The sequence below is a fragment of the Pogona vitticeps genome, chromosome 2 (assembly GCF_051106095.1).
Source record: "Pogona vitticeps strain Pit_001003342236 chromosome 2, PviZW2.1, whole genome shotgun sequence".
In the NCBI taxonomy this organism is placed as follows: domain Eukaryota; kingdom Metazoa; phylum Chordata; class Lepidosauria; order Squamata; family Agamidae; genus Pogona; species Pogona vitticeps.
In genome coordinates, this window is record NC_135784.1 from 77,884,308 (window position 1) to 78,028,486 (window position 144,179).

Here is a 144,179-nt window from a genome sequence, read left to right on the forward strand (position 1 = left end):
ATGGGTGCATTAAAGAGAGGTACGAGAGACGCTTCTTCAGGAAGTGCAATCACATAGTGTAAACTGGGGTCCCCACTCACAAGAATGAGTGTTGGCCACCGACACGGAGCGTGGCTTTAAAAGTGGATTAGACCTAGGAGACGAAGAGAACAGGGCTACGGGTGGCTCTTATGCCCTTCAGGACCAGGGAGCCCAGACCTCGGGCATGTTCCAGGGGCTGCCCAGAGCGCTCTCGCTTGCACTCACGCCCCGCCTGGAGACCTCTGCCCGACCTCCTTGGGAACCAGCCAGGCGCCCCCGGCCCGTCAGCAGGACTCCACCTGGGTCGTTACTTCTCTCGGACCAGTGAGTCAGCGGCTCGTCACCAGTGCCCGTGCCTTGTGACCGCTCGGCGTCTCCGCCAGGCTTTCTGACGGGAAACTCTGGGAGCTAAACTCCCTCCACTGCCCCGCGGACCCCAACAGAGGAAACGGGCAAGGCGAGCCCAGCGGGACTGGGGGGCGGGGGGGTGTCTGGCCTGGCCTGGCTCCTATTGGCTGCGGCGTCCCCTCGGCTCACCCCGCGCCGACGGCCATTGGTCGTGAGAACGCGTCGCTATCCTCGCCCCTCCTTCCGGGCCGCGAACTTCGGGCGAGACGGCGGCCGCGTTCCGCACACACCACTTCGCCTCCCCGGAGCGGAGGAGAGCAGAGCGGGCGAGCAAGGCTGGCCGGTGGGTGCGCCGCCGCCGCCCCTTCCCGGGGGGACTGTGTTTCATGTCTTCGGACTGGTTCAAGCGGCGTTTCTTGAGTAGCTCCAGCCCGACGAGGCGAGGGAAAGGCGCCCCTCCGCCGCCGCTTCCAGGAGGCGAAGGAGGGTTGCAACAGCAGCAGCAGGTGCCCCAGCCGCCGGCGCCCCCTCTGCCGTGCAGGCGGCCGAAATTCCTGCGCGGCGCTTCCTACGCGGAGGAGGAGAGCTTGCCCGACCGGCGGCGCCCCGTCCGCTGCCCGGCCCGGGACAGGCCTCTCCAGTGGCACACCGGCTATGCGGAGTGAGTGAGAGAGGGACGAGCAGCCCGCCGTGGGGCGGCGGAGGGAGGGGGGGGTCCTTCCGAGGGGCGAGGGCAGCCGGTGGAGGTGGGACTCGGGGCCCCGGAGCGGGAGAGTCTCTCCTCGCTCCAGCTGCCTGCCCGCCCGCCCGCCTGCCTGCCTGCCTCCCTCCCTCGTTGGAGGGGCCCCCTTGAAGGGGGGGCGGCGGTCCACGAAACCTCGCCTTACAACAGAGCAGGTCGCCTCTCAGGTGCCCCGGCGCTTTTGCCGTCTGGCCTGTCTCGTTAGTTTTTGCCTGAGGCCCTGACGTCTATGTCTTCTTGTCGCCCCACTTTGCCCCATGACCGGTGGTCTGGTGGGGGTGGTGGGGGTGGAAATGGAGAAACGGGCAGGACCTCGGCCCAGTTTCACTACGGGGAATTCCAGGGTGCTCCCAGCCAGCAGGTTGTTTTAGGGGATTTCGGGAATCCTAGACGGGGAAAGGGGCGGGAAGGGAGGAACGCTTCGAATACAGTGGGGTCTTGACTTGAGAACTTAATCCGTATTGGAAGGCGGTTCTCAAGTCAAAAAGTCTGTAAGTCAAGTCTCCATTGACCTACAGTGCATTGAAAACCGATTAATCCCGTAACAGGCCGTTTTTGTTCCATTTTGTGTTTTTTTCTGGTCTGCAAGTCAAATCACAGTCTGCAAGTCAAACCTACATTTTGCGGCCAGAGAAGTCTGTAACTCAAAAAGTCTGTAAGTCAAGCCGTCTGTAAGTCAAGGGTCCACTGTACTCCCCTCGGAGCGGTGTCAGCCTCTCGTGGCTGTTGCTTTCGCCATTGGGAGGGCTGCTTAATACATATTGTGCGGAAAACCTGTTAAAGAGTCACTAGTTGTGGAGAAACGAAGTTTCCCCAGCAGCCTCTTGCAAAAATTGGTTACTGACTCTTCTGCATCGTGTTAGTGGTTTTAGTTTTCGCTGCAAAACAACACCCCCCACCCCCAAAGAGCTGAGTGTGGTGGCGAAACCCAAGTGCCCGCGCGGGGGGCCTGTCCTTTTCTTGTGACGTTGTCGGATGTTGTTGCCACGAAGACAAGCTTCGCTAGAACCCCGTGAAGGCGACGGTGGCCATACAGTAGTGGAGGGCATTTTTTTGCAGGTGACGGAAGGTCAAGACGTTATCGCTCATCGTGAGAACCAGGGCTTCTCTCCAGGTGGCCCTTGGACCCTGCGGTGCTCAGTGGGGCTTTTGGTCTCTCAAGCAGCAGTCCCAGATACAGTAGGAATCCGTTGCTGGTGATTTTTTCCCTCATCCTCGATAGGAAGACCTGGTTCGGGTTTATCAACTCCGGCAGGACTGGCTAGCTTTACTTAAAAAACTATTTCTCAGTTTTCTGTTAACATTCGAATTTCAACACTTTAGGAATTACGATGATACATTGTACATAAGGAACACCAGTAACTATGCTATTTTTTTAAAATTAATAAACCATTAGCTTCTACTTCATCAGTAAATGTCAACAAAACAGATGTTTTAAGGAGGAAATTATGGTATATAATGTTGGGATTGTTGTTATACACTGCTGTTAGGTCTTATGAGATGCAGCTCCACAGTAGTTAATATTGGTAGGGCTGCTTAATATATATTGTATTGTGTGGAAAACCTGTTAGAGTCACTAGTTGTGGAGAAATGAAGTTTCCCAACAGCCTCTTGCAAAAAATAGTTACTGACTGTTCTGCATCATGTTAGTGGTTTTAGTAATGTTTCCTGACTATGTGTGCTTGGGAGTGCTTACGTGTACAGTAACGGGACAAGTGCTGTTCTTTGCTGTACGTCCGCAGAATGTTTGGCAAGAGTGGTTTGTTATGGCAGAAGCTGCATCTGTTCTGTATGTGGGGGTAACTTCCACAGCTAAGCACCAGAAACCAAAACGAACACCTGCTGTGGTTTTCTTGCCTGAAAAATAGAGCCAGATATGAAAATTGGTAGACGGGGATGCATAGGAGAATAGATTCTCTACTTCTTTCTAATTTCTGTAGCTAGCAGCTTGGGGAATGTCCAGCATACTAGAAAATTTTGACTTTTAATTCCCATCTCTCCTAGCTAGCATGGCCAGTGGTAGCAGATTGTTTGAAACATCTGTAGAACCATAGGTTTCCCAGTCTGTGCCATATAGTAAAACCCCAATGTGGAGTGAAAACTGAAAGACATGACTTAGAGCAAACAAGCATGCTTCTGATTTTGAATTCAGGGCTATTTTTCCAGCTAATGTTGGATATTTGAGGTTTCATTTACACTTCTCCCTTGAATTACATGGGTTTGAGCAGCACAGTTTTGGTTATAAACTGATAATTTTTTTCAGTAAATAAATATTTTTATAAATAAATAAATAAATACTGTGCTTCTGTTTGTCTCTAGGAAGTGGCCTGAGAAAGGTGGGTCTTGGGCTTGCTGAGGCCCGTTTTTGGCAGTGCGGCAGCCCCTGGTTCGATGGCATGGCAGCTGCATGTGGCAAATAGGGCACGCTTCACATTTAATACAGTAAACATCTCTCTCTCTCTCTCTCTCTCTCTCTCTCTCTCTCTCTCTCTCTCAATCAGTCAATCAATCAATCAACTGTTTATACTTTGTGGTTATGTTTTTGGGGGCATAAGAACTACATGGGGGTCTGGTGCCCCTAACCCCAGCATTTTTGAAGGGAGAAGTGTATTTTTGGTGGACGAACATTCTGTATAACTTCCCATTAAAGTCAATGACACAGATATTTGCTTACCTTTGATGGAATCTCTATACTTTTAAGTTGCATGACTGGCTAAGTTAGGCAGTATTGCTACCGCACAATGTATTCTTGAACATCTGGAAAATCCAGAGATGAAGTTCATCAGTATTACCATGATAAGCTACTCACATATTGCAGAAATGCAGCCAGGAAAGAGCAAATATGCAAGAGTCAGCATACTAGGAGTCAGGAGAAGTAGGTTTGAATTCTTGCCCAGCCATGGGAGTTTACTGGAGGGGAAAATTGTAAACTGCTCTTTGAACATCTTCGTAGCTTAAAAACCCTATTATGGTCAGCATATAAGCGGGAAGTGACTTGGCAGTATATAAGTAACAATTCTCTACTGCTTCTCTGCTTATTGCGAAATTAATCATGGAAGGAGGACCACTTAAATGGAAGCATATAGATCTTTAGAAAACAATGGGTTTTTAATTTAGAAGTTGATTTGGAGGCCTTATGAGTTAGCAAAATAATTTTAATGTATCTATATCATAATATTTTGATAAGATCTACAGGGCAATTTTTGAAATTGTTCTCATGCTTGTGTGTTTCTTCCTACAACAAAAACTTAAAATTGAAGTGTCATTTAACGTGTTACAATGTGTTACAAGTGTAAAATGCTGTGTTCTGGTGGATTGCAAACCCTGACACATCATTATGAAAATGATCTGGTTTTGGTGGAAGTGTTTCTTTCTCCCCCTTCTGTTCGCAAGGAGAGGAGGTTAGATGCTTCCTGCCTATGCAAATTAGTTTTTGTTTGTTTTTTTAATCATGGGCTTTTATTGTATTAGCCTAGTAGTTGCTGGTTTGGCAAGACATCTGTGGTTATGCCATGAGAGATGAAACAGTTGTCCTGGGGAAAACCAAGTTGTAAGGCTCCAGAGAATACTAAATGTTTAAAAAGGTAAAATTGCAGAAATTTCTTGAATACTTTATAATTGATCATGCTTTAAAAGTGCAAGACCTGTCAGAGGATTTTCACTACTACACTTGCAAACTGTTGCTTGGAATAGAGGGAAGACCAATAAGATATTTCCAGAGAAAGAATAAGAGAGAAGGGAACCTCTAAGTCTGGCTAGAGGCATGTATCACATGCTGTCAAATCTTGTCCAACTTATGGCAACCAACAGAGGCTTTTCAAGTTATATGAGATATTTTAGGACTGGGTTTACCATTGCCATCCTCAGGACAGTGGTAAATCAATGGTCATTCCATGGCTGAGTGTGAATTTGAAGCCTGGCCACCTAAATCCTAGTCCATCACTCTGTCCATGACTACACTACATTTGCTCCCAACCAAGCAAAGCTGTTAGGTAGTTTTGCTTGATCTGAGATGCAACAACCCATAGTGAGACAAGTGTTTTATATTGCTTTAATAGTGAATGAATCTCTATTGGTATTTGATTTTATCCAGCCATAAATGACCATTGAAGTCCTGGTCAAAAATTATATAAGCAAGGTAATTGCAACTTAGTTACTGTAATGTAATTGCAGCCAGATATGAAAAGCAGATAAGAAGATTCCACTGTATTATAGTTTGAAGCCAAACACCAGGTAATTTTATTGGAAAGTCATGCAAATACCTGAGGCAGTTTTTTCAAAAATCTGATCAACTATTGGTTAGAAGGCGGTCCTATGGGCACAGTATTATATGCTAGAGATCTTTTGTCCAGCATATGCTGGGAGAACATTTATATAACTCCCCCCCCCCTTTTGGACGCAGTTCTCTTCAGGTGAAAATACACACTTACATCCTGCTGAAATGGGGAAATGCCGCCGGGTGTATCAAGTGCTTCTTTTTTCATCCCTTCTTCCTGGTGGTTGTTTGCCTTAGAGCAAGTCTTGTTTTTCCTTGTACTCAAGCAGAACTCTTCAGATGAATAGGATGCAAATAAAGCGAGCAAATATTGAGGGTGGGGGGGGAGGAGCTAACAACAGATCAGTTATTCTTACTCAGTTAAGAAGGGGGAAAACACTTTGGGGGAAAATAGATGAAAAAATAGATAAGCCAATGCCATATGACAGTCAAAAGTTTCTTTGGCAAGTTGCATGTCACCCATATGGTAGTTGCAGAGGTGAACAAAAGCTTCCTTGAGGAGCTTCCTATCTTTTCCTCCCCATCAAAACCAGGGCTAATAACACACTGCTCTCCAAACATGCTCACAGAAGCTCCAGCCACCATGGTCAGTAGTCAGCGGTAAGAAGAGACATGTGGCCAGAGGAGGACTGCAGCAAAACATGTTTGGTTTGGCCATGGTTTGACCATGCCCAGTCCAAGTTCTGATTGGTTGCCGTCAACAAGCCGAGATGGAAAGATTTGTGATGAAATTACACAAGCAGATGTTAAAGACACATCAAGGACATTTATCCCAAATGTGATACTTTGGGAGATACTTTGAGATAGAAGCATGTTTTAATGCTGGACATGCTCAGGTGATAACAAAATGTTGTTAATGTGACATGGAATTAAACACTCCTCCTGCTCTCTAAATAATTAAGGGAGACATTTCCATTCAGCCTGTACACAGTGATATTTAGTGACTATGGATTCAAGTACCTGGTGTTTCCATACCTCACACTTCTAGTGTGGAGACATTTCTTAACCCATGGCTGTCAGTGCTGTGTAATTCCCCTTCCCACAACTGTACTCTATGCCTCTTTCCCATGTAGCTGTGATCTCTGCCCACTGTGGATGGAGACAGCCCACTCCCAAAGAACCCCCCCCCCAAGTGACTAAATTTCCCTTCTCTGACCAAGGGCGAGTGTATGACTCAATTGCAGGACCTGTTGGGAACAACCACGTCAGGCTAATGACCTATCACTTTTCAGTTGTCAATGGAAAATGTCGAGCACGTCAAAAGTGCCAGTTCTGCACAATATCTGATCCATGGACAACCCTAGTCCACGCTTGATTTCCGTTTTTCAAATTCAGACTGTGGTCCTTCTTGCATACTGGAGGAGTGTCAGAGAAGCTGAGAGCAATGCTGTCAGGAGGCTAGACTCCACTACAAGCCCAAACTTGTAGCAAGGTCACCCAAATTGAAATGTTCACAGCCGAGGAACCAGACTGAGATGCGTCCACCCTCTTCAGGAGTAACAGCAGCATCTGCTGAAGAGAATGGATAGTTCCAGTGCTGATAGGGATAGAGAAACATCTCCAGGGCAGCTGCTGAGCAGCAGCAGCAGCTGAAGGTGATGATGGCAGGGGAATCTTTTATAAACAGCAGTGACACTCAAGCTAACTTGGTTATCCAGCTGTGGAGCCAGAGGTTGGGAGTTTGGTCCCCTGCTGTGCCTCCTTGACTTAATGATCCATTGGGTCTCTTCCAGCTCTACACATCTAAGATGGTGGGGATGATTCTCCATCTGTTGTTTCCAATTATATAGTCTATTTCAATGGCTCCCAAAATATTCATAGGGTTGCCATAAATCAGGGGAACTTGACGGCATGTAACAACAACATTGGCTTAAGGCAGGGCACAGGTCTGTACAGGAGAGCCTAGCTACAGCTTCCAAAAACCAAGGGTTATGACTGGGGAAAAGAGGAGGAAATGCAGTTTCAATAGCCGTGATGACCTGCTGTGTTATGGAAATACATGGCAACCAGAACATGGCAAGATAGCTGAGGTCAGAGCTTTATTCATTGGGGGTGAAATGCTGTGTCAATTAGTGAAGCAACCATTCTTGATGCACACAGGAAAGAACATTTAAAATGTGCCATTTCCTGTGTTGACAAGCTGAGATCTCAACAGCAAAACTGATTCATAGCAATGTTGTGGTTAAACCCTGTGGTGGATTGACATGGGTTTGAGACACAGTGTGAAGGAAGCCCTTCAAAATATTGACACACTTCAGACAGCATCCGCAGGCAGTAAATGGCTCCTAGGAAGCAACATTTGAGGTTCATGTGGGTGCAGAGGAAGGCCGCCTGATGTGCACAGCTAAGGTATTTCTCCTTTGCTTCATCACATGGAATAGGCAGCTCTTTTCTATCACATCCTTTTTTGTTCCTGCAGTGGCTCGTGCTTGACCATGTGTGTTACTTGAGTGGCCATTATGACCCATGTTAGTTGGCCAAGAGTCTTCAGGCTGGACTTCCAAACAGTGCTTGTGCTTGGGGGTTTGGGCCACTCTCTCTCATTCCCTAAGTCTTACATCTATTAATTTTATTTGTAGGGCCATTCGTTAGTTTGTAATTTCCCCATGTGGAAACTATGATGTTTAATAACATAATTTTGGGCCCGTCTACTCAGAAGTAAGTCTCATTGTGTTCACTGGAGGGCAAGTCAAGAGTAAATGTGTGTAGGATCATACCCTTAGAGCGATAGGAATGGTGATTAATGTTTGTGACAAATGCTTCCTTTTTCTTTGTGGTGCCTAGAGCATTGACCTCAAAGATTTCATAGCAGAACTGTATTCACTACAGTGGACCCTCGACTTACAGACGGCTCGACTTACAGACTTTTCGAGTTACAGACTTCTCTGGCTGCAAAATTTAGATTCGACTTGCAGCCAGAGAATCGACTTACAGACCAGAAAAAAAACCAAAATGGAATAAAAATAGAATAAAAACCACTGGTTATGGGATTAATCGGTTTTCAGTGCATTGTAGGTCAATGGAGATTCGACTTACAGACTTTTCTACTTGCAGCCACCATTCCAATACGGATTAATTCCTTAAGTAGAGGGTCCACTGTAGTTTCCTTGGTCTTAGAAAAAAATGGGAAGTACTTCAGCTATGCTTGTGAATTCTGTTTTAATAAAATTTATTTCTCTTTTCAGAACTAGCAATGCAGAAAAATCAGAATTTAATGAAGACCAGGCAACATGCTGCCAGATCTCCATCAGGAAGAAGGACTACGGCAAAGAGGAGGACCAGGAGTGGCTGATTCTATGCTCAACTGAGGTGATTTCAGATGTGGCGTCTTGGCCTGTTGATATCTGGGATTAGTGACAGCCATGACTTTCTCCCACCCTCAGGTTTTTTTTTCCAGAATATTGTGTATGTTCCCATTTATTTATTGTAAATATTTTCATATCACCCTTCAGCTCAAAACAGATCAAGAACAAAATAAGAACAACTGAGGATGGTTTGTATAAGGGAAAAAAAAGAAATTACCAATTCCTCATCAGTCACAATAAACATTCTAGCTGAAAGGTAACAAGAGAAAGAAGTGAACAAAAGTAAAATTCTGTCTAATATATCTGGGGATTTTGTTTTTCACCATTGCTGGTAGGTTTTGTGCATGTAGACTCAGAAAGCGAGAGATGTCGTCCTGTTTATCCAGACTGCTTCTTTTCAGTCAGCCTTCCTTGGTCAGCTGTTGGCAGTCACTCGGCCAACCTACTCTTTTCTCTCCAGGGTTGCAGGTATTTCTAACAGCAGAGAAAGGGGAGCCAAGTATCACACCCACGGTTGAGAGCTGCATAAAATATTTACCTCCAAGGTCCTTTCTTTGAGCGGCATTTTGTATGACTCAAGTTTCTGTTTCTCATTGGTGGACTGTTGTTATTAAAAATATTTTTACTTCGCCTTTCTGCTAAAAAAAAAAAAGACCCAAGGATAATTAAAAAGAAACAATATTAAAAGCTAAAAACAGTATAAGTGATTTGAATATTTTAAGATAATTAAACAAATATTAAAAAAATTAGATAAAAAAAGGATTGCTAAAAGAAATTTAAGAGTTCTTTTCAAAGGGCAATTCATGCCTGCATGGCAGTCATGTGTAGGCTGGCTGCAGTCACGCCTTATAGGGACGCACATTTAAACAATTAGTGCTTCTTCCTCCTACTCTTGCTGTGTGCCTTTATGTATCAAATTATGAATGGCTTAGTTTGTTCTTGGGCTTTCTACTAGAACATGCCAAGTATCCTATAAAAGGCATGAGCTGCAGATTTGTATCTGCTTGGTGATGGAAAAAAAAATACAATAAAGCTCAGAAACATGGGGCAGATTTGTAGGTCAAGGAGTGGGCAGCTGATGATTTTTGTGACGTCTCCCAGTATTGGATTCTCTGCTATGGTCTTGATTAGTTGACCTCTTTCTTGAAAGGAGAGAATGCTTTTCCTTGTTCTGTAAATCAGGGGGCCTCCACCACTGGTCCATGGCCCATGCCAGTCTGTGGCCTGGGCCAGGCAGCGGAGACAGATCCCCCCCCGCATGACCCCTTTGCACATGTGCATGAGCCCCCCTTTGTGCATGTGCACGAGGGCCCTCTGAGCTTCCACCGCCCTTTGCACATGTGCACAAGTGGGCCTGCACAAGTGCCCCCTGCTCCTTCATGCATTGCACGAGCAGGGGGGGGTGCCCCACCTTCCCCAACTGGTCCACGGTGTTAAAAAGGTTGGGGACCACTGCTATAGATTATAGATGTGTAAAACCACCAAAGAAACACACCTGAAGCTTTATTTAGAATTGTGCAACAGACAGAAAGAACTGTTCCCCCTCTCGGACCTGCTTGGTCACTGTGCATATCTTTAAGACTATGTGCACCAGAAATGGGAGGAAAGCTAGGACATATGATAGGTAAAGGTTCCCCTTGACATTTAGTCCAGTCGTGTCCGACTCTAGGGCATGGTGCTCATCCCTGTTTCCAAGCCGTAGAGCCAGCGCAACTAGACACGGAATGTTATCTTCCCTCTGAGGTGGTACCTATTTATCTACGCACATTTTTACATGCTTTCATGATATTTCATGATATTTCAGGACATATGATAAGGTACTGGCAAAATATGGTTGTATTAACCAGTCACTGTTGATCATTTTCCACATGGATTATTATTTTGAGGCAGCTGAAGTTTCGGGACCATCTTCAAAAGCAGACCTGTGAATAACACATGGCTGCAATCCAAATAAAGCATTTTTCAAAATTCCATTAGAATCACACCTATTGTTTTTGGTTTTTTTACAAATAAATAGGTGTGATTCTAATGGAATTTTGAAAAATGTTGACTATCTTCTGGCCCTAACAAAAGGCTCCCAAGCCAGTTTATGAACTGACTTCCATGTGAACAACCACGCCTCAAAATATATTCCTGTCATGTAAAGAAGGTTCAGAGCAGTAGGTGCTTTATTCTGGTTCTCACAGCAACGTGAGAAGGCCGGTCTGGCTGAGAAATGTGTGGCCAACCACCACCACCACCTATAGCTACAACCCTTAGCAGAAATCTGCATCTGTACTCTTAAAACTGTCTTTGAAGTAACATGAAAGGATGTCCCACATGTCAGTAACTCCAATACTTTGACTTTCAGTACATGACTGGCTATTACTGGGCGTTGTTTGATGGCCATGGTGGCCCAGTAGCGTCTGTTTTGGCCTCCAACTACCTGCACTATTGCATCAAACAGAAACTAGAGGATGTGGTACAAGGCATTACTGAAGACTGTCCCCCAATGCACCTCAACGGACAGTGTGTTTGCCAAAGTGATCCACAGTTTGTGAAAGAAAAGCAGATTCGTCAGGAAGATGTGGTAGTTGGAGCTCTGGAGAACGCCTTCCAGGAATGTGTGAGTGCCCCTTCTTTGTTCCCCTAAGAATTGTGGGGCTCCTTATGTCTGAGATTTCCCTCAGCATAAGTCCTGTTAATTTCCCAGCCTGGCAAGGAGGCTTCATAGACCCTTGTTTCTATTCATCCCTTGGTGGAGTTGTGTTTATTCTACAGTTCAATGCCAAACATTTGTGCCAGTGCACAATTTGGTGTCAGGATCCTGGATCTGCCTTCTATCAGTGAAAGGCTCTCAGAAAGTGCCTTCATTTAGTGGTGGTGGTGGGGGGGTTGCTTCGTCTCTCTGTCCTTTACCCTATTATCCTTTTGTTTGGCATTGTCAGTCAGCTAAAGAAATCTTTTGGGAAAGTGGGGGCAAAGAAGTCTACTTTGGCCAGCTCAGCTACACATGCCTGAATCTGGATTTTACTGAGTGTCTCTCTGCTTATGTATGTAAATAAGAATATGATGGGAAATGTGCTGGAAGAGACCAGAGGCCTGTATAGTCCAAAATTTTGTTTGGTTAGGAGCTAGCTGAGTGCCTACAAGAAGCCTACAAAAAGGACAAGTGCCCAACAGCACCGTCTTATCCTGTTTCCCCAAAAATAAGACCTAACCTGAAAATAAGCCCTAGCAGGATTTTTAAGGATGCTTTTAATATAAGGCCTACCCCCAAAATAAGCCCTAGTTAAGTGAAATCCTGCCCTCCATCGTTGTGCAGCAACCAGAAGATGACATGACTGTAAAATAAAACATCCCCTGAAAATAAGCCCTAATGCGTTTTTTTTGGAGCAAAAATTAATATAAGACCCTGTCTTATTTTCGGAGAAACACAGTACATAAACTTAGCGTGATGCACTGGTTGACAGTTCACATGTAATTCTCTGATTGTGTGCATGCCTAGGAATGCAGCCAGCACCACCGCAATAAGTGACAATTGGCCACCAAGACTTAGCAATTTCTCCTGTTCAAGCATTCATTGGCAACATGATTCTAGTTCATTACCATGTAAAGGGAAATAGAATTGCATGGTGCGGGAATCAAAGCAGTTTGCACTTTCAGTGGGTGCCGGAATAATTTTTGAGATTTCTAATAACGGTGATGATTTTCAGTATCAGTCTTTGCTGGAAAAGCTGTCACTGGCCTTGCATCGTTAAATTACTGTTCTCTTAACAGGATGAAGTGATTGGTCAGGAGATGGAAACGACCAACCAGCTGGGGGGCTGCACTGCCCTAGCTGCTCTTTATCTGCAGGGAAAGCTCTATGTGGCAAATGCAGGTGACAGCAGGTAAGTTCAAATTTAGTACAGCCAAGGATGGGACAGAACATTTCCCTCAACAGGAGGTATACCTTTTAATGTGATAGGGTCACCTACACATTGGATCAATAATTACATTAGTGGTGATTTCTTTAAAAAGCTGCTTCACATGGTCCATGTTTTAAAGGAGGGTGAGGTTTTGTCCATGTTGATTTCCAGCTGAAAACCCCCTTCCCAGTGGCACCTTTTTTGGGGGGCAATCATAGATTGAAGTCTCTCTCTCTCTCTCTCTCTCTGTGTTTAATGAGAAATAAGTTGAAGGGAGAAAGGGGTTAAACCCTGACTTCTTTTTCTAGTCTGGAAGGACTTTGGAATGGCTATATTTTCAGGAAAAACAAAGTAGCTAGTATCAAGTGCAGATAAAAATACTTAATACAGTTTTTAATTTGACTCTGTTTGCCTTTATCAATGGAGTGTTACGTTTGCTCTCTGTAAGTGTAGCTGTGTACCTTCTTATCTCTTTCCATGTGTACCTTGTGTGATCAGCTGTTCTTGCTGAGAGTGTGTTAATACAAATAGGTGTCTCAAATGAGTCCTTGTTCATCAGGAGGAGAGCAGTTTGCATACCACCGACCAAACACAGTAATATACACCTCTGAAACCAACTTGTCTCTTGAGCTAATTGAGATCTTAAGACTGGCCCTCCCCACAAAAGCTCTTCTCTATCTGAGAAGCTAGCTGTGTATAGTAGATATTCTTACGTTGTGTTGCAACAGGTAACACAAGTCTAACACTTATTCCCATTTCTGAGAAAAGTAATGAGGTAAATCCACTTGAAAATAAGAGTCCTGATTCTTGTTTTTAATTCAGGGCACTCCTTGTTCGAAATCAAAGCATTGTTCCTTTGAGTACTGAATTCACACCTGAGACAGAGAGACAGAGAATCCAGCACCTGGTAAGTAAACCCTACCTTGTTTGAAAAACATGATCTCCAAAGTACTTTCCTGCATGTTTTGTACCAGCAGTATACATATTATACTTTGCACTGTCTGTTCATATGTACTGAGGTCTCTCAACACCACAGGGTAGATTCTTTGTGCAATATGACTACATCTCTTGCACTTGTGTTGTACTTCATGCTAGTCTAGAAGGAGCACTGGGAGGTTGTGAACCAGTGACTTTGCTTCATCAATAGCATGTGTATCCTGTCATTTCGAAAAAAAGAAAAGAATTGGCGACTCCATTGAGAGTATGTTCACTTACTAGACCTGAACCTTTTTAGTCTTGGAGCATTTTAGGTAAGACAAAAGGTTTGTTTACAAAGTCCCATCCCCATTGCACAGAGCAGGGCTTCATGATCTGGAATGGGACCCCTTTTTTTCTGGTTTATGACAGTGGTCTTAAGGATTTGGAAGAGAGTTGAATATATGCGGAAATGTCACGATAGGATATCAGCAACAACTCCAACTTGAGAGGGCCCATCACTGCCGTCTCAGGTGATGCTTCCTTTTTTCATATTTTTGAATTTTAATTCCTTCCTCAGGCTTTCCTTTACCCAAAGCTCCTGGCAGATGAATTCACACGGTATGAATTTCCAAGAAGATTGAAAGGAGATGATGTGGGCCAGAAAGTCCTGTACAGAGATTATTCCATGGAAGGCTGGTAGGTCACTTTGTTGCATTGGCTTGGGTATGGGGGGCAGTTTTCTAGTGGTAGCCCCATTTGGCACATCATTTCTCTTGTTACTTTCCTAGTTTCCCTACATTGCTTCTTTAAAATCTTTTCTTAAGCAAGGTTTTCGGTCTGCACACACATGCCTTGCTAGCTGTTGCTATTCTCTTTCCTCTGTTAGGCATCTGTCTTTTTCATCTTTGGCCCTTCTTCTGGGCAGGGAGAAAGTGAGGTAGCATCACTGTTGTAACAAGTTGCCTGCCAGGTGAGGGATGATACTAAGGTGAAAAAGACCGCCTTGTTTTAGGAGCTAATTGCAGAGGTTGAAGCACAAAGTAGTTGATTCTTGCTTTTTTTTCCCTTGGCTGCACAGAGCAAGAGTCAAAATGTTCCTTTAACTCTGCTTTAGAACCTCACAGAGGTCTTTATTTCAGTGGTTTCTGCCATCTGGAAACAGAATAGAAAACTATCCTGTAGCTTCTTTCTGGATTTGTGTATAGCAAGCAGCTCAGTTGTGGTGTTAAGCTGGAGTGGGAAAAGTGTGGCTCTCCAAATGTTCTTAGACTGCAACTTCTGTAATCCCTCATCATTGGCTTTGGTGGTAGGCATTAACAGTTAAAAGAGAGAGAGAGAGAGAGAGAGAGAGAGAGAGAGAGAGAGAGATCTTGGAGTTGGTGGAGCTGACATTGGAAGGCCTGGTCCTCAGTTTGGAATCTACTCACTTTGGTAGGGCTGTTGACTATAACGGCTTTAGTTGTTGGATTTTTAGTCTTGCTTCAAGCTTCATGTTTGACCTTGTGAAGGTATCATCCCTTGTGTAAATGGGGTAGTTCTCCATTACACTGGGAAATGAATATGTCTGGTTAAAGCAAAGAGACGTTGTAAAAACCATGTGTGAGACAAATAACCACAGAATCGGACACCGAGTTAGATGCTTCAGTCACTTGAAATCATTTAGTTTTGAGTATGTCGGCTTGAGGCCATGATGTGGTAAATGAGCACCAAACTGAAGAACTGCACGCCTTATTTGTTTCAGGGGATACAAAACAGTAGTGAAAGATGACCTCAAGTACCCTCTTATCCATGGGCATGGAAAACAGGTATGTTTCCAGGTCTTGTCCAAGCATGTTATGAACCTGTCCCTCTTTACTTACAGTAATTTTTCTTGCCAGGTCTCAAATACTTTCATAGCTGAAGTTGTATAAAAATACACATCCCGATGGGGCTAATGGCCTTGTTAACCTCTCAGCCTTGTTGTGGAGGCTGATTCTTGCCTTCAGTACCTGGACCATTGCTCAGGCCTCTTCCTTCATGCTTGTCACTATCATAGCACTATGAACAGATGAGTTTATTTTATTGGATTAGTAACTATTTTGAGCATCTAACTTTAATACCTGGCTCTGTAGTTTTTTGAAGAGCCTTGAACTGGTGAGTTTCATTTTATTACAGACTTCTTGGACATGCAGGCCATTATCTTAACATAGTAAATATGGCATCATCAGCATTAGATTACTGCAGTGCAATCTGTATGGGGCTGTTCTTCAAGGCTCCCTCAGATTATCTGGAATATAGCTGCAAGATTATTAATCAACCAATCTAGGAATGAACAGTTTCTTCATACTTTGAAGAGCTCATCATTAGCTTGTTTCCCAACATTCAGAGTTCCAGTTTTAACTTCATTAGGTTGCAGTCTTATACTGACCTATACAGATGTCTCATTGAACTCAATGGGACATGACTGTGTTTGAGTAGACATATATATAGGCTTGCTCTGAAAAAAGAGCTAAGTAGCCTAGACTCACTGTATTTGCAGAACCCACTTGACAGAACCTATCTGTCTGCTCACTGACATTGCAATCAGAAGCCCGAGTCGAGGAATTTCCACCTTTTGAGATGTGATGGCTGTTGGTGGCAAGGCCTGTTCCAATCCCTTATGCAGCACTGTTCTTGATCCAAGGCTTTTTACATCTCTTTCAGGCTCGTTTGCTGGGCACCTTGGCTGTGTCTCGAGGCCTGGGAGACCACAAGTTGAAAGTCATTGAAACAGATGTGGAAGTCAAGCCTTTCCTCTCTTGCATTCCTAAGGTAAGCAGCTGAGACAATGAACTGGTTGTGGCAAGCTCAGTTTCCACTCACCACCTACTTGGGCAGCTGGTATACATTATCTTGGCCTAGCCAGTTCTCTGACACATTTAATCTGATTTAGAGTAACTAAGACTATATTGTACAATGCTTCAGTATTAAACAGACTTGCTAGAGTATGGGTGGAATACCCTTGACTCTCTAGATGTCCTGGCTGCATCTCACATCAGTCATATTCAGATGTGCGTGGACAAGGACTGTGCACCTGCACTAAAAGCCAAGTTGCTAGGAGTACAACTGGAGTTCTAGGTAGGAGGGCAGTACAAGGGCAGTATATGGCTATGCCATATCTGAGACTCTGTTCAAAAAGACAGTCATTATCTTCATACCTTGCTTGTAAGATTCTCAGAAGAAAGAGTCTGGCTTGCATAGAAAACAGAAAGAACAATGAATCAGATGGCTTTCTGGTCTGCACCCTGAGAGTTTGTATGGTGTGCCCTCTTGTGGTAACAATATTTAAACTCTTCTCTATTTGGGAAGACCATTTAACGAATTTGCATTGTTCCATTACGTATTTCCAATTAGGTGGAAATATTTGACCTAACCAGAGAAAACATTAAGGAAGATGATGTCCTCATCATGGCAACTGATGGCCTTTGGGATGTTATGTCAAATGAAGATGTGACCCAGGTTGTCAGAGATTTTCTCCACGATAACACAACTGACCCACACAGGTACAATTTATCAGTTTCAGCCTGTAAGGAGGTAGCAGGTTGTTGATCTCTTTGTGGAGGGCACTGAGCTCTTCATACAATAGAACAACAAGAGTACTTCTGCTTTCTAGATCTGCCCTGCTCTAAATTCTATCCTTGCTTCTGTTAGCAAATGTTCTGGCTCTGTGTCATAACACCTTGTAAAGGAAAACATCCGTCTACCTTATAGTGCTATTGGAACATCAGTAAGCATTCTTATAAGAAGCTATCAGTTTTTAATGCACATGCCCCCATTTGTTTTTTAATGTACATGCTCAACTTCAAAGAGCACATAACACTGAATCTAGAAAAAAGATTAGCCTACAGGAGCTGCTGTCAGTACTCAGGGCCAAGTGTGCTGCAGCTGCATCAAGGACTTTCTTTACTTAGTAGTGTGTAAAGAGAATGTGCCAGAAAATAAAAACTTCCAAGACTTAGCCCAGTGCCTTTTTTTTAAATTTTAAATTTTATTAATGTCCATAGTATGACAATGCAAGTTGGAATTGTAGTACAGTACAATCCCATTACAGTGGTGCCTTGACTTACAAACCTAATCCGTATTGGAATGGCGTTCGTAAGTCAAAATGTTCGTAAGTCAGAGCACCATTTCCCATAGGAATGCATTGAAAACCCATTAGTTCATTCCGGACGAAGGAAAACACCCCCCCCCCCCAAAAAATAAAAATAAAGATCTGCAAGCTCCTGGGGCTGCAAAAAAAACAAAACACAAAAATAACCCCAAAATAACCTCACCAGCCGAATCTCACCCTACAAAAGCCACCCAAAACGGTAAAAATCAGCACACTTAACTCCCCACGAAGCTTTCTCTCAAGCCTCCCGGCCATGGTCAGCCGCCCAGGCCCCCCCACCGCCGAAAGCACCGTCGGCGGGGAGCCATCTGGTAACTCACCCAGACTTCCTCCGCTGACTGTTGTTCTGGTGTCAGCGGGGAAGACCGGGTGACTCGCGGACAGCGGTTTTGGTGGTGGTGGTGTGGTTTAGGTGGTGGCAGAGCCCACGCAGCAGTGGGGAAGGCCGGGTGAGCTCCCGGATGGCTGTTTTGGCAGCGTATGGGCGTGTTCTCGGCTGATAAGGGCCACCCAGGGACCCCTGAGGCTGGACGTGGCCGAAGCCCAGCTGGTGCCCACAAGGGCTGACCATGACAGCTTCCCCCCCCAAAGAACTCACCCCCCGCCACCCCCATGCCAGGGGAAAGGCCAGGTTCCCCACCCCCGCCCTGCTGCTGGGACCAAAGGCTCAGGCCCTGGTGGCCAGGATCCCCCTTCTCGAAGGAAGGAAGGAAGGAAGGAAGGAAGGAAGGAAGGAAGGAAAGGAAGGAAGGAAGGAAGGGAAGGAAGGAAGGAAGGAAGGAAGGAAGGAAGGAAGGAAGGAAGGAAGGAAGGAAGGAAGGAAGGAAGGAAGGAAGGAAGGAAGGAAGGAAGGACCCTCCTCCCCACCGCCTGCCCTGGTAAAGGGGACACCCTCCTGCTCCCCCCCCCCCGGTTGGCCCTGCTCGCACTGGGAGCCATCTGGTAGCTCACCCGGCCTTCCACAGCAGCCTCTTTGCCACCAACGGTTTTTGTTTTTTTTTTGAATTTCCCACCCCTTTCTCCTGCCTTTTTTTGTTCGTAGGTCAAAGCTCCGGCTGGAAGTCAAAGCAAAATTTTGCGGCCGGAGCTGTTTGTAAGTCAATTTTTTCGTAGGCCACGGCATTCGTAAGTCAAGGCACCACTGTATTTACATATTCTTTCAGTAGATTGTCTTTCTTTATACAGCCACTAGTTCGTATTTTAACATACTTAATTATTTTTAAAATATTACATGCCAGCAATACAAATTACTTCCCACATCACATTATTCTTTTCTTGAGCTAATTCCATATGTTAATAATGGTTGCCAGGTTTTCATAAATTTATCCTGTTTTATTTCCCCTCTATATATTTTAATTTGATTGGTCAGGACCATTTGCCAGATTCTGTTCTCAAAATTTTTTTACTGAAAGATCTTGAGCATTTTTCCAGTTTTGCGCAATTTTGATTCTTGCTGCACCAATAAGATGTGCAATTAGGTCTTTATTGAATAATTTCTCATTTCCATCCTTATTGAAAATAGTAATAAAGCTTCATTTTTAATTTTTTTTGATTCAACAATGTTTCTATCCATTTAATTATTTCCCACTAATACGCTTCCACTTCGGGGCAAGAGATCCACATATGTTCTAGTTTGCCTTTATTTCCAGACTTTCTCCAGAACCTATCTGAGATTTCTCTATTAATTTTGTGTAATTTTGTGGGGTACCAATACCATCTGGGGACTACCTTCAAAACCATTTCTTTCACTTTGACTGATATTGATTTATATGGATATGTAGTCCATATTTCCACCCATTCTTTCTCTGATATACTGATAGTCAAATTAGTTTCCCATGTTATTTTAGATCCCATACCCCTGGGAAATGCTTTCTCAACCAAATTTATATATTACTGAAGTTATTCCCTTCCTTTTATTTCAATCTTTTTCTATACTATATTGTTCTAGTTCCGTGAGGGTTCTCATAGATCCATAACTTTGGTATAAATGACTTGCCAAATTACTTACCTGTATTAATTGTAGCCGGTTAGTTTTTATTTCCTTTGTCAGTACTCAGGGTCAAGTGTGCTGCAGTTACATCAAGGAGTTCCTTTACCTAATAGTATATAAAGAGAATGTGCCAGAAAATAAAAACTTCCGAGACTTAGCCCAGTGCCTTAATTATTGAGTTCATCCTTTTAGATCTGTCCTTTTAAGACTGCTTATCCTTTAGAATCTTTAAGATTGCTATTCCATGCTCTGTAGATAGACTGAATAATACTTTTGTTTCTTTAGATTTGTAGAGCTGGCCAAATGTCTGGTACGGAAAGCAAGAGGGAAGAAAGATGGATACTACTGGACTATGGACAATAATATCCCTGCATCATATGATGACATTTCTGTTTTCGTAATTCCACTGTACAAGAAGGATGAATACCAAATGATGTCTTAACACTCAGTAAATGGCAGAACTGCATTTTGGATATGCGGGCCATATCCAGATAGATGCACGACTGTGGAGACTGCACCTTCATTTTTTTGAAAGCAGCATCAGAGAAGTCCATTGATACAGTTTGATGCCATCACTTTATGTCAGTGACACAGTCCTGGCTTGGCTATAGCAGAAGAGTATGGAGTAAAGTAGCAATCCCCCCTGCCAAATTCTATTGTTTGCTCTCCTTCCAAAAGCTACATGAAAATCAGAGGATGGTGACCCTGGTGAGCTCTAGCTCTGTAATAAATTCAGACATATAATTTGAAAAGATAGCCATTTCCTTTGGAATTAAGCTACTGCAATATGAAATAACAAAGAAAATAATATACTGGCATTTTGAAATTATATGAAATTACCATTTTTATTCATACAATTGGAATGAAGATTTTGATAGCAACTCTTTACCTATTTTATAAGCTATTGATTAGGTTCGTTTTACATTTTGGCTTTAGCAGTTGTGAAACACCCAGAAATTAGGGGATGCCATGTAGTATCAAACAAGGGCAGCTGAATAATTGTTAACCAATTGGACAGAACATATCAGAGTTGTACATTCATTACCACTGAAGGAAATCAGTGTGTATCTTGTATGGTTTTTCCTTGGATGCATGCTGAGAACACCTGACTTTTGGGCAGGGTAGGGTTTTGATCTAAATTCAGTTATTAGTTCCATGTTAAGTAGACTTATTGAATCAACGAGACTTACTTAAATGTTAACAGATACCACTCATTTAGTAGGTCTGCTCTAGTTTGGACAAACAAGTCGTTTAGTCTACTGGCTTTTATAGTTTGAGGATTGTCTTTGTATATTGTTCACGTGTGTAACTCATTTGTATGTTACATTGCTGTACCACATGAAATGTTAATTTATTATGTAAAATACTACCAAGCTGACTCTCCTTTAACAGAAACTTCATTGAAGATTAAATTACAGCTCACATTAATGTTTGCATAGCAGAATCTATCCTGCAGTCAACAAATCATAAGCTAGTGAGGAGTTCCCTTGCCTAGGAATGATGAATATCAGTTGGAACACAGAAGACTGAAAAAGAGAAATGAATCTGACTGCTTGAATGGTGTAAAATAGTTTGAGAATTTGGTATGGCTGGCAAGCATCCTCAACAGGAATGCTCTGGTTGGGAGATGAGATGGCTCCAAGTCTCATATGCAATAATATACCTCATTAAGAGCCTATTCTTGGCAAGCAAAGATTGAAACAAAAAGAAAAAAAGTTGTTCTCACTTCCTGTGCCCAATGTGTTTGCCACCACAGTCTGTTCTGTGCAGATAGCACGCAGTTTAACACTCTTAAAAGATATTTTCTCTACAAAGTCTTTTATTTTTATGTACATCCACAATAAGTAGCTTTTCATATGTCATATGACACACATTCAGTCAAGGAGATGCATAACCCAGCAATCCAATTCTATGTGTATTTAATTTACTCAGCAGCAAATCTCAATGAGCTTAATGTAGGTTGCTCCCTTGCAAGTATGCATAAAAATCCAATTTTTAAGTCAAATACCCAATGAAGTTTAATCTGAGGACATACTGGTAGTTTTAACAGTTAATACTTTCCCATACAGCACACTACACCTTAATGTCATATACCGTTATGAACCTGACCAGTTAAAGTGCAGTTTGCAGTAACAAGAGACTTAGCAATTTTCCCCACCCAGAATGGAGCTGGATCTGTGTACAGATAAAGACAATTAACCACATGCAGTGGAGTAAGAGGAAGTAGCCAGCTACACACACCATAAAAGCTCTCAGAAGATATATGGGAAGTCTAGAACCAATTGCATCTGTTTTTACACATGAGGAACAGAATAATGAACATATCTGCCCAATCTTCTTTGGCCAGTAACCAACTTTTCTAAAGGCAAGGTAAGTTATTTAGGGTTTAAGCCTATGTGTGAAGTAATTGACACGACATGAGAGAACACTTGTCAAAAGGTGGCAGACTCCAAATGTCCTTTGAAGTATTTTGCAGGCAGTCAAACTTATAAATTTAGCTGTTAATTTTACTATCAAGAAACTATGACTGCACTTCCTAAACTGAGAAAATTGACTGCTACACTGATTCAAGGTTGTACTGTATCCATGTGAAGAATTACAAATCATGGGAGATGGGGAGGGAACAATGTAGAAACAATACATTGAACATTTGACTATGTAACAATGCTGTGCTGTGCTTAATGCTGTAATTTATTACTGAAAGTATCTGTAAGGTTATGCTCAAGCTGCAAATACAGATTCAAAAAATTCAACTTAGAATGCATAAAAAAGCTAAATCCGAATAAATTTATAAGCAGGGGGCTGTTTAAATGATCTGACCAAAATCAAAACCCAGACACAAAGACACAGCATAACAACTGGTTCAAGCTTGAATTTCCCAAGGACTTTGAGAAACTTGCTTCCACCTTTTTTTAAGAAAATGCGTAAAACTGAGAACAGCTGCAAATGTAGCAGTGGTAGGACGCTAGTTTTAAAAAATTAGCCCCCCCCATAAACAAATAATGTGCAACTTGATGCAGCACCATACAAAACATTATTGCTGAGAATACAACTCAGTACGCTATGTCCCGATTCTCATTTCTGCACCTGATTGGATTTCCATCATTGCAAGGTGTATAAATAAGTGCAGAAGAAGGCTGCTGATGTAATTCTGAGCTAGAGTTCAGGGAGATTCAAACTGCTGAACACAAAGTACAGAAATTGAGCACAATACTCTTAACACAGACAGCTAGAAAATGTTTCACTAGCCCATGCTTAAACCACTTCATTCCTCAGACTGGTTCAGGTACAACAGCTCCTTGGAGGATACAGAAAACTGGATTTCAGCTTGTACTTACAAGCTGAAATCCAGTAGGAAGTCACAATTCGAGCAGGCAACAGAATTAGTGGAACTTAAGAGGAGGTAACTCATCAAATCCTTAGGTATTGCATGCGGCTACTGTAACTGCTGGATCTCAGCCAATGTATAGCACAGCTGTAACTAATACTGCAGAGGAAACATCCCCACACCATCTGAGCAATGCTCACATAAATGCCTTGCTAAATGTAGGGGAAATGGCAGTATATATATTAACAACTGGAAGGGAAGAGCAGAGGTTCCATACCATTCCTGCTGGCCTGGAAAAGATGCCACTATGCAGGGCTATATCACACTGAATTTATCTACTAGCAGATTAACAGGCCAACAAAGAACAAGAACATTAGATGGAAATTCTGGTTCCATCGGATTAGTTTGATGGGGGAAAAGCAAGTTAACTTAATGTTTATACAATTACAAAACACAATGATTGAAGACTGGGGCTGGTGGAAAAAGAGGTACTCAACCTATGTAAGGAAAACTTGGAATGCTGAGTAAAAGGCCACAACCAAGACTCATTCCACAGTACTGTATTGGTCCAAGCATTACTTTTTAATAGCCAATAGTAAAAAAATAGCCCCCCTCCACCCTCCCCACCCCCATATTTACAGAGTCAGCTGATATTACACTGAAGGAAGGAGGAAAAGGAGTGCATCTCCATTCAGTCAATCAGGGAGCATTTTCCAACTGAACAGCTCCTGTATTGCTTAAGATTCTCCACCAGACTGTCCCAAGTGGTTGCATGTCCCAGTACTGCCGATGGATGAGGGCACAAATCTTGGGGAAGTTAACATTCCATTGTTGTATCAGGACTTTCCATATGTACAGGGTTGAGCATCCTTAGAAACTTCTCTCAGGAACTGGGTGGTTATTTGATTATGGCACAAAGCTGTTTGTAACACAAAGAAACACTTCCTTAAAAGTGCACAGCTTAAGATACTGTTGATATTTCGAACTGCAGAGAACATACTAGAAAGTCCACTTTTAGGCAAGCACAGCATCCAAAGTGATAAACCAGGAAGTTACAAGTAAAAGGGACTAAAGCGTCAGTATGTAATAGCTGTGGTAAAATTCAACCAGAATATATTCCAGAGGACAGATGCTAACATGAGTTCAATTTGGATTATTTGCTACAGCTGAGATACTTGCAGATATCACATTCAGGTTTCCAGATCTGATACTGAACAATCAAAAATCCTGGTGAGGAAATGCATCAAGCAAAACATATGTAGATTGTGTTAGTTAGGAACATTCCGTCAGAACGATGCAATCCCAATACTTTCACTGTAGTCTTCAGAAATGCGCTGCTGTCGGTACAGCATAAAAACTTCCCAGCGGAAACTGAATGAGGAACTAATCATCTATAGTTGGTAACCAAAAGGCCTGTGGGGGAAAAAGCTAGTAAGTATGAGTTTAAAAACTTCTGCCACCCACTGATTTCAAACAATTACCAGGTCTTGAAATAAATACAGAATCTTCAACTGTCAGACATTGAGAAGTTTTGTTTAGACTGGGTTGACTTAGAATGGTCACTGCATAGCATTTTGACAGATTTATTTATTTATTTATTTGATTTTTACCCCGCCCCTCTAGACCATGTCTACTCGGGGCGGCTTACAAAATAAAACAGAACAGTATAAAAATATATTGACAATAAAAGAAAGAAAGAAAAAGAAAGAAAAGAAAAGAAAGAGAAAGAGAAAGAGAAAGAAATCACCACAAAACTTGACATTAAGGACTTTTGTTTCTTGACTAAACATATCCTCGTCACTAAAGCACCAATCAACAGCATTCCAGTTTTTAATTATTTTGTTGCAGCTTTCAAATTTCAAAATAGTATATCTCTATACAATATGGGCTGAGATATAAATGCATCTCTACCCTTGCTCTGCCTCCCTATCTGCCACTACTTCAATATTGATGATTTAAGTAAGGTATCTCAGCATAAAAAGGCATTGTGAATTAATAATCTGGCCTCATGGGTATACAGCTAGCTGTTAAATTACTAACACCAAAGAGATTTAAAACAATTCAATAGTTTGGATTGTCTCTCAGCACTTCATACACTAAAATCATTGGCAGTTTCTGAGAAAGATAATTACTATTCAAAGTTGACAACATCTAGTTGATATTCTTTACAAAGGAAAAGTCAATCAATGAAGGAACCAAATGGCCTCACTTTTTCAGAAGGACTGATCTCCTTACCATATTGGAGCATGCGCTGGCAAAGGTCATAAACTTGGGGTTGAACTGCAAACAGGTTATAGGCCCTGTGTGTTTGCCATCCAGCACTGCTACCTTCATTCCAGTCTCTCCATTCCAAACATGGATCTTCCCATCCTCTGATCCTGCAGGTGGAATTAAACACTATGAGTATCAAAAACCACCAGAAGAGCTCTTCTTTGCCAAGCAGCAGGGGTAAATTGGGATATCCACTTAAAACATCACACAATGAATCAATCAAGCATGGCCAGGAAACAAAAAAAAAGTGTGCTGCTTACACACCGCCCCATAGTGCTCAAAGCATTCTCTGGGTGGTTTACAATTTAATTATACAGGCTACATGTTGGAAGGTAGAAACCTTTCCAAGCTTATAAGTTATGTGGAAATGGCCTGGAAATTGATGTCCTAGTTTCACAGGGTGAAGGAAGGAGCACTTACCGATCATTATAAACTGCGAATCAGGGGTAAATGAAGCCTCCAGCGTGACAGCTTTACTGTTGTTGTACCCCTATAAAACAGGGTATATTTAGTGCCTATAAGGATCTAAAAACAGGAAAGTCAAGCCACGGCTCAAGCTGTGGAACAAGGGTATATCAGCGAAGGGAACACGACAAGTGTGGCCCTTCAGGTATCACTGAACTGTAACTCTTGTCAATCCCTCTCCCCTGGCATGCCATCTAGGTCCAATGGGAGTTGCACTCCAACATACAGAAGGCTGCATGCTATTCATCCCTGCCCTGGATGAAATAATTTAGCTTTTAAAACTAGGAATGTAGCCAAGTTCCAATTCTAAGACAAAAGCAGGACCAAACAGAAAGGGGAAAGTGTTCTCAATTTTGATCAATATAAAAATCCAAGAAATAAGGCAGGTCAGCTTTCCCTTGACTATCAGCACAGTGGCCAATATTGATAGTTGTGAAATGTAGAGAAACTCTCAGTGAGTTAGATAATTTAGTTTATGCACATTAGGGAGAACATGAGCATTAGGATCCCAAAATGCAATATGAAGTAGGGTTGTATACTTTAGCGGCTCTGTTACGCTTTTACCCACCGCCTCATATTGGCCACTGTATTCCATTTCAGTCACTAACTTGGTGATGCATTTTACTAGTTCAGTCTAAAGTGCAGTGATACAAATTCAAAACTTGCTTTTCATCCAGTTATGACTGGACAACAGAAGTAGCAATTTGTAAGCCTACATGCCTTCACCAAACATAGCACATCCAGATGAACAAAGAATGCAGAAAAGAGGAGCCAGCTGCCTCTAAAACCATATTACCTACACTGGACAACACATCTCGCCCACTATCTCAGAAAAGTCCAACACCAAAAGCTCCCTAAAAAGTGAAGAAAGCAACTCTCACCGTAAATGTATGAAGAACAGCTCCTTTAAAGGCATCAATAAGCCGGATGAACCCTCCATTAGTTAATATAAGAACAAGTTTACCATCATTGCTGAACTTCAACCCAGTCCACTCACAAGTTCGATCATACTGCATTTTAAAAGTAGCAAATGGGCCCTACAATAAAGAAAGTCAAGTAAGTGAGTACAGAAGAACTATCTTAGTCACTCCACTTATGGGAGCAGGCATGAGTCTACACATATTACAATTTTAATACAATTACAAATTTGGAATTATTAGTGTTTTTCAAGAACAAAACCGAGAGCGTCTACGTTTGGAGGGAGGTGTGGGTAAACTGAGACCTGGAACCAGACAGTGCATACTGGCTGGTGCAGTTTGTAGAAATAATGCTGTTCTCTGTGGATTTTGTCTCACTCAACAAGGTATTTTCTCAGGCATGAGCACATGCAGGTCAGTTGTTTTAACTCTGGGTATGACTACTTGTTTTGTAAAATTCTCTATCTTGGGTCTATATGGATTCTACTCCAGTGATGGCATCAAAATTAGAAGTCTAATCTACCTAACCTAAGGTGAATATTATGTACCTTATCAAAAGAACGGAGATCATAAAGTTTCACCATTTCAGAATTGACTCCAGCTGCAAAAATCAGCCCTTCTGGATCAAATGAGCACACGGGCTTCCCTTGAGGATGCATCAGGCCCTAGAAAATGGAAAGATGTTGCAAGGAATTATTCTGTGCACATATCAAGCAATCCTCGATGCTACTTCAAGTGTACTACTGGATATTTTACCTGACAATTTGGAGACCGGAGATCCCAAAGTCTTATAGTTTTGTCAAGTGATCCAGAAATAAAAGTATCATCCACTGGAGACATAGACAATGCAACAACTCTGGAACAAGGAAATAAATATGAAAGACAAAGCAATCATTTCATATTGTTTCTACTGCTTCAATAAACCATAGAACTTTTAGGCAGGGGAAATAAAAATGCAACTAAATCTATTACAGCTGATATTTGTCAAGCATTACTTCATCTTGCTTCCATACTACCAAAATTATGTTGATCCTTGTAGTACAGATCAGTGCACTTGTCATCTTACCTCTTGCTGTGTCCTGGGAAGTACCTGATGTATTTATTGTCATGCAGAGAGAGATATCTGATTGTATCTGCAAGAAATCACCGGAAGACAATATTATGCCAACCCTGCACTGCCAGTTACAACTACAGCTTATTTATTCTAATAATGCAGTTCCTTTTCTTTAAACACATTTAAGGAAGGAGTAAAAACTACAGCCACCATATATAATATCCTGCAATAGCTAGGCTTAAAAACTTTATTCTCTATTTGCACATCTGTTCTAAGTTCTAGTATGCAGCAGAGTGGCTATGTTAGGCTCCTGCAGCCCTGTTAACCTCAGAATGCAAACGTTCTCCAGTTCAACAACTGCTGAAAAAGGTGGAAATTCTGGGATACTGACCACTAACATTATCCTTGATTTAAAAAGAATGACAAAAAAGAGAGGAAAAACTGTCAAAAGCTGTACATACAAATACAAAATAGAGCATTAAGATAAATTATGTTTTATTGTTGCATTTTAACCCTTAATTTTTGAAGACCTATCTGTAAGGGGGGGGGGGGAACAAGCAAGTCACAGATGTATCATCATATGCCTTGTAAAATTATGTTTTTGGGTTTTTACTTCAGAGTTGGGAATGTGTTACAATTCAAATGTTCTTTAAATTCATGGTGCATGTGCCCCAGCCAGTACAAGCCACTGGACAGGATAATGAGAGATACACCTCAGTGTCTGGTCAATTATATATTCCCCATTCACATTTTACTAAGAGATATTCATAAACGCAAATGTATAAGTCAGTCAGTTAGCTTAATAGATGAAGTGTGGCTTTCCTCGGAGCAACTTTCCAAAGCTGGTAGATGTTCTACACTATCACTTATAACCTGAAAATGTCGGGGGAAGCAATCCAATACATATGGTGCACACCAGGTTGAAAAAGGCTGCCTCAGAGGCTGAAAAGAAGTTAAAATATATTTCTTCTTCCAAACAAACAGCTAAAAAAATATCCAAATTAGGACTAGAAGCCCACATGTTCTGCAGACTTTCAGTTACATGGATATAATTTACATAGGAGTTTTCCAGGGAATCCACATTCGATTATTCTGTATGATCATTCAGAGATCAGGAAGCATATTTTCAGAACTATTTTGCAGCCTAATATGATTGACAGGATAGTCTGACAAGCTACCAAACAATTACTTCAGAACCTGACACTTAAAAAAACAGACAAACTGCTGGTTTCACCAAGTAATAACAGTGGCTGAGGACTGAACAAACGCAGGCAGCAACTTCTTTTAGCTGTTAAAGCTCTGTCACAGGCAAGGCAGTGGCCTGTACAGTTATCTCCTGTACCGGGTGGTATCATAGACCCTCAAACTGTACAAACTACTACCTCAGCCTGGAATCAGGCAATGTATGCTCGGAAAAGCAGGCTTGAAACTTGCAGAATTCTTCATCAATGATGGCATTGGCAGCACTAGTCCCATGAAGAAATTCAGAAGCACTAAAATAATTCATACACATAAATTGTGGTAAACCTCAGCTAGAAAAGACAGCTCTCCTGTCTATCTGTGGAGATTCTTAGTCATCCGGGTGAGGTTATCTGGAAGCTGAGTGATGGCAAATCGACTTCTTTCTTGTTAGGTTGAAAGTAGCTTCTTCAGTCTGAGGAGAGTAGGTAGGAGACCCCTGATATCCTCCATGTTGGTTTTACTTCCCCCTGCTCTGTATAGGCTCATTAGATGGACAAAGGATGGGGAGTGGGCGAGTGAAAATCCCATTTCTGCAGTCCTTTTCCACCAATTGTCAAGGGCTGTTAACATGGTCTTTCTGGTGGGTTTGGTCCTTCAACTAATAAGAAAGAAGTCCAGTTGCCATGACTCAACTTCCAGATAACTCTCTGTCTTTCCTATGCTCTCAAATAAATGTAGACAAAGTACATCCCTCATGCCCCTCATCAAATTAGACTGTACAACCTACAACATGAAGCATTATACTCTGAAGATGCCGGCCACAGAGACTGGCGAAACGTTAGGAAGAACAACCTTCAGAACACAGCCAAAGAGCCCGAAAACCCACAACAACCCACAACAACCATCATACTTGTATTTGCTCCATAACACAATAATTTGAATGATTTCTTCGAAGATATGTATCAAAACTCACATTGCTTGTGCTTTTATACTGCGACAAGGCTATATGAGGTTTGTTGCAGGACTGCCCTATGCTAGCAAACTACAAGTTGCTTTGTTAAGTTTACTAAGTGACAAAACCAGACATACACCATGAACCTCGCATGTTTTAGGAGTCTAGCAGCAGCCACATGGCAGGCAGTTTGGGTGGGGAAGAGAATTCAAACATAACTATATTACTAAGAAAAGGCAACTGACCACTCTCCTACAAGTCTTTTTTTCTCTATTTGATTTATTTTGTATTTTTCCCATCTTACAGAATCATTTAATTAATTAATTTGTTATAAATTTTTCTTGAACTTGTTATGCTTTATGTTGTAAGCCGCCTAGAGTGGTCGAAATGACTAGATAGGCGGGGTATAAATACAATAAATAAATAAATAAATAAATAAATAAATAAATAAATAAATAAATAAATAAATAAATAAATAAATAAATAAATAAATAAATAAATAATCAAATAAATAAATAAATAAATAAATAAATAAATAAATAACGTCTTGATTATGACCCTGGATCATCCATAACTTTGGTTAATGGGTATCGACCTGCCATGCCTAGTCTGACCCTTAGTTGTACAATTCCACTGCTGAGCTAAAATCCAGTTCAGTCTTGCATGTACTTAATACGATTCATAGAAGTGCTTTTCTGCATTTTCCAGGTTCCTTGTATGAATGACGACTTAGCTAGGAAAGACTTAGTATGCAATGTGCAGCTGAGAAAACAGTTTGCTTGACTGCCCTCATACAAATGTACAAGTCTGCAGGATTCTAGTCTATAATTCTTGATTTAGGAGAGGGATGTATAAAGCGAAACCAATCTCACCATACAGTTCTAAATCCAGAAGAGAAGAGAGAGACATTATAAATGCCTTGCACCATCAACAGTTCAACTTCTGTCCCCCAAAATGCAGGAATATTGTCTGCAGAAACTTCCTAGGGTACAAATAGAGCTGGAGAGGGGGCAAAAATTGGGCTTTACATTATGCAATCCTGGCAAATGGGATGGCGTCCACTAAAGCATAGAAACTAAATTTTAAGGGAGAATGTCTTAAAAGTTCACGCGTTTGACATATCTCCACTGTAATATCAATTATTTCAGCACAACCAGTTATAGGAAAAACTGAAATATTCATAAAGTGTGTACAGTACATAATGTACTTTAGTCATTGCTGACTGTTTCCACTGCAAGCAGCAACAACCAGACAGCATGCAACAGCATGATGTTCACAAAGAAGAACCCAGAAACCCTAACTTGCTGTGACATGTACCGTATTTTTCGCTCCATAAGACGCACCTTTCCATAAGACGCACCAATTTTTTAGGAGAAGAAAACAGGAAAATATAATCTGTTTTCTTCACTCCATGAGACGCACAGACTTTCCACACCCGTTTTGTGGGGAAAAAGAGCGTCTTATGGTGCGAAAAATACGGTAACTTTTCTAAGTTCCAACTGGCCTTTTTGCATGTTTACACCATCTCTTCAATAATCTTTATGAATACCTCAAAAACCTCAACACCTTATTTCAGATCATGACTGCTGAATCTGGCAAGAGCTTATTCCAAAGAGCAAACTAGCAAAGTAAAAGACAAATAAACTATTTTAATCCAGATAAGTTGTATTATCACAATCCCCAAGCATGGTCAAGGAGTAAATCATTACCGTAGAGCTTCCTAGGTCAAAAACTAGCAATTCTCCACTACATGGCTGACAAGCAAGAAAATGGGGCTTCCCAGTTGTATAATGGGAATGATGGGACAGTGGGGAAAGCATCTCAAGGGCTGAGAACAATGTTGGGCAGAAAGTGAACTGTTCAGTCTATGGAACAAGCAGAAAAGCACAAATAGGATAACTGCAGAACTGGATATTATTACAGGAGTGGGAAGAAGAGCATGTGAAGGATGGACAAGAGGAACTGAGAAATAAAATACATAGTAACTTTTAAAACTGACATTCATAAATGTCTGTCAGGACCACTGCTTTTTCTCAAAACAAACTCAAGAGCCTCAACATGTATCAATGTAACCAACATAAAGCAATCCAATAAAGAAAATTTCTTCAACATATTACATCTAGATAACTTCTTAAAAGTTTGTTATAACAGTCTGAATGAAAGAGAAACTATGGTGGCTTTTTACACAGATTAATTTATTATATTTATTTATAATTCTTATTTATTATAATTATATATCCTTATGGTATATACAGTACTTAAAAATAAACATTTTTAGGGATAAGCACAACTAAAATAAAGGGAATGCAGGAAAATTAGCAAGTACCACAGTGAAGGGATAATCAAATCATTGGTGTACGGCTGAACGTCACCCTGTTTTACTGTAAAGTCTAAAGCTAGCTGTGGAACTCTTTTGAATGCTTTAAATATTTGACCCCAACAACATGAAAACATGAATTTGCCATCTAAAACAGGGTTGACCATTACCGCAAAAACACACAACTGAATTTCAACAACACATTCAAAGCAAGTATTTAACCAGTGTGTTCCTGCAGCCATGGCAGTGCTGAGGTCACAGTCATAGAGGAACAGAAAACATGCCCCTGGACCTGTTAACGCTGCCCACCCTGATCTTAAACCAGTTTCACTACATCTTCAGTGTTTATCTATTCCAACCCCTGTTCAGACCAAGATAAGGGGCAATGAATAAGCTACTTACCATCTATTTTATTAGAACTGTACACCACAGTGTTGGCAGCATGTGTGTATCTGATGAGATCCACTCCATATTTTTTACTATATAATGTCCTCTTTGGTCTGTCAGAAAGAACATTAAAAACATTTATATTTGCTTGGATATGTATGAATTCTCCTCAGCAATATCAATATTTTTAAAAAGTAATCACATACTATAATTCAAAGAATACAATTCCTCTATAAGATTTTTTCTTTCATTATCAGAAAAGTTAATTTATAGTATCAAATAATAATTAAATCCTAGGTTATACCATTACATTTTAAAATGCCTAATAATTGCTCACAACTAACAAAACTATCCATAATTATACTTGAATCTTCTTAGAAGATATGTGGAATTGCAGGTACACTTCATTTTAGCAACGGGCAAAAATCAAAGGCATTTATGAGAACATAAGGTTAGCAAAGTTAGGATCAGCACTTGTTGTCCATATCAACAAAATTACACACTCATCACACTTCCACTAACTGGAACCATGACATGTTTCTTCCACAGATCTTATACTATGAGCAAATTACAATCTCTGCTTTACCCTGAGCAAGAACACATTTCTTGCATTATCATAGCTTCTCAGAATTCGTGTTACTTTTGTAACTGCAGACAAAGGCTGAAACCATTTTGCTTAGTATAGTAAACCTCAACTAGAGTAGGCCAATTAAATCAGTGGGAATTTGGTGAGTCAACTCGCCTATCAGTTCCACTGATTCAATGGGTCTAATTCTAAGTGTGACTTACTATCCTAAGCAACAGGATTGCGGATAAGGTGTTGCAAGTCACCCAAGACACTGATTCTACAATACAGTGGTGCCCCGCATAGCAACGATAATCCGTCCCAGAAAAATTGTCGCTATACGGAACGAAAAAGCCCATAGGAATGCATTAAACCCCGTTCAATGCATTCCTATGGGCTTAAAACTCACTGTTATGTGAAAATCCTCCATCCAGCTGCCATTTTCGCTGCCCGGTAAGCGAGGAAAGGGCGCAAAAACACAGCGGGCGGCCATTTTGGAACCGCCAATCAGCTGTTTTTTAAACATCACAATGCGAAAAAGGTAAGCGAAACGCTTACCAATCATCGCAAAGCGATTTTTAGCCATTGAAAACATCGCAATGCGATCGCAAAAACAAATCGCTATGGGGATTCATCGTTAAACGGGGCACTCGTTAAGCGAGGCACCACTGTATTTACATGTTCAATTGTTTCCTACAGTAGAAAACAATCCTAGAATGCCTCCAATTTTTTAGCCTTAGATCTAAATTTTCAGTGCAACAAAATTTTCCTCACCTGTAGCAGCTAATGTGGTACTTACTCTTATCTGATTTGACTCCAGACAAAAGCAGCAAAAGAACTCAGTGCTAATTCTGTCTGGACCAAAGCCCAGCACATGGAAAAGCACGATCACCTGAAATCTTCTAACACAGGGACACACTGAGTTAAACTGAGCAACAAAAATATTTGGCTATGAGTGTTTTATGAGTCCTTAGTTGGAAAATTTATATGTAAAGCTTCTGCTCTCTGAAACTACTGTAAGCAGTAGTTTATTTCAGGCTAATCTGCCTTAAATACTCAAGGACATTTTCAATATGTTTTGCAGTGTCTCTGCTGCAAGTTGACTAAGAATGTTAAAGGTTCCCCTTGATATTTAGTCCGGTCGTGTCCGACTCTAGGGGGCGATGCTCATCCCCGTTTCCAAGGCATAGAGTCAGCGTTTGTCCGAAGAGTTTCTGTGGTCATGAGGCCAGCGCGACTAGACACAGAACACAGTTACTTTCCCACCGTGGTGGTACCTATTTATCTACTTGCATTTTTACATGTTTTCGAACTGCTAGGTTGGTAGGAGCTGGGACAAGCGACAGGAGCTCAATCCGTCGCAGGATTTGATCTTATGACTGCTGGTCTTCCGACCTTGCAGCACAGAGGCTTCTGCAGTTTAACCCGCAGTGCTGCCATGTCCCACCTAAGAATGTTACTCCTGAGCAATTATCCTAACTTGGATCTTGTACATCAAAACTCATCCTTCTAAATAGTAAATCTTATAGGTTATGGGGCACTACACATGCAATAAGAATGTAACATTATATTATCTTCTTCTTGGAGAAGGGAGAAGTTGTTCAAAAGCCCAAGGCATACTCCTACAAACATTAAACGGCAGTTTAGCATTATATCAAAACAAGCCCACTCTCTGGTAATACTACACTATAATGGCAGGATACAGTGTTTGATAAACTTGAAATTAAGGAAAATCAACGCTATACAGTCTTGCCCCGCATTACGACGACGCTTTTGCAATCGCAAAACGACAGTCTGAATAGGCTTTTTTTGCTTTGCGATGATCGGTTCCCTGCTTCGGGAACCGATTCTTTGCAAAATGACAATTTTCCTACAGCTGATCGGCGGTTTCAAAATGGCCGCTGGGTAAATAAAATGGCTCCCTGCTGCTTTCTGGGACGGATTCCTCGCAAGACAGCCACCGAAAATGGCCACCCTATGGAGGATCTTTGCTGGACGATGAGTTTTTAGCCCACTGGAATGCATTAAACGGGTTTTAATGCATTTCAATGGTTTTTTTATTTTCACATTATGACATTTTCGGTTTACAGCGATTTCGCTGGAACGAATTAACGTCATAATACGAGGCACCACTGTACTGTGAAACAGGTTGGGGGATGGAAGTTACATAATTACTAAGTAACTACATCTAGAAAGAAAAAGTCTTTCTCTCATTTAGTCTCCTCTAAAGTATTCACAAGCACATTAGCCAAAGATAGATGACCTGATTATAAACTCTATAGTGTTATGTCTTTAAATGAGGTGTTGGAGAGCATCATTAGACCAAAGATAAACAGAACATGGACAAAACCTATTAAACATTCAAGAACAAGTGTGACAGAAAAAACAAGAAGTCCAATTTTGATTTTGTGGACATCTATTTCAAGTGAATCAAGGTTGGAAGAAGTAACTGCACCTTTTTTTGTTTATTTGCTTTTAGGCAAAGCTGTCCAAGAGTCAAATAAACTGGACTAGGGGCAAAATGTGGTCAATAGGCCAAGTGTTGCCATTTTATTGTAAACCAAGATCAGCCACAGTTATAGCTAAACACCAACCTCATTCCCAGTGAAAAGGTAAGGAATTACTATTGGCTTGGCCAATGAACATTCAAGAAAGGAATGGGAGAAATAATGTTACAAAAAATGCCAGAATATGAGTTTATAAACCAGTAAGAATTTGAATTTAGTCTAACTTCAGCTAGCCTATTGTTAATCCGGCAGGTCCTTTATCTTTCTAAAAAGTTAAAGTTGCTCCCTGACAAAAGAGACTAAGTAAAATGAAAATAAAATTTTATAATTACACCTCTTTTAATTTATATATACTAAAGAAAAGCACACTACATTTACAACAATATTTACAACTATCAAATCATTTCACTTTCAGATGTAGGCCATGTGAAATTCAGGGGAGGTGTCTGCAATAGTCACAGATACAATTTCATTCTTATTTGTTCACAGTACAGTGGTGCCCCGCATAGCGACGATAATCCGTTCCCAAATATCATCACTATACGGGTTTGTCGCTATGCAGGGCAAAAAACCCCACAGGAACGCATTAAAACATGTTTAATGCGTTCCTATGGGGAAAAAACTCACCTTAAAGCGAAAATCCTCCATGCGGCCGCCATTTTCACTGTACGGTAAGCGAGGAAAGGGCGCGAAAACGCTGCGGGCGGCTTTTTTTCCCGGCGGCCATTTTGGAACCGCCAATCAGCTGTTCCTTAAACATCACTATGCGAAAATCGGTAAGCGAAACGCTTACCAATCATTGCAAAGCGATTTTTAGCCATTGAAAACATTGTTATGTGATCGCTTTTGTGATCGCAAAAACCTCATCGCTATGCTGATTCGTCGTTAAACAAATCGTTCGTTATGTGGGGCACCACTGTATTACAAAGAATAGCTAGTTAGCAATTTATGGAATCACAGCTTATTGTCATCACTTATTGACAAATTTATCAGACTCCTTTCTATGGCTGATTCAAACTTACTCCAATGAAAACCCAATCTATTGGACATGCGGCTTCTCTCTCTTCCCTTCAATTTACATACAGCCCTTCACACTCAAAGATTTCTTAGTCCCATAATACTATGTGCATTTCTCCAAATCATCAAGAGTCCCAGGGGAGTGATACTGTATTAAGTTTCGTTTCTTCTGGAAGGAAATCACTACAGCCTTATTAGGCTTTTGCAATACCTGGTTCATTTGCAACCCCGAGAAGCCAACACACAGCACACATGTGCTCCCCACCAATTTGTTTGGCTCTGGAGCCCTTTGCAAAAATCAGTGCTATACCATCAAAAGATTTTTAGATTACTTTTAAAATATGCTTGGAGAGTGCAAGCCCGCATCTAATGTCCTAGCATCCTAAAATCCTGCCAGCTTAACCTTGAAAATTTGCTTCTCCAAAACTCTCCTTCCACCTCATACCGTGGGTCTTTCTTTTCCTTCCTTTCAAAAAGAGATAAAGACTGCAAAATGGGAGAGGATGAAACAAAGCATGGTCCTCCATCCAACCAGTTTCTCCTCCTCAGAACACCTCCAAAAAAGATATTTTAATCAAACAGAAGTTATTCCTGTAGTAACAGCTCTTGAATGTGATTTGCTATCACCATTGTTTCTCTCAATGCTGGGCACATTACTGTCCAATGATAGTCCTAACTACAGAGATGTGATTTGAAGTACACAGCCATACAGTATTATAGATAAATCAAATATTGGGGAAGGGGGAAGAAAGTTATCCAAGAGTTGTGTCAGTTTGAAAATGGAGTACACAAACTACTGAACACTTCCAGACATTTTTGTACATGTGTAAACTCAAAGCAAACGTTTAGATGGGCCAGGGACCACACAACCAGTTATAATACCATGTGAAAACAAGACGTTATTTGTTTGTAATTAAAATGCCAAAAGAACCCCGGTGGTTCCACACACCCCCTTCAAATAGCTTAACACTGTTTTTTCTTCTTCTTCTTTGTAAATCGCGGGGCCTGCTTTTCCTCGGGGCGAGAAAAAGACGGCTCCCATTCTCCCTCAAACATCGGCTTTTTGAAGGGCAAAGCAACCAGGGTGCTTCGTGTCCTTAAGGGCCCTAGTAGCCCAAACGCCCACCATCCACTCGGCCACCCACCCATCCATCGCGATGCCCAGGGGTTCTTCTTTAAAACTCGACCTGAGGGGGTCGCTCTTCACCCCCCACAAGGAAGGACGCCCGCAGCCCTGCTCCCTCCACCCAAGGCTTTCCCTCCACGGCGGGCCGGGCCGGGCCTCCCCCTCCTCTCGCCCTGACTCACTTGCCCTCCTGGCAGTCGTAGAGCACGATGGAGTCGTCGTCGCTGCTCGAGATAACGGTCTCGCCATTGGGGCTGAAGTCGAAACAGTTGATCTTGTCCGAGTTCTCGCGGAACACCTTCGCCACGCGGAAGCTCCGCAGCACGTTGTCCGTCAGCTTCATGCCGCCGCCAGGGAGGGAGGGAGGCAGGGAGGGAAGGGAGCCGGCGGGGCCTGAGCGCCGGGAAAGGAAAAACCCGGGAAGGAGGCCGAGGCTGCCCTGAGACCGAAGAAACGGGACGCCCGGCGGGCGGGCGAGCGAACAAGGCGGCACCGGCCGGCTATGCCTTCAGGCGGGTGCGGTCTAAGCTGTGGTTAAGGAAGCTGAGGCAACAGCGGCTTCAGCTCATTGTGTCCGCCATTTTGCGGCTCCGGAGGAGGGGGTGACTGAGGGGAGGGGGGGAAAGAGGAGGAGGCGCGCGCGCACGGAATTCTAGGGGAATCAGGGGGAATGGGCGGGCGCTAAAGGGAGTGGCCACGCGACCCCCCCTCCTCCCCATGAGCAGAGTGCATGCTGGGAGACTGAGGTAAGGCGGGGAGGGGGGGTGGAAAGGCCGGACGGGATAGGAAACAATGCCTTGTGGGATATGCCGAGAGTCCCGAAGAACTAGGAGGGCTGAAATGCAGCCACGGGGAAGCAGCAGTGCATTGTGGGACTGCGGAGGTCAGGCCGGGGCCTTTTACGTAGAGAGGCTGGAGAGGCTCTCATGTTACTGTGACCCGATCACCCGCTCGCTCCGAGCACCGCTGCCTCCCTGGGGCTGAGAGAGAGAGAAAGAGCGAGAGAGAAAGAGAGAGAACCCTTGTTCAGGCCTGAGTTCTGTTCCTCGTGGCTGTTTCGAAGTGGTTCCCTAGAAACATCGCCGGAAAGAGGAATGGTTCATCCGTTCCTGTGTTGATGGTCGATTGCGGGTGGCCTTCTTTTTTTTTTTCCAGCCGGTGCTTTCCTTGGGAATAACTTGGCACGGGATCGAGCTGGACGGAAAGACACCCCCCCCTCCCTCTAGCTCTGTGAACGAGGGAAAGAAAAGAGGAGGAAGGAGTCGGGAAAACTTAGAATAATCTTGTGCCGTCAAGTTAACTCTGAGTTAGGGCGACCCTTTTCAGGACTTTCTAGAGAGACAGGACTCGCAAGTGATTTACCATTCCTTTTTTTATAATGTGCCCCCCCCGGGGGGGGGGACTCTGCAGCTTGCCCAAGGCCACAGAGGCTAGCTCTACGCCCAGGAGGAGGCACGGCGGGGAATCGAACTCCCGACCTCTGCCTAAGCCGCTGATCTAGTCAGCCAGTTTTAGGAAACTACTGGAAGGCTTATGAAGATACCGTTAGCAACTGCTCTTGCTAAACCACCATTTAATTACCCCAGTACCAATAAGGCTCTGCTTCATATTCATGGGGCTCTTCGATCTAGACTAAAAGAGACTGGAGGCTTCCAAATCCAAGGGAAATTGCACAAACAGATTTTGTAATGGTTGTTGTGGGTTTTCCAGGTTGTTTGGTCGTGTTCTTAAGGTTTTCCTTCTTCCTAACATTTCACCAGCCTCTGTGGCCAGCATCTTCAGAGGACAGGAATCAGAACTCTTTCTGTGCTCTGGCTGGCGGTTGCACCTGGGCATGAAACTTGGCGCAGAAGCAAGTATGTGTGACCTGACTGTGCCTGGACACATACCTGTCAGTAAGGTTGGTCAGGCACACTGGTTGCTCTGCTGACATCGGTGTTTAGCTATGCTTGTTGTATGTTTTGTCTTGCAAACTGCCCAAAGTGGCCATTGGCTAGAAGGGTGGTATAAAAGTGAAACAAACAACCAAAAAATTGTTTCTGGTTTGCGGAACCTTGATAGGATTTTCAAGTTATATGAGGTGTTCATGGAGTAGTGTTACAATTGCTACTCCGCAGTGGGTCTGAATGGCCAAACAGGAATTTGACTCCAGGTCTTCTGAGTCCTAGTTCGACACTATCGACTACACTACACTAGTTCAGTTTTTGGTTTGCTATGCGCAAACCATATGAGATTGTGTTATTGTTTGTAGGCCACCATCTTGTTGCCCCCCCCCCATTGTTTCTCTACCAGTGACTTTCTGCTCCATCCTACTGTAGTAGAAATGATGAAAAGATTTGATGGAATTGCTCAGAATTAAGAGAGTCGAAGGGCTGTAGCTCAGTAGCAGTCACTTGCTTTGCATGCAAAAGGCCCTAAACCAGTCCCTGGCATCTTTAGGTAGGACGGGTAAAGCATGTTTTGTGCATATTTGTGTTGTACTTGTGTGACAACTAGATCTGTGGAGAGTATTAAAAGGGTGGTTTCAATCTCACAATAGATTATTAGCCATTGTTATATCCATCCCTCTTAGTGATATGGCTAGTACTTGGTTGAGAAACCACTCGGGGATCTCAAGATAGGGTAGGAAATTCTGTCTGAAACCCTGAAGAGTTGCTGAGCAGACAACATGGGGGTAGACAGAGCAATAAGACGAGGCTGTATATCATTGCAGCTTGCCTGTTTCATATTGGCACTGAATGAATACATTTTTCCACGGAGGCATCCAACACAGCCCTAAGATCTCTTTCTTGGGTCAGTTATTACTAGCTCTCATCCAATTTGTGTAGACTGGAAATTGGGAGGGGGGAATTGCTACACTGTACTTCACCACACACGCATGACAAAAACACATGCCATTTTAATGTCTGTTCAGTTTGGAGGCATCCTTTGAGAATTCTTTGTCCATTTTTCCTTTAAGTGTCCTGAAAATTTTAAGTCATTATCAAACCTGCTCACCTGTATTCTAATTCAACATGTACACAAATACCAAAAATAGATATATTTAGTCTTTTAAGCTTTGGCTTATTCCTTGTTAGTTGTATCCCACTTCTGTGAGGTCATGTCAGGACTTCTCCCTCAAGCTCCCATTTTCTGCTTTAATTTGGTTTTTTTTTGTTCAATTCTACAGTACTTTGTTCTTCTTGCTTGCCCTTAGTTACTGTTTTTTTCCCTTTATCTCTTGTCAGCACAAAGGTTTTAAGATAAATTCCTCTATCTTGCCATTTGTCTAGCAAAATTAAAATGGAAACAATGCCTGAATAAGAATAGTGTCTGTTGAAGAACAAGTTGGTGGTTGTTAAGAAGGTTTTAATTATTAACCTCAGGGGACTTCAGTATGACATATGGTTCAAAATGTTGAGAAAGGAAGTTATTATTATTTCTGGGTTATAGCCTAAGGTTTAGATAATCTACTGGTGGAGAATACCATACAGTGGTGCCTCGCTAGACAGTTACCCTGCATGACAGTTTTTTCGCTAGACATTGGCTTTTTGCGATGGCTATAGTGATTCGCAAAACAGTGATTCCTATGGGGGGAATTTCGCTGGACAATGTTTGGTCCCTACTTCGTAAACCGATTTTCACTAGACGACGATTTTGACAGCTCCCTCCGTGCTCACAAAACAGGTGTTTTTGGGACCTAAGCTTCGCAAGACAGCGATTTAAACAGCTGATCAGCGGTTCGCAAAGTGGCTTTCCTATGGCCGATCTTCGCTTGACAACGATTCTTCCCCATTGGAACGCATTAAACAGGTTTCAGTGCATTCAAATGGGGAAATGCTTTTCACTAGACAATGATTTCTCTAAACAGCAATTTCAGTGGAAGGGATTATCATCGTCTAGCAAGGCACCACTGTACAGAGTTTTCTTTCAAGTTAATGATGCACACTGATGTGAGTGTATTGATGTAAGACAGTGTGATCCCAGAAGGAATGTATGGAGCTGCTTTTCTCTGGGACAGCTTTTTAAAAGTACTAGATTGTTAGATTGTCTTTTAAAGAGGAGATAGTTGGTCTTCTATTTATCATGCTGCCCTTTCATCCATCCCCAGAAAAATCAGGACCACACCCACCAGAAAGACCACTATTAACAACCCGTGGTGGAGCAGGACTGCAGAAGGGATTTTCACTCCCCCCCCCCCAATTCTTTGTCCTTCTAAGGAGCCGATTCAGACCAGGGGAAAGTGAAAACAACCTGGAGGATATATCAGGGGTCTCCTACCAACTCTCCTCAGACTCACATCTGATCTGTTGATCGTACAAATAAAATAGAACTCTCCTCAGACTGAAGAAGCTACTTGGATGAGTAGTGAAATGTTTCAACCTAATAGGAAAGAAGTACAGTTGCCATGACTCACCTTCCAGATAATCTCACCTGGATGACTGAGAATCTTCTGTTTCCTATTTCCCCTATTTGTTTGATAAGTTTCTTTGTTTCTTATTTGACATTTTTGATATAATGTATTATTTTAGTGATTGAATCTAAAGTAATGATAATTGTTATAGATTTGTGTTTATTTAAAAATTGTAATGTCAGTACAGTAGTTGTTGGACTCACAAATAAGGTGTGCCTTTGAAGTCTGTCTGTAGCAGACAGGTGGCTGTACTGTAATGGACAGTTCCTCTCACTGGTTAATTATGTTCAGCCTGCTCTGGAGGGCATTGCTCTCACCCCAAAGGATGTGGTGTTCAGGTTTGTGGATGTTCTTCAATCCAGGCTTGTATCTTGAGGTGCAAGATGGCCCAAGTGACTTTAGATTAGGCATCCTTCAGTCTCTAGAGACTATGGTAACATGCTCTGTGTGGAGGACTCGGAACAGCGTCTAGTGTGGCTGAGAAAGCCAATTTGAGAGTGACAATCCCTTTCACATTGAAGACAAATACAATCTGTCCCCAGTCCAGCTCCCTGATTTTGCTGCTTTTGTGACTTCCTCTTTACCTTGGCCTGCTGGACAAGGGTCTCTTCAAAATGGGAGAGGCCATGATGCAATGCCTGCCTCCAGGCTGAGCGCTCAGATGACAGGGTTTCCCATCTGTTGAGGCCCATTCCTCGGGCCTTCAGATCCCGCTTGCAGATATCCTTGTATCGCAGCTGGGGTCTCCCTCTGGGGCGATTTCCCTGCACTAATTCTCCATATAGGAGATTTTTTTTAATCCAGCTGTCAGCCATTCTCACGACGTGCCCAAGCAGACGTCGCTGTTGGGCTAGGCCCAAGTGACCAGAAGTCTTAATATGGACAAAGAGAGATTCTCTTGGCACACATTGGTCTTATGGTCTGCTAACATCTGATTGGATTATTTTATTTATTTATTTATTTATTGCATTTATATGCCGCCCATCTAGACATAGTCTAGATTATTGTACTGTTGCGTATGTAGAGTAGCTTTTGAGATGATCTCGGAAATACAGCCGATTTAGAGGAGAGCAACAATATTGTGTCCTGGGGTTGGGAGATATAATCCCATCACATTGGTGTTCTTCCATCTGCTTCCAGTCCATTTCCTAGCCTAGTTGAAAGTATAAGTATTAATCTTGAAATCTTAAATGAACTGGAAATATGTTATCTCACTGATTTGCTCTTTCCATGCATGGCTGCTTCAAGTGCTTCTACCAAATCAGATTGATGGGTACTTGGAGAAAGAGGATCTTTTCTGTAGTTATGCCATGGTGTGCAATGGTGTGCCACTGCCCCTAAAGAAGACTCTCTTGGTGTCCATGCGGTGTCTTACAAGGAGATTTTTAAAGTATCACCGGACTTTACGACTTGTACTTTTATTTTTTTCAACTGTTCATAATTTTTGTGCAAACTGCACAACCTTGCGTACAGCTTATCTTCTGGATAGGACTTGCGGCTTCAAGTAATTAGCAGCTTGATTATCACTTACTTTACTTTACTTTTATTAGATTTTTACCCCGCCCCCCCTAGACAAAGTCTACATTTCTATGTTAATGAATGTGAGGGTTCACTATGAGCCTCCAACTTTTTCTCAAATAAATCAGGAGCTGGTTTTAAAACAAAGTCCAAACTGGTATTTATTTCTGTTGACAACGGCAAAACTTCTTTAAAAGTATCTTTCGGTAACTTCTCTTGCAAGGCCAACGGGCCCCGCAAGGGCAACCACATTTCGGAATCAAAAGGATTTAATGATTTGACTTCCCAAGGTCCTGGAACAAACGGGTCGTATTCAGGAACGTCCCCTTCCGTTACTTCATTGTTCAGTAACGGTAAGGTCTCGTCTTCTCACTCATCTCCCCATACTGGGTTTCCTTCTCCCTCAGAAGTTCCCCATGGTCCTGGAGGTACCTCATCCTCCATGCCTCTTTGGCCCGCCATGTCCGGCGTTCTTCAGCTTCTCTGGTTACCGCCTCTCGTTCCTCTCTCAGTTGTTTCCTCCACTCCCTCACCTCTGACTCTCCCCAATATGATGGACATTGGAGAAGCCCTCTGCGATGGTGGTAGTCAGCTTCTTCTCTGGGTATTTGATCTTTTCCTATTTCCCAGTCCATGGGTCTTCTACCCAGATAAGTTCCCAACCCCCCTGTATATTGTCGCACCCCACATTTATATCCCCCATCCCCGCCTCAACTACAGACCGCCCCTGCTCGCCCCTTCCCGCCAAATCCTGACCTGTCTGTGTAGACACATTCAGACCCCGTAGATTCATCTCCAACTCCCAGGTATCCCCTGGTCTACCATTCTGGGAGGGGTTGGTGGCAGAGTGGTCTGTATTTCTTTAGACAACTTACTGAGAGACGGCACTTCGACAAGAGCCGATGCTCTCATCCCACCTCTCATAATGAAACATTGTTACTTTGTAATCTATATCCTTAATAGGATTTTGCCCATTGTTTGTGTTCCTTGTGTTTGAAGAAGTGGATTACAATCCATGGAACTTCACACTGTGAAAAAATTATTTTTTTCCTTTTAGTTTTGCCAACAGGATGAGATAGATAAACATGTGGTTCATATAAAAATGCAAATATAAAATAATAATAAATTTGTGAAAGATTTTGCACTGCCATAACAACATGCAGTGCATCTCTATACATGTCAATGCAAAAGCAAGTCTCACTGAGTTCCATGGAGCTTCCTTCCAGGTATGTGCCTGTAGGATTGCAATCACAGAATTAATCTAAGTACAACAGCTGTAAAGTTTCTCAGCAATAAACAACCCAAGACAATAGTCCTTCCAAAGCGCCTGAAGTACTAGGAATATGAAATACTGTACTGTAGTGGCCAAAATCCTGATGCAGAGCAAATACTACTTGCTGTCAAAAGTTATGCTTTTGGTGCAATTGTGGAAGATTATTTCAGCCAGTGTATTTAAGCCTTGATTCCGTAATGAACCTATCCAAACTACTAGCAGTTACTTATGACAACTTGTTCCAGGTTTCCTCAGGAGTGAAATCCTGAAGGCATTTGTTATATGGGCAGTTAATGGAACTTTTGAGTAAATGTGCTGAGGATGAACCAAGTATAAATATGCTGTGTCAGGGTAGATTTGATTTAAATCACAATTTTAATTTTAAAAATCAGATTTTTTGATGATTTAAATTAAAAATTAAATTTAAATCAATTTAATTTTTAAAAACTCATTGATTTTTATGCACCTGGCCTTGTGTTTTAATTTTGTGGGTTACTTCACCTCATGATTAGTACTGTAGTCCGTGTTAGAAATGCTACCTTTTCCTCCCTGTTTCTGTCACCAGAAGTAAAAAATATTTGTGCTTGAAAGTATTTTTCTTGGAATTTAACAAATAAAGACTGCATGCAACAACATTACAGTGGGGTCTTGACTTGAGAACTTAATCCGTATTGAAAGGCGGTTCTCAAGTCAAAAAGTCTGTAGGTCAAGTCTCCATTGACCTACAGTGCATTGAAAACCGATTAATCCCATAACAGGCCGTTTTTGTTCCATTTTGGTTTTTTTCTGGTCTGTAAGTCAATTCTCAGGCTGCAAGTCAAACCTAAATTTTGCGGCCAGAGAAGTCTGTAACTCAAAAAGTCTGTAAGTCAAGCCGTCTGTAAGTCAAGGGTCCACTGTATAAACTGTAAAGCAACGAGTGCATCAATTTAAATCTACCTATTTCTGGCAGTCCATGATACCTATAAAGTTCTTTCCCAATATCATATTTTGAGAAAACCATTTTTTCCTGTCACTTTATTCTCCACCTTTTGCATCTTTACAGAATAATCAGGAATACTGGTATGTAAATGATTTTGAACTACATCTACAGCAGCACAGCCTTACACTTAAGACTCTCCCCCAGTTTCTTCATACCTGCCCTTTGAAGCCTCAGTGCTCTTCCAGTTTCTTGTCTGCAGTTTTCATTTTGGTTAAATATTAGCCAAAGTATGGAGAATCCATAAAAATTTTGATTTCTTGAGTGTCAGCATTAAAATCATGTAATTCTTCTGTAATTCTGTTTTTTATCTAGGGATGGCCTATAGAAAAAATAGAAGCATTCGGGGGGGGGGATGCTCTCTCCCATTTATTTTCTGTTTTCTGTGTTTTCCCTCTATGCCTTGACATCTCTGCATTTGTCTTCCTCATTTTCAACTTTAATCCTACTTTTTTATCTCATTTAAGCTCCTTCAGTAGTCATTTTAAGTAAGAGTGTCATCTGTATAAAATAAAATTATTGATCTTCCTTCCATCAGTTTTCATTTTGCCATCTGAATCTAATCCAGCTTTTTGTATATGTTCTTCATATAGAATAAACAAGTAAGGATGTAAAATACAACCTTGTTTGACATTTTTTTCTAATTGGAAAGTGTTCTGTTTCTCCATATTTTCTAGCAGTAGCTGTTGTCCAAAGGATAGATCATGTAGCAGGACAATTTAATGTTGTAGCATCCCCATTTCTTTTTAAATGATTAATAGCTTTTCAAGATTCACACAGTCCATGGCTTTACTAGAGTCTATAAAGCATAAATTGATTTTCTTTGGACATTCTTTGGTATGCTCCAGTAGCTAGTTTCTATTTGCAATATGATCTTGTGATGGTCCCCAGCCCATCCATCGGTAGAGGGACATCAAAGGATCCACTAGGATTGCTCATCTTTGTAAGGAAAATTAGGAGCCTGACATAAGGAAGAGAACATTCATTATGGAACTATTTGCAGAGCAGCCCAATGAGCCATATCAGTCTTCATTAAATCGCTTTCTCCATCTTGTCAGTGATTCTTAGTCCTTGCCAGGAGGTTTTATTTTACCCTTGGTGCCTTAAAATTCTTAGTCCAACAAAGGGAGGAGGGATAAATTCTCCACCAGTAGGACACTCATAGGCAAACAGAAGAAAGTTAAAAGATAAAGAGGATTATGGAGGGAAGACACATTTCTGTGGTGGTGACCTGCAACGTGTGTGCCTGAGAACAACACAGTGTACACATGCAGCAAGTACATACCGGTTGTACTGCTGGAAGAAAAAGTGAGAGAACAACTGAGCAGTGAGTAGCCAGCCGTGCTTAAGGCTGTAAGAGAAGATAAAGAGTGTATAGACAGAACTCTTGAGTAGCAAAACTCATGAGTAGCAGCACCCAAGGGAGAAACTCGAGATGAACAGCAAGACAAAGCAGAGGAGGAGAATACTGAGGAGAGAACAAACATAGCAGAGGAAGTGCCATGGAAAAGAGTCACAGGAGCAAAAGAAGGACTCTTCACCTGTGGCAATGCTCAATACCTGTGGAACGACAACATTGCTTTCAGATTGGTGGTTGTGGGTTTTTCGGGCTTTTTGGCCATGTTTTGAACCATTAGATCCCGGCTGTGAAAGCCTTTGTGAATGCTTTCAGATTCTTAAAGAGGAGCCTAGCAGACAGCATGCAGAAGCTGACATACAGAAGACCCCATGGGAAGACATGAGAGGGTGAAACACAGCCCAGCAGAGTCAATTAATCCAAACCCTACAAAAAGGAAAAAAGAAGAGTCATTGCTGTGTGGGACCGAAGCTGAAATATTCCAGGAAGATCCATAGATTTGCCAGGTATGCTGTGTCCCTGGAGGACAGATTAGGAATGTGACGGAAGGATTGCCATAATTCATAAAACTCATCCATGCATATCTTTTTCTTATCATCCATGTGGAAACAAATGACACAGGCAAGAGGAACTGTAAAGAAATCATATTAGACTTTGAAGCTCTGGAGAGATGCTCCAGTAGGTAATGAGGGCCCAAATCATTAAGGGCCTTGTAGGTTAATACATCAGCATTCTAAATTTGGCATGGAAGCAAATAGGATGCCAATGCAGGCTTGCTAGGATTGGGGAGATGTGATTACACCTCTGTGCTCCTAGCTGCCGCATTTTGCCCCTGCTGTAGTTTTTGTGTTGCCTTCAAAGGCAGACCCATGTAGAGGGCATCGTAGTAGTCAATCCTAGAGGTTACCAATGTGTGGACTAGTGTCATTAAGGATTTCCTGTCCAGAAGGGGCTGCAACTGTGCAATGTGCCAAAGATGGAAGAAAAAAAAAACCAGACCTGGCCTTGACTTGAATCTAGCCAGCAGATATAGCTTAGTGGGATAACTGGCAGTAAGGGAACCGCTAGGGGAAAGTGACCATGTTTAAACTTGAATTCTTGATTTAAAGGGAAACAAAAGCAGAGTGTAGCTGCATGTGTACACTGAATTTTATTAAGAAAACCAGTTTTAATAAATTAAAAACCATGAATGGTAAAGTCTCTTGGTAGGAGATCCTAACAGCCAAAGGAGTCCAGGATGGCTGGAAGTTTGTTTTTTTTTAAAGGAAATTCTAAAGGCACAACTGCAAACAATTCTAACAAGAAAAAGAGGTGGCCAAAAAAAAGACCAATGAGACTTCACAAAAAGCTCAGAAAGGTTCTGAAGAATAAAAAGAGGCACATATAAGGAGTGGAAGGAAGGCCAGACTGTGACGGAAGAGTACAGGAAAGAATTGACCAGATGATGTTAGGAAGGAAAAAGCCCAGAATGAGCTGAAGTTAACCAGAGATGCTAAAAGCAACAACAACAACCCAGGTACATGTATAGTGAAAAAGAGAAACGAAACAGTGGCTCAGTTACTCAGTGGGGAAGGGAAAATATTAATACTGTAGAATAGATGACAAAAAATGCAGAAGTGCTCTATTCCTAATATAGGTTGCTTTTTCCAAAAGGCAATCTGTAATCCTCCAGGCAAATATGAAGTACAAGTGGATGAGACAGGGTTGCATCTTGAGGTTGATAAACAGTCAAGGAATACCTTATTACTTTGAGCAATTTCAAATCCCCAGGGCCCAGTGAACTACAGCCAGGTATTGGAACTAACTGAAGAATTCTCAGAACAACTGCCTATTATTTTCTTGAAATCATGAAGGATGGATAAAGTGCTGAATAATTGGACGAGGGCTGACATTGTCCCATCTTCAAGAAGGGTTTTAAAAAAAGTACAAGACAGTCAGCCTGACATCAATCCCTGGGAAAATTCAGGAACAGATTATAAAGCAGTCACATTGCAAGCACCTTGAAAACAATGTAGTAATAACTAGAAGCCAATATGGATTTGCAAAAACAAATCTTGCTAGGCTACTCTTATCTCGTTTCTTTTACTGGGTAATCTCACTGGTAGATGGTGGGAATGATGTATATATACTATATCTTGGCTTCAGCAAAACGTCTGATACATTGCCTCGGGTTATTGTAATTAACAAGCTAACTGGGCGTGGGCTAGATAAAACATCTGTCAGGTGGATGCACTGTTGGTTGTAGAATCGTACTCAGAGTACTTATCAATGTTTCTCAAACTAGGAGGGGATAGTAAGTGGGGTACCCCAAGGCTTAGTCCTTGGCACTGTGCTTTTCAACATTATTATGAATTGGTTGAGGAGGCACAGGGAAGCCTCATCAGATTTGCAGATGACACAATATTGAGTGGAGTAGCTAATACCATGGAAGACAGACACAACATTTAAAAAGGAAAGATTGAAAGAACTGGGCATGTTTAGGCTTCAGAAAAGGAGACTGAGGGAAGGTATGATAGCATATTTTAAATACTTGAAAGGCTGTCATTCAGAGGAGGATCAGGAATCTATTCTCGATTATCTCAGAGTGCAGGATACACAACAATGGGCTTAAGTTATAGGAAGCCGGATTTCGGTTGAATATCAGGAAAAACAACCTAACAGCTAGACCAGTATGGCAGTGGAATCAATTACTTTGAGAGGTGGTGAGTGCTTCAGCACTGGTAGCATTTAAGAGAAATTTAGATGACCACCACCTGGCAGATATCCTTTGACAAGGATTCCTGCACTGAGCAGGGGGTTGGACTCGATGGTCTTATAGGCCCCTTCCAACTTCTTTATTCTGTGATTCTATAAGATCTTGCTGGACTCAAGCACTGGGCTGAAAGCAACATAATGAAATTTTAACACACACAAAAAAACACACCCCAAAACAGCTACAAAATGGGGAATACTTGGCTCAGTAATATTACTGATATTTTGAGAAGTCCTCGTTAACCCTTACATAAGGCCATTTCCTGGACGATCGGAGGCACATTACACACTGCTCCTGCTGACAGGGCGATGCCCTGGCAGATATACTGGGCTAAACCAAAATTGAGGTATGTTGACAAAAGTAGCTAAATTCTGTGCTGGTGCTATCAAAATCCGAGGAGGAAAGGTTCTGCCCAAAGCGCAGCTATTGTATCTGTAAATTGGTGTATACAAGTAGAGGTCTTAATAATCTCATGGGCTCTATGGACTTCTAAATAACAATCCTGTTGATCTATGCAAGCTACAATAGCCCATAGACAAGACCTATGATAGGGAGGCAGGAGATACCTAATATGATGTATGGATGTAGTTATATGTATATACAGTGGTGCCTCAACTTATGAACTTAATTGCTTCTGGAACTCCGGTTGTAACTCAAAATGGTTATAAGTCAAAGCGCCATTTCCCATAGGAATGCATTGAAATGCAATTAATCCATTCTGGCCAAAGGAAAAAAAAATCACCAAAACAAAAAACAACTCAGAACTAAACCACTGCAAGACCCATTGGGAATGCGATTAATCCATTCTGGCCGAAGGGGAGGGGGAAGGAAAAGCAAACAAACCATGCAAGACCCTTCGGAAATGCAAAAATAAAAATAAAAAAAGCAAGGCAAAAAGCAAACTGCAAGACCCTTCTGAAAGGGTCTTACCCTCTTCGCCACCAACAGTTAGCAATTTGAATTCCTTGCCTTTTCCCCCTGCCTTTTTCTGGTCGTAACTCGAAATGGTCATATGTCAGGACATTCGTAAGTTGAGGCACCACTGTAGATGTTTTTAGTGCTTTTAGATTGATTCTATGTTTCCTAATGTAAATAATGTAGCTTACTTTTGCTGGTTAATGACCGTAATAAAAATTTACTTACTTACTTACTTACTTACTTACTTACTTACTTATTTATTTATTACTGATCTTGGATTTGTTGCAGATCACAAGCTGAATATGAAGCAACAGTGTGATATCTCCGCAAAAAAGGCAAATGCTGTTTTAGGCTGCATGAAACAAGTATAGTTTCCAAATCCTGTGAAGTACTAATTCCCCTCTATTTGGCACTGGTTAGGCCTCATCTAGAGCACTGTGACTGGTTCTGGGCACTGCACATTAAGAAGGATGTTGACAAACTGGAACAAACTCAGAGGAGGGCAACAAAGTTGATCAGGAGACCAGAAACCAACATCTCTGAGGATAAACTGAAAGAACTGGCAATTTTAAGTCTTGAGGGGAAAAAAAACACTGAGGGAAGATACAGTATGACAGCATTTTATAAATACTTGAAAGATTGTCATACAGGGGATGGGTAGGATCTGTTCTCAGTCATCCCAGAGAGCAGTATGTGTAATACTGGACACAAGTTACAGATGGCCAGATTTGGGTTGAATATCACGAAAAACCTCCTAACTGTTAGAGCAGTACAACAATGGTACCAATTAGTTTGGTTAGGTGGTGAGCACTCCAATGCTAGAGGCATTCAAGAGAATATTAGACAACCATCTGTCAGGCATATTTTGATTTGGATTCCTGTATTGAGCAGGGGGTTGTATATGATGGTCTTATAGTGTCTTCCAACTCCAGGGTTCTATGATTCTGTAATAGCCTCCTGGCATCCCGTTGCTGGAACCTAGAAAAAGTGATGAGGATGACTTTCCACAAGCTTAGGCCCTCCCATTCACATGTCTTTGGTGCCTCATTTCTGAATCTATCTTTGGCATATCATGTTTCACACTCTATATATCACCAAAGTCTTTAAAAGAAAAACAAAATAGTAATCTGCATTCAGAAATCAAATTATAGATCGCATGCCACACTGCATATAATTTAAACTATTTCTCAGTGAAATCAAGACAGTCACTGAGAAGTCTGGTTGAGAGACCCTGTCTAAACTTTCTTGATTTTGTCCTGAAAAGGCACATCAGAAAGATTAAAAAAAAAAAACCATGAAAAAGCCATGTTGGAATCCATAAAATGGTATGTAAATGGATACCCTTGCTCCTCTCTGCTACCCCTTTGACCTGCACACTGTTGTGGGATTTGCATTGAAGGTCACTTTCTCTATTTGCTGGCAGATCATCCAGGAGTCACCGTGCTTGGAAACATTCCTCTATAAACTGGCAGAGCTCTGAGGGCCAGAGAAGATTCTGGGACATCCTATCATAAACTCACTGTTTGCTCTGGATTCTGTATACACCCAACATCTCTGGTCCCCTGTTGATTTTTCCTTGGTGTCAGTGGTCCTGAAGAGCAAAATGTCCCTCCTCCCTGCTTTGGAGGCCAGTTTTTCAGTATGGGTGTTAGAGATTATTCCAAACAAGATATTGGACAGATTGGTGGTTATATCCTTGTTCCTTATTGAATTTGTAATTTCTTCAATTTTGCAGCTGTTATTTCAGGCACAATGAATGCTATCATTTATATTATGTATTATACAGTATATGCATATGTGATTGCATGTTGATTCATAATTAATTAGAATGCCTCTTTGCAGCATGGATTTACAACAACCCCAGTGGATTTAATGAGGAATTAGGAACGATCTCCATCCTCATATATTGGAGCTTGAGACAGAGTCACAGTGAATCTTCAGAAGAAAAAAAATATCATGATGATGTATTTAAATTAATATGCAGATTAGGACTGGTATTCATTAATGGTAGCTTATGAAGTTTTCATTTAAAGAAGATTAATCTAAGCCCTTCACAGTCCCCGAGCAATCATGTTATGGAAAAAGCAATTCTCAGCAGATCTTTCCAAAAGATTAATGATGGTTTCTGGGTCCATTCTCTAAACAGAGGTTTCAAAGCTGAAAATGAACAAACAGAAAAACAGTTGTTTCTTGGGGTGACCATTGAAACTCCTTGCCAGCATTCCAAAAGCTGCTCAAAGAAAACTTAAATTCAGCTCTGACGATCCATTATGCTCAATTCTGGACTTGCTGAAATGACTGTCTCATTGCTCAGGCAGGAACAGACAGTAATGTACTCCCGAATGTTATTGCTCATACATGTCCATGGTCTCACATATACTGTATATACATATATTTTATGGATGTAGAAATAAGAGGATGCGAAAAGCATTGTGCGTGCATGGCAAATTGTGCACTATGTTGGACGAAAGTGGAACAGTTCAGTCATGAACATCAGCAGAGTTTCAGCTTGCAGCAAGAGAGTTTTTATTTTGCTCTAAATATAGAAAGAAATCACTGTTCAGTAGACCATCCTTTAGCTCTGGACTGCCGGAGTCTTCCTGGTAGCAGAGTTTTTAAAAAAATAGAGGAAGGGAATTTAACCCAGTTTAGTACAGGAAGGCACTAGAGAAATACTGAGCCGGTCTCTGGAGGCCTGCATACAATACAGAACCTTGAATTTCAATGGTACAGTATTCAGCAAATGAAGGTCAGAATGAAAAGGTCCTTAAAGTGATTTTAGATCAAGTAAACAAAGGATAAATGTATCTGTTTTAGAGTGGAAGGGAAGAGCAAAGGTTTTCACTTCCTAGTTGTCCACATTCACCTAGAAAGTACAGGTGGTTCCTGGATCTACAAGCTTCTAGTCATAAACTTATGACCATAAGATGCATCACATTGTTCACAGAAAGCTAAGAAAATGGTTCTTGAAAGCTGTGATAGAAGGCTCGTGGCAGGATAAATGCTTATGAGGAACACAACTTTCTAAGAAAACTTAAGGCAAAAATAACATATTACGCGATCTAAACCATATATTGCAGTTAGAGATGTGCTGCTTACATTGGGAATGCACAAAATGGGCAGAGCAATTATCATAACATGGGTTAAACATGCATCTCCCAGCTTGTTCAAAAAGATGTTGAGCTATTTGGTCCTTGTTAACTGAAATTTGTAAACAGTTTTCAACTGCAGCTCCTGTAACAGCATATGGGGTCAGTATATGATGGAGAAACCCCGTTTATCAGAAACAATGTAAGAGTCATATGGCATCTTAAAGACATGTTCTTGCTAGGCATAAGCTTCATCAACTGTAGCTGACTACTTCAGACACATGAAGGTGTACACACATTTATATGAACACAGAAAGGAAATATAAATGGTTATTGAAGCAAAAGGTCTACTATGGGATGGTCCTATCTGTGGTCATTAAGGGTCATTAGCAGACCTAGGGGCAACAGATATCTTAATGGTCATCATTAAGAGCCATTCAGGGTTCACTGGTGGTGAAAAATGCTACCGAGAATAGTTAAGCAGACCTCTTATATTTGGAGGTTTAAGCCCAGTGTGATGGAAGAGCAAGAATCTCCAGAATGAATGACCTCCAGAATGTCTGCTCATGAACAGCCTTATTCTCGTCTTGCAAACTGAAGGTTGTGGCTTTCCTTATTGAATCAGTCAATCCCATGTTAGGTCTTTCTCTTTTCCTGCTTCTTTCAACTTTTCTGTGCTTTCTTGTGTTTTCCAGTAAGTCTTGCCTTCTCACGTTAAGTGCTAACATGATAGCTTCCGTTTGGCCCACTGTGCTTGTGCTGCCCAGCCACATTATCCTTTCTACCCTCATCTAGTCACTAGGATTTCTTTATTTTGTAATCCTATCCAAACAGTATGTTCTTTTTTGGAGCCTTGCTGTCTGAAAATCTGTCACTAGGGTTATATCCTTATGCTTTCAGGATGGTAGATTAGGTAGTTTGGCATATTCGGCTTTTTTAAAGGTTTGTTTTATCCATCTTCTGGTTTGTCCGGTTCCCTAATGGAAAGCAGTTGATTTTTGAGCAGGCTCTGGTCTATAAATGATTAACCTCCTCATTTGAGCCATCTGACTGCTTGGATGAGAAGACCTCTGGACTTTTCCTGGGAGAGCGACGAATCTGTACTGCAGGAAGCCATGGCAAGAAAACAGTCTGCATTACAGGCTGTGTTTTAGTATGACAGACATGTGGGGAATGGAAAGAAACCCACCACATACCCCCAGTCTCTTTTTTACCCATTCATTTTGAAAAATGACTGCTGTTCTGCTTCTCCCTTATTGCAGGCACGCCATGGCTGGGCCATGATTCAGGCAGTGGTCTGCACCCGCAAGAGCTTGCCAGTCATTGGCAGAGCCTGCTGGCAACCCACTTCACATTCCACTGGGGGAGCATCCGCTCACCAAATGGCCCTCAAGGAACATGGGCTGCATTTGTTCCGCAGCGCCGTTGGCACGGTCCTGCCAGGACCCATGCTGAAGAAGGCCCTGGTGCTAGAGACCAAAGGACACCCTCGGCTTGTGGTGCACGGCCAGCCTTTTGAACTGAAGAAGAACTTGTATCTGGTTGGCTTTGGAAAGGCTGTGCTGGGCATGGCAGCAGCGGCAGAGGAGATCCTTGGAGACCACCTTGTTCAGGGAGTAATTAGTGTTCCTCAAGGCATCCAAGAAACTCTGCGGCACCGAGGAATGAGGTGAGGGCATGGTGGGGGGGGGGGCTGCTGTAAGGTGATTACATACAGAACTGGCCTTGAGAGCAGGGTTAAGGTTTCCTCCAAACTCCTTTAAAAACTTGACCTCAGTATAATTTCACTCTTGCCCATGCACAGCAGAAGCCAGTCTTCAATTTTTCAGCCAAAACTATCTGCCATCCAAACCCAAGTATTATGGAGTAACCACCCTCAAACCTGCTTCAACTGCTGGTGGCTTTTCCTATCTGGAAGGGTTTGAACATAAGTTAATCTCTCTGCATAGGAGTTGCATATTACAGCATTCCCTAAGGGATCCATGATGGAGGTGAAGTGCAATGGAATTCTTTGTCCCTGTAAACAGTATCTTTACTGTAATAACAGAGTAATTGTCCCTAGTTTTGTGTTGTTGTGGTTGTTAAATGTATGCATACGTCCCCAATCTAGTGCACAGCTTGGAGTTTTTTAGGGGGTGGGATGCAGAATACAGTGGACCCTCGACTTACGGAATTAATCTGTATTGGAATGGTGGCTGCAGGTTGAAAAGTCCGTAGGTCGAGGGTCCATTTCCCATAGGAATGCATTGAAAACCCATTAATCTGTAACTGACCTAAGAAAAAAAAATACCCCCCCCACAAAAAAATGAAAATAAATACACCTTACCGGTCCAGAGCCTTCCAGGGGTCCCCTGCAGCCCGAGGCCACCGAGGGGTTCCTCGCCGCTGCTAGAGGCCTTTCGGCGGGGGGGGGACCTCTGAGGTGCCCCCCATGGTGGCAGAGAAGCCATGGAATACATCCAGAGGCACGATCAGCGGCCTACGGACTGGAAGGGGGAGGCAGGGGAAGCGCCAAATTTGAATTTGGTGCTTTCTCCGCCTCCCCCTTCCGGTCCGTAGGTCAATTCTCAAGTCAACGCAAAATTTTGTGGCTGGAAAAGTCCGTACGTTTGTAAGTGGAGCCGCGTGCAAGTTGAGGGTCCACTGTATATTTTCCCTAATCCTCCAGCTGACATAACCAGCAGCTGTTGGCAATGATGGCTGAGGAAATCTGGAAGTTCTTATCCAGAAGGTAATAGCTCTGGTTTGGTGTTAACATTTTCCCCGTAGTTTTAATTGTCACTATTCACTTGGAAACAGACCATGTTTCCTTCCATTTATACCTGACAATCAGTTCTTGTACGGTATGGATGTATCTGACCATTGAGCTAAACATCTATCAGCCTGTTGGGCTATGAAACCTGTTGGCTCCTTTGTTAGTTAAGAAGGGAGCAAATTCCACTGTCCTGTGAATCTTCCTTCATAGGGCTGTTCAGTGGTAGGCGAAGCATGGTCCAGATGACAATTTGATCACCCTTTTTCATTCACATAGAGAGATGTTGCTGAAGCCCCAGAGCTGCATTCAAGTCATGGAAGGAGCAGAGAACAACATTCCTGACAGAGCAGCTCTGGAGGCGGCTAGCGCCATCAAGCATTTGGCTGAAGGCCTGACAGCAGAAGATCTTCTCCTAGTGCTGATCTCAGGTAAGGCCAGGGGTCCTAGAATTTTGTTGTTTAGTTGTTAAGTCATCTCTGACACTTCGTAACCCCATGGACCAGAGCACGGCAGTCCCTCCTGCCTTCCACTGCCTCACAGAGTTGGATCAAATTTATGTTGGTAGCTTCAGTGATACTGCCCAACCATCTTGTCCTCTGTCATCCCCTTCTCCTCTTGCCCTCCCACTTTCCCAACATCAGGATCTTTTCCAGGGAGTCTTCTTGATGGCCAAAGTATTGGAGCCTCAGCTTCAGGATCTGTCCTTCCAGTGAGCACTCAGGGTGGATTTCCTTCAAAATGGATAGGTTTGTTTTCTTTGCAGTCCAGGAGACTCTCAAGAGTCTCCTCCAGCACCACAATTCAAAAGCATCAATTCTTTGGCGGCCAGCCTTCTTTATGGTCCAGCTCTCACTTCCATATATCACTACTGGAAAAACCATATCTTTTGACTATGCAGACCTTTGTCAGCAAGGTGATGTCTCTGCTTTTTAAGATGCTGTCTAGGTTTGTCATCTCTTTCCTCCCAAGAAGCAGGCATCTTTTAATTTCGTGGCTGCTGTCACCATCTGCAGTGATCATAGAGCCCAAGAAAGTAAAATCTGTCACTGCCTCCATATCTTCTGTTTGCCTGGAGGTGATGGGACCAGTGGCCATGATTTTAGTTTGTTTGTTTTTTTTTTTTTTTGATGTTGAGCTTCAGACCATATTTGCACCCTCCTCTTTCACCCTCATAAAGAGGTTCTTTAATTCCCCCCCACACTTTCTGCCATCAGAGATGGCATATCTGAGGTTGTTGATATTTCTTCCAGCAATCTTAATTCCGGCTTGGCGTTCGTCCAGTCCTGCCTTTCGCATGATGCATTCTGCATATAAGTTAATTTCTTCCCTTTGCTTCCTTACCTTCCTCCTTTTCTTTTTGCTAAACAGAGTTATCTTTTCTGTTGCTTGTGCCCAGAAGACGCCATTCCATAAACATGCTTTGGCAAACGAGGTCACGTTGTCTGCTGCAAAGAGTGCAGAATTGGAGCACCAAGTGCCTCTGAGTAGTTCCCAGTGTGACCCCCTCTCTCGCAACAGCTTCACTGTACACATGTGAGCATGTGCTCTCTGAGCAGCATTGCTGGTGGCTCAACTCTGCTCTGCTTGTTTTGGAAATGGGTTCAGTACTGACCCAGGTAGTTCTGTTGATCGATCACCTGTTCCCCCAGCGTTGGCTTTCTTCACTCCTGTGGAGTGCTGCGCTCTTCAGAGTCCTAGTGAAAGGTGATAACTGCTAAGATGAAAGGAGCTGTAAGGTAGAAGGCCAAAGTTTTGCATCCCAGCATCAGACATTTTAGTTAGCTTGCTAAAATATATACTGTATTGTCATATGATATTAGTCAGTTGTTTCTTTCTGACTTGTTCTTTTTTCCCTCAGCTTTGTTTTACTGTGTTGTGTAAAGTAGGCGATTGAAGAGCTGTGAATCGCCCGCAGTAATTCATCTCCAGATTCGAGTCTCAGGAAGCCCTGCCATGGCTTTTAGCTTCTCAGACCACCTGCTTGCCTTTTTGAAGCAGCAAAGCATGGTTTCTCCAGGGGGTGGCAGCCCTGAATCAGAGAAAACAAAACAAAGGCAGTGTCATTCCAAAGTGCTGAGACTGGGCAGAGGAGAGGGAAGCTACTCAGAGAAGGATCCGAGGAACTCCTCAGCAGTTTGCTTTGAATAGGGATGGGAAGGAATTGAATTGTGCTTGGTGGGGTTTGTTTCTGCATGCTTTCAGCATATAACAAGAACATTCATCTTACAACCAGACATCTTGGTGGGCTGAAGCAGAATGCCTGTAGCTTTTTAGGATCAGTTTTCTTGGAGGGCCCTGCCCTCAAATGTTGGCACTTTACTAGCAATATGGTTTACGTCGGATGATTTGCTGACCTTACAACGCATCACAGTTGCCTGAAGTATCATAATCTAAAGCTAGCATGTGGTTGGTAAAGTAGATGGACAAGGTTGTGATAGGGACAAAAGAAGGGTAGTAGCTACCCTCCATACTGTTCAGAATGTATTTCTGGTAAATTATTCCAGCTATATGTGCTAAATGATACTGTATTTTAAGCACTTATATATATCAGGCTCAGGCCATTTTGAAAAAAATACAAACTTCAATAATAAAATGTTTGCCAATTCTTACATCTTCTTTACTTACAACCCTAGTTCAGTATCTCCATAATTATTCACCAGTGTAGAAGAAAAATCTGTCAAAGAAAATGTCCAAGCCTAGACATTTCTGGGCATGCAAGGGGAAAGAATTCCAGGTCTGGAAGGCAGCTACGAGCAACCAGGGGTGCTGCCTAAGTGCCAGAACAACTTGTGTTTTGATGTATGAAGATGGAATGGGGGGAGTTGTTACAGAACTGGGATGGTGGCGGCGACATGGGCAGAGCAGGTGCCTCTGAGGTATGCGCACTGTACATGTGTAGCAACATCCATGGATCTTTATTGTGGGCAATGTGAACCTATCTATACTTCAGCATTGCCATAATTGTTCTCCCTGGGATCATTCATTGTTCTCCCAAGTCCACCTCAGTAGTGATGGGTGTCTTGTAGCTATGGGTGAGAGAATTCTGCAACATTATTCCAACATAGGGTCTATCTGGTTGAAACAGCCATCTGATGGGAATTTCTTTGAGCTGCTATTTACCTCTTCATTACCCTTCTCTTTGGAAAAGATTTCTAGGCTCTTAAAGTAAGCCATTGCCCCTTCTCTTCTTTTAGAAGCCAGCTCAAAAGCTTCTAGATGAGAAAACACCCTCCTTCTTGTCTAGGTTCTTGGTGATTGATGAAATGTTGCACCTATTTCATTGTTTTTTTTCTGGTTTGTCACATTTTACAGATGCAGTGTCTCAAAACTCAGAACATTTATCATTTAATAGTAGCTTTCGAGCTAACACAGCTGCACAGCTGACCTGTAGTCTTTTCACAACTCTCTTGATCATTTCTTTCCATGGTCATCTTTTTAGTTGTGATCACACGTCCACTGCTCAGGCTGCAGATGTGTCTCAGGCAGGCCTGAGCTATTTTTCCCCCTTCGTTGACCCTCTTTTTCCGAGTCATTTACGACACTTTACCATAAGCTTTTAGTTGCAGTTCCTTTCATTTTTATATTTTGCTTGGAATGGAACTGTTTTTCCCCCCAAACGTGCTGCTCATTATGAATGAGGTCAGTAAAATAGTAAGAACTGCAAAGTCCTCTTCTCTTTATTTTCTCATTTTCCTTCTTTCTTTTAAGGCCAACCTGCCCAACCTGGTGCCATTTTGATGTGTTTTTTTTATTACAACTTCCAATAGCCCTGGCTGTGTTATTGAAAAGGATGTGATGTGAAGGCCAAAGCATTTGGACAGTGCCGAGTCAGAGAAGGTGGCTCCCTGCTCTTCTTTCTAGGTCGGGGAGGAAAATTCAGGCAGGACAGAAGCCATGGTTATTCTGGCCCTTTGATCTCATTCACCAACCCATTCATTAACAGACTGTTTCATCTGTCGGAAGGCCATTTAAACCTTGAATGGAATTGTCAGAACTCAAGTATCAAACTGGAAATGCAATAGCATTTTGCTAGAAATGCTGTCAGCAGCATGTCCCACGATTAGAGGCACATGAGATTTTCTTAGAAACCTTACTCACTGAAACACTGTGCATTTTAATGGGAATAGTTGGTCTGCTGATTTACTTCTGAAATGCCCTTTGTCTATCTGGCTGCAGAGCCAGAGGTTGGGAGCTCAGTTCCCCATTTCTTCTTTCCCAGGGCCTGGACTCAGTGATCCATAGGCCCTTTTCAGTTCTGCAGTTTGAGAAGTAGGAGGAAGATTTAGTTCCAAGATGCCACTTAGCCCATTGTTTTATACAGTGGTGCCTCACTAAACGCCAATAATCTGTTCCAGGAAAATCACTGTTAAGCGAAAACATCGTAAAACGAAATTAAAAACCCCATTGAAACACATTGAAACCCGTTCAGTGCGTTCCAGTGGGGTAAAAACTCACCATCCAGCGAAGATCCTCCATACGGCAGCCATTTTTGCTGCCTGTATAGCGAGGAATCCGTCCCTAAACACAGCAGGGAGCCATTTTAAGCACCCAGCGGCCATTTTGAAAACCCGACGATCAGCTGTTTTTGATCGTCATAAAGCGAAAATCAGTTCCCGAAGCAGGGAACCAATCATCACTAAGCGAAATTCCCCCATTTAGACCAAAAAGATTGTCGTACAGCGATTTCGGCGTAATGCAGGGCAATCATTAAGTGAGGCACCACTGTATATCAAAATACCTTCATTGGCACTTCCCACAGTCAGAATTCCCCATCCCAGACACTCGTGCCTAATTTCCCCTCAAAGTTCTCTCTGTCCAGGTCTCTATCACTGCTGCCCTTAAAGATCATGGTGTTTCCTTTATTTTCTGCAGATTTTTCTTCAATCCAACACTATCACTGCTCCACATTCTTCTGTCTTGGTTGCAAATACTGGCAAACTGTAAATTTCACACTTGGCTCTTTAATGCTGTGTGCTGCCACACCTCCTATAGTCTCCGGACTCCTTGACATCTGAGCTCATAATTCAAAGGGAATGGTGGGAGGCGCTGATGCTGAAGGCAAGCAGTAGCACCCACTTGGCTCTTACTAAGGGGGTTGCTGCCTAGCCTTGCAGCCTTGAGTGAACACTTTGTGTGTGGTGTGATATGGATGCTGCCGGCCACATGGTAGACTTCAAATTCTAGTAAGACCCCCAGTGTCTTATACTTAACAGCCTTGTTTCCGGTCTTAACAAGAAGAGCAGTTCTTAGGTATGGTGCAGCAAAAACAAGAATGTGCCTTGTAGAACAAGAAAGAAGCACAGCTATGTGTAAAATCTAAAAACCCGGGTAGGCCATTTCCTTATTGGACCATTAAAGTATCATGAACAGGTCAGCTTTTAACAGTTTGCCTGGGGTTTTTTTGTTTGATTTTTGTTTGTTTTTTTGGTGATGTCCAGAGAAGACACTTGTGGCATCTTAAAGATTTTTAGCAAATTTTATGTGCTACATCAGCTTTTACAGACTACAGGTGGCTACATTCCAGTTCATGGAGTGAAGCCCCAGAAAGAGTCATTCATACATAAGCGATCCAAGGAGGATCTGAAATATGATGAAAATATGAGAGGTACTAGATTGGTGATTCATGTTTTTAAAGAATCTTTTCAGCACCAGGTACAATCCAGTGTCGATAAGCAGAACAATGCATGGACGGCAGAGAAAAATCAGTGTCTAGGTGTCAATCCACAGCATATATCTGCTGAAGTCAGTTGTAGTCCACAAAGGCTTATATGCCAAATAAAACCTAATGTCACCTAGAACAAAATGATAATTCACTGGTTCGACTGTTGACCAATTAACATGTTTTAATAAATGTTTGTTCTTCAGAAAGTTCGGGGTAGCATGAATGGCCTTCCTCCCTCTCAACAACATTTTTGAGGCAAATGAGATGGTGAGGCAGTGGCTAATTTCAGGTCACCAGTGACAGATGAGATTTTGGAGCTGGGTCTTCCCTGCTCTTGGCCATCTGATGTAGGGACCCAGTAGCAGCTAGCTCTGCAGAGCCCTCTGAAGGTGTCGGCCCTTTGCCTGTATTAAGTCTGTAGGACTAGAGGTTGAAGGGGACGGTAGAGGAGACCGATGTGGCTCGATGCTCCACAAGGTATGATAGACAGACTCTCACCATGCAGGTGAAAAGTGTATTTGTCAGCGGTGATTTCCTCAAGTACGTTTGCCATCTGCGTTTAGGAAAGTAAAGTTCTTTCCTTGAGTTTGTCCTTCTGAAACAGCATTTTATCAACCCCAAAAATAAAGCACAGATGCGGAAACTGTGTTCAGTCATTCTACTTTTGTAGCTTTCTATTAATCTCTAAAAAGATATCTGCTTCTTTTTGAGGCTGCCTGCTGCTCCCCTGGGAAAACATACCAGGGCACTTATTCCTTCCAAATTCTATTGTATCTACAGTGCAGAACTGTAACTAGGGCAAGGCAACTGGGGTTTTACCCCAGAGAGAAAAATTCTGGTACCGCCCGCTGGTATCTGCTGCTGGAAGGGCAGAAGGTACCCACCCCAGGCACATACTGTACATCGCTTCCAGCTGTTCCTCTTCACGATAAGGAAACATAAGGCACAGGACAGGCTCAAGGTGGCATCCGTCTGGTCATCACACCGTCAGATCCAGGCATTCCTCTGCATTGCTCTGATCTCTCTGCGCATATACCACTCTCAGGCTTAATCAATGGGGCAACAAAGCCTCAGGCACCAAAATTGCCGGTTATGGCTCTGCTAGAGTGTAGATCCTTGTGAGGATCCCACATCTCATCTCTCCTGTTCCTCAGATCCCTGCTTTACGCTGTCACAGCTGACTAGCAGTAGACAGTGGTCCCATTGTTTAGCAGTGCATTTACAGTCTCCAGGTAAAAAGTGGGTTAAGCACATAATAATCCCACAAACAGCATTAAAGATATTTTTCACATGGTCCTGGCAGGGTCTGCTTTTCTCTGGTTCTGCTATAAATGTTAATTACCTGCTGTCCTGCTTTTATCTGGAGGTTCCTCTTTGTCTGATGCATAACAAAAAGTGTTTCAGTTACAAGTATCATCACCTCCCCGCCCTCAGCTTTTTGATCTTTTGCTTCTATCATTTCTTCCTTTGTTATACTAGGATTAGTATCCCTCTCTCCTTTTTGTTCCTCCTTTCATTTCCAGCTTCTGTGTCTGTTGCTTATCCCTGAAAGCAATAATTTTGTTTCACTTCGCCTTTTTTTCCTGGGTGCACACACGTCTCTCTGTATCCTTTTTTTTTTTTTGCAGATATTAGTAAATAATTATTTATTATGGACATTGCTCCCTTTATTTAGATTATCTCACATCCTAAAACTTCTTTAACAGCCGACCATCCTCCAGAGCACTGAGCAAGGAGCTTTTCCCAGTTTCCCCTCTTCTGATACTAGTTGCTGGTGTTCCTGTGTTGTGGGCCCTGGACTCTACGGAGACACTGTCATTAAAGCACCAATGAAAGGAAAAATTAATGCATTCAGGATGAGCTTGCATATGACTCTCCGTCATCACCATTGGGTTCCCAGTTGTCATTTCAGTAAATTGGTGCTGAAAAAAAAATGACAAAATCTGCTACCAATGCAAGAGGAGGAGGAGGAGGGGCGGGGGGAGGCAGGTTTCAGATTAGGGATTGCATTAGTGGTCTGTAAAGGTATTGCCTACTCTTGCATTTGCATTGTGTAAGGCGCATAAGGCTCTTTCATTTCAAAGGTTTCAGAATGTTTCCTTTTGGTGTTTTGCCTGTATGAGTGTATCATTTGGATTACTGAAGGAATCCTGCATTTAAAAAAATGTACTCATTGTTACTTTCCCTTGCATTCCAGGTGGGGGTTCAGCCCTCTTACCTGCTCCCATCCCTCCCGTCACCCTGGAAGAGAAGGGAATGGTCACCAAGCACCTTGCCTCGAAAGGAGCTACCATTCAAGAGCTCAACACCACTCGAAAGGCTCTCTCCTTGCTAAAAGGTGGAGGGCTGGCACAGTCTGCCTATCCTGCACAGGTGGGTACAGATTGCCTGATTTACTCAACAATGCTGTGAAGGCAGTCAGATCTGTTTCTGTGTTCCTGAAGATGATGTAAGTTGGCTGGGCGGGGAGGGGGGACGCAACTTGCAGACTTCATGTGGCCCACAGAATTGTCCCCCTCGACTGCTGTTACCACAACTTCTTCTACATCCCTCCTGTTCCCAGCAAAGCCAAACTGATGAAAGGTAGGAGATGATAGTCACACATGCTTCACTGGTTAAGTCAGTAGTGAAACGTCCAGTTCCCTTCTTCTGACCGGGTGTTCTTCTGCAGAGAAACGGAGCACATGATGGGACCACCCCCACTTTTCCTCTTTCCAGAAATGGCCACTCGACTGGTGGGGCAAGGGAGAGAGAAATGGTGTCTCTCCTTGCCCCCGGTCCTGATTAGAAACAATTGTTTTCCTGGTCCCTGGTGTTACATAACAGCACTGATGTTACCTGTCTGTCATGGGTTTGGAGGGAAAGTTCCATCCTATGGGGAGTGGAAGGCGGGACATCAGGAGGAGGGGCTGTACTGTATAAATATGTGATGCCTGTGTGGTGAAGAGGAGATGCTGAGACAGACTGTGAGACACTGGGTTGGGACGAAGCAGCAGCTGGGGAAGAAGAAGCTGTTGTGGGAGTCTGGGTGTCTGACAGGGTACTACTGTGTGTCAGAGTACCAACCTGATAAGTTCAGGTGTCTGTGGGTTAGCCAGAACTGATGGGTTCAGGGTCTGTGCTTTAAGTTAAAGGTTCTAGGTGAACCAAACTGTATGCTTGTGTGTGTGAGAATAAGCCACGTTACTTTATTTTATTCACCTGATTGTTTTATTTACCCTGTTTGTATTTAAAATAAACCTTATTCTTTTGTTGTTTAAAAATCCATCCCTGGTCTGTGTGACTTATTATAGGGAATGGTTGGTGGCAGCTTAGTAACTGTGTGATAGATCCCAGTAGGTCTGGGTTTGTCACATTGATTGGTGTCCAGCGTGTGGGATACGACTGGTCCAGTTGTCCAGCGGTCCAGCAAAGCCTTGGCAAGTGTGCCCAGAGCAAGGGGGGTCTAGTCAGGGACAGTCTGAGGCGCGTAGGTAATCTTCTAGGTGTACCTCACGGGGAGGTGCGCTAGTAGAAGAACGTGCCAACTGGGGAGACTTAGATTAAGGTGCTCTGAGGCAGCCTAGTTTTGGCGGGAAAACGCTGAGGCAAAACTGCGTAGCAACAGCGAGCTAGCTTGCCAGCTGAGAGGCCCAGCAGAGGGGGGTAGGCTCTGACTCGATACTGTTGCAACTTTAGTGCTGAAGAACAGCAGCAATCTCTAGGGAGAGCTGGTTCTGAGGCAAAGAGGAAAAAAGTGGTCGTTTTATTTTGAGGCTTGACTTTTTAAAGCAGCCTGTTCTGAGGGGGGATTATGCCCTTGACTCGAAGCCAGATGGCCGAAATGGGTGACGTGAAAGACCCCCAGATTGACCAAGGTTCTGAGGATGAATTTGGCTCAGTGCAAGGTGATAGCACAGGAGAACAGAACCCAGAGCTCAGAAAAATACTCATAGCCCAACAGCATGAACTGAGGGTGAGGGAAATGGAGGAAAGGGAAAGAGAGAAACAGCGGCAATTTGAATTAGAGAGAGAGAGAGAAAGAATGGAAATGGAGAGGGAGAGAGAGAGAATTGCTCTGGAAAAAGAAAGAATGGCGTTTGAATTAAGAAAACTGGAAATGATGAACCAGAACAATAATAATAATAGGGATTCTGAGGGAGGCCAACTGTCTAAGGCTGACCTGAAGAAATTCCCTGTGTACCACAAGGGAGATTGTCCTGAGGTGTTCTTTTCCTTAGTGGAAAGAGCGTTTGTGGACTTCTCAGTGAGGGAAACTGAGAAAATGACCATCATGCGGTCTTTAATCAGTGGTAGCCTGGCTGAGGTTTATGCCGAGATGCCTGAGGAACGGATGAAAGATTTCGCAGAGTTTAAAAAACTGGTGTTTGCAAGACATGGGATAAATGCAGAGCAGCTGAGACAAAGGTTCAGGTCCCTCACCAAAAAGCCAGAACAGACTTTTACCCAAGTGGGGGCCCAATTGGTGAGGCTGCTTGAGAAATGGCTATCGCAGGAGGGGACAGAGACCTATGAACAGCTTAAAGACTTGATAGCCCTGGAACAGTTCTATTCAGTTCTGCATGGGGAATTGAAATTCCAGGTGAGGGAAAGGAAACCGAAATCTGTGGCAGCAGCCGCAGAAATCGCGGATTTTATCTCCCAAATAAGAAAGCCCTTGGGTGAGGGGAAATCTGTAGGTAAACCCAAAGAAACCTACAGCAAGTACTCTCAGGGACCAGGGAAAAGCCAGCAAGGGGGAGGGGCCCATGGTGAAGGGAAGCCCTCAGGCATGAAACCAAGCCCTCAGAATTTGGAGGGAAAACCGAAACAAGAGGAGAGAGAATCCAAATACACTAGAAAATGTTATTTCTGTCAGGGAAAGGGTCATCTAATCTCAGAGTGTGAGAAATTAAAGCAGCTAAAAGGAATGGTGCCTCAGAATTCTAGTGGGACCAAGCCAAAAGCTGTGTTCTGTGTCCAGAAAGAGCAAAGCTCAGTGTCACAGAGGGAGCCTGTTGCCATGGCTACTCAGTCTGGAACAGCCACCTATGCTGATCAGGCTGAGGAAAATGGTCCTCTTATAGAGGTAAAGCGCTGCTTGCTGATAAAAACAGATTCTCAGTTGTTTGAGACAGCAGGGGTGGACGTAGGAATACTTGACCGTCAGTATAGGGGGCTGCGGGACACGTGTTCCCAGGTAACCCTGTGCCATCCAGATATCATCCCTAGGGAGTTTATAATCCCAAATGAGAGCATGAAGGTGGCAGGGATTGAGGGGCAGGTAATCTCTCTGCCAGTAGCAGAGGTACCTGTCAACTTTCAAGGCTGGAGGGGAGCTTGGCGGCTAGCGATTTCATCGACTCTGCCAGCAGCCGTGCTCGTGGGAAATGACCTGGCTGAACATGTGAAACGGGTGCTAGTGATTACACGCTCACAAGCCACCACAGGGACAGTTCAGGGGGGTACTGATGAGCCAGAGACGGAAGCAGAGGGGAGTTCAGAAGCTGTGGTGGAAACCTTAACCACAGACAGCAGATTTGGACAGGAGCAAAAGGCAGACGCCACTCTCCAAAAGTGTTTTGAACAGGTGACTGATGCCCAGCTAACACCTGAAACCCCAGTGAGATTTCTGGAGAAAAAGGGGATTTTATATAGAGAAACCCTGAGGAATATCTCAAAAGGGGGAGATGGGATCAGAAGTCAGCTGGTGGTACCTGAAAAGTATCGCCCCATGATCTTACAAAGGGGTCACTCTGACATGTTTGCTGCACACTTAGGGGTGAAAGAGCCCCTTGATTTGATCAAACAAAATTGGGAGCAGATCACCCAGGATGACCCACAAGACGTTGTAACATACATAGACACCTTGATGAATGACCTAAGGAGAAATCTAGAGCTGGCAGCAGAAAACCTGCAAGCTCAGAAGGTCAGACAGAAAACATGGTATGACCACAAAGCTAGAGAGAGGCACTTTGACCCAGGGGAGGAAGTGCTTTGGCTTAGGCCCTGCAGAGAGAATAAACTGCAGCTCAAATGGGCAGGACCATATAGGGTCATTTCCAAGATGTCAGACCTGAACTACCTAATAGAGCAGGAGGAGAACCAAGCAAGGAGGGTGGTTCATGTGAATGCCCTAAAACCCTACTACAGAGGGGAACAGAGAGTTTTATTCGCGATAAAAGCAGCTGAGAGTGAGGAAGCTGAATTACCCTTCTGGGAGGGTAGAGGGGAAGTAAAATACAACCCAGAGGAGGTAAAGATCAGTCCTGCACTCACCCAAGACCAGCAGCAAGAACTAAAAATGCTGCTTAGTAAATATCAACAGGTGTTTTCCAACAAGCCGGGGATAGTGAAGGGAGTGATGCATCGGATCCACACAGGAGATGCACCCCCGCAGGCAGTATCCCCATACCGAGTAACGGGACCCTATAGGGACAAGGTGCGGAAGGAGCTGGACGAGATGCTTAGGGAGAACATAATCGTCCCCTCTTCTAGTCCTTGGTCCTCTCCGATAGTCCTTGTGGACAAGCCTGATGGGAGCATTAGGTTTTGTGTTGATTACAGGAAATTAAACCGTGTAACCACTCCTGATGCCTACCCAATGCCCAGGCTAGACAACCTGATTGAAACCATAGGGGGTTGTCGGTTCATCTCATCATTGGACCTGGTAAAGGGATATTGGCAATTAAGAATTGATCCCAGGGATCAAGAAAAGACTGCCTTTTGCAGCCCTTTTGGTCTCTATGAGTTTCGAGTCCTGAGCTTTGGTCTCAGAAATGCACCAGCCACATTCCAAAGGCTGATGGACCAGACCTTGGCAGGGCTCAGTGACTTTACAGTGGCCTACATTGACGACATAGGGATCTTCAGTAATACCTGGGAAGATCACCTGATACACCTGGAGTTAGTGCTGCAGAGGTTAAGTGCAGCAGGGCTAACGGTAAAGGCCAGCAAGTGTCAGCTGGGTAGCCCAGAAATAAAATACTTGGGTCACATGGTAGGGGGAGGAATGATAAAACCCCTGGAGGCCAAAATAGAAGCAGTTCGTGATTGGCCCAGACCCAACACCAAGAAAAAAGTCAAATCATTTCTTGGGTTGGTGGGCTACTACAGAAAGTTCATCCCGAGGTTTAGCGAGATTGCGGCTCCGCTGACCGATCTGACGAGGAAGAAGGCTGATGACCGCATCCCGTGGACCAGCGACTGTGAGGCGGCGTTCCAGAGGTTGAAGGAGGCGTTAATCAACTATCCAGTCCTGCGTGCTCCAGACTTCGACCGGGAGTTCATCATCTACACCGATGCGTCTAACAGCGGGGTAGGAGCAGTTCTGTGCCAGGAGGATGAGAATGGTGACCAGCATCCAGTGTCCTACCTGAGTAGGAAACTTCAAAAAGGTGAGAGACATTTGGCAACCGTGGAGAAGGAGTGTTTGGCCATAGTCTACGCGATCCAGAAGGCCAAGCCTTACATCTGGGGAAGACATTTTATTCTGTGTACTGACCATTCACCATTGCAATGGTTAAAGACAATGAAAAGCCACAATAGCAAACTTATGAGGTGGGCTTTGAACTTACAGGACTATGACTTTGAAGTGAAGGTGGTCAGAGGGTCAGTGAACTGTGTTGCTGACGCCTTATCAAGAAGACCTGAAGACTGAAGACGGCGAAAGAACATGGACTATATGTATATAATGGTGAACAAAAAGTTAAAATGTACCTGTGTTTTGAATTTGGGTTTGTATGAATAAAGGTAAATTAATGTAATGTATATGGTAAAATGTTTAAATGCATATTTGCTATGGTTAACTTGGAGTGTAAGTATATGTAAGTATTATATGGTATGTATAAATGTTGTTGTGTATTTTATGCAGGTTGTTTTTTGGTGAAAAGCACGTTAGCTTTCCCCCTACAAAACAACTTTTAAAGAGGGGAGGTGTTACATAACAGCACTGATGTTACCTGTCTGTCATGGGTTTGGAGGGAAAGTTCCATCCTATGGGGAGTGGAAGGCGGGACATCAGGAGGAGGGGCTGTACTGTATAAATATGTGATGCCTGTGTGGTGAAGAGGAGATGCTGAGACAGACTGTGAGACACTGGGTTGGGACGAAGCAGCAGCTGGGGAAGAAGAAGCTGTTGTGGGAGTCTGGGTGTCTGACAGGGTACTACTGTGTGTCAGAGTACCAACCTGATAAGTTCAGGTGTCTGTGGGTTAGCCAGAACTGATGGGTTCAGGGTCTGTGCTTTAAGTTAAAGGTTCTAGGTGAACCAAACTGTATGCTTGTGTGTGTGAGAATAAGCCACGTTACTTTATTTTATTCACCTGATTGTTTTATTTACCCTGTTTGTATTTAAAATAAACCTTATTCTTTTGTTGTTTAAAAATCCATCCCTGGTCTGTGTGACTTATTATAGGGAATGGTTGGTGGCAGCTTAGTAACTGTGTGATAGATCCCAGTAGGTCTGGGTTTGTCACACCTGGTACAGCAGAAGGCACAAAGTCGTTCCCCTGCAGCAACTGTGTACAGGATGGGTGGGGAGAGGAAGAGCTTGAAGTGTGGATTTATGGGGCATGTATGCCTGTACTCCACCCTCTTCTGTGGGGCATCACCCAATGGCACTGTCCCTGAAGGCTTCTGTGGAACCTAACATGGGTCCCCATACCCCAAATGTTGCCCATCTATATTGTAAGTAATTAGTAGCAAAGAATGGAGAGGGGCAGCTTATTGTCAATTGCTCTGGATGATGACCAGCATCTACTTAGCCCTCCTGAAACATTGAGAGATGTGTGTATAGCATGTGACAACAAATCCCTGACTACATGCTCAGAATAGACTGTGCTACAAGTATTATTCTGATGACATATCCTTGTAAAAACGGGGCTGTCTTTGTTTCTTTGCAGGAAAGAGAATGTAAGAGGACAAGGAGGGGAGGAATGTAATAGGGAAATGGGAGACCAGATGACTGCTAGGGAGCCATGCAAGGCATAGAAATGTGCCTCTTTGTCAGTTGGCTTTCATGTGTCTCCTTTAATTTTGAAAATTTTGCCACACATTCTTGCATACTCCCTGCGCCCCCCCCCCCCCGGCTGCTGCCTTTGTGTAAGCACGAAGGCTCAGAGGTGGCCTTTTCAAAAACGAATAGCAAGAGAATCCTGTCTGTTAACTGGGCAGAATGCTTTAGGGAGCTTAAATCCTGCATTAAAAATCCCAAAGCATCTGGTTAAAAAAAAATCCTGGTTTGTTCAAAATAATGAGTTATGCAAACTGAGTAAAAAATATAGAGAGCTGCCCAATGCAAGTTTTACACAAACCAGGCATTGCTTTATTTTAAGAATGTTTTTTCTTTTTTGTTTATCTGAATGCTTTTTTTTAATCTTATAAATTATAATAGATTGAGGAAACAGCTGTTTCTCAGCAATCTGAAGGCCAGAAGTCATTTTTGTCAGGGTAATTGGATTGAAGATGGACCCTCATTTTGTATGGCAAACACGATTGTTTCTTGTATACAGCAATGATACAGAGAGTTGTGGGGGTTTTTTGGTTGTTTTTTTGCGGCAGGTGCACAGTATTTATGCAGTCATGTCTATGTAATTCACTTCCATTTTGCAGGAGGCAAGGAAGAAAAAGGGAGATGAATGATCTTGTTGTCTCCTTGTACTTAGAGCCAGGTGTGCTTAGAACTCTGATTGAGAATCTTTTCATAGAACAAAGACCTCCTGCTGGCCTTTTGGGTTCAAAAAGTTATTTCAGACATACATAATCTATTGCACAATACTAAATAACACAAATAAGCAATTCAGATTTCTTATTAAAATGTCTTAGTTTATGTTGTAGTTTCAATTTTATTTTATCAATGCATTAACAAAGTGATTTTATTTGTAAACAAGGGGAAATAATTTTAGCATCCTTCCATTTTTGAACCATGCCCATGTGTTGCACAAGATATCTCTCTGGGACCAGCATGTCCTCCACTTCAAGAAAATGAGGAATTTGTTATCTGCCATCAATTCACTTCCCGCTTATGGTGACCCTACAAATGAGCAACCTCCAAAATGTCCTGTTCTCAACAGCCCTGCTCAGCTTTTGTAAACTCAAGCTTGTGCCTTACCTCAGTGGTGTGGGCATCTGGCTATGGAGCCAGAGGTTGGGAGTTTGATTCTCCACTGTGCCTCCTAGATAGAGGCTGGACTCGATGATCCATATGGTCCCTTACAGCTGTGCAGTTCAAAGGTTATTATTACTACTTTAGAGAGTCCATCTATCTCATATTTGGCTTCCTCCTCTCCTGCTGTCTCCCACCTTTCCCAGCGTTATTGTCTTTTCCAGAGAATGCTGTCATTATGTGCCCAAAGCAGGACAGCCTCAGTTTCAACATTTTTGCCTCCAGAGCTAGTTCAGGCTTGATTTGATCTATGACTCACTTGTTTGTCTTTCTGATAGTCCAGGGTATCTGCAAAACTCTTATCCAGCATCACATTTCAGATGAATCAGTTTTTTCCTGTTAGCTTTCTTTACTGTTCACCTGTTTAAAACTTCTTTATGAACTAGGAAAAGCAAATCTGTACTGTGTGAAATGTGAGATATATTCTGACCCTAGTGAGAATTTAATTGTCTTGTGAGGTATAAAAATGGCCCATGCCCTAAAGAGCATGTGGGAGTGCAAAATCAAGTTCGGCTCCAAAACTCAGATCCAGAAAGGACAAAGTAGAAAAGAACAAAGCAAAGCAAAGCCGCCTTCTACTGATGAATATTTCATGCCCCCAATGAATTCCATTCCAGACCCCTTTTCCATCACTGAAGAAACTTTGATTCCCCTCCTTATAAGCAGAGCAGACCATTTCAGCTTTTCCGTATCACTGTGCACCAAAAATGGCATAGAACGCTTTTTGTCCAAATGCATTACATCAGCTAGGATGAAGAAAAATACCCAGTGGTAAAAAATAATGTTTTGGGGAGGGGATATTGTTTGTATGGGAAAATCTCTATTAGTAGCTGAAATTTGTGGAAATTATTCACCACAATGCAGGTGAAGATGTCACACAACAACCTATATCACAAGTCTACTCCCACCCATTTTCTACAAAATGGGGTTAAAGAGTGACATAAAACTACCTGGGGGTTATGATGACCACCTGCAGTTTTTGGAGGGCCTGTTTGTCTATTAAATGTTGCAGAGCCTTACCCAAAATGTACTTTCCAGTAAGTAAGCCCAACTGAATTTAACTGGGTTTATATGTTAGCAAGATTAATGAGGATTCCTGCCTCTGCAGTGGAGCATGAAGTGCCTCCACTGACAGCTGTCGCCTCTGAGGTGGTGTGAGGGGAGAGGCTACGGAAGTAATGGCTGTGCTGTTTGACCTCTGTCAGTTTTTTTTCACCCATGCAAGGGCAACACTTGCTATTGAGAGTCACCACACGATTAACGTGTGAGGATGATCTTCCCCTCTGTTGTAGGGAAACCCCAAATCCAAGGCAGGCACAGCCAAACAAGAAGGATCTCTTGTGTGGCATGAAGTAGATTTACCTCCTAACTTTTTGGCTTCTAGGTGCTGAGCCTCATCCTCTCTGATGTCATTGGGGACCCTTTGGACATCATCGCAAGTGGCCCCACGGTCCCCAGCTCTCACAGCATCCAGGACTGTTTTCAGATCCTAGCCAAATACGATCTGCTGAATGACATGCCCAAGTCTGTGCGGACAGTGCTTTCTGGCTCACCCGTCGGGCAGGTCACCCTGAAAGACTTTTCCCATGTCCGTAATGTTGTCATTGGTTCAAACAGATTAGCTTTAGAGGAAGCCAAACACCAGGCAGAGAATATGGGTTACTTCTGTGTGCTCCTGAGTGATGCAGTGTGCGGGGAAGTCGGCACAGTTGCCAGACTTTACAGCCTGTTGATTCAGCTGGCTTGCTTGAGCACTGCGAGAACTGCTGAGAATGACCCTTTAAAGGGCAAGGTGGAAGGAATGCTCTCAAGCCTTGTGGCAAAGCTGGCAATCCCCGGCTTCCACTTTAGAGGCCCTTTGTGCGACTCCCAAGTGGGAAAACCCATTTGTCTTTTGGCGGGTGGGGAAACTACTGTGCAGCTTGAAGGACATGGGAAGGGTGGGAGGAACCAGGAACTGGCTTTGCGAGTGGCCTTGGAGCTGCACAGAGCTAAATCCACTGCCGAGGGCCAATTCCTTGAGAAATATGAAGTTGTTTTCCTGAGTGGTGGAACCGATGGGCAGGACGGGCCAACAGAGGCTGCTGGGGCCTGCTGCAGCCAAGACCTGGTGGACGAGGCTGAACAAGAAGGTTTCAGTGTGGAAGATTTTTTGAACAACAATGACTCGTACACGTTCTTCACTATGTTCCAAAGTGGGCGACACCTTTTGATGACAGGCTTGACCGGCACAAATGTTATGGACATTCACACCATTTTAATCAGAGCCAGGGGAAGAGAGTGATGCACCACATATTCTTTTACTATGAAAGAAGAGCCTCAAATTGTAGGCAGCTCCGGGCTGCATAAACTGGCAAGTGCCCCCATCCACACATCAAGGGCATCATAGAAGGTTAAAATTAGACCCATGATGGATACTGCATTCTATTTAATTAGGCCAGCTATAACCATAGCACCAGCCTCTGGAAAGTCTCAAGGTGGCATTAGCACCTTACTGCTTTAAAAAATGGCATATTTCATTTGGGATAATAAAAAATGTGTGCTTTTACTTACCTTTTTAATGATTTCCATGCCAATAACACAGAGAAAATAAATTTAAAAACCTGTAAACATAGTTTGGTGCTAATAATATAACAAAGGCAACAAGGAGAGCACCAGAATATCCATGAAAGTAATAAAGGTTCTATAAAGTCCTCTGAATACGAGTACAAAGTGCATATCTCTAACGATGTGTCTGATGGGTGGGGGTTGCATGGCTTTATGTGCATTTATGTGTGTGTAAACCTCCCAGAGTAGTGGTATGCCACTAGATGGATAGTATAAAAATGCAGTAGACAAATAGGTAAATAAATAATAATCCAGTACTGTAGGAGAACAGCCAGAAGACTGTACAAGGAAAACCTATTCAATTAGAATGGTTAAGAGTTGTTGTTTAATCGCTAAGTCGTGTACGACTCTTCGTGACCCCATGGACCAGAGCATGGCAGGCCCTCCTGTCTTCCACTGCCTCCTGGAGTTGGGTCAAATTCATGTTGGTAGCTTTGATGACACTGTCCAAACATCTCATCCTCTCTCTTCCCCTTCTCCTCTTGCCCTCACACTTTCCTAACATCAGGGTCTTTTCCAGGCAGTCTTCTAAAGAGATGGCCAAAGTATTGGAGCCTCCATTTCAGGATGTCCTTCCAGTGAGCACTTAGGGTTGATTTCCTTCAGAATGGATAGGTTTGTTCTCTTTGCAGTCCAGGAGACTCTCAAGAGTCTCCTCCAGCACCACAATTCAAAAGCATCAATTCTTCAGCGGTCAGCCTTCTTTATGGTCCAGTTCTCACTTCCATACATTGGTACTGGAAATACCATATCTTTGACTATGCGGACCTTTGTCAGCAAGGTGATGTCTCTGCTTTTTAAGATGCTGTCTAGGTTCGTCATTGCTTTCCTCCCAAGAAGCAGGCATCTTTTAATTTCGTGGCTGCTGTCACCATCTGCAGTGATCATGGAGCAGCCCTGGTGAACCATTTCTGAAAACTGTAATACCTAGAAATACCTAGAAAGGCCTAAGAATGGTTGTTGTAAGTCAGACTGATTGAGTGATGGCATGCAGTTATAGTTGTTATGGTACTACCAGAAAAGGACCAGGGTATCAAATGTGGATTCCTGTGTACCATGTATTGTACAGGTTGTTATGTGTTTAAGTGTTCTGTAGGCTGATCAGTCACCCCCAATAGTCCCTGGTAAATGATATTAAGGCAATCTTCATTCCTGTCTCACACTGACCCATATCTAATATGGCCTCTGTTAAATATATTGAAAATATTTTCTCACAGAATCTAAAATATCATTGAATGTCACATTTGTTTTCCAGAAAAATGTATGCTTTTGACTTTTCATCTTTAGTTTTGCAGTAACTGAGCACTTCTGACTGTAAGCCCAAGCCCTATGTAATGTTCCTGTTGGAGAAAGAAAAAAGGTTTTAGGTAAAGGAATACACTATTATTCTAACATTAATCCCATAAGTGCTGGTATGATTTAGTGGTTTGAAGCACCTGATTGTGGAGCTGCATCTAGTAGTTTGAATCCTTGTTCTCCCTAGCAGAGAAACCATCAAGATCTGGCATGCACACTGGTTGAGTTATGGTCCCTTCCCACTTGGTGAAGATATATAGTCCCAGAATGTTGCCAGAAGGAGGGATTGGTAAAACACATTGAATACTTTATACGGAGCGTTTCCATATTTTGGGATTGATTTGGTGGCAGACAATTATTAATAATAATCCTACCCATGGCTCAGCTTTTGGAAGTTACGATCTCAGTCATAGGATTCACTTGTTTTCTACTTCCTGAATAAGCATTTTTCTTCCTTTTGAGAATTTTGCCATGAGACTTTAAAAGTACTGGCCTAAACCCACATACGTCCCAACCTATTTGCTTCTATAGTGCAGTTGTACTATTTGTTAATGTCTTAAGGATTTACATCTGTTCACCACCAGTTTGTACTATGTATGTTTTTCTGCCTGTATCTTGACTTGTAGTAAAGCAGTGGCAGCTTGCCTGCATGACGTATTAGTGGGTTTCCCTACCTCATGGTTTGATAGTGAGAATTTCTTGGGCCCAAACATGACAAAATGGATCCATGACAAAAGGGCTTAGAAAGGACCCTCCTGTTTACTTCAAATGCATTGAGGACATGCATGGTAACCTTTGATCTTGGTTTTATTACTGTAGTAGAAGAGGAGGATGTTGTCACCTTTTACAGGGAAGGATGGTATGAAAAACAGCCCAGAGGTCCTGGCAGAAATGTAATCTGACCCTGTGACCTTTTGCTCATCGATGGGAATGGCATTTACTTAGGGGTTGATATTTCATGGGGAAGTGCTCTGTTCAGCCTAGTTGCTGCGAGCACTCTACGTGTTACTTTACAAGCTAGCTAGAAAACAATGTGGATCCAGGTTTATGACCTTTTAAAGTGTAGGAAGTTAGAAGTCACTGTCACTCTGATTTAACTCCTCTAATCTCACATAACAAAAGCAAGAAGGCCTGCAGAGGTAACTGTGCTTAGTCCAGTTTGCTGCTTTGCAGAAATTATTTTGAGTGTCAAAATAATGTTTGCCTGTTCGATGAGCAAAGCAAACGGAAGGACAGGCTACTTACCGGTAACTGTAGTTCTTCAAGGAGTCATCGATGAACTCGCACACAGGTTTTACACTTCTACTGAGCAGAAATCCAGGTATTCCACAGCTCTGTAGCCTTAAGGCTATATCTCCACACCCCCTAATGGTTATCTGCTGGTTCACCTCTGTCCACCGCATATATAGAATAATATGACAGCCTGAGAGAGGGAGAGCAGGTTGTATGAGTTCGCAGATGACCAACTGAGGAATCACAGTTACAGGCAAGTAACTGGCCCCCTTTTCATGGTCTCTGTAACTCCACACATTTGGGGAAATTGCAGCATACTTGTAGGATGCATCGGCTCATGCTCTTAGGTGTCTGGTAGCTGCAGCCCTCTAAGAAAAGCTGCTGATGCTGTTGTTGCCTATAGGGGCATGTCTCCAGCTTGCAGAGGGAGAGGCTGCTGTGCCATCTCATAGGATAACTTAATTGCCAGTACAACCCGCTTTGCAAATCTTTGAGACAATAATGGTTGACATTTGCAGGGTTCTTGATGGCAAACAAAACCTCTTTGAGCTTATATGAAAATTGGAAACCACTTTAGGAGTGAAAGATTTATCTGTATACAACATAACCTTTACCCACCCTTTTGACAAATTCTTAAGAAAATAACAAAATGCACAGAATCCACTCATCCTTGCAAGAGTGATTACCACTACTAAAAAGACTGTTTTGAAATGAAGCAGTCAGGGAGCTGCTGTTCCCTCGATCCAAAGGGGGGGGCAGCGTAAATGGAATATGTTCTAAGGATAGCGACCAGGAATGGGGTGAACTCCCCATCTTGGGATACAGTCAGTTCAAAACCTTCCAAAATCTTTTAACTACTGGATCAAGAAATTCTGTTTACTTATATAGTCCCCCTGTTTGGTGGGCAATGAAGGCGACCAAGTATACTTTGAAGGACTAAGGAAATATGCCTGTTTCTTTCTTTTGAACAAAGCAGAAATTTTAAAACCATTTCTTTGTAAGGTTGTTTATAGGATACAACCACGGAAGAAGCAAAAGGCTGGGATTTTTGCTACTTAATAGAATAGGATTTACATGTTGGCTGTTTCCTGGAGGCTTGCCAAACCTTGTGCAGTGATGAGGGAAAATTTGTAGTGTTATCTCCAAGCCGTTATTTATGGTGTTTTCAAGTCTAGATGCCTGACTTGACTTCTTTCAGATATCAGGAGGTCTGAGTCTAGTGGTAGTCTGATATGCCTTTGCACCATCCATAATAGAGATACGACATAGCCTTCATATTGTGACGAGAACAGCATCCATCCTTTCCTGCTTCAGTTTCACTATCATCTCATGAATAAATGAGGAAGATGGAAATGTGTAGGGGAAATGTTCTGTACACACCAACATGAACACATCTCCGAGTGAATCCCATGCCTCAGTTGTGTGTTGTGAAGACATCCGTGAAGCTGACTCCAAGGACCAGTTAATATGCAAAAAGTCTTCCATGATAGTTTCCATTTGTGAGTACAAGTTATTTTTGATGACTTGAATAATCGGCAACTTGATTGTCCTCTCCTGCTGTGTGAATGCTAATTGAGAAAGCATGTGTGGCTATGCACCATTCCCAAAATTGTTCTTTTAACAGAAAGAATTGTAGAGAATAAGTGCCTCCTTGCATGTTGATGCAGTATGTTGCTGTTGAGTTATTTGTGGCTACCTCTACTGCTTGGTGGAGTCTAACACAGTACTTATTCAATTCATTAAGAACCCTCTCTTTTATGAATGTGGGGTGTTGTGCTTCTGTGTCCATGATTCAGAACAGCGGGAAATGGCCTGATACTGCTGCACAATCTCTTGCTCGCATTGTCAGCAGGAAAAATGATGCCAAGGTTAAAAAAGCAAAAGGCAGCCTGAATGTTGATGACACCAGTAGCAGCAATCAGGATGGTCTACAGCAGTGGTTTCCAACCTTTTCCAAACTATGGGCCAGTTGGGGTGGGTGGAGTCCATGCAAGCGCACCCCCATGCACATGGGTGGGTGGGGCATGTACGCATGCACAGGTGGGCAGGGTGTGCTTGCAGGTGGGAAGAGTGCGATCCCACGCATGCACAGATAGGGGTGCACTTGTGGGTAGGAGGGGCGCACTCATGCACAGGCAAGGATGGGCAGGGTGTGTGCACGGATGGGTGGGGCACCCGTGCGGGTGGGTGGGCCGTGTGGGCATGCTTGGGTGGAGTGTGTGCATGGGGGTGGGAGATCTTTCTTTGTGACCAGGTCCTGCCAAGACCATGGCGTGGCACCAGGCCACGAACTGGGGGCTGGGGGCCCCGGGTCTACAGAACTGCCTCTTTTGCTCACTACCATTCAAAGAGATGCAAGGGAAAATACCTGCCTTTCTCTTTAAAAAGGGGCACAAGGCAATGTATATCATTAAAAAGATATTTAAAAGCTGAAAACAGTAAGTATACAAATATTTTTAAAGAATTAAACAAATATTAAAACTGGAAATGAAATCTGTATAAAAACATTTATAAACAAGACAATATTTTTTATTTAAAAAAAACCTTCTTAGTCAGAAGACAGGAGTTTCCTGTTGAAAAATTGAAACCAATATCTTCCTTTCCTCAGGCAGCATATATAATAGAAACTGTATCTCTGTGAGTCACAGAGACCACGAAACAGAGCTGGTCTTTTCTAACAATTTTCTCACATAATGATCAGAGTCCTATTGGGGAGGTAATAATGGAATCTATTATACACGTCTAAGCTTTATTCAGTACAGTAGACCTCCAGTTAACTGTGTAAAACATTCTTTGTGAAAAAACAGAGTTGAAGAGTACTTTACTCACACATTATTCAGTTTGTAGCCAGTCCCATCCCACTGGAACTAGGACTGGATAAACAAACCAAAGACCTTAAGTTAGTGGTTTGTTTGCTATGTTGTATGAAAATCGGCAGGGCCTTAGTCTCTGCCTTGTCTTGAGCTCTCCTAGGTTCTCATGTCACACTCAACCATAGGCGCAGGATCTGCCCCTTATTTAGCTCCTTTAGCAGCAAGTGAGAGTAGATGGGATTCTGTGGCTCCCTGGCTTATTGTGTTGGGTACACTAGGCCACAGAACATATTAGGACTGAACACCTTAATTATGCAGTAAGGTTTTATGGACTACACTCCACATAGATTTGCTTTCTCATTTCTAGCTAGTTATTTCTGTAGGAGAACTTAAGCAAAGAATGAATAACTTCGTCTGTTACAGAAGATCCAGGATGCTATGTCAGTCTTACTTGGTTCTTATGATTAGGAAGGGAGTTTCCCTCTCCAACTCCTCACAGGAGGACGATGAACACCTAAACGATTAGCCTGTGTCAAAAATCACCTTAAGAGGCCTATTAAATACTGTACAAAAGTTTTAACATAGGAGAATAGTTGCAGGGAGGCAGCTTTTTGTATCAAAAACGTGGGTTCGGTGTCTCAGTCGGAGATTTCCTCTGGGGTTTAACTGCCTGAAAGGAAATGCAAAAGCCCATCTCAGGGGGACCCTTGTGAAGCTAGAGGAGTCTCCCAAGGAACGGTTGTATTGCCATAGGGATTTCCTTTCAGACATAATTCAAGGAAAAGAACAGCAAGCTTTTTCTTGTCAGAAGAGCTGCATCTTGGAAGCAACTCGTTAAGTTCCATAAAATGGAGCATCATCATCATCATCATCATGTGCCAGCATATGTTTTTATCAGTGGGTTTTTAAAATGTGGTGGGGAGCTCATGTCTACAACTGAATGCCTCTGTGAATAGCATTCGTACATGATGTGAAACAGGAACTGTTCTTGGCTATAAACCATTTTGAGCTGTTTTTTCCAGACAATTTTATATATAAAAATCCCATCACCCATCTGTTTCTGTTTACATATAATTAAGGAAGTGGGGAGGGGGATTCAGTGTACATTAGGGATGTGAAGTCATCACTTTTTTTTTGTATTTGGGTACAAAAAAAAGGCACTGTTCTCACCCTGCCAAAAAGCAAGATTTTACTAATGTGAGAATTATAACTCTATGACATTTCACATTTTCTCTGCAACCTACTGTATATTTGAACCCATAAGCAAGTTCAGCCATGTTTATGAGTAATCTGGACTTTCTCACCAGACTACTTGTAAACATGCTCAAACACACTCATAAGCTCAAACATAGGTTGCAGAAAAAAAATGCGACATACCACAGAAATCCTCCCCCTAGTTATCACATCGGTGAAGGCAGTTCTGAAAATTGTAATATTCAAGATTGGGCAAGCTTCAAAGAGTTCTAGTTAAAATGACTCTTGAGAACTGAAATGTACTGAAACCCTTCTCCTTGTAAAGCAGGATTTAAGCCTATTTGTATTGATTGCCTATTTCCATTGTGTCTCCTGCCTCTCCCAGAGCTGTGGCCTCAGGAAAAAAAAAAAGATGTACTAGCAGAATTCTTCATTAATCCTTGGAGATGCTGCTCACGTATGTTTTCAGGCGTTCACAAAGCCTTTTATAGCATCTACTTTTCCAGGATAATTCCCTACACTGTTAGAACTGTGTACCTCTGTTTCTGACAAATATCCCTGTGTTGATTGTAGTGGAGGGGTCCCCACTTGCTGAAAACTGGAGCATTTCACTGATGATTAAAATACATTCTTCGTGTAAAGGGAAAAGACTGGTTATAAAAGGTTAGATGAAAGGCTTGCTGCTGTTTGAAGCACACTTCACATCAGTGTTCACTTGGCTTCTTTCCCCCCCTGAATATGTTTTATATTCCAATCTCCTTCCTCTAATGAGGAGAGAGGCAGAATGTGGGAAGTTGGTCAAGGACACCACAACTGTAAGTACACTTACTTTTCAAAGATGCCTTGACAGGCATGTATGACTCCTCACTGCAAAGCCATGCAAGACAGACAAAGAAACAAACTAGGGGGAGAATTCCCCATCTTGATATTAATTTGCTGCCACAGTCTCCACATAGCAACTCACATGGATTTTTTGGGGGGGGGTATGAGGAGGCGGAAATGCTTCTGAATAAATGCAACCTCTGCTCATAGGCCAAGATCATTTTTGCAAGAGATTGTTCCAGATAAATGTAACTACCGGCTTTAAAAATGAGAATGTTGTGATCTTGCACTTCAAACTGTGAACTATATAAGTTGTAACTGTTGCTCAAGATGGAATAATTTCATTAATCAGTAGGAACAGTACTGTAATGTTTACCAATTTGCATAATTTTGGTTTGTTAGTTGTGAAGAGACTTTGACTCCTTATTTCAGACCCCTGGAGATCTACTTTCTGGCTTCTGAGATTTCAGGAAAAAAGTGTTCTGCTTCTATACCACCCTATAGCACTTAAGGCAGGGATGTAGTGGTGCTGGGGGTTAAACTGCAGAAGCCTCTGTGCTACAAGGTCAGAAGACCAGCAGTCGTAAGATCAAATCCACACGACGGAGTGAGCTCCCGTCGCTTGTCCCAGCTCCTGCCAACCTAGCAGTTTGAAAGCATGTAAAAATGCGAGTAGATAAATAGGTACCACCATGATGGGAAGGTAACGGTGTTCCATGTCTAGTCGTGCTGGCCATGTGACCACAGACACTGTCTTTGGACAAATGCTGGCTCTATGGATTGTAAACGGGGATGAGCACCGCACCCTAGAGTCGGACACAACTGGACTAAATTTCAAGGAGAACCTTTACCTGTACCTAGCGCTTAAGGCACCCTCTGGACGGTTTGCAATTTAATTGTGCAAGCTACACTTTGCCCCCCACCCTGAAAGCTTTACCTACTTGAATTGTGCTAGATGTTTGTATACAAATAGTTGTGATGCTCCCTGACACCACACATACAATATCAAGAACTCAAGTACAAGATAACCACTTTCTCTCAGCATTCCCCTTGTTGCCACACCTTTCACAAAGTCCAGGATGGGTTAGGATTGGTTAGGATCAAGTCCAGGATGGCTAATCTTCTAGTTTCTTCCTCCACTTTTTGTAGGATAAAATTATCATCCACACAAGCCAATAATTTCTTACAAGGGCCATATTTGGCAGAATTTGCCTCCCAACAGATATCAGGATAATTGATACAAACTTAAAACCTGGCTATTTGGGCAGGCTTTCTCTCCTTCCATATCTTAATTCTTATACTTTCATCACCTTGGATCTATAATATATAATATATGCTTTTGCTTTTATTGTTTTTAAATTTGCAAACTGCCCAAAGTAGCACTTTGGTCTAGATGGGTGGGTTAGAAATCCAATAAATAAATAAAAAAATAAATAAATCCCATTATTACTACATTGTATCTCTCTTAAATTCTTGCAATTTGCTTTTTCAAAGGTTTCATCCCCATCTTCTCCTTAATTCAGCAGTTGGTAGTAGACTCCCAGCTACCATGGTCTTTTTATTTTTCATCCCAGTTATATTAATCCGGATGTTTTTGATGCTTGCCTTGGCAGTGGGGGCATAATCCCTCTTCCCACTCAATTCCCCTCTCCAACACTTTTGCAATCCTATAAAGTATTACTCTTTTCCCTCTCACACAGTACCAGAACTAGGGGACATCCACTCAAACTGAGTGTTGGGAGAGTGAGAAGAGACAAAAGAAAATATTTCTTTGCCCAGTGTGTTGTTGGTCTGTGGAACTCCTTGCCACAGGATGTGGTGATGGCATCTGGCCTAGATGCCTTTGAAAGGGGATTGGACAGATTGCTGGAGGAAAAGTCCATCACAGGTTGGAAGCCATGATGGGGATTGTATAATCTCCAGGCTTTGAAGGAAGGTACTTCCAAATGCCAGATGCAGGGGAGGGGTATCAGGAGACACGTCTCGGGTTGTCTCCTGTGCTCTCAGAGGCATCTGGTGGGGCCCCTGTGAGATACAGGAAGCCGGACTAGATGGGCCATTGGCCTGATCCTGCAGGGCTCTTCTTAATGTTTTTATGTGAATTGCAACTCCTGGATCATATCGGAAGATTGCCTAACCTTTTAAATAGGTTACAGATCTCCCCTACACCTATTAACATTCTTAAAATATCAATTTTAAAATTTGAAAGAGCATTTCCTGCCAATTCTGGTTCTACTTTTGGCTGTCTACATGACCTTGGGAGATGGTTAATGCTAGTGTCAGGAAACTGACTGCTGGACCCACCAAAGCTGCCCACCTCGATCTATGGGGTACATCCTGCTTACTGCAAGAAAGAGCTGGTGCCTCTTGAGAAGCCACCTAAAGGGAGAGAAGTATCCCATTTGCCCATGTGGGCAACATAACCCATGGGGCCAGTGATGCCCCAGGCTCATTCTTCTCAGAAGCCATTGTAGGCAGAGTGTCACGTTCACTTGTGCAGCTGCTGGTTTGATTGTGGCACAGAAGGCACAAAAGTCCATGTTCTATCAGACTCAGTCGTACAAGATGTTGAGTCTTCCACTTGAAATCGAAATATTCAATATGAGACAGGCCTGGAAGCAGCATCATTTAAGAAGAACAGTGAACAAAAAGAAGAGCCAAATGTTTTAATTTGCAATAACAGCATTGTCCTGGGGAGTGGCTGTCCAGCTGCAGTCAGCAGTGCTGGCTTTCTAGGAGCACAAATCCAATATAATTAAGTGCTAATAGCTGAGATTTTCATATGCCTCCTGTTCAGAAGAATCTAAGAGCACTTTTATGGGACTCTGCAGACAGGAGAATAGTATTACGAAGGGCAAAACATGCAAATGCCGTCACAGTAAGCGAGGACTTGGAGATCAGACAGAGAGACTATACATGTACCTGCAATTCTTCTGTGCTTGCGGTCATGTGAAAAAATGTGGTCATGGTTCCTACCTTAGGTATAGCTGGCATACGTCTGCTCACGTGTTTCACACACATGACCACGCAATTTCTTCCACAACAGCCCAGCAAGGGAGACAGTAGATACATTCTTCTTCATTGTGTGTTATCTCTGTTGGGAAGATTAATGGTAAAAAGGTGGCAGACTGAACATGGTTCTTGGCATACTTCTGAAATAGCCACTCGTGCAAGCATTTCCCCCACTCTTTTTCAGACAATGAAAGATGGCGTGATAACACACCCCAGTGTCATTCCCAAACCATTTTAAAGCTGTGTGCTTGTGCTAAAACAAAAACAAAACCCTGCAAAACTGATTTGGCCAGAAGACTAGAATGGCTCGCTCTGTTATCACCTTCAACAGAGGTATTGTCAGTATCCAGCCATAATCTTTATGCTGCTAAATAAGCCCCAGGAGCAAGAAGCAACCTTGTTGGACCTCTCTAAAATGGATTTCACAGCATGAAAGTGTAGGAGGGATATCTTTGTATTTTTCAAGGCCAAGGTGTCTGTGTGTGACTTTGACAGCAGTAGATGAGAAGAATCAATTGAATGTAGCACAGGGAGTCATGGCTGACATTCTGGAAGGTGAGGGAAGGTAGAGACTAAAATACCTATAACTCCTGACCAAACAGGAAAGCAATACAAGGGTCAGAATGGAGCTACCTGCTGGGTTAGTCTGCAACAGATACACATTCCACTTCGGCAGGATCCAGCCCCAACAGAGCAGATCAGCAACACAGCTGCTGCTGAAGCACTTCCTAAAGGCTTGAGTTCATTTCTGCAAGTGGAGCACTTGTGGCCAAACAGTGCTTAATGGTTGGGGATAAGTAACTACCTTATTAACAGTGGAAGCTTTTGGTACTAAATTAAAAATCTTGGCTTCTAGCCTTTCCACAGCTCTGGCCTCTTAGGGGACATTAATATCCGAACTCTGCAGCATTCCTATTATCGCTTCATTAAGGATCAGATAATGATATGTATGGATAGTTTATCCTGCACAGATGCTGATGAATGGATAATATTTCACAAGGTGTTAATAGGGACATTCTTTTATGAAGTGAGCAGAAGGGTTCTCTTATATTCAAATAGTATAATTTTGTCCACTTTCACTAATGTGACAGATTTAACACAGTTTTTTCAAAGCCCCTGACACCCTTGGGAGACACGGAGGACAGCAGTAATAACACTGCCAATGGCTTCAGATTCTTATGTTTATGTCTCCTTGGTTCTATAATGCTTTCTAACTGCATAAACTCTGAGCCCCTTAGCCTGCAGAACAACTATTTTCTATCACCTTCCCCGCCTCCTCCTACCCACCTAGGTCAAAAGAGTGACAAACCTCCATGATATTTTACAAAGTAGAGTTTCCTTTGGAAGAGTGACTTTGACCTGAAAACCTTCAGCTAGAGAGCAACTCAACCTACTATATAACCAAGGCACATGCATCAAAGCCAGCAGGAAATCTTTAACCATTTCTCCTCAGGCATCAGACATACACCTTAAGAAACCATCTCTTCTGTTGTTTGCCTGTACTATACCAGAGTGCTCTTCTCTTCCACTGAAGATGGAGTGCTACTTCAGAAAACTGCCTAGAAGCAAGGGCTTGAATATACTGCCCTAGGCATGTTTTCTGTAGTTAAATGAAAACTACTTCAGGCGCCTTTTGTGGATGACCAGATGTGACAGAATCCAACCTTGAAGGAAGTCTGCATGAAAACAAGTTCTCTTGATAAACAGAAAAGTGTGCCTCAGAAAAGAATGTTCATTTTCTTCTTGGTTCCCAAAGAATGGGCCAAGCAGGAACTAGGCACTCTATCCTGAATAACAGTAGCAGTGGTGAGGATGGTGATTATGATGATGAAATAATGCTTCCAGCAAGAAACTCTTACTCACACTGAATCAAATTCTAACAATAACCTCAGTTGCCTCCTTTTGCTTGAGGAACCACTACAGCAGAAGATACAGAATCCTGAAGCATCTTTAACATGTTGTACTTTCATGTAAAAAAACGAACCATTAAAGCCCCAAATTTCCTTAAGCCAGCTGTAGGACATATTACATACTGGGATTATATCACTACCCCAGTTTTATCAAATGTTGGCTCTGCTATTGATTTATTATTATTATTATTTAAATATTACAAAACTTGGTGAGTCTCTTGTCTCTTACCAGAGTGTAGATGGCTGGGAATTTTCCTCTTTTGTTTTCTGTTGCCTGGAGGAATGTCTTCTTCCAGCAAGAACTGCCTGCCCTACTTGTTCATGCGAGGCAGAATGTCTGAGGGTGCTGACCATGAGAGAGGCCAGAAGGGAGAGGACTAGGAATTGGGCCTTCTCAGTGGTCACACCCGGATTCTGGGATCAGCTCCCTCTGGACATCCACCTGGCCCCCTCACAAATAACTTTCAGAAAATCTTTAAAAACCTGCTTGTTTAGACAGGCATTTCCATAAACGGAAACCCTTTGAAACGTTCAGCCACTGAATCATTCCTACTGCCTTTTAAAATATCTAATGTTTAAATGTTAATTACGTAATAGTTTAATTAGCGGTCCATTTTATGATGCATATATGTTGATTTTTATTGTCTTATTGTTTGATTATGTTGTAAACTGCCCAGGGTGGCATTGGCTAGCTAAAGAAATAAATGATATTTACTAGGTTTTAAACCTGCACCCCTTCTTGTACACCTGGGAATAGTGGGAGTATAAGTGTGTCAGATGATGTTAAAGACAGTAGTTTTTTAAAAGAAGCATTCAAGGATGTCCTCTCTTAAGTTAATTTATGTCTGTTCCCTGATTCTGCCATAATTTGGGTTTTTAATTGTGGTGTATGTCTTATTTGTGATTGTTAATAATTGATCTTTTTTGAATTTATGGGTAAACCGTTTAGGAGAGTGCTTAGCACTAAATCAAGCAGGATATAAATCTCCTAAATACATGAATGGTACATCTTCGTGTGCCTGCCTAAATCAAGCAAGGCATTCTAACCAAAGCACAAGATATTTCCACAAAAAATCATGTTCATCCCTTCTGGATTATTAGCTGAGTATCTAAACCCGATAAGCAGGCAGGGAAACAGTGACTTTCTAGATGTTTTTAGATAATGACTCTCATAAACCTTCACCATTTTCTACCCTCAGAGCTTCAGGCCAAAAATATCTGGAGGACCCCAGTTTCCCAGTCTGCTATATACAAATCTAGTCCTCCCTGTATTAAAACTGGCATTACACATTTGTCAAGACTGCTTGCTCAGAGTTTTGTTTTGTATGGAAAAGCAGTTACATGAAAAAAAAAACATAGGAAAATGAACGCATACTCAAGAATGGTTGGGTGAAGGAAGGGAAGAGAAACACTGGCCCTCCAGATGTTTTCCATGTCAGCTCCCAGGTACAGCACCTGGGGCCAGACTGTCCACTCACACGGCCAGCCCAGCTCATCCTTCCAATTGCTCCCGAGCTCTATTCTCTTCCTGGTGAGCTAGCCACTCCTGGCTGCGGGGGGGGGGGGGGAAGGATGAGTCTCCCTGCAAGGCTGCTGAGTGGCGCTCTGGAACTGGTCATGTGAGTGGATAGTCCGGCCCCAGGGGTCAGACCCTCATGAAGTCCAGCTGTGCAGGGATATTTGTATACAAATATGAATACCCCCATCTCTACTTCTCACTTTTCAGTCAGAGCTCAGAAATTTACTTTTAAAAAAGTAGCTTCTTCTGCAACTCATTACTTTGGACCAGCAACAAGTACCTTTGCAAGAACAATGGGTTACAGTATTTTGTGCAATAAACAGACTTCTTGAGGAACCTGGTGATTAGTTGCATGTTTTTTTCCCCAGTGGCTGCTCCAGTAAGGAGGAAAGAGAATATATTAGTTCACAACCTTGGGTGACTCAGGTGTTCTTGAGGGAACATCTGCAACTCTCAGGAACCCTGGCCAGCACAACTGGTGGTGAAGGCTGTATCCTACGGGAATCACTTGATGTAACCCACCCCCCTCCACACCTTGGTACTTTCGTTAGGGTTGCCCTGAATTACCATTCATTTGGAGATGGGATAAGATCTCAAGAAAGTGCCTGCCATTGTTTAGACAGGGTTCTTATGAGCATTAAGAAAGAAAGAAAGAAAAAGTCACCACCTGTTGGTACCTTCTTGAGTATATTCAACAAGAGAAGCATCAAGAATTAAAAACTGCATCCAGCTGGGTTTAAGTCCAAGTTGGAAGAAATTATAGGACCAGCATTCCTGCGCTCGGGGAAGCCAAAAACCACCTGCCTTCTACAGGTCACCATGTGAGAGACCATGGAACTGTGGTTGGGCTGCTGCCGGCTACCAACTTTTTCCAAGGGAGCCTGGCTCAGCCTCCCTCTGCTTTGCAGGATTGGGCCCTGCTACTCCTGGCTGCCCCACCCCCTCCCTCAACATCTGCCACATGGCTCGGAGGGGAGAAAGGGCTTTACAAGGGTTGATGTTTTTTAATTGTTATTATTAATTTCCATCAGGTTACATAGAGACCCACAGTGGACCTGATGGAACAGGAAGGGGGGAGGGCGTTGGAGGGGGCAGCCATTGTGGTGGTGCTGGGTAGGGGAAGGAATAGCGGCGGGGGTAGAACATGCCCACGTAGGAGAAGAGAGGTTAGATATCTTACATCTATCCCCTCTTCTAGTCCTACTCCCAACCAGATGGTATCAGGTGACCATATCAGCAAACCCTCGAGCCACTCAGTGCTGTTGATGAACGCCAGGTCAGTACAAAATAAAACTGCCCTCATCCATGATGTAATTCTGGATGAGGCTGGCTGACCTGGCGTGCATTACTGAGACCTGGGTGGGAGAGGAAGGTGGTGTTCCCCAATCCCAGCTGTGTCCACCTGGGTGCTCGGTCCCTCACCAGTGTCGCTCGGAGGGTCGGGGAGGGGGAGTTGCTATAGTCTATAGGAGTTCTATCTCCTTGACCAGGCTTCCTATCCCTTTGAGAGGAGGTCTTGAGGGCCTGTATTGTGTGTTGGGCTTGCAAGACAGATTAGGGATTCTGTTGGTGTACCTCCCACCCTGCTGCGTACCAACAGTCTCCCTGCCTGAGCTGACGGAGGTCGTCTCGGACCTGGTGTTGAGGACTCCCAGGCTGTTGGTGCTGGGGGACCTCAACATTCATGCCAAGGCTGCCTTGACTGGGCAGTTTGGGACTTCATGGCCGCCATGACAACCATGGGGCTGTCTCAATGTGTCATCAGCCCAACGCATGAGAAGGGCCATACCTTGGACCTGGTTTTCTCAACAGGACTGGAAGATGGTTTGGATGTGGAGGGGCTGGTTGTGACCCCATTGTCATGGTCAGATCACTTCCTGGTCAAGTTTAGTCTATTAGCTTCTTCTCCCCTCTGCAAGGGTGGGGGATCTATTAAGATGATCCACCCTTGGAGACTAATGGATCCAGATGGTTTCCTGAATGCTCTGGGGGATTATCCGTCTGATATGGTCAGCACTCCTGTTGAAGCTCAGGTCACCCTATGGAATAGGGAGATGACCTGGGTGGCTGACACGATTGCGCCTAAGTGCCTTCTTCTTGCACACACAGCCCAGACAGCTCCTTGGTATACTTCTGAACTGCAGGCAATGAAGTGAGAGGGGAGATGGCTGGAGCGCAGGTGGAGGAAGTCCCGCTGGGAGTCTGACCGAACACGACTTAGAGCCCATTATTGGGCCTATTCCGTGGCAATATGACTGGTGAAACAGCAATATTTCTCCAGCCGTATTGCTTCCTCAGAATGTCGTCCAGCAGAGCTGTTTTGGGTGGTCTGGGATCTTCTTCAACCAGGAAATCTGGTGGAGGTCCTGGACTGCTCATCAACTCGCTGTGATGAGTTTGCCATTCATTTTGAGGGAAAAATCGCTCAGATTCACAGTGGGTTGGACTCCACCGTTACTGCAGAATCAGAGGATGTGTCCAGTGTGCCGTGCTTAAGTCAAGTATTAATGGATGAGTTTCAGTTGTTGAGACCTGAGGATGTGGACAGGGTGCTTGGATCTGTCAATTCTACCACCACTCTGCTCAACCCCTGCTCATCTTGGCTAATTGGAAGATCTGCCAGGGGGGTTTGCACTTGGGTCCAGGAGGCTGTGAATGCCTCTTTGAGAGAGGGAGTGCTCCCTACCACCTTGAAAGAGGCAGTAATTCAGCCGCTCGTAAAAAAGCCTAACCTGAACCCAAGGCTGGTGGTTAACTACTGACCAGTGGCAAGCCACCCTTATTTGGGCAAAGTGTTGGAGTGGGTTGTGGCCGGGCAACTCCAGGCGCTGCTGGATGAAACGGATTTTCTGGATCCATTTCAATCGGGTTTCAGGCTGATTGAAAGACTGCCTTGGTCACCCTGTACAATGACCTTTGCTGGGAAAGGGACAGAGGAAGTGTGACCCTGTTGATACTCCTTGACCTCTCAGCAGCTTTCAACCCCATTGATCATGGTGTCCTTTTGAATAGGTTGGCTGGGATGGGAGTTGGGGGCACCGCTTTATGGTGGTTCCGCTCCTTCCTGGCTGACCGTGTCCAGAGGGTGGTGCTGGGGGACAGTTGCTCTGCCCCATGGCATTTATGTCATGGGGTTCCTCAGGGCTCGATACTGCCCCCCATGCTTTTTAACATCTACATGGAACTGCTGGGAGAGGTCATCAGGAGGTTTGGGCTGAGGAGTCAGCAATATGCTGACGATACTCAGCTCTACCTCTCGTTTTCCACCAATCCAGGTGAGGCGGTTTCTGTGCTGAACTCGTGTCTGGACCTGATAATGGACTGGATGAGGGTCAATAAATTGAAACTCAATCCAGACAAGACGGAAGTGCTGTTAGTGGGTGCTTTGCCGGACAGGCTGGAGGGCCATTTCCTTGCCCTGAATGGGGTTACACTCCCCCTAAGGGACAGGGTCCGCAGCCTGGGGGTGCTCCTGGATCCCAGTCTAACACTGGAAGCCCAGTTGGACTCGGTGGCCAGAGGCGCCTTCCTTCAGCTGCGGAAATTATACCAGCTATGGCCCTACCTGGATGAGTGGAGTCTCATGATAGTTACACACACACTGGTAACATCTCGCGTAGATTACTGCAATGAGCTCTACATGGGGCTGCCTTTGAAGATGGTCCGGTGACTGCAACTGGTCCAGAATCGAGCTGCATGGCTGGTGCGTGGTGGGGCTGCTAGGGAACACATCAAGCTGATTCTGTTTAAATTACATTGGCTACCAGTTGCTGCCTGGGCTTGTTTTGACATATAAAGCCCTAAACAACTTGGGCCCTGGATACCAGAAGGACTGCCTCCTTCCATATGAACCTACCCGGCAGTTAAGATCTAGCCAGGAGGCCATTTTGAAAGAGGCGTCCCTCAAGGAAGTAACAGATCCCTTGTAGACAATGGATTGTAGGCTTGTAGACAAAGGGCCTTTTACGGCAGCTGCCCCCAGACTATGGAATGCCCTCCCAACAGAGATTCATCTGGCACTGATGCTGATGACATTTCAGCGCCAGGTCAAAACCTTCCTGTTCCAGAAGGCTTTTAAATAATATCAACTGTGTGTCCTGATGGCAATTTTTAGAGTATCTATTTTAATTGTTTTATTTTTTTAAATTGCATTTTAATTGTTGTAAGCCACCCAGAGACTTTTGGGTAGTGTGGGCGGCATATAAGTTAAATAAAATAAATAAATAAATAAAAGATATAAAGCCTGTAGCCTCTGAATACCAGATATTTGAACAACTGGTGGGGGAGGGACTTGCTTATGGATCCTCTTAAGGCAGAGGTTCCCAACTCCCGGTCTGTGGCCCGGTGCCGGTCCGTGCCCTGAGCCGGACCAGGCCGCCGAAACAGACCTTCCGCCCTGCCCCCCACATGTGCTCAGCCCCACACAGCCCATTTGCGTCTGCGCACATGCTACAGCATGCCCCTGCGAGCGCCGCACTAACATTTGCGAATGAGCACAAGCATGCGTGCGACCAGACAAGCGCCACACCATTGTTTGTGCATATGCGCAAGCGCACCCATGTGAGAGAGTGCCCACACTTGTTTGTGCATGCACATGAGCACGGGGCGTGCCCCACCTTCCCCAGCTAGTCCACAGACTGAAAAAGGTTGGGGACTGCTTTCTTAAGGTACTGCTAAGCCACCTGCCTAACAGTCATAGACTCCAAAGACTGATCTAGAATTGTTTTTGTAGGCTTTACCAACTCCACATGTTTCACTAATGACTTCCAAAATTCAACTCAAGCAACCACCTCCATTCAAGGTTTTATGTGAGAAACAAAAGATGAATTTAACAGGTGATGCCAGCACTCTTAAAACAGGTCATTTTGCCTGTACATACATTAGCAGTCCATGGCAGTGCCTGCCCAAGCCATAGATCTTAAGCATTCCAATATGGCATTTCCAGTGTCTGTGTATGTGGCAGGGGGGGAGAGAGAGACAGATTTTAAATGATATTAGGTAGGAATATGAATGGGGGAAACTTTTGCATTCATTCATTCATTCATTCATTCCAGGTTCTTTCAGGGATGCCTCATTGATTTTCAGAATGGGTTCTGTCATTTCATTTCTCCTCATTCCATGCATTGGACCAGACAAAGCCCTACAGAGCTGTATTCTCGAAGGCTTTCACGACCAGGATCCGATGGTTGTTGTGGGTTTTCCGCGCTGTTTGGCCGTGTTCTGTAGGTTGTTCTTCCTAACTTTTCGCCAGTCTCTGTGGCTGGCATCTTCAGAGGACAGGAGTCAGAACTCTGTCTGCAGGCCATAAATATCTGGAGACAGAATTCTGACTCCTGTCCTCTGAAGATGCCGGCCACAGAGACTGGAGAAAGGTTAGGAAGAAAAACCTCCAGAATGCGGCCAAAGAGCCTGGAAAACCCACAACAACCACCCCACAGAACTCTCAAAGGTACTACAAAAAAGCAGGGAGAAGGCAACAGACTTCCCCAAAAGTGGGGAACAACAGCAGCATATAAGAAAGAAAAACAAATGGCTGCCAAGTGAAGTTTTTAGAATGGATTGTTGTATCTTGCTGCACTGAACGTGTTTTGGTATTGCTTATATTTTTTATGTTGTATTCATTGATCCTTTTACAGTGGTACCCCGAATAGCGACGTTAATCCGTTCCAGGATTAACATCGCTATCCGGATTCGTCGCTATGCGGGGGGGGGGGAACTCTGTTTAATGCGTTCCTATTGGGGAAAAACTCACCGCTATGCGGGGAATCCTCCATCCGGCCACCATTTTCGCCACCCAGTAAACAAGGGCTGGGCGTGAAAACGCTGCAAGCGGCCATTTTGTTGACCTGGCAGCCATTTTGGAACCGCCCATCAGTTGTTTGTAAAACATCGCGATGCAAAGATCAGTAAGCCTACCGATCATCGCGATGTGATGTTTTCCCTATCTAAAAAACGTGTCGCTATGCGGATTCGTCGTTAAACGTTGCACTCGTTAAGCGAGGCACCACTGTAGTGTTGTATACTCATTGTTACTCATCTTAAATACTGTCTTTTAATTATTGTGAGTCATCTCGAGTCCTTTTTAAGGAGAATGGCAGGTTAAAAATATTTTTAAATAAAAATAAAAAACCCCATCAACAGTTGCATGTGGCCACTAACAGTACTTTAACGTTCATATTTATCATCACGTCGTCATTCGCAGCAGCAAGAAACAGTTTAGATGAGAGAGAAAAATCATTATCATGATCACCATCATCAGCCATATGTAGGGCAGCACTATTTTTCATCATCATCAATTCATCATCATAAATTATTAGACTGTTGCCAGTGCCCAGTGCCACTCAAACCAACAATATGTTCTCCTCAGACTATACAAGTAATTTTTGATATGCAGGAGAGGATGTTGGCTGACCTCAGAAATGGGTACAGTGATTTTGCATGCATGAGTCAAATGAAGGTAAATCCAAATGAGGAAATCCAAATACAATCTAACATTTTTTGGTTCCTCTCATTTGTTAAACCAAATGATGGCTGAAATAAACAAAAACAAAAGGAAGAGCCTTTTCCATGTTGTTTTTCATTTGTTAAAATCCCAGAGTCTCATTCCGAATATTAGGTGCTTGGAATGCTATATGGGTATGTATTGTTATGTACATCATAATGAAATGAGTGTTTATAAAATGCCTGTTTTCACCACTACTGCTCAGAGAAATAATGAGAAACCAATACAGATACAAGGGCACTGTAGGGAATTTCAGCCATGGTTGTTATAGGCCCCCAAATAACTTTGTTCTACCTTGCTACTGCTCAAAGTTATTGGCCAACATGTTATTGAAGGAATGCATTGCACACAATATATTACGTACTTCTGAAATCTTCCTTCAGTGAAAGGAATGAATGAAAGTCATGCACAGCAGCATCCTTTAGTAATACCAAAATAGACAGCTCTATCCCTCTTTATGAATGACACTAAGCTCCTCAACAGTACCCTAATGAACAAGGTGTTCAAAAGATGAGTATTCTCTGTTGAAAATCCCCAGCGTATTGCACGGCTTCAATCCCTATATGAAAGCAGTGATATAATCACATAGGAATAAAAAGCCATAGAAGACAGTGGGGCAAAAAAGCATATCTCTAGTACCAGCTAGCAAATGGGTCTCTGGAAAGAAATCCATCAATCTCTACATTCTTCAGTGCTTCCCCTTCCCCCACTTCGTATGAATGGACTGAACGCAGTCCATTCACCCAAATATCTCATGCCTCACCTTACATTTTTCACTTCTACAGTAAGACAGAAGCATCACATGTATGTGTTGATGTTAAACAACAGGAAATCAAATCAAACCCACAAGAGATCCAGCAAAAATGACCTGGAGATCCATCAGTAAAACTCTGATGCATTTTCTGGCCATAGTATTTTAGGGTGCACTATACTATTAGAATCTCCTTCACGGATTGCTGCCTTGTCATGGTGAAGGGGCTTGAGTAATTTAGAGAAGCTATGGACTATGCCATCCAGGGACACCCAAGACGGGCAAGTCATAGTGGAGAGTTCTGACTAAACGCAATCCACCTGGAGCAGGAACTGGCAAGCCATTCCAGTATTTTTGCCAAGAAAACCCTATGAACAGAAGCAAAAGGCTAAAAGATATGATGCTGGAATATGAGCCCCTCAGGTCGGAAGGCGTCCAACACGCTACTGAGGAAGAGCAGAGGGCAAGTACAAGTACCTCCAGAGCTAATGAAGTGGTTGGGCCAAAGCCGAAAAGACGCTCAGCTGTGGATGCGCCTGGAAGTGAAAGGAAATTCTGATGCTGCAAAGAAAAATACTGCATAGGAACCTGGAATGTAAGATCTATGAACCTTGGGGAGCTGGATGTGGTCAAACAGGAGATGGCAAGAATAAATATTGACATCCTGGGCGTCACTGAACTAAAATGGACGGGTATTGGCAAATTCAGTTCAGATTATTACCACATCTACTATTGTGAGCAAGAATCCCATAGAAGAAATGGAGTAGCCCTTATAGTCAACAAAAGAGTGGGAAAGTTGTCTTGGAATACAATCTCACAAATGATAGAATGATTTCAATATGAATCCAAGGCAGACCTTTCAACATCACAGTAATTCAAGTTTATGCACCAACCAGCAAAGTTGAAGCAGCTGAAATTGACCAATTCTATGAAGACTTACAACACCTTCTAGAACTGACACCAAAGAAAGATGTTCTTGTCATTCTTGGGGACTGCTAAAGTAGAGAGTCATGAGATAAAAGGAACAACAGGTAAGTTTGGCCTTGGAGTTCAAAATTAAGCAGGGCAAAGGCTAATAGAGTTTTGTCAAGAGAACAAGCTGGTCATCACAAACACTCTTTTCCAACAACACAAGAGGCGACTCTATACATGGAAATCACCAGATGGGCAATGCCAAAATCAGATTGATTATATTCTCTGCAGCCAAAGATGGAGAAGCTCTATACAGTCAGCAAAAACAAGACCTGGAGCTGACTGCGGCTCTGATCATCAGCTTCTCATAGCAAAACTCAAGCTTAAACTGAAGAGAGAAGGAAAAAACCACTGGGCTAGTCAGGTATAGTCTAAACCAAATCCCTTATGAATACACAGTGGACGTGAAGAACAGATTTAAGGAACTAGATTTGGTCGACAGAGTGCCTGAAGATCTATGGATGGAGGCTCATAAAATTGTACAAGAGGCAGCAACAAAAACCACCCCAAAGCAAAAGAAATGCAAGTAAGCAAAGTGGCTATCCAACGAGGCCTTACAAATAGCAGAGAAGTGAAGGGAAACCAAATGCAAAGAAGACAGGGAAAGTTACTGAAAATTGAATGCAGACTTTCAAACAACAGCAAGGAGAGAAAAGAGGGCCTTCTTAAATGAAGGTGCAAAGATATAGAGGAAAATAATAGAAAGGGAAAAACCAGGTATCTGTTCAAGAAAATTGGAGATATTAAAGGAACCTTTTGTGCAAAGATGGACATGATAAAGGACAAAAATGGTAGGGACCTCACAGAAGCAGAAGACGTCAAGAAGAGGTGGCAAGAATACACAGAGGAATTATACGAGAAAGATTTGGATGTCCCGGACAACCCAGAGAGTGTGGCTGCTGACCTTGAGCCAGAAATCCTGGAAAGTGAAGTCAAGTGGGCCTTAGAAAGCATGGCTAACAAGGCCAGTGGAGGTGATGGCATTCTGGTTGAACTATTTAAAATCTTAAAAGATGATGCCATTAAGGTGCTACACTCAGTATGCCAGCAAGTAAGGAAAACTTAACAATGGCCAGAAAACTGGAAAAGATCAGTGTACATCCCAATCCCAAAGAAGGGCACCACCAAAGAATGCTCCAACTACCGTACAATTGCACTCATCTCACACGCTAGCAAGGTTATGCTCAAAATCCCACAAGGTAGGCTTCAGCAGTATGTGGACCAAGAACTCCCAGAAGTGCAAGCTGGATTTTGAAGGGGCAGAGGAAATAAAGACCAAATTGCTAACATGCACAGAGTTCCAGAGAAACATCTACTTCTGCTTCATTGACTACACAAAAGGCTTCGACTGTGTGGACCACAGCAAACTATGGCATGTTCTTAAAGAAATGGGAGTGCCTGACCACCTCATCTATCTCCTGAGAAATCTATATGTGGGACAGGAAGTTAGAACTGGATATGTAACAACTGATTGGTTCAAAATTGGGAAAAGGACGACAAGGCTGTATATTGTCCCCCGGCTTATTTAACTTATATGCAGAATACATCATGCGGAAGGCTGGACTGGACGAATCCCAAGCCGGAATTAAGATTGCCAGAAGAAATATCAACAACCTTAGATATGCAGATGATACCACTCTGATGGCAGAAATTGAGGAAGAATTAAAGAACCTCTTAATGAGGGTGAAAGTGGAGAGCGCCAAAAATGGTCTGAAGCTCAACATCAAAAAAACTAAGATAATAGCCACTAGTCCCATCACCTCCTGGCAAATAGAAGGGGAAGATATAGAGGCAGTGACAGATTTTACTTTCTTGGTCTCCGTGATCTCTGCAGATGATGACAGCCACAAAATTAAAAGATGCCTGCTTCTTGGGAGGAAAGTGATGACAAACCAAGACAGCATCTTAAAAAGCAGAGACATCACCTTGCTGACAAAGATCCACATAGTCAAAGCTATGGTTTTTCCAGTAGCGATGTATGGAAGTGAGAGCTGGACCATAAAGAAAGCTGACTGCTGAAGAATTGATGCCTTTGAATTGTGGTGCTGGAGGAGACTCTTGAGAGTCCCCTGGACTGCAAAGAGAACAAACCTATCAGTTCTAAAGGAAATCAACCCTGAGTTTTCTGGAACTCTCTGGCTTTCTCCAAAATCCAGCGCAAGTTAGCAATTTGGTTTCGAGTTCCTCTGCCTCTTCAAAATCCAGCTTGCACTTCTGGGAGTTCTTGGTCCACATACTGCTGAAGCCTACCTTGTGGGATTTTGAGCATAACCTTGCTAGCATGTGAAATGAGTGCAATTGTACGGTAGTTGGAGCATTCTTTGGCACTGCCCTTCTTTGGGATTGGGATGTACACTGATCTTTTCCAGTTTTCTGGCCATTGTTAAGTTTTCCTTACTTGCTGGCATACTGAGTGTAGCACCTTAATGGCATCATCTTTTAAGATTTTAAATAGTTCAACCAGAATGCCATCACCTCCACTGGCCTTGTTAGCCATGCTTTCTAAGGCCCACTTGACTTCACTTTCCAGGATTTCTGGCTCAAGGTCAGCAGCCACACTCTCTGGGTTGTCCGGGACATCCAAATCTTTCTCGTATAATTCCTCTGTGTATTCTTGCCACCTCTTCTTGACGTCTTCTGCTTCTGTGAGGTCCCTACCATTTTTGTCCTTTATCATGTCCATCTTTGCACAAAAGGTTCCTTTAATATCTCCAATTTTCTTGAACAGATACCTGGTTTTTCCCTTTCTATTATTTTCCTCTATATCTTTGCACCTTCATTTAAGAAGGCCCTCTTTTCTCTCCTTGCTGTTGTTTGAAAGTCTGCATTCAATTTTCAGTAACTTTCCCTGTCTTCTTTGCATTTGGTTTCCCTTCACTTCTCTGCTATTTGTAAGGCCTCGTTGGATAGCCACTTTGCTTACTTGCATTTCTTTTGCTTTGGGGTGGTTTTTGTTGCTGCCTCTTGTACAATTTTATGAGCCTCCATCCATAGATCTTCAGGCACTCTGTCGACCAAATCTAGTTCCTTAAATCTGTTCTTCACGTCCACTGTGTATTCATAAGGGATTTGGTTTAGACTATACCTGACTAGCCCAGTGGTTTTTTCCTTCTCTCTTCAGTTTAAGCTTGAGTTTTGCTATGAGAAGCTGATGATCAGAGCCGCAGTCAGCTCCAGGTCTTGTTTTTGCTGACTGTATAGAGCTTCTCCATCTTTGGCTGCAGAGAATATAATCAATCTGATTTTGATATTGCCCATCTGGTGATTTCCATGTATAGAGTCGCCTCTTGTGTTGTTGGAAAAGAGTGTTTGTGATGACCAGCTTATTCTCTTGACAAAACTCTACTAGCCTTTGTCCTGCTTCGTTCTGAACTCCAAGGCCAAACTTCCCTGTTGTTCCTTTTATCTCTTGACTCCCTACTTTAGCATTCCAGTCCCCTAGAATAAGAACATCTTTCTTTGGTGTCAGTTCTAGAAGGTGTTGTAAATCTTCATAAAATTGTTCAATTTCAGTCTCCTCAGCAATGGTGGTTGGTGCATAAACTTGGATTATTGTGATGTTGAAGGTCTGCCTTGACTTCGTATTGAAATCATTCTATCATTTTTGAGATTGTATCCCATTACAGCTTTCCCCACTCTTTTATTGACTATGAAGGCTACTCCATTCCTTCTACGGGATTCTTGCCCACAGTAGTAGATATGATAATCATCTGAGCTGAATTCGCCCATTCCTGTCCATTTTAGTTCACTGATGCCCAGGATGTCGATGTTTATTCTTGCCATCTCCTGTTTGACCACCTCCAGCTTCCCAAGGTTCATAGATCTTACATTCCAGGTTCCTATGCAGTATTTTTCTTTGCAGCATCGGACTTTCCTTTCACTTCCAGGCGCATCCACAGCTGAGCGTCCTTTCGGCTTTGGCCCAACCACTTCATTAGCTCTGGAGCTACTTGTACTTGTCCTCCGCTCTTCCTCAGTAGCGTGTTGGACGCCTTCCGACCTGAGGGCCCCATCTTCCAGCATCATATCTTTTAGCCTTTTGTTTCTGATCATGGGGTTTTCTTGGCAAAGATACTGGAGTGGCATTGCCAGTTCCTACTCCAGGTGGATTGTGTTTAGTCGGAACTCTCCACTATGACCTGTCTGTCTTGGGTGTCCCTGCAGTAGAATAAAAAAGGGCATTTGTTGTGATGGAAAGAGAATGTACAGTAAGAATAACAACCGTTAATCGAACTCCCTGAACAGGAACGCAACCTTGCCTGTATGTTCAATATATTTCTATTTCCACTTGTGAAGCATGTATTTCTTTATAACATGAAGACTTCATACCTTGCTAATGTCCTGGTCCATCCCCATCTAAGAAATCCATAACATGAGGAAAATTCCCAGTGTGTGAATAAAGAAGAACATACAGATGCTGGATACTCAATTTCCATTATCCAGAATTGTAGAAACCACATACCTCTTGCATCAGTGCTGGGCATCCTTCCGGGGCTTGTTTTGATTGGTTCATGATACAACATGAAGCACTACAAAAACCAGAAAATCTTAATTGACCAAAAGACATCCTCTCTGGCTGGACACAAATAATGAACACATGTGCCAGGGGGCTTTCCTTCAAGGCTACCTCCAAGTCTCTGGAATCTTATCTTCTGCAGATAATTGATGATCCATGTGAGATGCCCTGATACAAGGAAAACAGAAGGATTAGATTAATTGATAAACAAAGGAAAACTCCATTCCCTACAACTTGATTCATATAGTAGTCAGCTAAAATTAAATCACTCATGAACAAAGCCACAATCACTTGCAGCATGTTTGTCCACTTTCTTGCTCTCATTTTCCATGAATATATGCGTATGCTGAAATTTTTATATGGTTCCTGGGTTGATGGCCTGTGATACCTATCCATCCGAAACAACTCCATTTGGTTAAAGAAAAAAAAAGAGGAAGAAGGGAGGGAAGGAAACACAAATGACTTCCGTTTACCTCTAAATGTATGTGATTTTTATCTGAGCCTTCCTAACACTTGGCTATACAAACCTCCTGCTGACTGCAGTCTATAGTGCTAATTTTCATGGCTTTACATAAAACAGGAGACAGAAACAACTGAAGTATGTCCTGTCTGCCCTTCAGAGATACTCTGCAAGGATTTTAAAGCATACAAATCCAAATGCATTCTTACAAACCCTTCCTGTCTTGAAAACATCTGAATGCTAGGAATATGGAATGTGTCTTATACACCCAGGTTCACTTCCAAGTTGATATGTCATTTATAAATAAAAACATCCTTATAAGTCCCTTACTCTGTCTGTCTGTCTGTCTGTCTGTCTCTCTCTCTCTCTCTCTCTAAATCTGTAAAGTGCAATCTGTAATTCACACAAATTCTTGTTAACCTCTTTACCAAAATACATGCCCACAGTACATAAACATCTTTAAAGTGATGAATAAATGAATAAAACCAGTATGGTGCAACATTATGCTGGGGCTTGGGAAATCCTGTAGTCCACACTGAGCTATGAAGCTCATTATTTGACCCTAGGCCAGTCATGTTCTATCAGCCTAACGTAATTCGCTGGGTTGAGTTCATTATAGAGAAGACAGAATATAATTTCATAAATAAATAAATAAATCAAGTACTGCCTTTGGTTTCTTCCTGGTCACCTAGTAATTGGTCGTACTTGCTATAGGTTAGTGCTTTCTCAAAATGCTACTTGCACTACTAATTAATTGTTAATGTCAATTAAACAGATAATGTCTTCAAAATTTAAATTAGCATACCCAGGGGAGCTATGGAGGAGACACTTTTGTTTTATTTGTGCATACTAACAACAACATTCTTCAGCCCTTAGTGAATGTTACATACCACCTACTGTTGGCTTTAGACATCTTCACATTTGAAAATGTTGATGTTACATTTGCACACACGCACACACAGGGTGCACTCTAGACTAGAGTACTTGCTCTCTCTCTCTCTCTCTCTCTCTCTCTAACGAAAGGGATAAAGAATAGAGTGCAGGAAAATGTCAGCCCTGTGTTGAATCTTCTGTCCAAGGCGGTCTGCTTCATGTGATAAGAGTGCAGCCCTTATGACAAAAGAGCAGAAGCAAGCTTCAAGGAATCATCCACAAGCAGAAAAGGCTGCTCTCCATGCCCCACCTCACACAGCAGTGGAAAACTAGAGAAAGCATGCAGCCCTGCTCATCCCTCTGCTATCTACCCACTATGACAGAGTGAAAATGAGAGACCAATTTCCAATCACACTAGCAGAGCGGGCTGTTCCAGCAAGCTGTCAGCACCTGGTACACACTCGTATCAGACTAAATCCCCTGGCAGCCCATTAGAAGCTGCTCTAGGCTGGCTGCAGGATATCTTGACAGGAAGCCAGACAACAGAGTGAACAAACACAGATATTCTATTAAGAAGGGTTGTGTGGGGGGGTGGGGAGGGGAAGACTGAAATCTGGGATCTATTACTCAGTTAAGGTCCATTTGAGGACTACTTCCAGAGTTGCTTATTTTAGAGGGGGTGGTCTAAGCTTCCATGTACTCATTCACATACACAAATAAAAACAAGCTTCTTTGCCATCCCAAATTAGAACATGGACTTCTCATTAGTAGAAACAGGCAATGCATGTATTTCTTCCCTCTTCTTATTAAGATAATTCCACAAGGGCCTCTCCCTGGCTTCTATGAAGGAGTAGTATGTCAAGAGCAGCCAACACTGGATTCCAGTTTGCTGGATTAACAAAGATACTTGATTTTTACAGAATAATCCACACCTCCTATTATTTCCCTAATAAAGAATAAAAATGTTCACTGGTGTTTATTTTGAGGGGAGGAAGAACAACAAAGACATTTATAGCACCTTTAAAAAGTAACCTGTTTTCTTTGGCTCAAGGTTTCATAGGCTATAGCCAATTTCATCATATAAATTCATTGTCTCTTATACTAATTTTCTCTCTGCAATTTTCTCCCATGCCAATTGCAACTGTGAGGAACCAGACACACCCACCCCTATACCTTAGGGGACCTACTCCACTCTTCCCACTGTACTATTTTTTAAAAAAATGTGGGGAAAATGGATATCACATCTGGCTACGTTTTGTTTGCTTTGTTTTGTTCTGGTTTTATGGTGGTGGCTTATGAATCACTGGCTACGTCTAAGGCAACATATGGCCCAGCAGGAGCCAAAAATAAGGCAAAATGTCCGCCACCTTTTGGAGTCATTTTTAAATTTGGGGAGAGCACACCAGGTGCTGGGGCCTTGGGCCCAGGGCTGCACTTTGCCCATCCTTGATCCATCTGGTCAAATTGGGTGTAACAAACTGACATACTAGAAATAATGTATAGTCTTAAGTGTCAGAGGACAGAAAGGGTTCCCTTTAATTGCATGTGGCCTAATTTTGGGTGACTGTTAAATCTACACCCCTTCTGTGTAGAAGTGAAGAAGAAGATGCCCCTGACACAATTTATTTATTTATTTAAAATATGTCACCCTGCCTTTCTCTAAAAGAATCCAAGGTGGCTAAGAGTTCTTTAAGAATAGCTTGCAGACATCTCATTTACTTCTTGCAATGAGAGCCGGAGGTATTCCTGGTATGCTGTGCCCTAAAATCTGTTTCACATTGGATCAGAATTGATCGCTTGCACCAGGAGACAGCAAGCAGCTAAGAGGCAGCAGATTCCGAGGTGGCAGGATGGGGTTCACCTCTTGGGTTTGCCTATGGAGGAAGCTATGTTTGAATACTCCCATTCCATAATAGCAAAAAAAACCAACCATGTGGTATTTTAAGTAGTAAATGAATGCAAGAAAGAGAATATTGTAATCCGGGGAGATTATTTTCCCCATTTCTTTTCATATGACGGAATACCTTGAAATAAGGCACCCCTCGCCTGCATGCTGTTCTCCCCTGGACTGCCTCAGAATTCTATCCTCCTTATTTGATTGCTTGCATGCAGAAAGGAGGCCCTCCGCCTCTTCCAGTGAAAAGCAGACTGTGGAGAAGAGTTGTCAGAAAACGCACAGGTTTCACATGCAGCAAATAATGGGCCTGAGCCGTATAGCCCATTATTGCTATCAAACAGACAATAATGGATTTAAGGTACTCAAATAGGGGATGCAGAAATAAACAGGTATTTTGCACAGTGGAGGAGAATAACAATAGAGTCATTTTAACAATCCACTGTTAAATTCACTGTAGCAGCAGGCCATAATGTGTTTTTCTAACACATCTGCTCTTTCTGATAAACAGAAACAAAGTACGTATTCCATTCTGTGTACAAAATATGTTTCAGTTCACCTGTGCCTGTTGTTACCTTTTCTGCATTTCCTGGTTCCTTGTGAACCAGGTGAAATGCAAGTGAAATGCCCTCAGGCAAATATCTCACCTGGGAACTCTGTATCCAAAAACACTGTCCAAAAACCTCAGGAGTCTCTGGGGGACTTTGAGCAATGCTGTGTCTGACTTCTCTTAAAAGCTTCTTCTCCTTTTTCCTTCTCCCCCTCCCCCCCCCACCACTCCACCAAAATCTATTCCTTTTGCAGCATCTCAGTGCTAAGAGAAAAGCTGCATTTTCACCCAAATCACCCACTGCACACTTGTAACACAAAACAGACATTCTGTGCTTTGGCCTTCCATATTCTAGGAGTAATTTTCAACAGAATAATTAATAATGCTTAAAAATTGTGCAGCATTTGCAAGTATTCATTGTGGCTCTTATGCATTGTCCAATTGCAATCCTTAAACAGTTTGCAAAACAAGACACTATTATTCCCTCCCATCTCACAGATGAGGTGAGGGCCAGAGGGAGAGGCATTGAGAGAAAAGTTATTTCCCTTATGTCAGTCCCTTGTGAGTTAAATGCAGATGCAAAGTCTGAACCAGGGGCTTTGTCCTGTGCTGCTCTCGCTCTTAGCTGCTATGCCACACCAACTCTCACTTTCATTTATTTCCAAATTCTGGGCAAGAAGGCACAGTTACACTGGGCATAGACAGTGCTGCACAAACCACCACCATCAGAGTACAACACATCACAACCCAATTCAATACAATACAGCAAAAGGGGGGCGGGGAAGCCACAATAGCTTTGCATGGAAAACCAAAGTTGCTGGTTGACAGATGACAGCTATGACTTTGATAACATATAAGGAGCAAAGCGTGCACGGAGGATAGTGTCATTTTGACACAGCGGTTTTTGTGGCTTCCAACTGAACTCGGAGCTTATTTAAAAGGAATGTGATGTGTCCCTAGCACACCATTAGAGGCCGAAGACAGTGTAACTCGGTGGACTTGCTGCAAAGCCAGGCAACCTGCTGTCTCTTTGATGTCTCTGGACATGTTGTGTTGCCCCGGCTTGAACTGGATCGACTCCTGAAGGAGAAAGATGTGGGGAGGACAGACAATAGAAGAAAGCTGTGGCAGGGAGGGGGAGGGAGTGCTTCTCCCTATGGAGCAATGAAGTGGAGAAAATAATGGCTTCGGAAAGGAAGGGGGAGGGATGCAGGATAAGCCTTGCCAAACTTCCCTTTGAAGAGAAGCCTTTACACCGAATACTATCCATTTCAAAGACAGCTCAAAGGTGTGGGAATTCAGGTGCTGGAAGAACACTCTACCTGTAGGCCAACTACCCAAGACCTCTGTAAGGGCAAGAAACTGAAGATGGAATTAGACAACACCGAAGGCACACACAGCTGCCATCTGAAAAAATAATCCTGTGTCCAGGTTCCCACCCAACCCCACCGTGTAAGTATAGTAATTAAACATGTAACATGACACTACCCTCCTGGACATTCTATGCACCTATTCTTTACACAGCACTTGTCATTTTTACATAGGATACTCTTATTGCCTACCATTGATGGCTATGGTGGATCTCTGGATGTTTTCAGGCTGTGGCTTGTCTCTGTCATAGCCGGAATTGTGAATGGTAAAGGATAATAGCAGAAGTAATTCATCAGTGTTTGGAGGACCCCACATTTCCTGCACCTGCTCTAATCTTTTCCTTCTATCCATGCCTGGTGTTCCCTTAAAAATCACGTAAAACAGAGACACTTGAAGTCTTATAACCTCTCCTCATATTCCAGTTCCAGAGATTTTTACGCATAAAATATGTTTTTATATGTTTGTGTATGCGTGTCTTTACAGGTGTCCACATATATGTGTAGATTCATACACACACAAGCAAATATTCATGCACACATACAAATTTAGTGATTGCCCAAGTGTTAAATGAGAATACTATGCATGCAGAATAGATCTTACTCTCAGCAAAATCCCGTCTCCATCCCACAGTTGCACAAGGTCTGTGAGAAAGAGAGTAAAGCTTGGTCAGTGAGGTCTATTTAGCATTCTGCTTCCATGAGCACCAGCCTTTGGTGCATAACGGGTATTATGATGCATCAGGAAAATGTGTTTACAGCCATACATACTAATGCATCTGCCTACCAAAAAAAGAAAGGAAGGAAGAGGTGCCCTGTATGACAATAAAGTAGACGTAGCCTGGTGACCATCCACTCCTTTGTGACATACTGCTGTACCAACAGTTTGTTAGGTCAAACTAAAGCACTGTTTTCATATAAGTTTGTAGGAATATAGCTCACCTTGCAAAAAGCAGATCTGAATCTATCAGGGCACAATATAAAAGCAACAGACCTTCCCTGATGCAGGTCATGAGTCAAACTGTCAATACTTCACCACAGGCATAAAATTAAAACTCTTGAAACATAAGACGTTTGAGCCAGTCCACTGAGACCAGCCTTGCTCAGAATCAATGAAAGCTACACAAACAGAGTTCAGAGCAGAGGTCCATATATTGCCACATGTCAAGCCGGCAAACAATCCAAACAAAACTTGAAGTACAATTAAAGCTCTGATGCTTAAATCTGCAAAAGCACAGATACCCAGAAGTAATACTGCAGCATTTTAAACTCAGGAAATGTATGGAGAAGGGAGGAAATACACAGTCTGATTCTATGTAGCTTTAGGGTTGTTGGGTTTCAGGGTGCGAGGTGAAGCCTTTGGAAATGTCTATGCTTTCAGACAGAGACAAATCTCAGGATGCATAGAAGCAGAGGACACTGTTTTATGTTATTGTGCCTAGTAGTTCTCATTACTGAGTCACTGGCTTAACACAAAGGTGTCTGTATGTGTCTTATGCACAAAATAATTGTTCAGGGTAGGGCAGGAAATCCACTGTCTGACATAATTTCATACATATTGAAAATTCTTCTCCCTGCTGAATCTCCTAATGTTCAGCCCTTTTCCTTTGGAATTTATCTTTGAAATCCTCTGTTGAAGGAAAGCCACCTTGGGGCCAGAGAGAAGCATATCTAGCAAAGCCAAACCAGTTTCCCCCAAGACGTTGGAGTCGTACTGTTTCAGATTTGTGCCCACATATTCTCTTATGTATAGACTGGACCATTCGTCCTGTGGAAAATGCTGGAAAATGATGGCATGTATCTGGTTTTTTTTGTTTTGTTTTTTTTGTTTTTTTTTTGCAGTGTAACTATATCATTTCAATTCTTTTACAGACATCAGAGGTGTGTCATCATGGTGAAGGAGGGATATCAGATGGTTCAAGTGCTGCTTCCTGCCCCACTGTGGTTGCTAAAGTGAGAATATGGCAGACGGGAGGAGAATGTGTTTTGTGCCACAGATCAGTCTTGTCACAACCTTTTTTTAAAAAAATGCAATGAAAATGTAAGATTTTAATTTCTTTTGGGAAATGGGGGGGGGGTTTATAGTCATAAACTGGATAACACTACAACAGTAATGAACTATTTTTTCAGATGGTTGTTGTGGGTTTTTCGGGCTGTCTGGCTGTCTTCTTAAGGTTTTTCTTCCTAACATTTTGCAAGTCTCTGTGGCTGTCATCTTCAGAGGACAGGAGTCAGAACTCTTGTGTTCTGTGCCTTCGAAAATACGTATCTTTTCAGACTTTCAAATATATGTGTAACTGGTTGTTGTGGGTTTTTCGGGCTCTCTGGCCGTGTTCTTGAGGTTTTTCTTCCTAACATTTCACCAGTCTCTGTGGCTGGTATCTACAGAGTACAGCACTCAGTGCCAAAAAACCCACAACAACCATTAGATCCCGGCCGTGAAAGCCTTCGCGAATACATATGTGTAACTATTTTTAAAGAACTAAATTCCAAAACTCTACACAGTCCTGGCCAACCCTCATTCTGCATGGCCAGCAGCTATTCATAAAATAATTTGCATGACTTGTAGATTATGATTTAAAAGATGTTGTTTGATTGACAGTTCCATGATTTCATAACGCTGACATTCTGTATGAGACTAATGGCCTGGATTTCACACTCACAGATTCCATTCCAACCTCATTCCTAAGGATATGGCTCAACAGGAAATTCAGGAAAAGTAACTGAATTGTACTTTCTTTTATTACCTCATTTTGCAGTAAAAAAAAAAAAGGATCACCAGTCAACTTTTTTTGCATCACAATCTCCAGCTTTTTTTGTAGCATCATTAGTACAGTACCAGAATTCTGAATAGCCATGCTTGATAATTATGTGACCCATTAGGTACAATTACTGCATTAATTATTTTCAGTTTGAAAAGTCACTGAGGAAATAAAACAGCCAAGTCAGGTGGCTGTACTTATGGGAGCCGGAGCCGATTGTAAGAAAAGATGGGTTGGATTAGGGAAGGGAGATAAGATCTGTAAAAAGCTAAACGTTATTAGCATCTGATGCTGTTGCATTAATCCCCATGAGATGTCTCCCTTTGAGTGGTGTAGGCAGCAGTTTGGACAAGAAGTCAGTGAACTTTCAGAAAAAGCATACTATGATTTCGCAGGGAGAAAAGTACTACATAAATGTTTGATTAGTGTTATTAACCAGGGTTAAGTACAAGAGTAGGTATTAGGAATAATTGTACCACTGCCGATTTAAGAGACCTTTATGACATTTGCTCTATATTTTCAAGCTGTTTCCAGTTTCAGAGAACACAATTGATATAGTGACTTTACAGTTATAAGAAATAGAGCAGAACTGAGCTATGTTTCCTGTGTCAGGCGCCAGAGAACTGAACACTAGAACGCAACTCCTTCATTGAACAAATCTGGAAACAGTTCTGAAATGAGGTATGCCTCATATCCAAGGGCATAATTCACCACTGTAAGGCAAATAACTTCTCACAATAGGATGTGCCAGAGCAACAATCTATGTTTTGGCAGTATGGGTGCAACACAGTGAAAAAAACTGGGCTTAGAACAATGGATGATTTAAAAAGCCCAATCCATACAGGTCTGTGTAAGGGCAAATCTAGTTCTCAAAGGGTAGTGCCCTTCAGTTGTGCTTTAATTGTAGCTGTTGTTGTTGTTAATTTAATTTATTTTTATACCACCCATCTGGCCAAAGGCCACTCTAGGTGGTTTACAACATGTATAACCAACAGGCTTAAAGTACCATTCAACAAAAGAAAAAACAGAAATAAAACGCAAATAAACAATTCCATAAAAATATATTTACACAAAACATTCATAACATTTAACAATTAATGAAAATCTGAGTATCCAATATGTGTCTGATATGCACCTGACCTCTGTCATCTGCAGTGCACTGTATGTACACTGGTTGTGCATGTGTTCACCTTGACAACAGGAACCATTCATACAGGTCACCTGCTATTCTCCATATCACTGAAGCCAAACTGGGTGTGACAGGCATGTCTCACTTTCTGATGCCCTTGGTTGTCTATCTGTGAGGGAAAAGTAACTCACCCATCCCCATTGAGGTGGCTAAATTGATCTCTGTATTTGTCAGTCATTTGACGAGGTCAATATACAGAAAAATGCATTGGAATCACACTATATAGCTATGCCAGCCTCTATGATCCATCTACCTACCTACACATCCGCCTGCCTACCTACCTACCTACCTACCTACCCATCCATCCAATATTTACGCCAATGCAGGACTCTGGGCAGTTCACAGCATGGGTAAGAAAGAGATGTAGCTGAAAATTCTTAAAAGTTATTAAAAGAAAACAGAATTTGATAAGTCATCATCACATTAAGAACTCAGTGAAAATGATTTAAAAACACAAAAGGAGGGAAAGGTAAAAGTATCACACTGACCATTAGGGAAAAAATATATATCAGCAGCTAATCAGTGGCCAACATTATGTTGCCCCAGTACAGTATTCCATGCATAGTGAGAAATTCCTTCTATATAGTCTAGAGGGTAAAACAATGGGGGGGGGGGAATTCTCAGAAATCAGTGACTGAGGGGCATTGTCTTCTGCTTCACAGGCCACAGACATGGAGAGAAGCACAATATTGTTTTACACACAGTCAACTTGTCATTGACTAATAATGACCCTGTGTGAGTGAATGGCTTCCAAAGTGTCTTGTCCTCAGCAGCCTTGCAGTAAACTCAAGGCTGTGGTTTCCTTTATGGAATCAATCCATGTGATATTTGGTTTTCCTCCTTTCTTGCTATTTTCAATTTTTCCTAGCATCATTGTCTTTTACAGCAATTCTTGCCTTCTCACAATGTGCCTAACATAATGACAAGTTTGGTTTCATCATTTTATTTTATTTTTTTTCCTTCCAGAGAAATTTCAGGCTTGATTGGGTCAAGAGACCACTTGTTTGTAGTTCTGGTGGTCCTGGCTACCCACAAAGCTTTCCCAAATTTGTTGATTTTCAAACAAATCAGATTTTTTTATAGGAAACCATTTTGTTTCTCCATATTTTGTCCTAACAGTATCTTTTCATTCACAATACATCAGGACAATCAAGGACTGAGGCACACCACTTCCTTCAGAACAATCCATAGGTTCTCATAATCCATACAGTTAAAAGCCTTGCTGTAGTCTATAAAGCATAGAGTGATCTTCTTACAACACCTTGAGTATTAATTTGTTGCATGAAAAATTAGTGCAATAGTCATATAGTTACTTCACTCTTTGGCATCTCCTTCCTTGGCGACTGGAATATATACTGAAAGTTTCCAGTCAGTGGGCCATTGTTTTATTTTCCATATTTGTTGACATATTCTTGTTAGGATTTTGACAGATGCCGTCTCTGTGGCTTGAAATAGTTCTATCAGTATTCCTTCTACTCCTGGGAATTTATTTCTTCCAAGTACTTCCAGAGCAGCTTTCACTTAAATTTGATGGACTCATTACAATTTTAAGTGTTTCTTCCATCATTTATTTAGGCTTTTCTTTTTCTTTATTACAGAAATAGTCTTTTTGTATGCTTGCCTAATAACATCTCTGGTTTCAATGCACAGTTCTTCAGATTCACAGTCAATCGAGTTTAGTAATGCAAATCTGTTGTTTATGTAGATTTCATTAATAATGTCCAAATGCAAATTCTTAAAGAGCATTAACTGTATTTAAGTTCTCTTTGAAGTCAAAAGATACATTATTTAATTTGCAAATAGAACAAGGAAGCCTTAGTTTTAACAGTTAATTATATTCAAAGCTATTTCATAGTCCTTATGGGGAAAAGCCATGCAAATTGTTCCACCTTCATATTCCATTTGATGTCAGAGGCTAGTTTTGCTCTAAATGCCAACTTATAAAAATGTTTGCAAACTATATTATTAATGAGAGAATGGAAAGCAATAGATTTCAGTTGTGTGGCTGCCCCTTGGAGATGAAGGATGTGATATGAAATAACTCACTGTGATTTCAATGGTCATACAGATATGGGATTTGAAGATGTTTTTCTTAATATCCATGATACTTTCTACAATATAGTACTTGTTGTAACGTTGTGCTAAAGAAGCCAATGTGAAAGTAATCAAAGAATTATTGGTTATGTACAGATGTGGTTTCTGGATATTCGTGTTGCTATGGGCATATGTTTTAGGACCTTCCTCAACCTCAATTTTCAAACATGTTAGATCACCAGTCTTGTCTGAAAGATCTCCCATCTCCCTGCCCCATCTGAAAGGTCTGTTATTAGATATGTAGTCTTTTCTTTTCTTTCTTTCTTTTTTTTTTTGAAATTCCAAATTTGAGAAGGGGATTTTTAACAAGAATTTTTAAAGAAGCCATAACCTACCAGCCATTAGAGTTAAATACAAAAATATATAAATCCCACTGTTCATGTCATAACTAGCTATTAATTAATAAATTAATGACATTAATTCAACAAGTTAAGCATTTTTCATGATAAATGTTAATACTTAAGAATTAATGCTCTGATTTCTAGCATTTCACATTTATGCATTAATACATTCAAACTTAATGTTCCAAGCTCTGCTACTTTAATAAAGCTTTCAGGGAAGTTCATAAAAGCCAGACTAAAATATATAATAACAGTCCTATTGAATCAGTGAGCGTTTCTCAAATGCAACCTGAGTAAACGAACTGCACATTCTGAATACAAGTGTGAAAGGAAATGGGATCCTTACTTTTTTGTTGGGCTCTCATTTCAGCTTAATGAAGAGTGTCAATCAAAGTAGAAATGAACCATGAGATTCAGGCAGAAGGATCCTTAGATCTGGTAGAAGCTGCATGGAGAAAATCAGGGTAAGTAGAATGTCCAAATTTATCAAGCTGTGTAAAGTCAGTGTGCCTGGCCTGCAGAGCATAAGCAGTCTGTTTTTACCACTACGGCTCAAAGAGACAGGTGAAGATGAATAATACATTGGTAAGTCTGGATCACTAATCACATGTTAAACAGCAGGCATCTCACTGAGACCAGAGTTACAGCATGCTGTATATATCCTTCAGTACATCACACTCAGATACATAGCAAAACAGTCAAATGTCTAGGTTTTGCAGCTGCACAAACCAAACTACCAGTTATCAAACAGATTTGAAGGGAAACTGCCTTCAGCAATGTCTGTCTCCTACTGAAACAGCTGGGAGAAAAAGAAAGAAAACTGAGAATACTTATCTGGAGTTTTTGAGTCAACTACAAAGGATGGGGAAAAATGGAAAGGAAAAAATTTAATGTGACTTCTGGATGAACCATGTCATTTACTTCCCTCCCAACAAACTTGGGAGTATGTAGGGACCACCAGATCCTCTTTGGCTAAATGCTGCTGTCCAAGAGCTAGCCACTAGTCACATCTCTCCTATCTTGCTAGGAACATGGTGGCACTGTGGGTTAAAACGCAGAAGCCTCTGGGCTGCAAGGCTGGAAGATCAGCAGTTAGAATCCACGCGACAGAGTGAGCTCCCATCGCTTGTCCCAGCTCCTGCTGACCTAGCAGTTCAAAAGCATGTAAAAATGTGAGTAGATAAATAGGTACCACCTCAGTGGGAAGGTAATGGCACTCTGTGGCTAGTCGCACTGGCCACATGACCATGGACAAAGGCTGGCTCTACGGCTTGGAAACAGGGATGAGCACCGCTCCCTAGAGTCAGACACGACTGAACAATTTGTCAAGGAGAACCTGAACCTGAACCTTTATCTTAGTCAAACTTTGTATTAACAGAACAGTTGTATCCTTAGCCTGGAGCAGATTTAGATCTAGTGTAATGCAACTCCTCCCTCACTGCAGTCCTTCTCTGCCAATTTTTTGCTAGCTGACTTTAGCCAGCAAAGCAGTTGTGCCGAGAATTCGTTATATTGGCAGATCTTTGGGATCAGCCAGGTTTAGGAAGAGTCTGCTAACACTAAAGCAGCTATTTTCAGCCAGACCAAAGGTGCCCTGCCAATATAAGGGCAGTGGTGCTGACACAAGAAGCTTCATATCTACTACAGCTGGCACATCTTTTGAGTTAGGATCATACCGCATCAGCCAAGAAATGTATTATTTGGACAGAAACACCTTTACTTCGACTATGACTGTCTCCATCAAACTAGAACAAATGTGGCCTGAACAAGGTGAGCATCAACCCACAAGCAGTAAAGCCTTGCTCCATGCGAGCTCCTTTCATGAATATGGCAGTACCTACAAGGTACCAAAATACATCTTGGATTTATTTTTTCTATATTTCTACAATATGCACAGGAGTCACTGTTCTCCAGTTCTATAGATTACTTTACATTAAAATGTTTATACCACTCAGCTCCTTGCTATAAAGTTATCATCTGCTTCTGCATATACATTGTTTTGGAGGAATCAGGGAGCCATATGGCCTATTTCTGGTTTTTGTTGGTTTGGTTGATGGTTGTTTTTTGGAGGGGTTGTTGTTGTTGTTTTTGCTATTTTGAGTAAGATCTTGTTTATTTTAATCCACTCATTCCAAAAGAGAAAACATTTTATCAACATTTGTTTCTGCATTCCCAAGATTTCAGATTTTCCCCTGGGAAGAAAAAAAAAATGAAAATCTGTCTGCAGGGAAAGGGGAAAAATTGTTGAAGGGGGTTTCCTAAGTTTTTCCATTCCTCCCCTGGATTTTTGTGTACTAGATCTCCTATTTTACCTGCAAAAGGATAACATGGTTTGCTTTATAAGAAATCCCAAACACACAAAATAGGAAACAAACTCCATTGCTCCCACTCCTGAGTAATCACACTGAGGACTGTCCTATCAATGATACTTTTTCCACAGCAAGCGCCATATGGGAAAGGATGCTGGTCTATATAGCACTACAATGGTCCTACGAACTGGTGAAGAAGTGGGTTTAGAGCTCTGCTAACGTCTGGTTGCCTGCATTTAAATGCTTTTGGAAGAGCATCACAGCATAAGTAACTGTTTGCTAATGAGGAGCTACTTTTAAAACTGCATGACTTCACCATCCTTGCCTTTCTGCGCCGACTACTCTTAATGGTACTTGACAAGTCTACCCCAAGACTTAAATTGACATGGGATTCACAGAAGCATTTCTCGCAGCAAAGAAAACAAGAGGGGTGGGGGGGGCGCCCATTTAGATTTCTTCTCTAGAAAGACACGAGACTTTTTAAAGGATTTAGATTTTTAGAGGAGAGGAAGCAGCATTAATCAGTTCTCCATGGATAGAACCAAGGAGTAAAGGACATACACATACAATTACTGCCACTTTGTGCGCATTTCCATATTTACCTCCGACGCCTACCTAGCCCCATTTAAACAGCATGCTTGGAAAGAAAGGAGTAACCTGCTGTTCTCAGCGCTTATGATTTTATCCTTCACTGCTTTAGAAAGCTCTCTAGACCGTAAGTACTTGTCTTCCAGTGAAAATTCCAGACCTCAACCCCTAAGAAATCAAGGCATTTGCAATGGCTCTGCACACAGCTTACCTGTACAGCAGATGGCCAGGGGAGAGGCAGGCACCAAAACTGCAGAACTGTCAGCGCTTCCCTAGTAAGTTGGTGCCCGATTAAAATGGGTAGGGAGAATGTTCTCAAAGGCAGAGACTGCAACTGCATGGCTTCTTCCCAGTAGCCATGGTGCACACGTTAACACAAAGCAGATTGTAGATAACTAGTCAGAGACACAGAGGTGAGGGCGAGGTAGACTTATAAAATAATTATTATTTTAGATATTGATTATTTCCTCTTTTTGGCCTGATCAGGACAGAGATGGAATAATTTTCACATATTTGTTTTCAACACAAATGGAGGAGAGCAGAAATGAGATTGGAAGACATTGCTTAGTGTGCCAGCTTTGGCAGACTATGAAACAGACCAGGGTGGGTTCTTCAACATAAGCGGTGCAGAAGAAACTTTATTTTTCATTTGTTAGGTACTTAGCTACCTTTATTTCTCTTTATTTCTCCTTTTTTCTTAATAAATTCCTCCCTAATTGGTTGGATGAGTTGGCTGCCTACCTTAAGCCCTCATAGGAGGAATGTTACACTTACCAAGTTGTGTTTAAATACATAAACAACTTTGTGGTGTAAAGCTGGGGTTTAAGAGATCCTGCTTCTGATCCATACTGTGTCATGAAACTCAGGTGGTGGTCTTCAAACTGTCACTCTCTCTCAGTTTGAGTTATTCACAGGGTTGTTGTGAATACAAACTGGAGGGAAGAGACCTATATATATGCCACCTTCTTTGGAAGAAAGCTTTGAAGCAGCAGCAGCAACAACAACATTGTTAAATAATAGCCATAATAGCGCGAACTTTGGAAAGGGAATGAAATATTAATTCTGGATTGCTGGATACATTCACTGCTTGAGATGGGAGAAAAGGGAAGTAGCAAGTGAATTAAGTGTGCAACATTAGTATAATTGATTCTGCTGCTGTGTAAAAATATATATAAAAGGTAGCTTATTCCTGTTTCTGCTGCTTATTCTGCACTGACAGGAGAGCTAGCACATTGCTGGAAGAAATGTTCATATATAGAGATGGGCACAAACCTCAGTTCGGAGGTTCATGCTGGTTCATATGTGCAGCACCTTCTCCTGCCTCCCCAGCCAATGACCCACTTGCCAGTCAGAGCATGCAGCTCTCCTCCTCCTCTTCAGCTGTTCAGCTAGTACCTGGCAGGAGCACGGTTTGGCTGCCCTGACTCCCCGGCCAAGTGAGAGAAGAGGAGGAGGAGAGCAGTGTGCACTGATTGGTGAGTGGGGGTCCAGCTGGGGAGGTGGGAGAATAGAACGTCCTGGCACAAACCTCTGAACTGAGGTCCGTGCCCATCTCTATTCATACAGATGGTTACTGGCATTGGAAAAAAAAATGATGTGGAAGGATAATAAGAAAAGAGATAAACATGACTGACAGGTACAGACTGCTTCTGTGGCTACTGTCCTCCACACTAACTAAATGCCTTACATTCATTCAAAAGCAAATTCAACCAGAAACCATCCTAAGGAATAACACATGTCACTATTATTCATCTCTCTTATTTCATAATTGAAGCTTTTTTATTTTCATGTCAGTGAGCCACTGTGGCCCTCAAAGAATATAAAATCATCACACCCATAGCCTATCTCCCCTCTGCCTCTTGAAAAAAAATTGGTCTACATTTCTTTTCAGCCTCCAGGTACTTATAAAAATATCAGCCTGAATGATTCCTCACTAGACATATTAAACACCAAGCTGTGCAAAAACCTTACTCATGCTGATGATCACATGAGAACACCCACTTGGATAACACATCTCCAAGTTGGTTCCTCAGCAATTTAAGAACTTCAAAAACTATTTCAAATATGCTAAATTCTGGATTTAGATTTTAAGAATCAGTCAATCAATCAATTAGTTTATTTCTACATTGCCTATATTCACTCCTGTTTCAGTGGACTGAATGGGACATATTTCATGAATGCCCAATAGCTGCATGTTGCTTATGGTGGTACAGCAATGTTTGGTGGCTTCCATTAAATTAGGAACAACAGTATTAACTGTACCCATGTCCCAACTACAGTACATACATACATACATACATACATACATACATACATACATACATACATACATACATACATACATACATACATACATACATACATACATACATACATACATACATACATACATACATACATACAGGCTGCCAGTCTATTTCCAGGCTCAGTTCAGAATGCTGGTTATGACCTATAAAGCCTTATAGAACTTGGGCCCAGGACATCTGAACAACCTTATCTATCTGTATGAGCCTTCTTGTCCCTTGTCCCAATCCCTCTGCCCTCTCAGGCATGTTTGGTGAGAATGAGAGAGGGGGCCTCTGCCTCCCCTCAGGAGTCTAGGCTGGGGTTTTTCCTGCTTGACCTTGCCATGCCAGGTAAAGAGATTTCTTTTAAAATAAGCTTTTAATAATTACATTAGGCATCAAAGATAGATTCTTGCTAAAATGGTGGTTATGATTTTTTAAAACTGTGCTTTTAAAGATTCTTTTAGTGTGTGCATGATCAATTTTTCATATCCATATCATCTTATGTTTAATTATATATTTATTTTCATTTTAGCTTTATTTGTATTTTAATTGTTGTGTGTTGCTTTGAGAACCTTTGTAGGAGAAAGGTAGCATAAAAGTTAGCTAACTAACCAACCAACTAACTAAGTTTAATAGAAACATGTTCCAGCAAGACCAAGCAAGAAGAAAGGAATCTGCATACATGTTCTACACTTGCTTTCCTCAACCTGCTGCATAGGTGGATTGGGTTAAAAGGAGGAAGAAACAGAGAGATTTTCCCAGAAATGCCATTTATCGCTGTTACAGTTTTGTTATGCATCATTTAATTTATAATACACAAACCGCGAGAGCAAGCTGTTTGACTATGCACAATCCAGTTTAAAAACCTAGAAGATCAGCACAAGTGACACACAGGAATTGTTAGAAGTCACATCCAAAGATTTCTCTTGTCAGTGCCTTGACAAACACATCTATGCAACACAAAATGTGCAGCTTGGGTATGTTTCTGCAGATTGTACAAAGCAAAACTGACTGACAGATTAACTAATGAAGAGGTCACAGAGTGGGCACAGCTATTGACAGCAGTACATGAAGCACAGAAGACAAAACAGACATATTTAGGACACCTTTCGTGAATCCCCAATAGTTGTCTGCTTAAAGTGAGTGAGTGAGTGAGTGAGTGGGTAAGTGTGTGTGTGTGTGTGTGTGTGTGTGTGTGTGTGTGTGTGTATGTGTGTGTGTATGTGTGTGTCTGTGTCTGTGTCTCTCTCTGTGTGTGAGGGATCTGCTGCTATAAAAGCAAAGTAACCTAAGATGTGTGTCTGTAGCAATGCAAAATAGAAAGAAATTAATAATGCATTTGAATGCAAAAGACTGTGGGAAATGAACTGTGGCTAATATGCACCAGGCATTTCTTCCCAACATGGAATAAGACACACACTGGTGCCACCACAATCCCATCAGATTCTGCAAGTTTGGTACTGATGTGCCAGATCAGAGAAATAGAGGTGCTGCTTAGTCCCAAACCTCTGAGCCCATAGAGCAGAAATCACTCCCAGAAATAGTGGGAGTATCCTATTCAAGAAAGACAAAGCAATTCAGCAGCCACAGTGCACAGATATGCTGAGTGCCAGATGCAGCTGTGTCTGTTGCCACCCCATTCCCCAGAGCATCCTTTTGGATAGAAAAACACTCTAGGAAACGAGGTTGGTAGTGGTGGTAAAGGCAGCTGCAGCCACTGCTTACAGGTGCTTCAATGAATTCTGCTGCATTCTTCTGAACTTTCTAAAAAGAAATTTGGCTGAGTTTATACCAGCACTTACATGGCCAATATCTCTAGCATTCCATAATAGATCCTTACAAAGTAGGAAAAGGAATGTCTTTCTTTCACTAATAGGAAGAAAATGGACAAGAACACAGTTACAGCAGCTGTGATGCTTGGTGCTTTACCCTGCCACCCCGGTTTACTAAGCAGCATTTGCTAGGCAAATCCTTTCCTCTTATTATTATTTTTAAACACAGTTGTTGTGTCACAAACACACTACTTAGTGAAACATGTTCTCTCTCTCTCTCTCTCCCTCTCTCTCTCATGCTAGAGCACAGGATCATCAAAGGAAGCTGAAGGGTGCGAGTCAAAACAAATGAAATGCTTCAGGCAGTGTGTAGTTAATCAAAGCTACCACAGGATGTGGTGATGGAGTATCTTAGAGCACAGAAAGAATGTCTCAAAAAGATACACTACCCTCTTCTGGAAAGGAGTAGTTTTCTTGTCTATTCTTCTTAGAACAGTGGTTCCCAGAATTCCTGAGCAGCACAGCTAGTGGTGAAGGCTTCTGGGAGTTTTAGTCCATCTGGGAACCCAAGGGTCAGAACGATTGCCCTATTGGAAACAGAACACGAAACCAGATAACCTTTAGTCTAAAACAACTCTTTTCATGTTCTTAATTCCAACCGTATTTCTCTGTACAACAAACACAAAGGTCAGAAAAGCAAAGGGCGGAAATGCTCTAATCTACATTCAGAGGGTTTTACCCCGCTGCAGTCTTCTGAGGCAATAAGAAATCTGCAAGTTATCACTTCTGAAGCAGAATTTCCCTCCACCTTGCAGACCTGCTGTATCCCCACCACCTATTTCAAAAGAATCTTCTAGAGTAAATTTGGGAGCACGGTGGGGGAAGAGAGAAAGGGGAGGCACAGTCACATGGCAACGGATGGGTCCCATAAGTTTTCTTCTGCTGTGCCAAAGAAAGGATGGATCCAAAATGAAGCAAACTGAAGAATTCATACAGTCAAGATTTTGAGAGGCCAAATATTCTTCTGGTTTCATTTAATATAAACAAAGAGAGAGAATAAAAATGCCTACTTAAGTTTTTCAGTTTAGCTTTAATGACTGTCACTGTACTAAATTAAAAACATAGAAATCAACATGCACATTTATGTAACTTAATGTTACATAAATTTGAAAACATGAGAATTCCAGCATTTTAAAATAATTCAAATTGTGACTATAGCAACTAGATCTAAACAGACTATTTCAGCCAATACTCATTTATGCTTCACCATTTACATGTTTTTTCTAATAGATTGGATTCCATTCTTTACATTTTACCTTGCCTGACTTCCCCACATAACATTGTGCCCAGGATTTAAAACGCAGGTGCACACAAACAGTTTTGGAGCACTATATTTAATTATAGGATGGGTAGGGAGTAGTAGCATCTGGCTACTGATTGTGATGCACAGATTTCCAATTTGCTAACTGAAGCTAAGTTGCAGTGGACCAGCATCATGCTCTAAGCCTAGAAAACTAAGAATACGATACATCTTGTGTGAGATGGCGCCAGTGTTTCTCAGGATTAAGATACAGAACCCCCCAGAATTCAGTGGAAAGACTCACCTGAATTTTAGCAGCTAGAGAAGCCTCTTACTATATTTCAGAAAGGAACTATAGCAGAGTGCTAAAAGAGCCTGATTGATGATGCCAAAAGCAACTCTACTAAGCAACGTCTGCAGGCTACTGAGACAAATAGCTTGCACAATCGAAGAAATCAGGCTCAAAACCCATTTGTAAGTGGTCATTTGTGCAACTTGTACAGCCTTGCTCCTTTCAGGCTAGAATTTATGTTTTCTCTCCTGCGATTAAGTCTGTACTGTCTCTATAAAGTAATGGGATATACACACTGTATATATACACTCTCACTGAAACCCAAGTTATTGTAGGATAGCTGATGTCTACCTCCTAGGAATCACTGTGCAATCTTTTGAAAGAGTAAGAGGATTTATCTTCATCCCCTGAGAGTGAGTCATGGGGGAATAATTGGATTTATGCTGCAACCCTTAAGGAATATCCCTGCAGTCTCTTCAGAGAATATAATACAATTTAAGCAATGTTTCTAATTTCAGAGAAGGGGGTCACAGTTTTAGACCAGCCTAACAGATCCCCTGTCTGTAGGTCAGTGGTGCAGTACACATTTAGGTGCAATATACATACTGTATGTCATTAAAGACGGGATCTGATATTTGCCACCCAATCTTGTTAATATTCAGGTACTGTATAGCCTGAAGTGGGTTGAATATTGATCTAAATTTTCTCATGGATAGTCTTACATTTTTGCATGCCTTCAGTACAGTTTGAATCAAATCTTTAAAGAACAAACACATATTTATCTATAATGTTTACTAGGTGTCTAGGAATCCACAGAATGGATTTTTCCCCAAACAGATGGAAGCTTCCATCAGTTTGACTTGCAGTTCTTTTTCAGAAGAAATAATGAATGTCATTATTGTCTTTTTTTAATATTTAAAACAAGAAACAGAAGATGAGTAAAATCAGCCTGGGCCATTTCTTCCCTTTATCCAATCACAGAAGCCCAGCCTCTTTCACAGTAATCAAATAAAGGTCCCAGAATCCTTCACCACCAGCTGTGCAGGGCAGGATTTCTGGGAGTTTTAGTCCAAGAACATCTGGGGACCCAAAGTTGGAAACCACTGTTCTAGAAGAACAGACTAGAAAACTACTCCTTTCCAGAGGTGGATAGTGTCTGTTTCAGACACTATCTCAAACAGTGTCTCAAACAGTTCTTTCTGTGCTTCAAGATACTCCATAATTTATTCTTTTGCACATGTGTATTAAATGCACACACAATGGGAGAATATCAGAAGCCAGGAGTGAAGCAAGGAATGGATATGTAAGGGGTTCTAAACAGCTTCCAGGACACTATTTCCAATAATCACAAAACTACAGACACATCCAAGTGGAGTTGCTTTCTGCAGCATAAACTACAGACTCCTTTAGCTCTTTTTTTGTAACCTCTTTTTGAAATATCATTTGTCCTTCTTCTCACTAAAAGGAAGATAGTCATTTCCAGTTACTTCTGTTGGATTTGATGTGGTCCAATCTAGTACTGCATCCATCAATAGGCTTGATGTGCCAGAATCTTTGTTTCTTCAGCACTGTCTGTGAGTGCACTCATTATTTGTACGGTGTAGGTATTTACTGGCATATAGACGAAATATGTATATCCCCAGGTTTGCAAGGAACAGTCTCATGTATAGCTGTGATGGGGCAGAAATATAATTCCCAATGTGGGACAATGTGTAACTGGGCTAAAAAGAATACCGCTAGTCCAAGGCAATTAACATGTTGATCTTGCTACAAAAGATTGGCTAGGTTATCTCTCTATAATTTAATCAAAAGTCAGTAGTGTTCTCCCATTTTTAATTTTTTTAAATAAAATTTATGTTTATACAAAAAGCCAAAACTTCAAAAGCAAATAAAACATACAAACAAAAACCGAAATCCTGTTGCATCACACAGACAAATAACATCAATCATGCAAGAAGTCGTAGGTATTTTACTGGTTGTCTGCCTTTGGTTGCATAGTTGATTGTGCTATGGACAGCCAGCAAATCATGAAAATCACCTAGATCATTGCTCTTGCATGTGGAGGAGATTTTAGTCAGAAAGCAAAGTATATATGGAAATAAGAGAAGGAGTGTTCTTATCCTTCATAATCAAGTAACAGGATTCTCAGGTGATTAGTTGAAAGTCTCTCCTGTTCCACATGGGTGACAAACAACTACTAATTCAAAATAACCAAACCAAACCAAAATCTAACACAGTTAAGCCATTTTCCATAAAGTTGAATGTACTTGCAATTTTTATCTGAGTTTTTGAAATTCCAACCTGCAAACCAGGATGATCAACTTCGCCCTTTTAACTCTTGGACACTCAGCAGGTAATCTGCCAGCAAACCCCAAATCTCCTGACTTCATACAATGTTTTTGTGTTTTAATTCTCTTAGTCAGGCCCATCTGGGGAGTTCTTGCTCACAGTGGAAGCTGAATGACTTAAATCTTTCTTACTCTTGCTTTTTTTTTTCCTTTTGCTACTTGGATTTTGTTTTTAATAACCTGTAATATGAGAAGACTGGCCCTTGGGAATGAAGGGATTACTGTCAAATATCTTTTCCTATTTGCTGGCCTTTTAGAGGCTTTATTCATGTTAAAACCTGGAAAAGCTGGAGGATTAGCCGGGAACTGAAGGAGGGATGTGAATCACTGGTTTGGGATTTTCAAGAACTATTGCTTTGTTAGAAACCTTTTGTGAAGCAAGGTAGGCCCCAAGTATCAACCAACTTCAAATGAATATAATCTGGTGGGGAATGCCTACTGAATTCTAATTAGGTTTTTCAAATTAACTAGTCAGGCTCGTCCTCACCCCTGGTATACATCTTAGCCAGTCTCTGTTCAAATGTTGTACAATATTTTTACTCTGTTGTTCTGTAGAACTGGGCATTCAGCCAACAAGAGGAAGCCTTGTGGCTAAGATATCCTGCCTCTCCTCTAGCTGTAACAGGCAGTGAGGATTTCAGGCCACAGTCAAGGGAAATGCATGACGGGTCACAGCATCCCCTCACTGTGGACTCCAATTAATTCCAAATTCTCAGCAGCCATCTGGACAATCTGGACAATAGAGATAGGTTCTTCATCTCTACTTCTACAATGGACTAGCTCCGAAAAGCAACATGGTGTGATTCATGCAATGGTCTCAGCCACTAATCTTCACAGTAGGCGTGGCTGTACCTTTTTGGATTTCTGCTCAGCTGTTCTTCTGGCATATTTTAGAACAGCGTGGGCAATGTACAACCCACTAAATCATCTTTTGACCCACATAGGCAACTGAGACCATTTGTTAATTCTTACAGCAAAACCTCACAGTTCACATGTGGGGGAAGGCACTAAGCAATGTGACAGTGGACTTTTTAAGCTAAGATGCAACTTTTGAAGCTAAGATGCAAGTTTTGAAAATTGGTAGGTGCAGAAGACCCAGCGGAGATTGAGATGGAGGCAATAGGAAACCGAGCCAGGCCTAAGGGGTCCCAAGGTTTTTCTTCACTCTCCTGTTACTCTCCTGTTATTACTCTTACAGTAATAACACTTATGCACAAAGAGGACTATGGCAAAAGTGAGGTGACAAAGTGAAGAAATATGGCTGCACTGATACCGCAAGCAGATATGGACAGTATAAATTACAGCCAGGGACCAATAAACAGTGTACGCGTGTGGATAATTTGCTTATCCCTGTTCACGTGACTGGTATTTTTCCCTTTCAGTCAACCTCTCATGAAACAACCAGAACAACCAGAGACCTTTGGGTAGTGTGGGCGGCATATAAATTAAATAAATAAATAAATAAACTTGGAAATAATGCACGTGTGCCTGAAAAGTTGACTGAAATGTTACTTTCTGGAGGGAAAAAAAATACAAATTTATAAAAGTAGTCATGAATTTAATATCAACATAGTAATGTAACAGGGCAAAATAGAAACAATGTATCTAATGTCTTCCAAGAATCTTGCTAGTCACTGCTATACCCTCTCTAATGGGCACATGTGTACATGCACTCCCCATCTGCAAAGGAAGAGGAACAATATATAACATAATCGCAACTGTTTCTATAAAAAGCTACTAATTTGTTTACCGCTTTCAAATGCACTTCTTTAGCTAGCCATTATATAAGCTATCTCTGAATGTACAGTGGTGCCTCGCTTAACGATTGCCTCGTTTAGCGATGAATTCGCATAACGATGTGTTTTTTAAGAAAATAATATGCACCGTATAACGATGTTTCCTATGGGCGATTTTCGCTTAGCGAAGTTTGGGACCATGCTTCGCATAACGAATGCGATTTTAGGTCCCCTGCTTCACTTAACGATGTTTTTTTTCCCAATTAAAAAAGTGTCTTAGAAGGGTCAAAAACGGTTCTAAATGCTTGGATTCGTTAGAGGACCCCTTAAGTCATGAGCAAACCTGATTTGGCTTTGATCTGACTTTTCGTTAAGTTTTTGTGAATTTTTTTTTTGGCCCATAGGAACCAATGGACCTGTCAAAATCTGACAGCTCCATGCTTTCCTATGGGGGAGAAAACAATTTACAAAAAATTAACGAAAGTTCAGATCAAAGCCAAATCAGGTTTGCACACAGGGGGTCCTCTAACGAACCCAAGAATTTAGAACAGTTGCTGAGTCTTCATTAATTTTTTGTGAATTTTTTCTTCCCCCATAGGAAATAATGGAGCTGTCAGATTTTGACAGCTGTCAAAAGTTGGGGGGAAAAAATTCACCATTAATTAACGAAAAGTCAGATCAAAGCCAAATTAACTTTTGCATCCGTTTTAGAGGGTGCAGAAGCTAATCCAAGCATTTAAAACCATTTTTGACCCTTTTATGACACACTTAATTTTGCAAAAATTGACTTCGCAAAGCCATTGAAATGTATTGAGTCAGCTACAATACATTCCAATGGAGGAAACATTGTATCGTTTAATGATGTTTCCTATGGGTTTTTTCGCTTAAGGACGGCAATCCGTGCCTATTGGAACGGATTAACCGGTTTCCAATGCATTCCTATGGAAAATGGTGTTTCACATAACGATGTTTCACATAACGTTTTTTTTTTGAACCAATTAAAATCGTTATGCGAGGCACCACTGTATAAGATTCTGAAGCAAGTTTCCAAGGCTTCATTCCTAACTCTTCCATATGGCTATAGAGGTCGTAGCAAACAATTTCCTACCACATCCACCACCATAACAGGACACTTGCGCTGTGGAAAACTACTGGCTTCCAGTCAAGGGTGGATAATTTCATCTGGGAAACAGTTTTAAACATCTGGAGCAAAATTAACCTCTGATTCGAAGTGAAGGATTAAGATGGGATGATTTGCATGGACTTTTCCAAAAACATAGCTATCTCTATAGAAATTTCTAAAGATGTAACTGTAATACTAACCTTGCCGCAAAAAAATGACCATAGCCCTTTTAAAGATGAACAGGCTTTTTAAAGCATAAACTTAAAGATTGTTTTAACCTGAAGGTGTGTATAAGGCTCTGGTTTATTTTGCCAGAAGACAATTTTTCATGCTGTGATCCCATGCACACCTACCAGGGAATAAACACAGATATGCCAATTCTTTTGCTGCTGGTGCTTCTTGTTTTCTTAGAAATTCTTTTTCTCTTGTGACACTTTTAAATGGGTTTGAAGTATTATTCTAATAAACTGCCTATTGAAACATTATGGCCAGAATCCCATTGGTTATTTACAGCACTGTATATGCAATGAGTACGTCAGATTGGCAGATTCCCACTGGTTAAAAAGTTGCACTTTCTATCCATCTTTGCACATGAGTTATGTGAACTGATGCATACTGAGGAACAAAAACGTGACTTGTTAGGTAAAAAGGTAAAGGATCCCCTTGACAATTTTGTCCAGTCGTTTCCGACTCTAGGACGCGGTGCTCATCCCCGTTTCCAAGCCATAGAACCAGTGTTTGTCCGAAGACAGCTTCCATGGTAACATGGCCAGCATGACTAGACACGGAACGTTGTTTACCTTCCCACCGAGGTGGTACCTATTTATCTACTTGCATTTAGGTTGGCGGAAGCTGGGACAAGCGATGGGAGCTCACTTCGTCGCGTGGATTCGATCTTACGACTGCAGGTCTTCTGACCTTGCAGCACAGAGGCTGAGGAACAAAAAAGTGACTTGTTAACTAGCAGTGATTTGCAGCTGCAATTTGCAGCTGCCATTTATGCTATTGCATGAACACTGGGGTAGATTAAGTAGGTGCAGGATATGTGTTATGTTTTCCTCCAAAATCATATATACACATATGATATATGCATCATTTAGACATTGGGTCCTGTATTTGAAAGGATTAATCTGGGAACATTTTATTCAACAGTAAGAGGTAGAAACATTTTCAATAACTTTAACATATAATTTTAATGACACCATATATTGAGAATGTTTCAGGAAACAAGCAGCTATTTCTAAATGCAGTAATTAATTTTATCTATCGCATTTATTTATATCTCACCTTTCATTCACTCCCAAAGCAGCTCATAACATGAATTAAAAATGAAGACAGCTAAGATACAGCTCTCTTTTAAGCCAGTTCTGGGGGGGGGGGGAAGAGTAATGAATAACCTTATATAGTGCTCACATATTGGAGTGAATGACTGCAGAGCCAGTAGCTGGAAGTTTGACTCTCCCATTTGCCTCCTGGGATAGGGGCTAGATAAGATCACCCAGAGCATGTGTTGCTTATACTGTATGTTCAGTCGCCTGTATGGCCTTCAGCAAACTGCACAGTCCTGGACTGCCAGAAATAGGACAGACTGGAAAATCACCTGTGAGTATTTTATACCTAGAAAACCCTGGGAGAGTTGCTAAGCATAGGCTGGAAGTGACATGAGGACACCCTATTATACGTATATAGTGCACTTGTATGGTCAAGGCACTTTCCAAATGTTATCTTGATAATCCATGTAAAATCCTGATGAAGTTTGGTTGGATTCAGGACTTTTGCATGTTTATTCAAAAGCAATTTCAGTTGTACTCAGTACTGCACATCAGGCAACATTCAACTGCAGCCTAAGTGAGTGGAACGGAACTGGTGAATATCACTCCCATTCCTGTTCTTCTTATTTCTTTCAGCTGGACTGTAAGAAATGTCCAAACCAAACTTCCCCATCAACTGTAAAATATTTTTAACATACATAGACTGAGGAGTTTTTTTTATTTTTGTTTTTATTTTTGCCATAGGGAGAGTGTGTGGTATTCTCAAAGGACATGAGTTCTTTCCAGGCAGATGGATTCCTGTGTAACAGCTGACACACCTGGGTTCAACAGGGCTGGGCCAAAGCAGGTCACGGTCCTAAGGCTTTGATATTCTATACTGTGCACATTCTTTGCACCTTGATTCATTAATCAAATAACTACAAATACTGAACAAATTGAAACAAAACTCTTCCAAAGCTTGTGGTCTCCTTTAGCAACAGAGGGTCTAGCACAAGGTAGATATCATTTTACCTACTCTGGATCCATGGGATGCTGGGTTAGGTGCAGAATTCTCATGAGTGGAGTTGAACTTTCGGTAGGCTCTTCCTGAGCAAAGAGGTGAAGAAATTATCACCTCCTTTCCCATGCACTCTCCCAGAATTGTTCTGAGGCTTGGAGTACCAGTTTTCAGAATGTCCAGGCAGGAGTTGCAGAAGGCTTCAGTGGAAAAGGAGCTTTACTGACCATCATCTCGCCCCTTCCATTAGAGCAGCTTTGGGCCATCATGACCCTCTAGGCCAGAGGTTCCCAACCTTGGGTCCCAGATGTTCTTGGACTACAACTTCCAGAAATCCTGTCCAGCACAGCTGGTGGTGAAGGCTTCTGAGAGTTGTAGTCCAAGACCTCCTGAGGACCCATGGTTGGGAACCACTGATCTAAGCCTTTTTGGTCTATACAGTTCTTCTCATCCATAGACAGCAGAGCCAATAGTAAGCACTTATGGGAACTGTAGTCCAAAAACATCTTGAGGGTTGCAGTAATCCACTGTGTATTAGAAAGAACCTACATTGGATCAACAGCTCCTATGCAAATAAAAGATATTTGTCTTCTTACGGGAAAACTACTCTGAATCCAAACTTTTGCTGGGACTGTGAGATATCCAGTTTGGGTTCCCAAACAGGGATGCCCAAGAATATGACTTGGTTAATGAAAAAAAAATAACACATTCAGAATATCAACTGATGATTTAATTTAGTGCTTTTTCTAGAATGGCAAAATGTGGGGGTGAGGGTGGCTTCCCTTTACTTCTTTATCTCTTCCTAATTGCTTGGGAAAAATTGGATTTGTCTGGCATTTTTATTCTTAAGAGCCTAGGATCCAGTGGAAGGAGAAAAAATTAAAAGCTAATAAGGGAATACCGACATATAAAATATCTATAACAAGTAGGGACCTTAAATTGGGGCAACAGGTACACACGCACGACAACTTGCACTGCCTTAGGTGCTCTTCTCATAATGGCCTGGTTCGAAAGATTTCCACCCAACATCTTCATCCCCTGTGCTGACTTTTCCAGGCCTCTGGAGTCAAACCTTGTCGACATTAGTGGAACCTAAGCATTTAACTATGTGCACCTCAGGCAGAGAAATGGTTGTGGCAACATACACCTTGCAAACGGACACAAAGGCCTTCTGCTCATGCAATAAGCTCTCTGGAGCCGAATCATTATCTCTCATCAGCTTCCCAGTAGTCTTGCCAAATTGGTAATGATCCAAGTGCAACCCATTAAAAATTCCAGTTCCAGTTAATGATTTGCAGCTCTGACTTTCCCTGTGGGGACCACATTGCCTTGAGCAGCCCCACCCACAGATGCATCCTCCCTCAGCTAGTGATCTGGCAATTTTCACAGGTCAGTAGAGGCCTCAGGCAACACCACCTGCTACCCCCTTCCTCTGCCTCCTGTTTGCCAGCTAACAGGAACTCAGGCACTGGCATGAGACAGCTTAGTTATTCTTTGTATGCAAAGTATGCTGTCTGGTGTACGTGCACATGGGTGTGCATAAACGTAAGATTTTTTTGTTCAATATAGGCTTAGGTTTTGCTAAAATTAGTAATTGTGAACCAGTGGTGTTTCAAGAGCACGGGGAGAATCTCTTTGCAACATTTGTGGTCCTCTCTCACACTCCATTAATTGCACCATTAATTGCTTAGGTTCCACTAATTTCAAGATGAGTTATTTGCATCTGTGTTAAGCTGAACTGCGCCCTTTACTTGCAGAAAACATCCCAAGGAAGTGGTCGCATCCCAAGGTGACAGGAGTTTATGAGGGTTTAGGATTTTATGATAGTCTCTCTCTCTCCTCTTTCCTTTACCATGCATACGTTGGTGATTCTTACATTTATAACATCTTCAGAATCACAGAAACAATTTCACCTGAGGTAGAAATTTTATATTGGAGGATTTGTTTGGCCCTTTTTTTCTTATACCATCTTCAAACAGTATCTTTTCTCTTCAAACTGGAAGCTGGTTTTTTAGTTTGTAAAATACAGGTTTCAGAGAAGAAAAAGATGATTAATAACCAGCAGAGATTAAAGTATATATTTTAAGTAAATTACAGTTTCATTTCAAACTACTTACTGTATACCTTACATACACTGCTGCTGATTTACTGAGCAATCTCTTTGCATTGCTACTGATGGAAGCAACAGGAAAGCTACCTGCCATGTTAGAACAGATAGAAGTCCTCTTTTATCCCACACAATTTGTGATTTTAAAGTTGTTATCAGGTTCCATCAAAATTCCAAATGTCATCCTTTAAAGTCCTGGGATTCCAAGAAACACTGCTTTATGGTGTTTAATTTTGCTGTCCACTAAATATTTTTAGTGGATTTAGATTATGCTGAAGTGAACAAATTGCATTATGGAAGCTAGAGTTCTCTCTCTCCTTAGTGACCTCCAAATACCAGTAAGCATGGGAAAGAGGGAAGGAGACTTATGGGTAAACATTGAGGAAAGAGGAGAAGCATGGAGATAGCATTGTGATTCCTTAGCTGCAGGAATGAAAGCAGTGCCCCCAGTCTTGTTATTGTCTGCTTGTACTTGGGCTCATTTAATATACTTCCAACCCTACTGCCGGGAAGGGGAGAAACAAAGGAGGGACAGACTTGTATAGTTGTAATGATCATGAGTAACCACCTTGGTGGTCTGTACAATTTCCATAAGCCTAGATAATGACCAGTGAGCAGGAATCATGTGCATACATGCATATGAATAGACATGTCACATATATGCATGCACACACTATTCTTCCATTATCTACACTGGAGTTGGCAGTTTGTCTGATGATGCCGAATTCTGAGTCCCATACCAGATCCTGCCCTTCCTACTGTTCTGTAATATGCAGTTCCACAAACTACATAGCCCTTAACTGGGAGAACTCTATTGTTTCATTATAAAATGTAAATTGATGAATATCTGATCCATGTTTTATCTTTCCTAAAACAATGAATAGCTAAAATATTTCCTTCTAGCTTGGAATTATGGTATATTTAAGCTTATTTTTATTCCAAATTTGGACAAACTGTCATGATTTCTCTCATGACATAATCCAAATACTGTATTTTATTTCAGCTATATTAATCTGAGATTTCTTAAACTGGTGCTGTAATTACTAAATAGATATGACATTAAGCATCCAAACACTCTGATAACCATGTGCCATATGCAGGTCTCTGGTCCTGTTGGACTAAAATTTCCCAGGGGTAACCCAGCTGTTCAGGAAACAAAGCTCTTTCCATTTTAACTTCTCTCCTCTACCTTCAGAAACATACATTCAGAAAACGCCTGTCCTTTTCTTTATTCTGACATGATCGTTACATATTTCCCATTCTGTAGGAATCTTCCTGATAGTTCAACATAGAGGTTTACATGTAGCTTTATGAAAATCAGTTCAGTATTTTGTGTGATCAGTGATTGCTCAATGTGCTGTGATACTTTCTTCTTTTTCTTCTTCTTTGTGAAGGGATTTGGTCAGTCACAGTGCAATTAATTAATTATAGCTCCACAGTTAATTAAATAACCTTGGGGAATGCCTCAGACAGAATCATCCTTCCAAACTCCAAGCCTTCTGTAGGCTGTACAAAGTCCCCAATAGACCCTCCTCCCCTAAAGCTGTCTTCCTCATATCCCTGAGGAGAAAATGTGAACACTGAGGCACATGGGCTTCGCTGATACAAGCAGGAAGTCCCTACCTTCTATATTTTTAAATACTGTTTGTTTTTCTTATGCCTTGTTGGCTGCCAGAGAACTGAGATGCAGACACCTTTCCTAAGGAAACCAGGACTGGCTGAATAATGCTTGAACTAGAATACCTGGGGCAAAGCTGAATTCTCTTTGTGAAAGTATCTCCTAAATGTCAAAAACAGCCCTGCAATGACCACCAATTCCCGCCCCCTCCTTTCTCATCTTCAGCTTATGAATGGCAAAAACAGGAGCTAATCACCCAATTCTGTGCAGAATACTATGACAATGCCTTTCAAGCTGGTCTTGAAAAAAAAAAACAGGAACTGTCTCTAAAGATACAACACCACTTTTTAATATATATAGCAGTGGAGGTCCTGTTTCCTGAGTCATAATAGACCTGTGTTCCCCACAGCTGGTCCATCTGTCTCAGATCACTGCTTCTAGCAGATGTTTATGCTTCATATGCTATGTATTATTATGAGATTCAGAAGGGACTTGTTTTTCTGAAGTCCCACTATGTTTCCTATTAAGAATACTCCAGCAAGCTGAGCATATTTCCATGATACTTGTGTACAAGAGGAAGACCAACACAGCAAAGATGCCAACCTGAGGGCCCATATTGTTGCTATATGGCCAAATGAAAGGCCCATACCACATGTTTGCCTGAGCTTAGATAGTGAAGATTAAGAGGGGCATCAGCAAACAGAAATAAAGGGTGTTCTCTAAGTTAGAACACCTGAGAGTCTGATTCCCCACTGTATAGAAGTGATCATAATGGAAAACTGCCCAGGCACCCTGGACTATAACCTGGAAGGAAGTAATTGCATAACTGCTGATAAATTATTGGCACTAGCCAGTGATGTTAAATGATCACTACATAATTTCAATGCTTTACAAACTACAATAGCTTAGCTTGCAGTATTGATGCTTTCCCTTAGAAACCTTATCTACAAATTTCTGCACGGCCTAGAAATGAAATTCCAATAGAGGGTGTGAAAGCAAATATAGACAGAACAAACCATTGCTTATGCACTCTCTGTTTCTCTTCCTCCCCATTCTACAGACTAATGAAAATGTCCACTTACAGACACTATATTTCCCAAAAGATATAGACAAACAAAATGGATTCAGAGAGTAGCAACAAAGACACAAACGAGTCCGTACTCTCATGTTTGGATTATCATACATAATGCATTGTACATCAGACTGCTTTTAAGGATGATCCAGAATCAAAAACCAGTGCATAAATGTAACAGTGAGATTTCTGAGACCAGATGTAGTGAGTGTATTTTTCACCTTCACTGGTCTCCAACTCATGTCTGGTTTCAATTCATAGCACCTGTTTCCCACTATAAAGTCCTACGACACAGTAGCTAATGGTAGTCCTCCAGATATTGTTATGCTGCAACTCCTAACCTTCCTCACCATTGGCTATGCTGGCTAAAGTTGATGGAAGCTGCCATCCAATGACACCTGAAAGATCACAGATCATTCTAAATAAAATACAGTATTGTAGATAATAGGGTTGTCAGTTCATTACTATCCTTTTGCCCAAGATCAGCCACAGCATAAAGAACATCACCAGGAGGGCTTTAAACTGAATTGGGAGGGGGAAGGAGATACAGATTCAGAGGTAAAGACAGACGAAGGCTTATGCACAGTATGAGGAACAGAGCAAGCATCTCTCATGGGGTCCAAAAATAGTCTTTATAAAGATGTAAGAAGTAAACCAGGCCACAAATCATGCAATATCCAGTGTTTATATACAAATGCCAGGGGTATGGGAAACAAACAAGAACTAGAAATCTTAATTCAGGAAGGTAAATACAACAGGGATAACTTAAACTTGGTGGGATGACTCCCATGACTAGAATACAGCAATTGAAGGATATAAATTTTTCCGAAAAACCAGGTAGAATAGAAAGGGAGGTGGAATTGCAATATATGTCAAAAATACATATTCCTGTACAGAAATACAGGAGGATGTAATGGATTAATATAATTTGGGTAAAATTAAAAAGAACATGGTTATTGCAGTCTACTACCAACTACTAAATAATGGAGAAGATGCAGATCAAATATCTGAAAAACAAATTCCAATAATTTCAAAGAGACACAATGTAATCAGGGACTTTAATTACCCTAATATCTAGCCGCCCAGAGTGGTAGAATATACTAGATGGGCGGGATATATATTTGCCTCCCAATATTTATTTATTTATTTATTAAATATTGGGAGGCAAATTCTGCCAAACACAGAACTTCTAAGAAATTCCTGGCATGTGTTGCTGGTAGTTTTCTCCAATAAAAAGTAGAGGAAGAAAGCAGAGGATTAGCAGAGGATTATAATCAACAGAGATGACTTGGTGGATGAATTGGCAATAAGGAGAACTCTGAGTAACCATATTATACGTGAGTTCTTGATTTCAAAGGAAGCAAAAGCAGAGCATAGCTGCACATGTACGCTGCATTTTGGGAAAGCTGATTTTAATAAAGTGTGATAGAAGAAATCCAATGGCAGGAGATCCTAACAAGAAAAGGAGTCCAAGATGGGTGGAAATTTCTTAAAAAGGAAATTTAAATGCAAAACTACAAACAAGTCCAACAAGAATAAAGGTGGGAAATAGTAAAAGAAAAAGACTAATATGGCTTCGCAAAAAGCTCAGAGAAGGCCTGAAAACAAGAAAAAGATATATATAAGAAATGGAAGGAATGTCAAGCTACAAAGGAATAATACAAACAGGTAGCAAAGAATTGTAGGAATGACGTTAGGAAGGCTAAAACTGAGAATGAGCTGAGATTAGCAAGAGATACTAAAAGCAATAGCAAAATACCGCACATTATTTAGTTATATGTCTAGCAAAAGACATGGTGGTGCTGTGGGTTAAACCGCAAAGCCTCTGGGCTGCAAGGTCAAAAGAGCAGCAGTTTGAATCCACACGACAGAGCGAGCTCCCATCGCTTGTCCCAGCTCCTGCCAACCTAGCACTTTGAAAGCATGTAAAGATGAGTAGATAAATAGGGACCACCTCGGTGGGAAGGTAACAGCGTTCTGTGTCTAGACGCACTGGCCGTGTGACCACGGAAGATTGTCTTTGGACAAACGCTAGCTCTATGGCTTGGAAATGGGGATGAGCACCGCACCCTAGAGTCAGACATGACTGGACAATTGTCAAAGGCTTTTGTGTAGTCAATGAGAAGATATGATAGCAGTTTTCAAATACGGTATTTAAAATATTAACATACAGGGGAGTGATGGGGTCTCTTCCCAAAGTGCAGGATGTATAAAAATGGACTCAAGTTACAGGAAGTCAGAATTTGATTGAATATCAGCCAAAACCTCCTGTTAGAGCAGTGCAACAATGGAACCATTTACCTCAGGATATGGTGATCACTCCAACACTGGAGGCATTCAAGGGAAAGAAAGACAACCACCTGTCAGAAACACTTTGATTTGGATTCCTGAATTGAACAGTAAGTTGGGCTCAGTGGTCTTACAGGTCCCTTCTATCATTTTATGATTGCAGGACTATAATCTGAAAGCAGGAGAAAAGCCTTTGTCATGCTACAGAGAGATGGGCAAAAGGGGTTATCGGTAGTACATTAACCCAAGGATGGTGTAATAATTCCCTGACAATTAGTGATTTACTTGGGATCTGGCACCCTAGTAGCTGATGAAACAGCCTCTTCCCCAGATAGGAGAGGCTAAATCTGCAGGAAGAGGGCTCTGAGTGATAAGGCCTGCTTGCTCCCCCCCCCCCCCCCCCGGTATGAAATGCTCTTAGAAAAGTTGCCTTTTGCCCAATGATGCTGTGGGCATCTTTTCTCACCGGGCTAATGCTTTAATATATCTTTTAAGAATACAATCACTATTATGATGATGGTTATCCCAGATTTCATATTTCTACATCTGTTGAACATCTATCAAGTTGTTAAATTCCTATATTTGGAATTTTTGTTTTGTTCTGAGTCTAAGAATGTTTGAAAATATTTGTATGTTAGGGTTTTTTTTTAAATTGCAACATGTTTCTTTGTTTTTGCACATTTCAATATGCTTACTAAATCTGTTCCATAACTTGAAATAAGCAGATGCAGTAAATCCATTCAGGAGAGTTGGACAAAGTCAGTGTTTTTTGCTTGAAGAGGAAAAGACTAAGGGAAAGAGCTGGCAGTGCTTATTGAATATCTGAAGGTCTGTCTGACAAAAGAGAGCAAGTTGCCTCCAAAAAAAAAAAAAAAAAAGGAATATATCTAATGGGTATATTACAGAAGTGTAATTTCATTTGATCTTTTGGAAAAGTTTCTTCTTGGTAAGAATAATACAACAGAACCAATCACTTAGTAGGTTGGTGGACATCTTATTTTGGTTGGAAACCAAGAAGAAGAAGAAGAAGAAGAAGAAGAAGAAGAAGAAGAAGAAGAAGAAGAAGAAGAAGAAGAAGAAGAAGAAGAAGAAGAAGAAGAATCGGTTATGGATGTTCCACAACTCTGGATTTCTTGCAACCAGCAAGGGATTGGACTAGAGAATTTAAGAGTCAGTTCTCATAAAGGAGGGGGGAAAAGTCCACATGTTTTTCTGTATTCCTGGAATATTACTGGTCTAGGTCTAGGATTCCACCAGACATGGAACAGGGCACTGCAATCCTAAAAGTCTAGCAACCAGGAGCAAACAATAAGCAAACCAAACCAAAGTATTTAAAAAAGTGTCCCAAAGTAACAATCAGAAAGAAATATATAGTGGCATTAATGAATTCTGATTTGAAATCCTTGTTCTGATACGCAAATAAAAGGCAAGAAAGAGATTTGTGGCTATAAAGCTTTTACTAGTCAAACATTCTGAATATCATAGATTGAACCATAAAAGAAATGATTTAGCTAGCTCTCTGTGCTTGAAATACAACAAAATGGGCTCTTTAATTTTCTGGGAATCAGTCCAGGACTCTGCATATGGATATGTAAAGTATTTGGTGCAATGGGGCCATTAGGTGCTTCTGTAATATGAGTCGCTTTTGTCAACATATAAAATTAATCATTGTCATAATCTTCCTATAGAGCTAATGAGGGACTCTAGACAATGGACTTGGATAATTTCAATCCTTCCTATTTAAACTGTTTAGCTAGCTCCTTGTTTCTATGCCTTGGCCACGACTTTTAAACCAAGGAAGATGAAAACTGGCTCTTCTTTCTTTCTGGCAATTGGAATATTTATTTATTTATTTATTTATTTATTTATTTATTTATTTATTTATTTATTTATTTATTTATTTATTTATTTATTTGATTTATACCCCACACATCTGGTCTAAAAGACCACTCTATGTAAAATAAAATAAAAAGTACGAATTAAGAAAACCCATTAGGAAAAGTTAATCATCTCTCACTATCTTGGTTTAACAAACCTTCCAAGCATGAAAAGGATTGGGAGCCACTGCTGTTCCCAATTACACCAGTTTTTCTCTATTTATTGGTAAAGGATGTGCAAGCATCCTCAGATTAATAGAAAATACACAAATGCAAAATATCAAAAATTAAGGCAACAAATTAGGAGAAAGTGGAAGCAAGATCAGGTCCTCTTCCTCATCATCGTAGTTTCAGCAAGCAGAGTTATTCCAAAATCTTTGGCTAGCAATTTAGAACAATTACCAATAACTGCTGCTAATTCTCTCCCTGAAATTAAAAAAAAAAATCAGTCATTTTGCAAACAATTCGTCTCACTCATAATTTTTTTTTTGGGGGGGGGGTTGTCTCCTAATTTTAGACCTGACCCTTGGGTCTGCCACCTGCACTAGCAATACTGAGAAACAGCAAGAATAGTTATTGGTATTTTATGAACAAACACAATGCTCAAATTATTAGACCTGTACATTGCGTGTGTATGTGCTTGCTTCTGCTTGTATTACAATGATTTTTCTTTCATCCTCTGTCTAAACACAGCACAGAAGAGAAACTGGGAAATTTTCCTTCCAAAGTTTGAAATGTATCATTCTAAATAAAATACATCCCATGTTGCATTGGATCAGGAACCATTAAAGACTTGATAGAATTCAAAGAGAAACGGAAATCAGAGAATTGGCCTGAAACGCTAGGACAAAAAAAGTACTGGCAGGTGTGGCTTGTGAACCAGGAGAGGGGATTGCTTCTCCCCAACATTTTAAGGGGAGGCATCTACATGCCCCAGGCATGAGCTATCCTAGAAGAATGCAATTGCAAGGTGGTGGAGGTGGTTGGAGTTTGCCTTGTCTGAAAAGTGTGTTCTGACATCACTAAAAAAAAACCGCGATGAGTTTTATTTTTATCTCATACTTTCTTTTACCATAATTTTAGCATAAGGGATGGAATCCTATTCTTCTTTTTCCTCCTGCAAAATAATGTTTTTAATACACATTAGAGACAGTATTCCTAGCAGCACATGTATTCCATTATACTTCTACATTGCCTCATATGCACAAAATTGCTACTGGTCAGATGTATTGCTTTAAAGACACAGTAATGTGATCTTGTACATGAGAGTTCCCATATATTTCAACTGAGAACTAAATCTCACTAAGTTGGGCTCCATGATCACTGCAGATGATGACAGCAGCCACAAAATTAAAAGACACCTGCTTCTTGGGAGGAAAGTGATGACAAACCAAGACAGCATCTTAAAAAGCATCACCTTGCCGACAGACGTCCACATAGTCAAAGCTATGGTTTTTCCAGTAGCGATGTTTGGAAGTGAGAGCTGGAGATCAAACCTATCCGTTCTGAAGGAAATCAACTCTGAGTGTTCACTGGAAGGACAGATCCTGGAGCTGAGGGTCCAATACTCTGGCTATCTCATGAGAAGAGAAGACTCCCTGGAATAGACCCTGATGTTGGGAAAGTGTGAAGGCAAGAGGAGAAGGGGACAATAGAGGACAAGACGGCTGGACAGTGTCATCAAAGCTACCAACATGAATTTGACCCAATTCCGGGAGGCAGTGGAAAACAGGAGGGCCTGGCATGCTCTGGTCCATGGGGTCACAAAGAGTTGGACACGACTTAACAACTAAACAACAACAAAGTTCAGTGGGAATTAATTGCAAGCAGATTTTTGGAAAATTCTTTGGGAAACTACAGATCTCATTAGCCTTCAGCTAGCATGGCTAGTAGCCACATGGGCTGGAACATTCTGGGAGTTAATGTCCCTCACAAAGTAATTTTTCCATGCTCAAATCCCAGGATGGTGACTACAGAATTATAGTCTAAATTTCATAAAAAAGATGGGATGCTGGGTGAAGCACAGTTCCCAGTGCTGCAAGACATCAGCATTCTAAACAGGTCTTCTGTATGACTCCCAGAAGCAGATCAGAAAACAAATATAAGTTAACTGCATACCTTACATGGTTGCTGTTGGCACAGAGTCTGATTTAGCCTGATACGAATACATAATAAATACAGTCATGAGACACTGCAATGCCTGTAGCACATTCTAAAAAAGCCTGATACCTAATTTTCTGGGAGCTACTTTGTCTACATGAAACTTGACAGGATGTGGACATGCTTCCACTAAGAGAGGCCACTCCAGTGATTGTTTTAGGCAACAAGATTTGCAGGGCACTTTCATGTATTCATGTTCCTAGTGCTTTATCGGGAGGGGGCTGTGCAGAATGCACAAATGAGAAAGAGGTATGTATGGTCTGGAAAGTGAAGCTGGTGTTTTTTTTTGGGGGGGAGGGGAGCACAGAACATCTAGAGTCCCAGCTGTGCACTTTAAAAAAACCTCTTTCCTTGCTTCCTTTTTGAGGCACAACTCATGTGGGAGTAATTAAGGGCCTTTAAGAGGTTTTGGCTGAAAGGGACCTTTCTGGACTGGGATGCCAGTAGTAACCAATTCTTCCCTCTCTGTCTCAGATTTTGAAGGAGCTGTGCCACTCTACTCAACATTCTTTCCCCACTCTTTTTCAGTCAGAGGTTAGTTAGAGCTATGTAGTGGACAGTGTTCTGTCAGCTATGTAGTGAATCAGTCATGAAGCCAGTTAGTCAGTTAAGCTCTGCTCATGTAAGCAGTAATTATTCTTCTACAATATATTTGTTTCAATCTGTTTGAAACTGTGAGTAAAATGGATTTTTTATTCTTTCTCTTACCAAGTGTCTCTGAATGAATTTTTTGAGACAGTAAGTGTGAGTCAAGGAGAACATTGTAAAAGGGGGTGTATACTGTGGGGAAACTTGAAGCTAATTTTGTTCTGTAGGTCCCTACATAGCTAGTGACCTACAGAGCCACAAAAGTTTTTAGCCACATAATTTTTGCATTCTGTCAAATATACTAGGGGGTACTCCTGAAGTCAGTCCCTTTGTTAACTGACTTTGTTCAATGTTCACTCTCTTGCATGAAAGGGACAAATGAGAAAGAGGTATGGTCTGGAAATCTTTTCAACAAAATTCAATGCATGTCCATTTCCCCTCTGTTCAGTAGGGGTTACTTTCAGATAAGCAGGCCTTCATATCATAGGTGCAGACCACTGTAAGTGGAATAAGTGCATTCCTGGATCACATCTGAAGAAAATCAAAGTAGACTAAACCCTGTGTTTAACTTCATCCTCAACCAATTTTAGGAAAGAATATTAGGCAATATTGGTTTAGGTTTCTGTAATACGAACATGATGCTAAATAATGTGACAATTGATGTACTTTTCTCCTAATAATAGTGTGGACTACAAACATGTCTATAATCCCGATTCTCAATTAAAGGCTGTCTAATAATGTTATAATCTCATATGAAAGAAATTATATATATCCACAGTTTTTCCTATATTTTACATGTACAGGTATATTACATGTAACACTCTCTCTCTCTCTCCCCCCCCCTCTCTTTCTCTCTCTCTCTCTGTGTGTGTGTGTGAGTGTGAGAGAGAGAGAGAGAGAAAGAAGTTGTTCTTTCCAGATGAAGTAACACTCAAGAGTAGAATAATTAAAATCAACTGGAGTTAAGTTAGTAATTACTAAATTGAAATTAATCATTTGGAATTACATTAGTAATTACTATGAGTAGATCTGGATCCAATTTCTCCATGAGAAAGTATTTTGCTATGTGGCATACAAGATGGCTAGTGGTAGGAGGTAGCAAATTTCATTTTCCTAGTAATATATTTTGAGCAGACCTGCACCATCATGAATGAAAAGTACATATCACCAGAAACATACCAACAGAATTAATCAATAAACTTGAAGAAGAGATAATTAAGTGAAAGTTTTGCTAAATTACATTTTAGAATAAGAGGAAAAAATCACAAACTTTGAGTAATTAAGTGTAAATATAAAGTAATCTAGGAAAGTAATCTGAAGTACTATTTGTTAGAAATAATAGGAACAACATTATTTCTCATAATACATCAAAAGCAAAAGAAGAACAGGGAGACAGACTGCTAAATGCCATAGCTTTAAAATGAGCATTCAAAGAAATTGCATCCAAATGAAGTGGGGTTTTTTTTTGTTGTTGCAAAAGATATGGAGGAGATAGTAATAAATGAATCATTTTGTGTTCAGATCACAAGAACTATGTCAAATAAAAGATTCTAAGACTGGGTTCACATTAAATTTAAGAAATATTTAAGATTACACAACAATTTCCAAAGTTCCTCTATGTGCCTTCAAGAGTACGGGACCAATCAAATTAGGAGACAAGGAAATACGATACTTAACATTTCTTATCTCATTTTTCAGAATTCAGGCACACCTAGTATCAATCTTATCTAGTTGGTTTTGGAACTTCCTCCATATGTGACACATTTGTTTCTGCAACTGACATAAGTCATGTTTTTCATTTGTAAAAATCTCTTTATTAAGAAAAGTGGTACTCACGGGTACCCTTACAATTACAAAATTTACCTTGGTTGATGCGAATTAGAGGTACATCTAATTAAGGTCAGCATTATCCAATAATTGCCAGAATGAAACCCTCTTAAACCTCATAAGCAACATATTGGCTGAAATCCAATAGATGAATTAGAGTAGGTCCATTGAATAAATGGATTGTACTGAGGAATTGACTAACCAAATCCCCATGGATTCAACAGACCTACTCTAGTTGTGACTAGATTTTAGCCATTGCATTGCTGTGCCTATGGTGTATCTTGGTTTCTTTCAGCAAAGTTTCCCTTGTTATATTCTAGTGAAAAAGTTGGTAAAAACTGTGCTAGGCAACACTGCCATTAGGTAGACTTGTAGGTGACTGACAGGCCATACCCAATGGATGCTCATCAATGGTTCCTTGTTATCATGGGGAGAAGTGAAAAGTAGTGCCAGAGCATCCTGTCCTGGGCCCAGTGTTGCTCAACATCTTTATAAATGACTTAGATGGAAGAGATGCTGATTGTATCATGCCAAACTGCAAGGGGGAGCTAATAACCCAGAAGACAGAATCAGGATTAAAGATTATTTAAAAGAAGTGGAAAACTGGGCCAGAACATACAGGATGGTGACAGGATGAGTGACCGCTAACTTTCCAGTAGCACATGTGAAAAGAATTCAGAGGACGTAGTAGACCATAAAGTTAACATGAATCAACAACATATGTGCTGGCAAAAGGAGGGAGAGTGCAATATTTAGCTACATTGACAGAAGTAAACTATCTGTTGTAAACCACCCAGAGTGGTCCTGGCTGCCAGGTGGCTGGTATATAAATCAAATAAATCAAATAAAACAATTAAATAAATAAACTATTAGATCAAGGGAAATAATAGTACCAACCCATTCCATTTTGGTCAGAAATCACTTGGAATATGACATTCAATGCTGGGCACTACAGTTTAATAGGGATAATGGCAAGATAAATGTGTCCAGAAGAAGGTGACCAGGGTGGTCAAAAGTACAGAACCAAAACCCTATGGGGAACAGCTGAGGGAGCTGGGTCTGCTTAGCCCGGGGAAGGGAAAACTTGAGAGGCCCTATCTTAGCCCTCTTCAAATAGCTGAAGGGCTGTCAGGTGAAAGATGGAGGGAACATGTTATCAGTAGCTCCACAGAGTTAAGATCTGAAATAATAGATTCCAATTATGAGAAAGCGGATTTTGCTTAAATGTGAGAAAGAATATCTCAACAGTAAAAGCTGTCTGACAGTGGAATGGATTGCTTTGGAGGGCCATGGACTCTCCCTCATTGGAACTTTAAAAAAGAGAGTTTAAATGGTCACTTGTCAGGGATACTTTAGCTGTGTGTTTCCTGCTTTGGTAGGAGATTGATGACCC

At 42.0% G+C, this 144,179-nt stretch overlaps 3 protein-coding genes and 2 long non-coding RNA genes across 8 annotated transcripts; 3 read left to right on the forward strand and 2 right to left on the reverse strand.

The window, feature by feature from the left end:
- Positions 1–654: 654 nt before the first annotated feature.
- On the forward strand, positions 655–20,997 carry PPM1M (protein phosphatase, Mg2+/Mn2+ dependent 1M). Of its 2 annotated transcripts, none has more exons than XM_020803868.3 (10): positions 655–1,030; positions 8,573–8,696; positions 11,043–11,297; positions 12,452–12,564; positions 13,405–13,489; positions 14,078–14,196; positions 15,242–15,305; positions 16,183–16,290; positions 16,873–17,021; positions 19,905–20,997. In XM_020803868.3, exons 1-10 carry the CDS (start codon positions 756–758, stop codon positions 20,059–20,061), a joined length of 1,449 nt encoding a protein of 482 aa, XP_020659527.3. In that variant the 5' UTR covers positions 655–755; the 3' UTR covers positions 20,062–20,997. The 2 variants fall into 2 exon arrangements, with proteins under 2 accessions (XP_020659527.3, XP_020659528.3); XM_020803869.3 differs by lacking the exon at positions 655–1,030 and adding an exon at positions 4,616–4,695.
- Positions 20,998–21,420: 423 nt separating this feature from the next.
- On the reverse strand, positions 21,421–38,285 carry WDR82 (WD repeat domain 82). Its single transcript, XM_020803870.3, has 9 exons — positions 37,890–38,285; positions 32,508–32,605; positions 27,667–27,733; positions 27,357–27,456; positions 27,149–27,265; positions 26,565–26,720; positions 25,639–25,708; positions 25,183–25,325; positions 21,421–24,360 (listed from the first exon to the last, which is right to left on the reverse strand). The coding sequence occupies exons 1-9, from the start codon at positions 38,048–38,050 to the stop codon at positions 24,331–24,333; spliced, it is 942 nt and encodes a 313-aa protein (XP_020659529.2). The 5' UTR covers positions 38,051–38,285; the 3' UTR covers positions 21,421–24,330.
- Positions 38,286–38,408: 123 nt separating this feature from the next.
- Positions 38,409–77,107, forward strand: GLYCTK (glycerate kinase). Of its 3 annotated transcripts, none has more exons than XM_020803867.3 (5): positions 38,409–38,453; positions 55,249–55,655; positions 57,018–57,169; positions 64,601–64,776; positions 73,932–77,107. In XM_020803867.3, the coding sequence occupies exons 2-5, from the start codon at positions 55,267–55,269 to the stop codon at positions 74,829–74,831; spliced, it is 1,617 nt and encodes a 538-aa protein (XP_020659526.3). In that variant the 5' UTR covers positions 38,409–38,453; positions 55,249–55,266; the 3' UTR covers positions 74,832–77,107. The 3 variants fall into 3 exon arrangements, with proteins under 3 accessions (XP_020659526.3, XP_072845878.2, XP_078241588.1); XM_072989777.2 differs by lacking the exon at positions 38,409–38,453 and adding an exon at positions 38,712–38,827; XM_078385462.1 differs by lacking the exon at positions 38,409–38,453 and adding an exon at positions 47,663–47,733.
- A 31,603-nt stretch (positions 77,108–108,710) lies between these two features.
- Positions 108,711–114,096, forward strand: LOC144586730 (uncharacterized). Its single transcript, XR_013541741.1, has 2 exons — positions 108,711–108,879; positions 113,595–114,096. It is a non-coding gene; the product is annotated as an uncharacterized LOC144586730 (long non-coding RNA).
- Positions 113,130–123,680, reverse strand: LOC144586729 (uncharacterized). The gene is made up of 2 exons (XR_013541740.1): positions 120,631–123,680; positions 113,130–113,669 (listed from the first exon to the last, which is right to left on the reverse strand). It is a non-coding gene; the product is annotated as an uncharacterized LOC144586729 (long non-coding RNA).
- Positions 123,681–144,179: the final 20,499 nt, after the last annotated feature.

Excerpts from the sequence above, each read along its gene's own strand:
- PPM1M (XM_020803868.3), top strand. The coding sequence starts at position 756 with ATGTCTTCGGACTGGTTCAAGCGGCGTTTCTTGAGTAGCTCCAGCCCG. Across the intron at positions 8,697-11,042 it reads TGATTCTATGCTCAACTGAG|TACATGACTGGCTATTACTG; the intron begins GTGATTTCAGAT and ends TTTGACTTTCAG. Across the intron at positions 12,565-13,404 it reads GCAAATGCAGGTGACAGCAG|GGCACTCCTTGTTCGAAATC; the intron begins GTAAGTTCAAAT and ends TTTTTAATTCAG.
- WDR82 (XM_020803870.3), bottom strand. The coding sequence starts at position 38,050 with ATGAAGCTGACGGACAACGTGCTGCGGAGCTTCCGCGTGGCGAAGGTG. Across the intron at positions 32,606-37,889 it reads TACGACTGCCAGGAGGGCAA|ACCAAAGAGGACATTATATA; the intron begins GTGAGTCAGGGC and ends TCTTTCTGACAG. Across the intron at positions 26,721-27,148 it reads ATCTCCGTTCTTTTGATAAG|GGCCCATTTGCTACTTTTAA; the intron begins GTACATAATATT and ends TCTTTATTGTAG.
- GLYCTK (XM_072989777.2), top strand. Across the intron at positions 55,656-57,017 it reads CTGCGGCACCGAGGAATGAG|AGAGATGTTGCTGAAGCCCC; the intron begins GTGAGGGCATGG and ends TCATTCACATAG. Across the intron at positions 64,777-73,931 it reads AGTCTGCCTATCCTGCACAG|GTGCTGAGCCTCATCCTCTC; the intron begins GTGGGTACAGAT and ends TTTGGCTTCTAG.